This window comes from Siniperca chuatsi, linkage group LG15, assembly GCF_020085105.1.
Source record: "Siniperca chuatsi isolate FFG_IHB_CAS linkage group LG15, ASM2008510v1, whole genome shotgun sequence".
Classification (NCBI taxonomy): domain Eukaryota; kingdom Metazoa; phylum Chordata; class Actinopteri; order Centrarchiformes; family Sinipercidae; genus Siniperca; species Siniperca chuatsi.
The window spans coordinates 3,494,434-3,619,396 of NC_058056.1; the positions used below are offsets into that span (position 1 = coordinate 3,494,434).

The 124,963-nt window shown below is 41.9% G+C and overlaps 2 protein-coding genes across 5 annotated transcripts in view; one reads left to right on the forward strand and one right to left on the reverse strand.

The window, feature by feature from the left end:
• LOC122861652 (G2/M phase-specific E3 ubiquitin-protein ligase-like) overlaps positions 1–3,389 on the reverse strand; it is a 4,455-nt gene extending 1,066 nt beyond the window's left edge. The window contains exons 1-4 of the mRNA XM_044166389.1: positions 3,154–3,389; positions 2,748–2,920; positions 1,230–1,444; positions 1–299 (exon numbers count right to left, since the gene is read on the reverse strand). The exon at positions 1–299 is cut by the window's left edge and continues 1,066 nt beyond it. Of these exons, the coding sequence (XP_044022324.1) occupies positions 190–299; positions 1,230–1,444; positions 2,748–2,920; positions 3,154–3,297 (642 nt within the window). The 5' untranslated portion in view covers positions 3,298–3,389 and the 3' untranslated portion in view covers positions 1–189. The remainder of the gene's footprint in view (positions 300–1,229; positions 1,445–2,747; positions 2,921–3,153) is intronic.
• A 25,827-nt stretch (positions 3,390–29,216) lies between these two features.
• gabrb1 (gamma-aminobutyric acid type A receptor subunit beta1) lies at positions 29,217–120,220 on the forward strand. Of its 4 annotated transcripts, XM_044166376.1 has the most exons (10): positions 29,219–29,510; positions 29,627–29,766; positions 29,863–29,954; positions 30,055–30,122; positions 48,742–48,962; positions 86,790–86,872; positions 102,421–102,564; positions 105,252–105,404; positions 117,504–117,757; positions 118,961–120,220. In XM_044166376.1, the coding sequence occupies exons 2-10, from the start codon at positions 29,687–29,689 to the stop codon at positions 119,297–119,299; spliced, it is 1,434 nt and encodes a 477-aa protein (XP_044022311.1). In that variant the 5' UTR covers positions 29,219–29,510; positions 29,627–29,686; the 3' UTR covers positions 119,300–120,220. The 4 variants fall into 4 exon arrangements, with proteins under 4 accessions (XP_044022312.1, XP_044022311.1, XP_044022313.1 ...); XM_044166378.1 differs by lacking the exons at positions 29,219–29,510; positions 29,627–29,766 and adding an exon at positions 38,214–38,361 and having other exon boundaries at positions 29,905–29,954; XM_044166377.1 differs by lacking the exon at positions 105,252–105,404 and having other exon boundaries at positions 29,217–29,766.
• Positions 120,221–124,963: the final 4,743 nt, after the last annotated feature.

Here is a 124,963-nt window from a genome sequence, read left to right on the forward strand (position 1 = left end):
AAAGTGAACCTTTAACAACAACAATGTTTTCAGAGTCTTAACTCTAGGGTTCATCCATCATTTAGCTTAAAAACAGCCAAATCCTGGACTATTTTGAATTCCAAAGTCCGTGACTTAAACAAAGTGTATGAGTCTAGGAGTGGTAATTTCAAGGAGTTTGTACATGTATTTGCCATTGGGAACACAGAGTCATTCCAGGAACTCTATTTGTGGCAGTGGTTCCAAGCCAGATGGGGGAAGTGAAGACAGCACAGTTGCAAACATCAAAACATCTTCCACAGACACAGCAGCCTGGCCTTCTGCAAAAAAAAACCAACAATTCAGATACATAATTAGGGGTTCAAGCTCAAAGAGCTGAAACCCTATTGTAATTGTACTGATTTTTATTATTAGGGTTTTATTATAAGTTTTCCGACCTTTAATCACGTGATGCATATCATTTGATAGATATCCTCATACTGAACAACTTTGCCTCAAGTACTACTGCTGTCAGTCAAATTGTTCATCAGAAATTCGCTATCATCTTAAAAACCTACTTGCGCAAACTAGTCCTAGATTTTTTGCCCAATCGCAACCAAACCAGTGCAGTACAATTGTCTGGACTCTCTAGATCAATAATTGTCTAAAAAAAGTTGAATTTTACCATTTGGGTAGCCATAACAGGGTCATTTAGAAAATGGCCGTGGCAAAACACTCAAAAGCCTATAAATCTAAAACGAAAACTCAGAACTTCACAAAAATTGGTGAGCATATGAGACAACATTCTAAAGCAGTGGTTCTCCACTCCAGTCCTCGGGACCCACTGCTCTGCACATTTTGTATGTCTCTCTTATCTGACACACTCAGTACAGTTCATGGAGCTCTCTCCTTGACAGCTGATGATCTGAATCAGGTGCATTAAATAAGGGAGACTTACAAAATGTGCAGAGCGGTGGGTCCCGAACCATTGTTCTATAGAAGCATGCAAAATTTCATGGAGATCGGACCATTGGTGGCACTATAACTTTCAAAAAGCTTTGAAAAATATATAATTCCCATGGTAAGTTCCATGTAATGGTCTTTTCCTTCTGTGATTTAGGTAGTTACATTACTGCTAAATAAAACTTATTGTCTTTTGATGCTTATGTGCTTAAAGGCTGGAAATGCTTGAACCCCGATAAATGCTGCTTGCAGCTTTAATTTCCATGAGTTTTCTTTACTAGATATAAAAAACAAATAAACAAACAAACCTTCACAATCAAGGAGATGGTCTGCCCAGTAGCCCATGGTTTGACTTTCTTTAAGTCTTTGATTACTCCCCGAAGGACTGAGGCCAGGTTTGAAGAGTATCTCAAGGTCAAAAGCAGTGAGTTGCTTTTCAGAGTGGCACAGGGCAGGGGCCAGCAAAGTAGGGTGCTGCTGTAGTGCAGTTAAAAACTCCAGGGTTGAAAGACCCTCCCTGAATCTACAGAGTGAACAAAAACATTGTTTCACTGCTGTGTAGTGGCAACTGAATTTAAATTAAAGAAAACTATTAAATATTCTTTTCTCTACAATTACTATCCACCTTAACAAACGTACATTTGGGGGGAAAAATTATTGTGTTGAAAATTGATTTAAAGAACCCTGTTTTCACATTGCACATTAAAAGTTAATTGTTACAAACTAAGTATTACACACAGAAACAGAAGACTGGAATGACACAGACGGCTGGGTGGCTTGACCACTTACAAAGTCTACATGCCCCATGCACTTTTTCAAAACTTTGTTGTGTTATAGATTCAATTTAAAATAGTAATATTAATCTTTTTCCTCATCAGTATACGCACAATACGTCAATGACAATGCAAAAACTGTTTTTTAGAAATTGTAGCCAATTTAATAAAAAAAAAAGAAATATCACATTCACATAAGTTAATGAACCCTTTTCTCAGTATGCTGTTGAACCACCTTTGGAATAATTCCATCCTGGATTCCTTGTGTATGAAGCTTCAGGCTTTACACACCAGTCAACATCAGCACACTTTTATATCTGATTTTATATTATATATTATATCTGCTTTTATATTATAAAATAACCTATATAACCCTTTAATGCAAATAAATTCAATTTTATTTATAGTATCAAATCATAACAAGAGACATCTCAAGACACTTTACAGACAGAGCAGGTCTAGACCACACTCTATAATATACAAAGACCCAACAATTCTAGTAATTCCCACCACACCAATCAGGGCAGGAATAGATTCAGATGTAAATGACACTGGCACAGTATGGAGCAGGTGGTTGGATAAACAGCAGCAAGTCATCAAGGGTTTGATGGATCAAGTGAGCCACTCTGCTGCCAGATGTGCAGTAGAGGTGGATGGATCACTTTAAGGGGTAACTGGACTGATTTTCCTCTTGAACTCTATGGAGGAGTTAGTCAGGAGGAAAAACCTGAGATCTAATTTCTGTTTTTGCTTTGTCATTATGATGTATTGTGTGTAGATTGATAAGGAAAAATATTAATATCTATTTTAAATTGAATCTATAAAGGTGTGTAGACTTAATGAAGGCACTGTAGTTTGACAAGGCACAGAATGAAGCGACATCACATATCAGTTGAAATATGTTACAAATTCTGTCATAGTGACAAATTGGTAACGGATATACATGCTTGCATAAACCAAAGATGGGGACCCTGAGGTATTTCTACAAACTAAAAATTCTTATATAAATACATAAAAAAGAAGAAAATCTCATCACTACAAATATCATCTTACCTGTCAATTACAGATGAGTTCCGTTCAATAACATACCATTGGAGGTAGTCTGAAACAATTTCTGTCTTTTCTTCCACAGTAGCCACATGTCTCAGACAACCTGCTGTCTGTAACATTGTGCTGTGTCTCATCATACATTTGTGCAGAGCATCCAATGAAGCAGCATTCTCAATCTGAAACACATGAAAAGGGGCATAAACACCCCAGTCAATAACTGTAAGCACTGTATCTCTTTATTTTTTTAATGAGATACATACACAGCATAGTGTAATTTTACACCATCAAAAACTAATAAATTAATGAAACAAATTCTGTACTGGATATGGGAAGTAAACACTGTCTCAAAACACTGCAGGAACTATGTAAAACCCTGCCCTACCATACCGTAGCCTTATGCTATTCTCACCTTTTGCAAAGCTTTCCCTAGTTCTTCATCAGTTATTAAATTAATTGGTGCTTTGAATGAAGGCTGGCCTGCAAGATAATGTACAAGATCTTTCGACAGGAAATGGGGTCCTGGACCTCCATGCACAACTGACACAGCAATCATCTTTCCTGCCAGGTAGTATTCATCCTCCCTAACAGCTGTGAATGAATTCAAATTGCAAAATTAAAACAAACAATACTGTTATATACAAGCATTTGTCATGTGATATATATGGTCAATAATCATTAACCAACCATTAGTAGCCTATCAAAAATGGGCCGGTCTTTTAGGTGTTTCATTAGTAGAATTAAAAACTCTCGTCTTGGACCACCAGTGTCAATTCCCTCTTCCAGAACACCAGTATCATCAGTAAATCTGACCAGCATGTCACAGGTTTCAGAATATGTTGTGCGCTTGAAACCTCTGACTGCCCCATCCCAAACATTAGCCCTTGAGATGTTGAACCGGCTGACTCTTTTATGATCAATAGGAAGTGACAGGTTTGCTATGATGTCAGGTAATGTAATGTCCGTCTCCTCCCTGTAATGACAAAAAGTGACTTAATTTGTGGATATTCCAGATATACCAGAACTATTGTACAGTGAAAAAACAGGAGTGCTATAGTCAAAAGCTGTCATATTACATTGCTGTGTGTTGGAAATTCTTCACATTGACAGCAACCGGCTCTTCATCCTCTTGCTCAACATTTGGTGAATACAGGTCTGTGTATTTACTGTTGGGAAATTATATTATTATTAATTAAATTTCCATGTTAAAAGATCTTACAAACAAAAATGTTCCATGTAATCAGTTAAATAAATTTAATTATGTCAGTCATTATGATTTTTTTTATTTACCTGGAGCAAGAAGTTTTTTCTGGATTTTTTTCAGGTGGATCCAGATCCTCATCCGCATCAGATATTACTATCTGAAAAAAAAAAAATGATTAAAATGTCTGAAACAACAACTGTCAGGTTCAAGACACCTAGAACATTTAAATCATATACAAGGAAAGAAAGACAAAGGCATTAACTTAAGTTTTACTCGAGGAGAGTAAGCATAGATGCATTCAGTTACATCTCCTACTCACTCTGAAGTGCATCTATGCAGCCTCCTCTCTTTTATTCAGTTTAGGGAGTTTTCCTGTTACATAGTTTTCTAAGGAGTGGGGGAAGTGTATACTGCTACATAAGAAAAAACTAAGCGGTGTTATCAGGTTTATCTTGCGAGAGCGGCCTTGAAGCAGCCACTACTCTCGAGATCATCTGGTACGGTATCAGCCTGCCCTGCCGGTCATGGGATAGCAGGTTGCATTCCTGTTATTCTCACAGACACAAGTTTAATAACACACATACACACACAGCATTGCTGTGTACTTCAGAGAAGTAAAGTCACTAAGAACAAAACATAAATGGGATAACTTATGTACATTTTATTCTAACATTTCCCTCCTGTTTATCACATTTTGTTCTCAAATTCTCATATCACTCAATCAGTCTCTTCGCTAGATTTTCGACTGCAAGATCATTTTTATGAGTCTGGCAAAATGTTTACACTCAGAGTGTGTGTTAGGTTACTTACAGGGGTGACTCATAGTCACCTGGATCAGGGAACAAACCAGGCCAATGGTCTGATTCTTCATCTGTGTTGTCATCATTATCTCGGTTTTGTTGCAGGAGTGGATACATCTGGGTTAAACGGTCCTCCATAGGTGAAATTGCTGTGGTGATGAGACGGGTTGACAAAGAACGCAGGCACGGAATACAACAACATCCACATAAGGTTAATATTGCAGCAAAGACTGCTAGAGATATTAGAATTGAGGACACCAAGGTTCGGTATTTCCCAAAAGCATTTAACCAAGAGTCCCACATAGTGGTGTCTACACCAGAGTGATCTTTCATCTTACCATTCAGAGTTTTCAACCCTTCTATGGCCTTGGTGAGACTGCCATCTGCTGCAGTGTTGTTAGGAATGAAGGTGCAACATTGCTCCCAAAGATAGCACACACACCTCCTTTCTCTGCAAGCAACATGTCAAGAGCTATGCGGTTCTGGAATGCCATCAGTGACGTTGAGGAAAGCTGTCCATGAACAGCCTCAAACCCACTCTGTGTCCAATTGCCCAATTTCTGTACGTTATAATGGATGTAATTGATTCGGTCTACATTTTTGTTAATCGTGCACCACCAACAGAACAGGGACTCAAACCCTGCAGCCACCTGATCTGCTATCTTGTACTCATCTGGTACGCCACGAGGGACTCCTATAGCGTCTATGTAAGTCGGATCGGTCTGTTGCCATGTTGTACGCTTTGTTCTTTTCAGCTGTACTGGCAACTGCTGATTTCCTTTTTCTACCAATTCTGCAGAAGACACCTTAAACACTGTGACTGGCATTATAAAGGATACCAAAGCACACAAGCCCGTGCAATTTATTGGCAGGGTCTTCAGGACTTTTCCTTTTCCGCACCACCACCAGATGTCAGCTCTGCTAATTGATGAGAAGTTAGTAGTGGGGAACTCTTGGATGCCTTGGCACCAGTCCTCAGTCAAGTTTCCCTGTCTTTTACCTGACCCAATCAAATTTATGCATGAGAAATTGCCTTTTGCTATGTGAGGATCATACCAGGGAGTCCCACTAGGTTTACCCGATTGTGTTCCTATTTTCGGGAAGTCTCTCGTCCAATTTGCGGTCTCATCTTTTTGATACATAAGCTTGGTGCAATTTAACATTTCGGTAACATCCACTTCTTTGTCGTTCATGGCGGTATTTAGACACTGGGCAGGGATTGCTGCCGGCACAACTCTTGCTATTGGTCTGGGACCCATGCAGACAACACAATCACTGCTGGTTGCGTTAGCTGCCTGCTCTACAATCAAAAACCAGTTGTTATCTCTTCCCACCCCTTTTTTGGTTTTCAACCAGTTTACCCAAGTGTGAGTTTTGTTATCCGGTTTAGTGTTTCTCTTGGTGCGAGTGACGTTGCTGGTAGGTTCACTAGGATTTCCCCACAAGTACCAGGTGAAAAGGAAAATTAATATAAATACGATGGTCACTCCCCAGCACCTAATAGCATCATTTATCCATCTAGACGCCATCTTCCCCGAGAGTGTCCTCTAATGAGTCTGGTGTCTTGGAAATTCTTCACTGACTTTCGAGTCTACTCAGGTTCTACACACCTGAGTCCACCCTATTATCAGACTGTGAGTCACTTTTCTCTGTGGAACTGTCGGAGGAGATGACCTTTTTGCAATGAGTAAGATGTACCCACGTGGATCTTTCAGCTATTTTTATGGCTGTGGGAGTGTTTAACAATACCTGATAAGGCCCTTCCCACTTGGGAGAGTGCCAATGTTTTCTCTTAATGCTTCGTATCAGCACCCAATCTCCTGGTTCCACTAACTGGATCTCCTGTTGAGAAGCAGAAGGATTTTCATCAGCTTGTTTTCTTTTTTGTTTTTCTAACATTTTTCTCATATAGTCTGCTAGGTCGGTTTCTTCACTCAGCTCCCACTGATTTTTAAACTGTGGCAGCCTGTATGGTCTACCAAACAACGTCTCATATGGAGTTAAACCTGAAGTTGCTGTAATATTGATGTACATTTTCACTAAATCTATGCACTGAGTCCAGGGTCTCTTTGTATCTTCAATACATTTCTTTAAACGGTTTTTTATAGTGCCATTCATGCGTTCCACTAATCCTGCACTTTGAGGGTGATATGCGCAGTGGTTTTTTAGATTAATGTGAAACATTATTCCTATCTTTTTGATCAATTGGTTTACAAAATGTGCTCCATTATCACTATAAAGTTTTTCCGGAATTCCATAACGGGGTATTATGTCTTTACATAACGCTTTTGCCACTGTTAATGCGTCTGGGTGTTTGGTTGGAAACAGCTCTACCCATTTAGAGAAGGCATCTATTATGACCAGACAGTACTTTTTTCCTTCACTCTGATTTAACTCTATAAAATCCATATGTATTGCTTGAAACGGATACTGTGGTGAAGGGAAACGCCCTCTTCTAGGTCTTAAGTTTCCCTGAGGATTGTGCTTAGCACAGGTCAAGCATGCTCTACAAAAATTTTTTGAATAAGAGTTAAATCCATAGGTTGTGTAGTGTTGGTTTATCTGTCCCACCATCCCTCCTGTTGAGACATGTGTAACACCATGGCTCAATATTGCAGCCCATTTGTATAGGTTGTGTGGAAGGATTGGTTTTTTCTCTGGTCATACATAGATGTCATTTTGTAGTTGTGCTCCGTGTTTTACCCACAAATCCTTTTCTTTCTGTGGTGCTTGTTGTTGCATGTCTTGGAGTGTTGTATCAGTCATAACAGTGTCCGAGGTCAGCATAAGCACTTTTATCTGTCCTCGGCTGCTTGTTTAGCTGTTTTGTCTGCAAATGCATTCCCTAGTGATACTTGATCTGTCCCTGAGGTATGAGCTGCGCATTTACAAACTGCGAGGTGTTTTGGTAACACTACTGCCTTGAGCAGGTTAGATAAGAGGTCTGCATGTGTTACTGGTTTCCCTGTGGATGTGATCATTCCTCTATTTTGCCAATACTGTGCAAAAGTATGGACTGTAGCAAAGCATATTGACTATCTGTATAGATAGTAGCGTCTTTATTCTTCATTAATTTACACGCCTCTGTTAGAGCCACTATCTCTGCCGCTTGGGCAGAGTAGTGTGAGGATAATTGTTCAGCTTTTAATATTTTATCTTTGGTCACTACAGCATAACCTGTTTGTGTTTTTCCTAGATAATTTTTTTTTGAAGAGCCATCAACATAAATTGTTTCTCCTGTTGTTAAAGGTTGATCAGTAAGATCAGGTCTGCTTTTTGCCGTTTGTTCAGCAAGTTCCTGGCAGTCATGTGCATTTCCGTCATCAGGGAGTGGCAGAAGTGTAGCTGGATTGAGGGTTGTGCATCGCTCAATAGTTAAATGAGGTTGTGAAAGCAACACAGCCATACATGACAGATGTCTTGCTGGAGACAGAAAAGTCATGTTTGTCTGCAGCAGCAGCGCTGAAACTGCATGTGGTATTTTCAACACCAGCGGGTGAAATAACACAATAGCAGCGCTAGTTTCTACTGCCATAGAAGCAGCCACCACCGCTCTAACACAGTGTGGCTGGGCACATGCTACGCTGTCTAATTTAGAGGAGAAATAGGCTATAGGTTTCATCTTATCGCCATGCTGTTGTGTCAAAACAGAAGTCATAAATTTCCCTTTGCAGTCTACCATTTGCACAAATGTTTTGCTGTAGTCAGGTAATGCTAAAGCTGCACTGGAAACGAGAGTTTGTTTTAAAGTACAGAACGCATTTTCTGCCTCTTCTGTCCATTTCAATGGAGTAGTCATTTTAATGTTTTCATCATACATTAATTTCTGGAGCGGTGCAGTTATTTCAGCATAATTAGGTACCCAACACCTGCAGTAGTTCGTTAACCCTAAAAACGACATCATTTGTTTTTTTGTGTGTGGTTTTGGAGCCTTTAAGATTGTCGTCTTTCTGTCTTCAATTATTGTTCTTCCTCCTGAGCTAAGATTATGGCCTAAATATTTTATTTGTGTTTTGCACAGTTGCAACTTACTTTTACTTGCTTTGTGGCCTTGCTCAGCTAAATGTGTCAACAGTGCTATGGAGTCTTTTTTACAGATGTCTTCGTCTGGAGAAGCTAAAAGTATGTCATCTACATACAACAAAACTTGGCTGTTTCCTGGGGGTTGGAACTTAGCCATGCTAGCACTCATCACTTGTGAGTATATTGTGGGACTTTCACAATATCCCTGGGGCAATCTGGTATATGTATAACGTTGACCTTCGTAAGTAAAAGCAAACCAAAACTGACTATCTTTGTCCACTGGGACTGAAAAGAATGCATTGCTGATGTCAACTACGGTAAATACTTTAGCATCTGGTCTTAATGAGTTCAAAAGGGTGTGCGGATCAGGCACACAAGGTGCTCTTTGTATTACAGCATTATTTACAGCCTGCAGATCTTGTACCATTCGCCAACCCACTGAGGGTGCTTGTTTTTTTACTGGAAATATTGGTGTATTGCATGGTGAATCGTCACACTTTATAATGACTCCTGCAGCTATCAGATCTTCAATCACTGGTTTAATGCCTTCACGTGCATCTGCTTTCAGTGGATATTGTTTCACACAAGGACGGTATTCTGTCTTAGCTCTAATCTGGACAGGTAATGCTCCTTTAACTAGCCCTACATCTGTTGGTCCCTTGGACCATAATGAGTCAGGAACACTTTGAATTAGCTTCTCCTCTTCCTGAGTCAAAAACACATGTCATTTTTTTTTACTAGCACCACGGAGGTGCACGCCTTTTTGGACTTGGACTGACCAAAACAGTGCTTTTTTAGTCAGGCCTGCGGACGCGCTTGTCCATGTGTTGACGGAGGTCGCTGTCCAGTCAGTTGCTGCTTTGGCTTGCTGAACCAGCTTCCCCAGGTCTTTCCACTGCAAGTTTTCATTTTTGTACAGCGAAATATGGGATGGAAGCCACATCCTGTTTAGTGGTTTTAAATTATCTGGTATGATTACACCTGCAACGGCAGTATTTTCTGCATCCGAATAAATGTAATCTATTGTGATTTTAACAGGTGTTGCTCTGTCTAATTTTGCTTCATACTCTGTGTCTGGTCCTGGAGTGATTTTGAACCATAGAGTGACATGCAAATTTCCTTCCTCCATTTTGTCTTGTGGTCTGGAAATAACTTGTCTTCCCTCTGTCATTAATGCAGTTGCAGTGTCGTGTGGGGGCTTATTTGGGACATCTAAAGAGTAGTAGTAATGAGGTAGCCCTGAACCTTTTAAGACAAAGATGTCTTCCTGGGTTAGTTCTGCTTTTCTCTTTACCTCTATCCTTCCCTGTGATGTAGGAACAAGAGCTAATCCCAACAAAAACAGACCATCCCGTCCCAACAGATTTACTGGACACTCTGGGAACATTAAAACAGATATCTGACATGACTGTCCCTGTGGATCCCTCAACCAGACTGGCTCAGACTCTTCCACATGAGTCAACTTGCCATCTGCTGCTCGTACTGCAACACTGCTATTACTAGATTTAGCCCTAGGGAAACTTTCCTTACAAGTTGTTCTGCATGCCCCTGTGTCACAAAGAAAATCAATTGGTTTTCCATTTACACTTAAAGTCACTATCGGTTTCTCAAAATGTACTGCAAGCAAGTCCTGGTAATTTATTAGAACTTCATCATGATCACTGACATCATCTAATCTTGGTGTCTGAGTAGTATTAGCTTCTAGTCATGCTTGTTGTTGATTCTCTGGACAATCTACAGCGAAGTGTCCCTCTTTCCCACAGTTCCAACACCCTGCTTCTCTCTGTCTGTTTCTCTGTCCGAAACCTCCTCTGCCTCTGCCTCCTCTCTGTCCCTTTCTATGAAAACCACGCCCTCTATTGCTTCTTCCCCTCTGTCTATTCTGATCATGGTAAAACACTTCCTCAGTCTCAGCCTCACCAAAAAACGTCCCTACTGTCTTTTTCCTTTTTTCTTTAGCAACCTTTTCTGCGTGCAAAGCATGATTAATGTACTCATCAAGGGTACCGGTAGACAGTCCGATGTAGTGCTTCTGCACCCAGCTTCTGACTGCGTCTTTTGAGCCCGCATGTAAAGCATTTTTCAACTGTTGTCTGTAAGCTCCTTGGTCATTATTGTCGTCAGTCAGTCCCGAATGGATTTTAAACACTGTAGTCATGCGGTGTCTATAGTCATCAAAAGTTTCATCATCTTTTTGTCTTGCTCTGCCTATTTCAGTGTAATTTGCTTTTTGTTTAAACCTGGCTGTGGCTCTGGTTGCCAGACCGTTTACTTCTACTGCTATTTGTTGGCTGTCCCATGGAAGGGGAGCGTCACCTGCTGCGTTCAGAGGATTCCAATCTCCTCTAACATTATGCCAATCTGGTCCCAGAGCACACATCCAGATTTGTTGGACTTCTTGTCCATTTAGATGATAGGATTTTCGCACATTTTCCATGTCAATTACAAATTGGGTGACATCTTTGTATGGAGTTATGCCCTCTAAGGCTTTTTTAACATCATTCATGTTCCAAGTTCTATAAACAAGGATTGTTGGTGGTTGGCCTTCATTCGTGTTTGGATTTGCTACTTGTATCATAGGATACTCATCTGCTACTTTCATATTTATAGCTTGAGGACTAGTTGGGGAAAAAAGTCCTCCCAATTTCTTAGACCATCCAAGGCCTGCAGTACCTCGGGTTGATCTCAGTGCTCTGGGAGGCGTGGTATCATACTCAGGGGGTTCGTCTTGGGGAATATCAGGGTATAGTGGAGCTGTGGGAGGAGGTCCCCCTGAGGCACCTTCCTCATTTCTCCGTTCTGCCCTTCTTCCTACCGGCCCTGTCTCATCATCCTCCTGTCTGTGAAACATTACTTGTTTTTTTTCAGTTTTCTCATCTACTTCTCCTATTTTTTCCTTATTTTTTCTGTCTCTTTCTCCAGCTTCACGTTTTTCAGCTACTTTTATCCAATATTTGGTTTCCTCATAACCTGACTTTTTCATCTTTTTAGGATCTTTGTTGGTGTTTTTTTGTATTGTTTCCTGTAGTAGCTTAATTGTTTTGACGTTTAGTTTACCATTAAACCCGTAATCTTTTACCCATTTATCCAAATATTTTATTTTATCAGGATCCTGTTTTTCTATATACTTCCAATCTTTACACTGTAAATCCTCCCTAGTTTTGGGCTTACTTTGACTCTTGCCCATACTGGAGCTGTTTTTTTTTTTTTAATTAATTTTTTTTTAAATTTTTTTTTTTATGTAATTTGGTCCAACGCTGGGTTAACACCTAGGGTGTTCTAAACGTTGGGATGTTATCAGTGGGGCAATAATTAAAATACCTTTCCAGGTAATTCTCACTTCAACTCTTTCGAGTGGAGAATTCTTGCCTTTGCTTCCTGTAAGGTTTATTGCTTTCTTTCCCACTGCTTTGGTATGAGAAAAAAAAAATACCTAATGGTATTTCTGTCTCCGTTCACTCACACAATCATTCACACTTCTTCTATTTACTTATTTACAGACGTCTTTTTCGCACACTTTTGAGGCCTACTAATTTACCATGGAGTTTTAACTTTTAGTCTCACTAAAAGGGGATTCCACCGTCCCACCCGAATTATTCTCTTGCCTGATAGGGTCTAGAATCCTCAGGGCTTTTTCTTTTGACGCGCTAAACAGCCGTAGTCACAAAGGATTTCCTCTTGACGCGCTAACAGCTGCAGTCACAAAGGTTTCCCTTTTGACGCGCTAGCAGCCGCAGTCACAAAGGCTCTCCTTTTGACGCGCTAACAGCAGCAGTCACACAGGTTTTTAACTTAAAACCTACTCACGGAATTTAAGTCAGCGACAGGACTCCGCCGTCCTCAGCCTTTCGTCTAACTCCTCCAGATTCCGTCAATCCTCGGTTTCCAGCTGACGAGGAGGAAATCCAGTTCCTCTCAAAAGGATCTTAGGAGCCCACCTAGGGGGCCGCTGTGCACAGTCTTCCCTGGAATCCTCCGTGTCCACTGGAAACTCTGGATATGTTGGAATCCGGCTCGAAGGACCAAGTTAATGTCAGGTTCAAGACACCTAGAACATTTAAATCATATACAAGGAAAGAAAGACAAAGGCATTAACTTAAGTTTTACTCGAGGAGAGTAAGCATAGATGCATTCAGTTACATCTCCTACTCACTCTGAAGTGCATCTATGCAGCCTCCTCTCTTTTATTCAGTTTAGGGAGTTTTCCTGTTACATAGTTTTCTAAGGAGTGGGGGAAGTGTATACTGCTACATAAGAAAAAACTAAGCGGTGTTATCAGGTTTATCTTGCGAGAGCGGCCTTGAAGCAGCCACTACTCTCGAGACCATCTGGTACGGTATCAGCCTGCCCTGCCGGTCATGGGATAGCAGGTTGCATTCCTGTTATTCTCACAGACACAAGTTTAATAACACACATACACACACAGCATTGCTGTGTACTTCAGAGAAGTAAAGTCACTAAGAACAAAACATAAATGGGATAACTTATGTACATTTTATTCTAACAACAACACTGAAAGCAAGAAATGTCATGGTGCCAGTCTGCCTTATTACCTGTCCTGGCTGAATTGTTGATGAATGTCCTGGTGCATCTCTGAAACATGATAAAACATAAAAATTATTAGCTCCATGATAAAATCTACTTTTGAGTAAAAGGTAGCAGTAGAGGGAACAGAAAGATTTATAAAAAAAGATTATTTTGTTATAAATCACATTACACATATGGTATTTTCTGTTTCAAGTTCATCAGAGCGAATTCTCTGATCACATCAACAACTTAAAGATAGATTATTTAAAAGTACTCTCATGCAATTTGGCATCTAGCCTTTGTCAGCGAGTCAAATAGATGAAATGAGAGACAATGGGTCTTTTCTAGTGGCCAAGGTGTTCTGGGCTAGAGTGGGTGTTTTAGACATCTTAAAACCATCAGGTGTCCTTCAGGCCTACAGTCAAATCATGTAAACATTATGTATACACCAAGACACAGCCAAGATTCCTATTGGTTGATTACCACTAGAAAAAAAAAACATTGTCTTTCATTACATCCCCCCACTTCATTCTCACATGTTTTTTTTAATGGTTTGGTTAAATTTGTCATTTGTGTTTATTCACCTGCAAGAGCTTATTGTTATGTTTTTAGGACACACCAATAAGCTCTTGCAGGTGAATTAAGTAAAGCTCACTCAAGCAGCTGTGGGTTCTTTAGGTAGGGAGCGAGGGGGCACCTCAGTCAGTTACAGAAACAGCCGATAGCATGAAGCAACGTTGAGCTTATGTGCAGTCTTGCTGTATTTCCAGGTGAACAAAAGTGGTAAAACATCTCCAAAACAGCAATATAAATGTATAATGTGTATGTGAATAAGTAGTGAAATATCTGCTAGTAGTTTAATTTTGTGATTTAAATGAAAAAAAATGTTAAATTGCCCTTTACCCGGTAGTGAAAGCACGATAGCCCAATAAGATATGGGTTATTATTATTATTTCCAGTCAAGAAGTAAAGAAATAATTTCAACATGCACGCCTGAAAGTTCCTTTGTGTACAAGTGTGCAACACCTACCTTTCATCTTCCAGTTTGAGTTTGGGAGTACTTCGATTTTGTGGTTCAAAAACCTGAGAGGAAACGGATAAAATTATCAACAATTTTCAACAGCTTCCATTATTGTTCCATTACCACATACAGCATATATCAATGCTGATTGGTTTCCTGTGTTACTGTATAATAGTTACTGCAAAATAATCAAAACAAACCTTTTTCCACTAAATTATTGACCAGGACAAAGATTTTATGTATAAAATCCAATGCACATCTAATTAATAAATACAAACATACATAAATATTAAAAAAAAATAGAAATAACTGATGTACCAAAGTGTCAGCTCGATTGAATTCAGCTGTGCTCCTTGTTGTGATGACATTTTCAGAATCAGAGTCTGAGGTATCATCCATTGAAAAAAATAAATCAAACAAACATTATCTATCCTCCAGCAGAGTATCAAAATATGTAAAAAATATTTCATCATGAGATCCACTAACCTCTTTTATAGTGTTTTTCTAGGCAAATGAAAAAAGTGATCCTGGAATATGCCTTCTATTTTCTTTTTATATTCTGCCAATTTGAATGGCCTTTCTGACCCAGGCACATGGACCACCTCTGAGCAGTCTGAATACAAACGGACGTAAGGTCCTTCGTGCATGTCCTTGTTAAATGTTCTCATTTTCTGTACAGCTTGTTTCAGTAGATCAGGTGCTGCTACCTCCGGGTCTGCAAATAACGGGAGTGTTTTCCCTCTTAGAGGTTTTAAATCGGTTCCATCAGTTTCATGTGGCACCATCAATCCTACATTTATCTAGTAAAATAACAAATATATATAATTAATGTATACACAGGTAAAATAAATACACACATACACACAAATACATATAGAGCATTGCAAAATTGTATAGGACGGTCAGTACAACTTACCTGGACGTGTTTTCTTTCTTTAGGCTTAAATCTTCCTTTTGGCCCAAAGTTAAAAGACTGGCGTTCTTTTGACTTCGAGCTTCTGTACTCCATGAACTGTTTATATAATGGGCATGGTTGTTCTGCTGAAATGGACAGAGTTCCAATTCAAAACAGAAAGTTATAAGCCGCTCAAAAAATCATTATTAGCATTACTGATTTTTATTCACATGGCCTCAGATAGCTAACGTTTTGCTACACTAAAAAAATAACAAATAACAACTTACTTTGCTTAGCACTGTCTGGCTGTCGAGACGTCCCCTGTGTTTCCGTCTGGTCCGCGTCCTTTAGAAACTCCAAACACCGACCACACGTAAAGCAAAACCGCGTTAAGCTGCTCATGTGTTTGCCACAAAATGGGCAAAACATCCCTCGGCCGCAGTCCATGTTCTGTCACCATAAACTTTATATACGGCATTAACTCCACAACCACAACACGAATTTACCGCGCTCACCAACAACAACACCTTTCACCTTGTCACTTCCGGTGTATGGTACATTCCCTTTCCGTGAAGAATCTGTCATTGTAAATTTGTTTCGGGACTGGTAAAAGTGTTTTGCGTCTTGTTAATTTGTTTTCTAAAATGTAAATTTGTCTCAAGCTTTGTAAAAGTGTTTCATACTTTGTAATGCATCATAGAAACTTGAGTTGTTTATATTTGGCCCCTGACCCCTCTTGCAGTTTGTTGCTATGACTCATGACGTTGGTGATAACATCAGAAACAATGTTTTTAGCTGCTGTCTTTAAATGCGGTGCTGCGACGGTAAATCCTTTCTTAACCAGGGCAAATGCAAGCCTAAACAAGCCACAAAAAATACCCCCAAGACCAGCCCCTTATCGAGATCCAAGGCCGCTGTATCCTGGTAAATCACCACCCTCTTGCGCTGTATAGTACGCAATGTATTTGTCCGTATTGTGCATATATGGTTGATACATGTTCCTTCTTGTCTAACTGATGTTTTGCGGGTTGGAAGTGTAGTTTTATCAATACGTTTCCATATACAGTTGTATGCAAAAGTTTAGGAACCCCTGACAATTTCCATGATTTTCATTTATAAATATTTGGGTGTTTGGATCAGCAATTTCATTTTGATCTATCAAATAACTGAAGGACACAGTAATATTTCAGTAGTGAAATGAGATTTATTGGATTAACAGAAAATGTGCAATATGCATCAAAACGAAATTAGACAGGTGCATAAATTTGGGCACCCCAACAGAAAAATCACATCAATATTTAGTAGAACCTCCTTTAGCAGAAATAACAGCCTCTAGACGCTTCCTATAGCCTGTAATGAGTGTCTGGATTCTGGATGAATGTATTTTGGACCATTCCTCCTTACAAAACATCTCCAGTTCCAGATGGTTGCCGAGCATGGACAGCCCGCTTCAAATCACCGCACAGATGTTCAATGATATTCAGGTCTGGGGACTGGGATGGCCATTCCAGAACATTGTACTTCTGCATAAAGGCCAGAGTAGATTTTGAGCAGTGTTTTGGGTCGTTGTCTTGTTGCCCCAGCCCCGGCGTAACTTCAACTTTGTGACTGATTCCTCAACATTATTCTCAAGAATCTGCTGATATTGAGTGGAATCCATGCGACCCTCAACTTTAACCAGATTCCCAGTACCGGCACTGGCCACACAACCCCACAGCATGATGGAACCTCCACCAAATTTTACTGTGGGTAGCAAGTGTTTTTCTTGGAACGTTGTGTTCTTTTGCCGCCATGCATAACGCCCCTTGTTATGACCAAATAACTCAATCTTTGTTTCATCAGTCCACAGCACCTTATTCCAAAATGAAGCTGGCTTGTCCAAATGTGTGTTTGCATACCTCAAGCGACTCCGTTTGTGGCGTGTGTGCAGAAAAGGCTTCTTTCGCATCACTCTCCCATATAGCTTCTCCTTGTGCAAAGTGCGCTGAATTGTTGAACGATGCACAGTGACACCATCTGCAGCAAGTTGATGTTGTAGGTCTTTGGAGGTGGTCTGTGGGCTGTTTTTGACCGTTCTCACCATCCTTCGCCTTTGCCTCTCCAATATTTTATGTGGCCTGCCACTTCTGGCCTTAACAAGAACTGTGCCTGTGGTCCTCCATTTCCTCACTATGTTCCTCACAGTGGACACTGACAGCTTATATTTCTGCGATAACTTTTTGTAGCCTCCCCCTAAACCATAATGTAGAACAATCTTTTTTTTCAGGTCATTTGAGAGTTGTTTTGAGGCCCCCATGTTGCCACTCTTCAGAGGAGAGTCAAAGAGAACAACAACTTTCAATTGGCCACCTTAAATACCTTTTCTCATGATTGGATGCACCTGTCTATGAAGTTCAAGGCTTAATGAGCTCACCAAACCAATTGTGTGTTCCAATTAATCAGTGCTAAGTAGTTACAGGTATTCAAATCAACAAAATGACAAGGGTGCCCAAATTTATGCACCTGTCTAATTTCGTTTTGATGCATATTGGACATTTTCTGTTAATCCAATAAACCTCATTTCACTACTGAAATATTACTGTGTCCTTCAGTTATTTGATAGATCAAAATTAAATTGCTGATCCAAACACCCAAATATTTATAAATGAAAATCATGGAAATTGTCAGGGGTTCCTAAACTTTTGCATATAACTGTATAAAAGGAATATGTTCATTCTGATATTTTGATGCTATCGATGTGTGTTTTACAGAGCCGGAAGTTGTGTGGTCCGTCATACGTCCATGTGATCATATGACTGTTTGGTCCTTCTATATGTACGATTCTTAAAAGAGGTACATAACTGTGTCCTACAGTTTGATATTCTATAATATTGGAATAGATCAATAGATGAAGGATGTGGAATGTGGATGTGTCAAAGACTTCTCCAGGTATAAATCCCAACATTTGAGCAAGTTTTCCTTTAAACGTGAATTCCATATCACTTCATTGTAAAACAGACACTCTGTTTGTGATGGTATTGTAACAAAGTTTGATGTACTCCATATCGTTTATAGATAATCAGGTGTTTATTTCAGTTATTAACTGTGGCATGGATATATAGAATCCAGGCGTCGCTGTTAGACACGCCCGCTTGTTTGATTTTTTTGTGGACACAGCAATTTCTTCAACTTTTGGTGAAAAGTTTGTCCAAGTTTTTGGATATTAAATTTCTCCCTCCCCATCCATTTCAGACAGTATTCTCAGTATGTAGTATGCTTGAAAACCCCTGCTGTAACTGAATGTCCCGTTTTTCTGAAATCCAAGAGTTAAATTTGTCTGGCCATCCCACCCATTTGACTAGTACCATATTCCGACCCTGTCTTCTCTTTCTAAATAAGATCTTTTCTATTTTAAACGTTTTTGTTATGATCTACTAAGGTGGACTCAAGTGCAAACTCAGACTCAGGAGTTAGATTTAGGCAAAGGGGTTTTATTGTCCAGTTACTGAATGGAGAGGTTTGGGGAAAAGGACCAGCTTATGGTGCCACTGGAGTGTGAGCTGAATCTAGGGTCCAGAACCGGTGATGTAAGCGGGGAGTTAGTGAGGACCAGGCAGAGCTGACAGGTAGACAGCTGGGTAGACCGGGAGGCAAGCAGGCGGTGCAGTGGAGCAAGACAAACTGACAGGTAGGTGATGATTCTGGGCACAACAAACAGAGGTTAGTGAAACTAACAGAGCAAGCAACGAAAATACTGGGTATAGGTCTAGGAGCCCACGCCGTGTACTACCATGGAGGTTAAAACAACGATTTGGCGACGAGTGGACTGAAGACTGGGGTTGATATACTGCAGGATGGAATGCATGTGTGTCGGTGCGGATGAGTTGCAGGTGTGTCCCGCCAGAACACACACACCCGCCAGAACACACACACATACATACATACATACACAATGCAGGAGAGCGACCAACAGGGTACAACACATAGAAACGCCTCAGGTACCGGCATGACCGTAATAGTTTTGTCTTTGTCCACAATAAGGTATAGGAATTCTGGTTCATAGAAGGTCCCCTGTGATACCTCATCATCATAATCTTCTAACCTATAAACAGGGGGGCTCCGCGGTCCATTACTGTGAAATATTCATCAGTATAATTTTGTTCATAACCTTTTTTAAAAGGTCCTCTTAATTTTGAAAATCTCACCGTATCACAGACTTTATATTTAAAATGAATTACTCCTTTGCCTTTTATTTTATATAGGTTGTTACAAACAATGTGCTCATTGTCTTTTGTTACCTCAGATGGTTTCATTTTAATACTAGGATGATAACTAACTGACCTAACTAAGTCTTGCAAATGTCTACATAACATTTAGAATTAATGGCTGTTAAATAACAGCACATTTTAGATTTCAGAGTACTATTGAACCGTTCGACAACAGAGGCTCATTTGATGTGGTGAAGTGAATTATTCTATTATTTTTGATTAATGTTTCAAACTCTTTGTTTAGGAATTCCTTTCCTTTTTCTGTTTGTATTTTATGGGATATTTCACTCCTCCTTGAACCGCCACCTTAACGTGGTGGAGGGGTTTGAGTACCCGAATGACCCTGGGAGCTATGTTGTCTGGGGCTTTATGCCCCTGGTAGGGTCACCCATGGCAAACAGGTCCAGGGTGACGGGTCAGACTAAGAGCGGTTCAGAAGCCCCCTATGAATTGTCAATCAAGGCCAGTTACGTCGCCCGGATTGGCGCTACCGGGGCCCCACCCTGGAGCCAGGCCTGGGGTGGGTGCTCGACGGCGAGCGCCTGGTGGCCGGGCCTTTCCCCACGGGCCCGGCCGGGCACAGCCCGAAGGAGCGGCGGGGCCGTCCTCCCGTGGACCCACCACCCGCAGGAGGATCCGTAAGGGGCCGGTGCAGAGAGATCTGGGCGGCAGTCGAAGGCAGGGGCCGCGACCAGATCTCCGGACACAGAAACTGGCTCTAGGGACATGGAATGTCACTGGCTGGGGAAGGAGCCTGAGCTTGTGCGGGAGGTTGAGCGTTACCGGCCAGATATAGTCGGCCTCGCCTCCACGCACAGCCTGGGCTCTGGAACCCGTCTCCTCGAGAGGGGCTGGACGCCCATTTCTCTGGCGTTGCCTGCGGGGGAGGCGGCGGGCTGGTGTGGGCCTGCTCATAGCCCCACAGCTCAGCCGTCACGTGTTGGAGTTTACCCGGTGAACGAGAGGGTCGCGTCCCTCCGCCTCCGGGTGGGGACAGGTCTCTCACTGTTGTGGCGGCCTCACGGGCCGAACGGCAGTGCAGAGTACCAGGCCTTCTTGGGGTCCCTGGGAGGGGTACTAGACAGTGCACCGCCCGGGACTCCGTTGTTCTACTGGGGACTTCAACGCCCACGTGGGCAACGACAGTGCCACCTGGAGAGGGGTAATCGGAAGGAACGGCCCCTGATCTGAACCCAAGTGGTGTTCAGTTGTTGGACTTCTGTGCTAGTTGCAGTTTGTCCATAACTAACACCATGTTCAAGCACAAGGGTGTCCATCAGTGCACGTGGCACCAGGACACCTAGGCCGGAGGTCGATGATCGACTTTGTTGTCGTATCATCTGACCTCCGCCGCGTGTCTTGGACACTCGGGTGAAGAGAGGGGCGGAGCTGTCAACCGATCACCACCTGGTGGTGAGTTGGATCCGCTGGCAGGGGAGGAAGCCGGACAGACTTGGCAGGCCCAAGCGTATCGTGAGGGTCTGCTGGGAACGTCTGGCGGAGCCCGCTGTCAGCAGGGTCTACAACTCACACCTCCGGGAGAGCTTCTCCCAGATCCCGGGGGAGGCTGGGGACATTGAGTCCGAGTGGACCATGTTTTCCACCTCCATTGTCGATGCAGCGGCTCGTAGCTGTGGTCGCAAGGTTTCTGGTGCCTGTCGCGGCGGCAATCCCCGAACCCGGTGGTGGACGCCGGAAGTAAGGGATGCCGTCAGGCTGAAGAAGGAGTCCTATCGGGCCTTGTTGGCTCGTGGGACTCCCGAGGCAGCTGACAGGTACCGGCAGGCTAAGCGTGCTGCAGCCCGTGCGGTCACAGAGGCAAAAACTCAGGATTGGGAGAGGTTCGGAGAGGCCATGGAGGAGGACTATCGGTCGGCCTCAAAGAAATTCTGGCAAACCGTCCGGCGGCTCAGGAGGGGGAAGCAGCAGCTTCACCAACACCGCACGGTGCGGGTGGAGAGCTGTTGACCTCGACTGGGGATGTTGTCGGACGGTGGAAGGAATACTTTGAGGATCTCCTCAATCCCGCTGTCACGTTTTCCAAGAGGAAGCGGAGGCTGGGGACCGGAGGCGGACTCATCCATCACCCTGGCCGAAGTCACTGAGGTTGTTGGCAAGCTCCTTGGTGGCAAGGCTTCAGGGGTGGATGAGATCCGTCCTGAGTATCTTAAGTCTCTGGATGTTGTGGGACTGTCTTGGCTGACACATCTCTGCAACATCGCGTGGCGGTCTGGGACAGTGCCTCTGGACTGGCAGACCGGGGTGGTGGTCCTCTGTATAAGAAGGGGACCGGAGGGTGTGTTCCAATCACAGAGGGATCACACTTCTCAGCCTCCCGGTAAGGTCTACTCCAGGGTACTGGAGAGGAGAATTCGTCCGATAGTCGAACCTCGGATTCAGGAGGAGCAGAGTGGTTTTCGTCCCGGTCGTGGAACACTGGACCAGCTCTATACTCTCCATCGGGTGCTCGAGGGTTCATGGGAGTTTGCCCAACCAGTCCACATGTGCTTTGTGGATCTGGAGAAGGCATTCGACCGTGTGCCCCGGGTGCTTTGTGGGGAGTGCTCTGGGAGTATGGGGTCCGGGGCCCTTTGCTAAGGGCTGTCCGGTCCCTGTATAACCGGAGCAGGAGCTGTGTTCGCATTGCCGGCAGTAAGTCAGACCTGTTCCCGGTGCATGTTGGACTCCGCCAGGGCTGCCCTTTGTCACCGGTTCTGTTCATAATTTATATGGACAGAATTTCTAGGCGCAGTCAGGGGCGGAGGGTGTCCGGTTTGGGAACCACAGGATCTCATCTCTGCTGTTTGCAGATGATGTCGTTCTGATGGCTTCTTCAAACCAGGACCTGCAGCATGCACTGGGACGGTTTGCAGCCGAGTGTGAAGCAGCTGGGATGAGAATCAGCTCTTCCAAATCTGAGGCCATGGTTCTTGACCGGAAAAAGGTGGTTTGCTCTCTTCGGGTAGGTGGGGAGTCCTTGCCTCAAGTGGAGGAGTTCAAGTATCTCGGGTCTTGTTCACGAGTGAGGGACGGATGGAGCGTGAGATTGACAGGCGGATCGGTACAGCGCCTGCAGTGATGCGGGCGCTGTATCGGACCGTTGTGGTGAAGAAGGAGCTGAGTCGAAAGACAAAGCTCTCGATTTACCGGTCAATCTACGCTCCTGCCCTCACCTATGGTCATGAGCTCTGGGTAGTGACCGAAAGGACAAGATCGCGGATACAAGCGGCCGAAATGGGCTTCCTCCGCCGAGTGGCTGGGCGCTCCCTTAGAGATAGGGTGAGGAGCTCAGTCACACGGGGAGCTCGAGTAGAGCCGCTGCTCCTCCACGCCGAGAGGAGCCAGCTGAGGTGGCTAGGGCATCTGATCCGGATGCCTCCTGGACGCCTCCCTCGGGAGGTGTTCTGGGCATGTCCCACCGGGAGGCGGCCCCGGGGAAGACCCAGGACACGCTGGAGGGACTATGTCTCTCGGCTGGCCTGGGAACGCCTCGGGATCCCCCCGGAGGAGCTGGAGGAAGTGTCTGGAGCGAAGGAAGTCTGGGAGTCCCTGCTTAGACTGCTGCCCCCGCGACCCGGCCCCGGATAAGCGGAAGAAAATGGATGGATGGATGGATGGATGGATGGATGGATTTTACTTTCATCTAAAACATCTTTAAAGGCTGCTGAGACACATCTTCCACTTTTATTTTCCTAGCACCGAGCCCATGTGTATTTTGAAAACACGTCTATACATGTTAATAAATAACGCAAACCATAATTTTCTGAATAAGCTGACATGTCCACTAGATCTAACTGGAACTGCCAATCTAATGTATTCACTAACACTTCTCTAAAAATATTCTTATTCTTATTCTCTTAAAATGTAAAGGAGCTGTTCTGTGAAGAGTATAAGCGTCTTGTTTTAAGAGCCAGTTTTCTATAAGAGTCTGCACAGCGAATACCTGTACTGTCAAACAGAGTTCAAGTTTTTGTTTACCCCCATATCCCCCTGAATTTTATGGCGCATAGTATATCTTTTTCATAACCTCATCCATGGCTGTTGTCATAAACACTCGCTGTCTGCGTTTAGGTATTTTATTTCGGAATCAGAATCAGAAATACTCATTACAGCTGCTCACTATCTCGTCAATGCACACTTGAGGCACACCTGCTATAGGTCTAGACTGCCGGGAGACTTCCCATGATGTACCTCTCTCCTCCTCTTGCTCTCCATCTGTATGCATTCTTATCTCATTAATGCATGTGACTAACTTGACATCTTCTCTCTCCCGTAGTTTTGTGCTTTATCATCTCGCTCCTCTCTCCTTCTGTCGCTTTCAGCAGGTATTTCTGCCTCCAGAACTGTAGAGTCTGGATCTATGATTTTGGGCCACTTACTACCCCCAAGTTTCTGCTTGACAACCGCTACTACAATTAATATTATTAGTCTTATTACTAATCATCATTATTATCCCTATCATTATTATTATTATTATTTAAAAATTCTATGTGGAATTTGCAATGTGCTACTGTATGCTCTCTTTCCTGCTGCTCTCTCTCTCTCTCTCTTACTCTCTCAACTTAAGTGGCAGCAGCAGATGGCTGCCCACCCTGAGTCTGGTTCTGTTCGAGGTTTCTGCCTCTTAAAAGGAAGTTTTTCCTTGCCACAGTTGCCAAGTACTTGCTCATGGTGGGAAATGTTGGTTCTCTGTAAATAATATTATAAAGAATACGATTTAGACCTGCTCTACAGGAAAAGGGCAATGAGATAACTTCTGTTAGGATTTTGCGCTATATAAATATAATAAAATTTACAAATTGCTAAAACTAATGCAGTTTAATAAAACAGCCCTGCAATAAATCCTGCTTTCATGAAGGTTACAATTTATGGTCATTTTGGAGGATGGAATGTGATGTTGAACTGTATTGTGTTGTACTGAGGTGTTTCTATTATTTAGTCTATATTCATTGACATAAATGGGGTGGACATCAGAATCAGAATCAGAAATACTTTATTGATCCCCGTAGGGAAACTCTTTGTTACAGTAGCTCGTCTTTACGTCAGTGCACACAGGAGAAAGTACTAGAAAAAATAAACACTATAAAACAGGTCAGAAATAAATTAAGTATCCTGTCGGTATAAGTATAAGATAAACTAAGTGTCAAGTACCAAGTGGGTTTACTGGTTGGTGATGAAAGTACAGTTTAAAATACAATGTAACTCCTTATGTAATAAATAATATTAATAAGCGGAGGTGCATGTACTGTCGAAGAGTAGTTGAGGTATATAGTTTCAGTAGCAATAAATAAGAAAAACTAACAAGGGGAAAACTAATATTGCACCGAGGTATTACACAGAATATTGCACAATTTATTAATTATGGCGGAGATGTAATGCTCAATGTCCAGTTTAGTGACCTAGGGTCAAACAGACTAACCCTTAGAGGAGGAGTTAAATAGTTTGATGGCCACAGGCAGGAATGACTTCCTGTGGCGCTCTGTGGTGCTTTTTGGTGGGATGAGTCTTCCGCTGAAGGTGCTCCTTTGCTTGACCAGCACGTCATGGAGCGGGTGGGAGGCACTGTCCAAGATGGCATGTAGTTTGGCCAGCATCCTCCTCTCTGACACCACTGCCAGAGAGTCCAGCTCCACCCCCACAATGTCACTGGCCTTGCGGATCAGTTTATTGAGTCTGTTGGCGTCCGCTACCTTTAGCCTGCTGCCCCAGCATGCAACAGCATACAGGATAGCAACATAAAACATAAGAAGCACCTCAGTGTAATGCGATACAATTACACAATTACAACAAGCATAAAGCACAAACTACAGCCTCAAAATGACCATAAAGTTGAATCAACACCTCTCTAAAGCAGTTTCAACAAAAAATTATCATGATTTCCCCTCATGAAGGGACAATTTATTGCTGTGTTGTGCACTGTATTAGTTAGCTAATGCAGTAATTAGCTAGGCAGACCCAATAAACTGGAAATTGAGTGTATGCTATTTGTGGGAGAAATTTGGGGTGACAAAGGGATTTATGGGTGTATTAGAATTTATGACACTTTACTAAAGTATGGTTTCACAAAGGAGGCCTCATGCCCTGTGATTATGTTATTAAGTCTTTGTTCTTCTTATACTGATAAATTGGGACGGAGACAGACTCTTTCTTTATCTCATCTTTAGATGATGTAGCCTGTAAACCACCACCTATCGTTCTGGTATAAGAAGTGTACCTTTTGGATGCCCATGTGTACTTGCTGCCACATTGCTTCTCTGTGGACAGATCTGTTTTGTAATAAATACATATATTTATGCAACAAAAACTGGGGCTCATCGAGTTATTCCTTTATTCAATTGAGGACATTACTTCAGTACATGTGTTTTATTTATTTATATTTTTGTAGTAAAACATAAGCGTAATTCTCTATAAATGTGATAACTTTCTATCCTCTATATTCATCTGGGAGAGTACATGTAGCCATTTGATGTGTTTTTGCCAACACCTGCAACACTAAATGTACATTCCTTTGCCCTCAGTGTGCAATGTTTTTTGTACATAATATTCTTAAATGTTTTTGTTTTATAATTAATGGTTTGATTATAAAAACTGGAATTGCTATGTGTTATTTATTCTGACTTAAGTGAAATAAATTTCTAATACTCAAAACAAATACGTTAACAATTTGCATGGACATTTTTGAGTAGGATGGAAGTAAAATAAAGAAGTTAGAAAAGCTTTAATGAAGTAATTTGAAGAATTAATATGACCACAATGTTTGAATTACTATTAAGTTGGTTCAACTTAATTAAGCTTTTCGAGGTCAAGGGAAATCATGTTGGTTGTACTAAACTAACTGGAATAGTCTGACTATAAAAGACTAGATTTACTTAATAATGCCAGAGGTGAAGCTAAAGATGCATTACCTTTTTTTTAAGTTAATTGAGTAACTAAACATTATGAAAACAAAATCTGATGCCATAATGAAAATAATAATAATCCTGACAACTAGGCTACTTCTGTAATTCTGCTGCCAATGTTATGACGGGTTGAAATGCAGAATAGTTCTTCTCCACTCCCTAATTGGAGCAGAAGCCTTTTCCGCTCCCATACAGCTAGCCTATATCTGATCCTCTCTCATCAGTTAGTAAATGACGATGCGTTTTTAATGCATTGGGATTTTAAACAATGAATTAAGTTGGTGGCCCGTGACACGAGCTGAATTGGATCCGCTGCCTGCGCGGCGCCTCAGACGTGCTTGTGTTGCATGAAGCCTTTCCATCTCTCTCTCTCTCTCTCTCTGTCCTCCGGTTTACACTAAAGATGACGGGGAGTTGCCGCTTCGTGAGCCAACCTCCACTCTTCAGGTGAAGCCTCCACACCTAGGCTATAGGCTGTTTCTACAATTTTGCCTCACCTCGCCACTGACGCTTGGATGTTGTTAAAACGACCTGCTCTACAGGAAAAGGGCAATGAGATAACTTCTGTTAAGATTTTGCGCTATATAAATATAATAAAATTTACAAATTGCTAAAACTAATGCAGTTTAATAAAACAGCCCTGCAATAAATCCTGCTTTCATGAAGGTTACAATTTATGGTCATTTTGGAGGATGGAATGTGATGTTGAACTGTATTGTGTTGTACTGAGGTGTTTCTATTATTTAGTCTATATTCATTGACATAAATGGGGTGGACATCAGAATCAGAATCAGAAATACTTTATTGATCCCCGTGAGGGAAACTCTTTGTTACAGTAGCTCGTCTTTACGTCAGTGCACACAGGAGAAAGTACTAGAAAAAATAAACACTATAAAACAGGTCAGAAATAAATTAAGTATCCTGTCGGTATAAGTATAAGATAAACTAAGTGTCAAGTACCAAGTGGGTTTACTGGTTGGTGATGAAAGTACAGTTTAAAATACAATGTAACTCCTTATGTAATAAATAATATTAATAAGCGGAGGTGCATGTACTGTCGAAGAGTAGTTGAGGTATATAGTTTCAGTAGCAATAAATAAGAAAAACTAACAAGGGGAAAACTAATATTGCACCGAGGTATTACACAGAATATTGCACAATTTATTAATTATGGCGGAGATGTAATGCTCAATGTCCAGTTTAGTGACCTAGGGTCAAACAGACTAACCCTTAGAGGGAGGAGTTAAATAGTTTGATGGCCACAGGCAGGAATGACTTCCTGTGGCGCTCTGTGGTGCTTTTTGGTGGGATGAGTCTTCCGCTGAAGGTGCTCCTTTGCTTGACCAGCACGTCATGGAGCGGGTGGGAGGCACTGTCCAAGATGGCATGTAGTTTGGCCAGCATCCTCCTCTCTGACACCACTGCCAGAGAGTCCAGCTCCACCCCACAATGTCACTGGCCTTGCGGATCAGTTTATTGAGTCTGTTGGCGTCCGCTACCTTTAGCCTGCTGCCCCAGCATGCAACAGCATACAGGATAGCAACATAAAACATAAGAAGCACCTCAGTGTAATGCGATACAATTACACAATTACAACAAGCATAAAGCACAAACTACAGCCTCAAAATGACCATAAAGTTGAATCAACACCTCTCTAAAGCAGTTTCAACAAAAAATTATCATGATTTCCCCTCATGAAGGGACAATTTATTGCTGTGTTGTGCACTGTATTAGTTAGCTAATGCAGTAATTAGCTAGGCAGACCCAATAAACTGGAAATTGAGTGTATGCTATTTGTGGGAGAAATTTGGGGTGACAAAGGGATTTATGGGTGTATTAGAATTTATGACACTTTACTAAAGTATGGTTTCACAAAGGAGGCCTCATGCCCTGTGATTATGTTATTAAGTCTTTGTTCTTCTTATACTGATAAATTGGGACGGAGACAGACTCTTTCTTTATCTCATCTTTAGATGATGTAGCCTGTAAACCACCACCTATCGTTCTGGTATAAGAAGTGTACCTTTTGGATGCCCATGTGTACTTGCTGCCACATTGCTTCTCTGTGGACAGATCTGTTTTGTAATAAATACATATATTTATGCAACAAAAACTGGGGCTCATCGAGTTATTCCTTTATTCAATTGAGGACATTACTTCAGTACATGTGTTTTATTTATTTATATTTTTGTAGTAAAACATAAGCGTAATTCTCTATAAATGTGATAACTTTCTATCCTCTATATTCATCTGGGAGAGTACATGTAGCCATTTGATGTGTTTTTGCCAACACCTGCAACACTAAATGTACATTCCTTTGCCCTCAGTGTGCAATGTTTTTTGTACATAATATTCTTAAATGTTTTTGTTTTATAATTAATGGTTTGATTATAAAAACTGGAATTGCTATGTGTTATTTATTCTGACTTAAGTGAAATAAATTTCTAATACTCAAAACAAATACGTTAACAATTTGCATGGACATTTTTGAGTAGGATGGAAGTAAAATAAAGAAGTTAGAAAAGCTTTAATGAAGTAATTTGAAGAATTAATATGACCACAATGTTTGAATTACTATTAAGTTGGTTCAACTTAATTAAGCTTTTCGAGGTCAAGGGAAATCATGTTGGTTGTACTAAACTAACTGGAATAGTCTGACTATAAAAGACTAGATTTACTTAATAATGCCAGAGGTGAAGCTAAAGATGCATTACCTTTTTTTTAAGTTAATTGAGTAACTAAACATTATGAAAACAAAATCTGATGCCATAATGAAAATAATAATAATCCTGACAACTAGGCTACTTCTGTAATTCTGCTGCCAATGTTATGACGGGTTGAAATGCAGAATAGTTCTTCTCCACTCCCTAATTGGAGCAGAAGCCTTTTCCGCTCCCATACAGCTAGCCTATATCTGATCCTCTCTCATCAGTTAGTCGTACGATGCGTTTTTAATGCATTGGGATTTTAAACAATGAATTAAGTTGGTGGCCCGTGACACGAGCTGAATTGGATCCGCTGCCTGCGCGGCGCCTCAGACGTGCTTGTGTTGCATGAAGCCTTTCCATCTCTCTCTCTCTCTCTCTCTGTCCTCCGGTTTACACTAAAGATGACGGGGAGTTGCCGCTTCGTGAGCCAACCTCCACTCTTCAGGTGAAGCCTCCACACCTAGGCTATAGGCTGTTTCTACAATTTTGCCTCACCTCGCCACTGACGCTTGGATGTTGTTAAAACGACGCGCATGCGTTGCTCTTGGAATAATTTTGCAGGCTAAATTGTGGCATCCCTGAGATCTTGTGTCACAGTCGTTGGCAGGATCAGAGTTAGTGATGTGGACTACTCTGGACTGCGGATGCTGGGGGGTCTGCTGCTTGTCCCTGCTAGCGACTGTAGTCTGCGGGGCGCAAAGGTGAGATCTGATAATAACATCGCATGTCGTGTCTTATTTCAGACAGGCCCTAAATAATTTCCTTATTTCTGAATTGAATGTGTTTCCTGTCCTCAGCGCCAGCGAACCTAGCAACATGTCATATGTGAAAGCCACCGTGGACAAGCTGTTGAAGGGCTATGACATCCGTCTTCGGCCTGATTTTGGAGGTAAAGGCCACCAGTGCCCGCTGTGCTCATGTAACTAACGTGTAATGCTCAGCGGGCTGCTGTAATGCTTACTAATACTCTGCTGTGACATTTTCCATAGGCGCCCCGGTGGATGTTGGCATGAGCATAGACATCGCCAGTATTGACATGGTGTCAGAAGTCAACATGGTACGTTACCGTCCACATTTTCACTAGGTACGATGCAGTAGATGCAGCCTGCTTCCACGCGACAATTGTCGGGCAGGTTTCTTGCGTTTTCAGCGCACTCTCCAACAAACAGATGTGTCAGTCCAGTTCGCCACTTTAGTTGGTGCAGCGCCGCTCCTGAAGGAAACTAAAACGATTCCCTGTCCTCCCCTCCACCTCCCTCCGCTCCCTTTCCAGCACCATGGAGAGATCCGCAATGTGTCAAAGACAATCCGTATGCACCAGCATGCGTGCAGAGCCCCTTGTCAGAGAAGTCGAAGAAAGTAGATAATAAGACGTCTGTGTACATGTTTTGGTCAATGTTTGCACTCAATGTGACTTCATTACAATATATTGACCAGCAGAACCAGCTTTGTGAGGTCGGGGCACCTGCAGAGAGAGTGTATGGCTGAGGGAGAAATTCAGACTTAACACATTTATTAACACATACTGGTTATGCAAGCATTTCATGAATTGGGCTTAATATGTAATGACTATATATATATATATATATATATATATATATATATATATATATATATATATATATATATATATATATATATATACAGCAGATCCCTGGAAGAACACCAGACATCTCTGTGCAGAAAAGTGCAGTACTAGGAACAGCAAAGATACTGTGCAGAACCCTCAAGCTCCCAGGCATCTGGTAGAGGACCCGAGCTTGAAGGATGAGAGACCACCCGCCTCAGGGTGAAGGACGAAGTTTTATATATATATACATATTTACACTGTATGTTGAGTTTTGTTTCAGCTAGAATCCACTTCAAAAAAACATTTATTAAAGGATACAGCTGGTGTTATTTCATATTTTTCTTATTGTCAGCATATCCCATGAAAACACCCAAACCATCATGTTAGTTTGTCTCTAAATACTTTCTGACTTTCCTAACCTGTCTGTGGCTCTCAACCCCAAACCCACTGGTTCCTAGTCAGACTGAAGACATACATTTTTTAAAACAACTCTCATTAATTTCCTATAAGAGCTGGGCACTAGGGGCAGATTACCAAATTATCAATACTACCAATACTAAGTCTTGTTTTGCATAGTTTGAATAATTTTGGTTGAGCCTTCTCCACTGTTGTTCCTCTTAAAGTATTGGTTGTCCTGCTCCATACAGATGCAGTAGAATGGTGGTAAATGTAATTGTTGTTGTTATCCTTGTTTTAATGAAATGTCACCTCTGCTTGACCAATCACGATCGACAGCACTGCATGGCAGTATGGCAACACCTGAAAGTATCTGAAACTGAGATTTAGTACTAGCTCCTGAGCAGTGCCCAAATATAGTTCCAGGAACTCATCCTCATAGTGGGAGCAAAGTGGTGGAAACAAAAGCAGAACCTGTGATAATGTATTTTAGGTTATGTTTGTTAAATTCCTGCGGTAGCATGACTAAGACCATTGCTATGTGAATTATCTTTTGTCATTGGCTTGCGGGGTGTATTTTCTTTCTTGCTACTCACATTCAAGGTAGAATACACTCACATTCAGCATTGGAATACAGTTGGAGTCATTCAATCTTCTTTCACAGCCTGATACTGCTGTGTAATTGTGTCTCAGAAGATACGGCAGCTACCTGTATATTGAGGCCAGTATTATGCTTAGTTGTTCTTCACTTTTAAACAATGGATGTGACTCTGCTTTTCATATCCCTCACAGTTCTTAAACATGAGCACAAGTTTAGTTGTTGCTGATATGGGATGTTGAAGGCTGATAGTGATTTCAGTACTTTAGTTTGAAGCTACGTCAGAAACCATGTTACGTCAGAATGTATTATTCCTTGGAATGTTAACATTTCCACCCTTAAACATAGGATTGCAGACTCAAGCTCCCCAAAGAAAGAGAGATTATATCCATCTCAAGTCATAATTTATTTTATTTTGTATTATTCAGTACTAAGAGTTTTATTTTCATTTTTTTAAAAACCTGCCAGTGCAGTAAAATAATTTCAACCTGTTTCCAGCACCTTGTTTCAAGACTTTTTGGTAACACTTTAGATTGTGGCCCTCAATGTACAGCGTTATTCTTCCCAATTTACAGTGTAATTTTTAACAGTGTAGCAGCATAGTACATACTGATACATATATGTAGGTACAAGGGAATATGTGAAGTTAGGGAATAAGGGGGTAACAATGTGGGAACTTAAAGATAATTTATAATGTAGGTACTTTTTTAACTATTCTGTTATTAAGGGGTACAGTATGACCATTACAGAGCAACAAAGCTGGATGTTTAGGGGAAGATGGGGTAATGAGTCTTGCATAGCATTTTATAAATCTGCTGTGATTTATTTCTAAATTATCCTACACTACATACCTAAAGGAGGAGTAGCGATGATAACAAAATGAGGATAGGCTAACATACATAGTTCCTAGATGTGTTTACATCTCAAGGATGAATACCCAGTAGTTAAAAATACTTACATAAGTTCCCCTTAAATTTCCGCCCAAACGCCAGATTGTTGCTCAGTAATGATCATACTGTACCCTTTAATCACAGAATAGGTACCTCTTAATTAAAAAATACCTACAGTATAAATTATATTTAAGTTACCACATTGTTATCCCCTTATTCCCTAACTTCACATCTTGTTCCCTTGTACCTACATGTATGTATCGCTACATACGTACGTACTGGTACACTGTTAGTACAAACAATTACACTGTAAATTCTGAAGAATTATGCTGTACATTGCAGGACATAATCTAAAGCATTTCTGACTTTTTCACTGGTGACTTTAATCTTTGTCTGTAAATGGCTTTATTGAATAATACTATATATTGGAAGTCAGCAGCCTGTATCAAGACAAAGCCTGCTACATTATTTACATTCATAGCACTTATACATACGTCATCTTTATATGAGACTGTGAATTGTAAATACACACAGTGGTTGTGTTGTCTTAATGAAAACAAGGATGGGCAGGGCTTGTTTTTGCTCTGTTTGATGTAAATTCTTGGCATACCCGAGTCTTATGACATATAGTAAGACATGTATTGAGTTCAAGGTAAAAATCTAAAGGTGTGTCCTCAGAAAAGCCTAAAAGTCAGAATTTCTTTTAAAAAGTGTGTTTCAGCTCACCCTTTTCTCTTCAGTACAATAGTTGAGATATTGGAAATCAACCCTATGAGTCTAAATTAAATCTTGGTGCCAGTGGGAAATCTTCTGCACATAGAAGTGACAAATTGAAATTTAAGAGTGAAAGTGTCACTGAAACAGCAATGACTGACTGCTCCGTACAGAGAAACCTATCCTCATCAACATCACATTTTCTGCATCTTTCTGCATCATTGCAGATGATCAAGGGGGAAATGTGGAGTGAAATTAAAGTTGGATAGACATTTTTCACCACAGCAGATATTTTGACTTGTCAAACACGAGTCACTATAATATCAAAGTCAGATGACATCTTGTACTCGCCTCTTCTCTCTCTTTAACTGCTTATCCTCTCAGTTTTGGCTTTGTCTGTCAGCTCTCTTGCAGCTTCCAGCCACCATTTCTCATTCACCTCTCATCTGCTAGGACATACCCTCAAATAACTTTCTTCACACTTCTTTATATAGGGGTACACTTCATTGTTCTCACCTCTGATGGGAGAAAATGTTTTTCCATCACCAGCACATAATCTTAGTGAATCTCATTGCACCTTTATCATACACAGTAAAACATGTTTTAACTGACTCTGCTATGCTCCTCTCAGTCATTACCCTTCAGGGGACCTTTCCTGCTCATACTCACAGGGTATGTTGTGTTTCTGACCTTAAGATGACTTAGTGTAGTGTAGTAGACAGTGTAGTGTAGTGAGAGCACAGCTTCTCCTTACAGTGCGAATGTGTCGTTGTGAATAAGCATTTAAGTTAAGTTCAAACATAAGCTTATGTCATGGTCAGATCAGGAGGCAATACATCTGTCATTAAAAAAACATTCAGTATTCAGTAAAACTGCATATGACAAGACATTATCTGAATGGGCGCAGGGCTCAGGGGAGTGTGTATGCATTGCGTCTTGTTTCAAACCTGTATAACCTGTAGAAGAACACTCGCTCCTCCTCTGGATAGCACACTATGCTACTGTAGAGGGCAAACTCTTTGTAGATTCAATTGTCATGTCATAACGACCTGCCTCAGAAATTACTGTCCCAAAAATGCTCTGTAATCTCCTCTATTATTGCCAGACACATTTCGATTGTAATCATACTGTAGACACTTTATGACCCATTTTGTTACATATAAATACTAACACAGTATATTGTGTAGATGAAAGGGTGACTGTACAGTTTTAAACGTGGAGGAAAACGGAGTCCCAGATATGTTATCAAGACATGGATCCCCCAAGCCATGGAGGTGTAATAAAAGTTCACCTCTGAGAGGTCGTCCCAGAGGAAGTCCCAAAACACAATAATACAACACCAAAATGTAAACACATCAAATAGGTTGGAGTTTGGACACACAGTAAAATAGAAACATCCTGACAGCTTTGATGGAGATCAAGGCTCATCTTGAGGTGATGGTCATTGGGGCCCCCTGGGGGAGTGGAGTTAGGCTAGATACACACACACTCTATATAAAAGAGATCGCCAACATTTTGATATCATGAAAGACAAAAGAACCTGCCTAACGCATTGATGTAGATTTTATGTTTGTGGTGTAAAAAATGTGCGAATTACTGCGAGTTAGAAAGCTACCTTTTTCTGCATTTCTCCTCAACTTTCTAGTCTCATAGTTATCATTGAAGTCTATGGGGCAGTTGCATGGCCCTCCTGTCACTTTCAGGCTCACAGTGCCAAATGTGTGTTTGAGTTACATGTCTGTGACCAGCACACATTTTCCTACCTTTTGAAGTTAAAATGATGCATGGCGATTGAAAATTGTAGGAGTAAGAGCAAGTTGAACAGAAATTTTACAGCTCCTCTCCATTCTAACGATGATGTCACCCACTCTGGCTTTGAACATTCCATCCCATACACACCCATTATAAAATCTGAAACGGTCTTTACAAAGCATAAAACGTGAACTGAGATTTTGTGAAAACCGTGCTAGTTATCTAAATGCCCATTTAGTCTCATGACCCGCTTAAACTTTTAAAAATGTTTCTACGTTAAAGTATGGCGAAGTGATATTGTCCCAAAGCGTGGTGGGTTTGAGCTCTGTTCACAACAATTTACCATTGTTTTGTAAGTGGAAATTTGTTGCAGTTTTTTGTGATTTTAGGCATATCTCCGACAAAACTCATAGTACACCATTCCCGAACAATCTGCATGTCTTGATATATTTATTGCGCATGTGTTGGCAACGGTGCAAGGTAAATGTTTTGGCAAACTATTGATACAGAAGAGAAATAATAACTAGAACATTTCTCAAGAAATTTTGAGTGTGCCTGATGCTTGGTGCGTATCCCAGGACAAAATGGCTCCATGAAAGGAGCTAGCATGAATATTAGACTCAGAGTGAAGCACTGTACAGGAGGCAGGGTCAGTGATATCAGATACACACGCACAGGTCAGACAGTTAATTTATTAGAAATTAAGCTGAGGCTCACCTGTCAAACTCCTGCTTCTAGTTCAAAGACCGTAACTGCTGTCACCAAAATGTTATCTTGAGAGAGAAAACAGTCTGCTGAACGTGTTACTGTAGATTTTATGTTTGTGGTGTCACAAATGTGAGAAATTGAGCGAGTTCAAAATTTGAGGAGAGAAGAATAAAAACAAACAAACACGTTTTGCAGCCACCGTAGTTTCTCCAACACGCTTGGAATGGGAGGATAATCTGAGCGGTATTCAAATGGTTGCAAACTGCCATTTCAACACTAGATGCCACTAAATCCTACATACTGGACCTTTAAAGAAAGACGTCTAGGATAAAAGAACGCAAAGATGTTGAGCTCAAGGGGTTAAGGGCCAACCTGAAGGCAAAATGTCAGTGAAGTTGATTTTGTCAGATAGCCAAAGTAGGTGGAGTTTTGGGTTTGGATAAAGGTTTTCACACTAAAACTATTCCTTTGTCCTAAGGGACACGTGGTGTGGAATTAAAATGGCGTCTTCTCTAGTTTTCTGACTCTAGTAAGTCTTTCTGATATATATAGTAATTCAAAACATGAAATAGTATAGTGGTATATTTTAGCAGATCATTCAACCATTTACCAGAGATTCTTAACTACTTTAACTGTCAAAACATTCATTTTTTACACTACCAATAAGCGGCATAAGGTTAAACAGCACAGTTTGATTTACATAATACAGTATAATAGCTACAATATTACACAGAGATGGCACTGTCACATGGTAAACAAGAGGTCATCTCTAATTGAATTAATATTTCACTCATTTGTCTTGTACAATGATCACATTTGGGCTATTCATCTAGAAAACGTGCTGAGAAATGTTAGCGGGGTTGCTGATCTTAATTTACCTCTGATTTACCTTAATTCAAACTTGGGTTAAAAAGAAAGAATATCACAGTGTTAGTTCATCAGGATTGCACTTAAGTTTATCTAGACATCTTATCTCAGACCACATCAGGGGGTGAGAAAAAAAAGTCTTTTTGTGTGTGCATGTTTTCTCTTCTCTTGACTTGATCTCTCGCTAAAATAATCAAAATAGTAATTTTATGGTTCTTCGCATCTTGCTGTGACTTCATTATCTTGACAAATAAGACACATATATACTTCATTATCTTGATATAAGACATATATTTTCTCATGTTCTTGTCTTGTCTAGTATACCAATTGACACCTTTGACAATTAAAGGAGTTAGGAGTCAGTTCAGCAAGGGGGGAAGTCAGTGACCCCACCATGGGATCCGACAGAGTGGAGAGATAAGAGAATCTCTGCCCTGTGATTCCTACGTGTTGATGTCACCCACTCTAGCTCTGAACATTCCGTCCCGTACACACCCATTCTAAAATCTTAAACAGTCTTTAAAAAGCATAAAATGTAAAGTGCGCTTTCTAGTTATCAAAATGCCCATTTAGCTCAATAAAGTACCGAGTCTCGTGAGCAATTTAAAATTTTATTAATTTTTCTAAGTTAAAGTATGGCGAAGCGATATGGGCCCAAAGAGGGATGGGTTTGAGCTCTGTTTTCTATAGGGGGCAGTTTTTTGCGATCTTTGAGAAAGTGGTTAAAAGAAAAGAAGAAAAGTCATAGCACAATTCGCAATACCCAATCAATTCGCACATTTTGATATATTTTTGCGTATGTGTTGGCAACGGTCCAAGAAGAGTATTGCGTACTTCCTAGGAAAGTAGGCAACCAATTCTCAGAAACACCTCCTCTATTACCCATCAATTCAAGTTACAATTGTTATTAACTAAGGTTTATGTTGGTAACAGCCATTTTAATTATGAATTATCAAATTGTTTTTATATAAGTTGAAAAATTACATCAATAATTACCTGCTAACAGCCTTCACAGGAACAGCTTTCCTCTAGTGTCATTGTACATCTTCTTAAATACATTCTTGCAGATGTTTTTACAATTTACTCAGTAAGTAAGCTGAAACTGTACTGTAAAAGTAAGCCTCGTTTTTTTCTGTAACAAGTTAAAAGATAATACACTCATAGTAAGTTCAATTATTCAATTATTAATATTATCAAAATTATATATATATATATTATAATATAGATAAATAATTACGGGCCATCACCCTGGGATCAGGGACCAATAACCAAACGTGAAAAACAGTCTCAAAGGTGGCTGTCCACCTAAAATGTTCATATTTAAGGCACTTACATTAAAAGGGGAAAGCTGGCTAAGCTACCACATTATTTGGGCCGTTTGAGATGTGTATAAGCGTGTAAATGTATGTGGGTTAGTGGAGAGAGAGAGAGAAGAGAGAAGAAAGCACACAGAGTAAGGCAATTCCAACACAGCGGCCTGTCACTTTTCCAAAAAGCAAAGCACAATTCACAACAATGAAACTTAGGTAAAATAACACACAGTTATAAAATCTATCTCTGCCCAGACACAAGCCTCTTACTTGAAATTGCTCTTGGCTAGCCACTAATGGATGTGTCACTTTGTTTGGGTTTGTCCGGTGGAGTTTCTCTCAGGCTCAGACGTTGACGGAGCTAGGTCCAATGGCGAAACTGTTCCTTTCGGGGCAGGAAAACAGCGGCTGGTATCGGTAGGGAGAGGAGCTCAGCGGCGATCTTGCGCTCCATGAAGGGAACGGTCAGTCCGTGTCTCTTCCTTCTGCAGGTACGAGATCGTTACCTGGAGTAAACGATCAGGATCCAAAACAGTCTGTTTCTCGTCCAGTGAGTTACACATGTTTAAAAATGGTTAAAATGCTAAATAAGTTGTTTATATTACATTGTTTACTTTATTCTTTATTGTTCAATTTAAGATGTAAAAGTGTTGATCGATGATGGTGGTCTTATTCTAAGATCCTGAGATCGATTAGTTATGTCTTCACCCACAGACAAGGCAAGACAGAAACAGAAAAGTCTTCAGCCATGATTTAGATTTTTATTTCATAGAGTAAAGGTCTTGCTGAGGAAACGTCAGTATCACCCTCATGATTTTTCCCCATTTTTCAGGATTGTTGTCGGTGTTAAACAAAGTTAACATGGATGTAATAACCTGCTAACATTTCAAGAGTTTAAGTGTTTTTGTGTGACATTTTGAAAACATAAGAGTTAGGTTTTGCCCAGTGTAGTAAAGTGTGGGTGTGACTGAAATCCCCACTTACCATATAAATTGTAATAGATTATTCCCTTTTCAATGCAATAAACACAAACTTGTACCATATATATTCCGCAACGTTGCTAAATAAAACATGACAATTTACTCAATAAGTAAGCTGAAACTGTACTGTAAAAGGACGCCTTGTTTGTTTCCACTGTATTACCAGGCTCTTACCATATAATTTGGAATAGATTATTCCATTTTCCATGCAATCAACACAAACTTGTACCATATATATTCCACAACGTTACTAAGTAAAACATAACAAATTACTCAACAAGTAAGCTGAAACTGTACAGTAAAAGTCTTGTTTGTTTCCATGGTATTACCAGGCTCTTACCATATCCTATGCAATTCAATTCTATTTATATAACAGAAGATATAATACTGCACTTTTCCTAGACTATCTAGACTGTAATCTTTTATTATTTACAGAGACCCAACAAATCCCACCATGAGCAAGCATTTGGCAACAGTGGCAAGAAAAAACTTCCTTTAAGAGGCAGAAACCTTGGACAGAATCAGACTCAATGGTGGGTGGCCATCTGCCGCTGCTGTTTTAGGTTTTGAGAGCGCAAGAGCGAGAGAGAAAGAGAGAGAGAGAGAGAGAGAGAGAGAGAGAGAGAGAGAGAGAGAGAGAGAGGTTTTGGGGGAGGGGAGAAGGAGGGGGAGAACTCAGGACTCACCCAAGCCAGCCCTAACTATAAACTTTATCAAAGAGGAAAGACTTAAGCCTAATCTTAAATGTGGAGATGGTGTCTGCCTCCTGAACCCAAATTGGGATGTGATTCCACAGGAGAGGAGCTTGATAACTGAAGGCTCTGGCTCCCATTCTACTTTTGGAGACTGTAGGAACCACAAGTAACCCTGCATTCTAGGAGCGCAGTGTTCTTGTCGGGTAATATGGTATTTTGAGATCTTTAAGATATGATTGTGCCTGACTGTTAAGAGCTTTGTAGGTGAGGAGAAGGATTTTAAATTCTACTCTGGATTTTACAGGGAGCCAGTGCAGAGAAGCTAATATTGGAGAAATATGATCTTGTTTCCTAGTTCTTGTTAGTACACGTGCCACAGCATTCTGGATCAATTGGAGAGTCTTAAGGAACTTATTCGGGCAGTCTGATAATAAGGAATTGCAATAGTCCAACCTAGAAGTAACAAATCCATGCACTAGTTTTTTGGCATCATTTTGAGACAGGATGTGCCTGATTTTTGCAACGTTGCGTAGGTGAAAGAAGGCAGTTCTTGTAGTTAGTTTCACATGGGCGTTAAAGGATAAATCCTGATCAAAGATAACTCTGAGGTTCCTTACAGTGGTGCTGGAGGCCAGGGCAATGCCATCTAGAGTAACTATATCTTTAGATAATGTGTCTCAGAGATGTTTGGGGCCAAGTACAATAATTTCAGTTTTGTCAGAGTTTAACATCAGAAATTGCAGGTCATCCAGGTTTTTATCTTAGAAAGAAAGGGAAGGTTAGATATAGGTCTATAGTTGGCTAGTTGCTACAGTGCTGAAAAGAAACCTGGGGTTGTTTTTGTTTTCCTCTATTAATGATGAGTAGTAAGCTGCTCTGGCATTACGGAGGGTCTTCCTGATTTAAGACTATCTTGCCAGACTAAACGAGATTCTTCCAGGTTGTTGGAACACTATTTACTTTCATGTTTTCAATATGTTTGCTTTAATTTGCGGGTTTGGAGGTTATACCATGGAGCTAACCTTCTTTGTTTTATTATCTTCTTTTTAGAGGGGCGATAGAATCGAGTGTTGTTCGCAGTGAGCCTGCAGCACTATCAACAAGATGGTCAATTTGGGAGGGGCTGCGATTTGCATAGGAGTCCTGTTATATAGAGACATAACATTGAATTAAATGCAGAAGAGACCACTTCCCTGTATTTAGCCACAGCACTATCCAATAGACATCTAGAGTTTTTGCCTAATGGCGTGTGGTCCAGTAATAGCAGTTCAAAAGTTATTAAATAATGGTCTGATATTGAAGGATTCTGTGGAAAGACTATTAAATGTTCAATTTCAATGCTGTATACCAGAACAAGGTCGAGGGTATGGTTAAAACAGTGAGTGGTTTCATGTACACTCTGACAAAAGCCAATCGAATGTAATAATGAGATAAACGCAGTACTAAGGCTATCATTTTCAAAGTACTGCAACGTACTTTTCATACTGCAATCATGCAATCAACCCAGCAAGGAAGTGTAGCCCAGGTAGTCTGAGCAGTCATTTTAAAAAACAAAGTCACCAGACACATATGACATTGTTAGAATAACTATTCCAAAGAATACGAAGAAGTTACACATAATCCAGCTGAAAGTAACACAGCTGCAGCCGCCAAATGCAGGAAGGACATCTGCAAAAAAATCACAGACTGTGTGAATGCTTAAATTAATTAATAGGCTTATAATATCACTGCCCCATTGTTAGGGAATGAGATCTGACTATAATTGCATGTATAATAATTCTGATAAAGTTTATTTGTGTAGCACTTATCAAAACCAGCGTTACAAAGTGCTTTACACATAAAACGCAACAATAAAATACACAGTAATGTATAAATAAACAGACAGACATAGGGAATAAAAGAGGAATAAAACAATAGTTGATTAAAAACCATAAATAAAACAAAGACAATGGGTGGATTAAAACTTAAAATAGAGCAGAGACTTTATTGCAGTGTCAAGAATAAAGTATAATGTAACTAAATTGTTAAGAATTATAATAACCTAAAAACTGTAAGAAAAAAAAAATAGAAAGGTAGGATGATTTGTGTATTCCATTAAATTAATGTGTTGCTTAGATGTATTCTTATGGCGTGTATGATCATTTTAGCCTTATTCTATGAGCTGCAACCTGAGTGGTGGGAGCAAATAAGAGATAAATATAAAAACATAATTCAAAGTGGTAGGTATGCTTACTGTCATATCTTATAAGTACAAGTACAAGGCTTTAGTGCTTCCGTCTCAGACTGTCGTAGGATGATATTGGGATACTAAAGCACAAGGGTTTTGTAGGTCTCTGAACACGCTCGCCCTCCTAAGAGATCCTCACACAATCTGCGCACCAAGCTTTTATTTTTTTAATTCTTTTTTATCCCGCACACCAAGCTCCACAGGATCTTCTATCAATGGTGATGCTATTTTCCAAGAGAATTGATTGGTCAGTAGCAAATATAGGTGGTGCCTAGTTGCGAAGGGCAGTGGCCTAGTTGGGAAGGGCAAAGCTTTGACCCGAGATCCCGGTGGAAGACAACGTGAGATCTCAGCTGAATCTAAACACTAGATTCCTATTGGACGAGACACGCAATCTTTTTTTCCTTTCGGCTGTTCCCTTTCAGGGGTCGCCACAGCGAATCATGTGCCTCCATCTAACCCTGTCCTCTGCATCCTCTTCACTCACACCAATTAACTTCATGTCCTCTCTTACTACATCCATAAATCTCCTCTTTGGTCTTCCTCTAGACCTCCTGCCTGGCAGCTCCAACCTCAGCATCCTTCTGCCAATATATTCACAGTCTCTCCTCTGAACATGTCCAAACCACCTCAATCTGGCCTCTCTGACTTTATCTCCAAAACATCTAACATGAGCTGTCCCTCTGATGTACTCTTTCCTGATCCCGTTAATCCTTGTCACTCCGAAAGAGAACCTCAACATCTTAAGCTCTGCTACCTCCAGCTCTGCCTCTTGTCTTTTCTTCAGTGCCACTGTCTCTAAGCTGTATAACATCGCTGGTCTCACCACCGTCTTGAACACCTTTCCTTTCATTCTTGCTGATACTCTTTTATCACACAACACACCTGACACTTTTCTCCACCCATTCCAACCTGCTTGCACTTGCCTCTTCACCTCTTTTCCACAGTCTCCATTGCTCTGAACCGTTGACCCTAAGTACTTAAAGTCCTGCACCTTCTTCACTTCTGCTCCCTGTAACCTCACCGTTCCACCTGGGTCCCTCTCATTGACACACATGTATTTTGTCTTACTCCGGCTAAGCTTCATTCCTCTGTTTTCCAGAGCAGACCTCCATCTCTCTAGATTTTCCTCCACCTGCTCCCTGCTCTCACTACAAATCACAATGTCATAACATCATAGTCCATGGAGCTTCCTGTCTAACCTCATCTGTCAGCCTGTCCATCACCAGAGCAAACAAGAAGGGGCTCAGAGCCAATCCTTGATGCAGACCCACCTCCACCTTGAACTCCTCTGTCACACCTACAGCACACCTCACCACGGTCTTACAGCTCTCATACATGTCCTGCACCACTCTAACATACTTCTCTGCCACTCCAGACTTTCTCATACAATACCACAGCTCCTCTCTCGGCACCCTGTCATACGCTTTCTCTAAATCTACGAAGACACAATGCAACTCCCTATGACCTTCTCTGTACTTCTCCATCAACATCCTCAAAGCAAATACGGCATCTGTTGTACTCTTTCTAGGCATGAAACTGCTGCTCACAAATGCTCACCTCTGCCCTTAGCCTAGCTTCCACTACTCTTTCCCACAACTTCATTGTATGGCTCATCAGCTTTATTCCTCTGTAGTTGCCATAGCTCTGCACATCTCCCTTGTTCTTAAAAATTGGCACCAGTACACTTCTCCTCCATTCCTCAGGCATCCTCTCACTCTCCAAGATCTTGTTAAACAAACTAGTCAGAAACTCTACTGCCACCTCTCCTAGACACTTCCATACCTCCACAGGTATGTCATCAGGACCAACTGCCTTTCCACTCTTCATCCTCTTCAACGTCCTCCTCACTTCACTCTTGCTAATCTTTGCTACTTCCTGCTCCACATCAGTCACCTCTTCTACTCTTCGTTCCCTTTCATTTTCCTCATTCATCAACTCTTCAAAGTACTCCTTCCATCTTCCCATCACACTCCTGGCACCTGTCAATACATTTCCATCCTTATCTTTAATCACCCTAACCTGCTGCACTTCCTTCCCATCTCTATCTCTTTGTCTGGCCAACCTGTACAAATCCACCTCTCCCTCTTTAGTGTCCAACCTAGCATACAAGTCCTCATATGCTCTTTGTTTGGCCTTTGCCACCTCTACCTTCACCTTACGCTGCATCTCCCTGTACTCCTGTCTACTCTCTTCAGTCCTCTCAGTGTCCCACTTTTTCTTAGCTAACCTCTTTCTCTGTATACACTCCTGCACTTCCTCGTTCCACCACCAAGTCTCCTTGTCCGCTTTCCTATACAGCGCATGAAATCCCAGTGCACAGCTATGACATCATCACCTCTTCAAAGCCTAGTGCCACACACTGCTCAATGTCTTTTCCACTGTAATCCCTTTACTACAGGAAGGCATATCACTTGACCTTTAATTTTCCTAGGAAAGTCTTAACACGCTGGAAGAGCAACAGACTTAGCTTTGTGGTACCACAAAGCAAAGTCTGTGATCAAAAGTGTGTTCAGCTACCTAGCTGAAGAGAGAGGTCTGGAGTGGCATGAAGAGCATAACTGGCTTCAGACCGACTGGCAACAGAGGAGTTGAAAGCAGCGTGGACAGGGCCAACGAACTTAATCTGTTCTTTAACAGATTCGACACACCGGCTCCTGCTCATCCCCCCTCTAACTCAGCTGCTGTCGGCCCTCAAGCTCCTCTGAGTACTCTGCTTCCCCCTCCCCATCAGGCTAACGGCCCTCTTCACACTAATGACTCCCCCCCCTCCCCCACCTGTAACCTCTGCTGTGTGCCTGACTGCTGACCAGGTGAGAGGACAGCTGATGAAACTCCACTCAAACAAGGCTGTAGGCCCCGATGGAGTTAGCCCCGGGGTGCTAAAAGCCTGTGCCCCCCAGCTATGTGGAGTCCTTCAACATGTCTTCAACCTGAGCCCGAGTCTTCAAAGGGTCCCTGTTCTGTGGAAGACATCTTGCCTCATTCCTGTGCCGAAGACGCCGCGTCCCATTGGCTCCAAGGACTACAGACAGGCACTGACCTCCCACATAATGAAGACCCTGGAGAGACTAGTGCTGGAACAGCTGCGGCCCATGGTCAGACCCCTCTTAGACCCCCTTCAGTTCGCCTACCAGCCCCGGCTGGGTGTTGAGGATGCCATCATCTTCCTGCTTAACCGTATCCACACCCACCTGGACAAGCCGGCAAGCACGGTGAGGATCATGTTTTTTGACTACAGGACTGTGGTGGGGAACTTTGTCTCATGGTGTGAGCAGAACCATCTGCAGCTCAATGCAACAAAATCTAAGGAGCTGGTTGTGGATCTACGGAGGGCCAAGGCACCAGTGACCCCGGTTTCCATCCAGGGGGTCAGTGTGGACATGGTAGAGGAATTCAAGTACCTGGGAATACATATGGACAATAAACTGGACTGGGCTAAGAACACTCAAGCTCTGTACAGGAAGGGCTAGAACCACCTCTATTTTCTGAAGAGGCTGAGGTCCTTCAACATCTGCCGGACAATGCTGAAGATGTTTTATGAGTCTGTGGTGGCCAGTGTTGTCCTGTATGCTGTTACATGCTGGGGCAGCAGGTTAAGGGTAGCGGACGCCAACAGAAGCGGAAGACTCATCCCCCCAAAAAGCACCACACAGGAAGTCATTCCTGCCTGTGGCCATCAAACTCTTTAATTCCTCCCTCTAAGTGTTAGTCTGTACGACCCTAAGTCACTAAACTGGACATTGATCATTACATCTCTGCCATACTTGAAATAATTGTGCAATATTCCGATTCTGATTCTGAAGTGCACAGGCTGGTTATATGGTAAATCCATAACACATAGTTCGTTTAATGAAATCATCCATGACAACCTCCACCATTGCACATTCTGCTAATGATCAGCCCTTTTCTTTTTATTCTGTACCTGTCCTTGTCTCTTACTCCACCCTCAGAACCAATCGGCATGCAAGGGATCTTAAATGGGGTGTTTACAATACAACGCTGACAATGATCTGGATTTTTGTATCTTTTTCATTCCACTTTTGACCAAACAAACCAATCCATTTGTCCATTTGTAACAGCATTATCACTTTTACTCAGTAGTTATCTGTCGTCTGTCCATCCGTCCTTCCAAGACTTCCTTAGCAATCTGTCTCAGTCACTGTTTTTGCTCAGTTTTCATCCCTTTATTTAAATGCATATGAAATAGCTACTAAATGTCTTAGCTAGGCATGTATCTCTTGTTAGAGGAGAGTGTCAGTTTTCCAGGGATATAAGAACCATGTTGATGGAACATTGTGAGCCTTAGTTTTAGTATATACAATATATATATATATATATATATATAGGGCTGGACTAGGACAAAAAAATCGGCCCTAGCATGCCGCCTAGATCATCATGTGATGTCGGTCGAACATCACCCACCAGTACACCATCCTTGCAGTCCCCTTAAATATGCGTACTGTACTATTCTATTATATTATTTTTATACTATTAGTAAGTGCCATGGACAAGTGGACCAGTGTACTCACTTGCTCTTGACTCACCTTGGTGATCAGAGGTGGCTGTGGAGTACACAATATTCATACTCAAGTAGATGTCAAAGAAAAAGCTCTGCTAGAAGTCGAAGTATCGTTCCAAATTTTTTAATAAAATTTAAGTACAAGTAACAGATGTAACATATTATATTGCCTTGTTGCGCATCTTTATCAAGGGAATCCTTAGCCTAATAATTTTAATGTTATGATACGATATGGACTTAGGTTACTCACTGCTTAGCCAACACTATCGCTAGCTAGTTAACATCAGAATAGTCTGCCCGAAGTTGCGAAAGCATTAGGGAACTATGCTAGGCTACACAAACAATGCTAAAGAGCTTATGCTACGCTATTTGGCATTGACTGACTGAGTGATCACCAGCAGTAGCTGACAATCTCACTTTATAATCAGCTTTACAATTATGTGATCTTCTTATTATAACCGTCATTAATTGAATTAGTCATCATTCATAATTGTCATCATGGCATGGCACACACACTACCTCCCTGAGAGTCCCTGTTTCCCTGCATGCTACTCCCTGCTTACCGCTTCTTACTGTCAACTACACTCTCCTCATTTCTTGGCTTCCCTGTCACACCTGCTCCACTTCCTGTTCCTCTGCCACCTGGCAGTGGCCATGGCCAGCCACCTCTCCTCCTTCCACCTGTTGCTGCATAATGGCAAGTACTGCTGTCGCTGTAGATGTTGAAGCTACTGCTGCCGCCACTGTGTTATGGGTCTACATTCTTCATTTTTTCGGCCTGCAGAGGTAGATAGTAACTGTGTGTTACACCCCTAATACATACAACAAATTAAAAACACATGCATTGTGTTTTGTATTACAATTTCTACTGCATTCTGTACCACTATAGTACCTGATTTGTGAGTGTTATGGGTTACTATGAGGAAAACAGAGCACCCATCCAACTACAGTACACTACTTTGTGCTTCTATTTGTAAATGTTATGTTTGTTGACTTTATCAAGTGTAAAACTTGTTTGCAGTATTGACATTTTACAAGTCATTGTAAAGAATCATTGGTCATACTGTGATGTAGCATGTGTTGCAGCTGTCAGATTATTCAACTCAGAAAAGTGGAAGTTGTGACAGTGACTGGAAAACATACTTATTTATCATATGGGCTGTCTTAACTTTATGATGGGATGAAAATGTGGAGGAGCAACAGTAGTTCCAGTGGATTTTTGGAGTAGGTGGTTGTGCTGAGCACAGGGCTGCATCAGGAACAGTTGAAGAGTTCAGGCTGATGTGGTGGCAGGAGCCACTGAAGGGCAGATGAAGGAGGCAGCTCCAGCTCTCTAAGGAGTAGTGGAAAGAAGTGGAGCAACCAGGCCGGTGACTGTTCTCACTGCTTAACGTTACACAACATAATCCACCTCAGCAGTCTGTGCTGCAGCTGGAACAAGTTATTTTTGAAAAGAAGGTACAGACTGCATGGAAAGCTGCAGCACTCTGTCTCTGACAGCCCAGACTGTGAATCATGGCGCACAACTCAACTGTGCACAGACATTCTTTCTCTCTCACACACAAGTACCCTACTATTCAGGCACTGCCACACAGCAACACTAACACACACATAGTTTTCAGTCAGTGGGAGCGACCAAAACAATCAGGGGCCATATTCACATACATTCATGTAACTGACTCTCAGAGAGCAGAAGTGACTCTAGCTGACTGCTGCTTACCTGATAAACCCATGACGAATGAAATGTTCCTCCAAGGCTTATTTTTCATATTGATATTGTGGTAGCCTGTGGATGTCATCTGGTACAGACACAAGCAGTATTCATTTCTCCTTCATTGCTGTCCTTGTTGTCCTTGTTCAGCCCCTCCTCCACTATGATTGGACAGCTGGGTAAAAAGTGACAGTGACGAGTGCAGCGTTTTACCCAAAGATTAGTTTTTCAACTCTCGCCAACCAGAAAAAAACAGTAAACGTGCAGGGCTCAGCATCTTGTCACACTGCTGGTGTGTGTAGCGAAGTGTAAACATGCGGTGCTCCCATTGCAAACAATTAAAAAATATGCTGGCCTCAGGAAAAAACGCTTTGGTGGACATAGCCCCTAAGAATGAAATCCTCGCTAGATCAGTTTTGAAATGAATATCATTCCGGACCTTAATGAAAGCAGTCTCAGTGCTGTGGTAGGGCCAAAATCCAGATTAAAATTTCTCAAAGCTACTGGATTGCTGATACACAACTTTAGCAATAATTTTACTTACAAAAGGAAGGTTTGATGTCGGCCTGTAGTTGCTAATCGCATATGTCACAATCTGAACATCAAAAACTCTGAGTACAGTGATATAAGAAAGAAGAACACACAGGGAATTGCACAGGGCATAAAAGATCCATGAGTCATCAGCCCGTTCATGTTAATGTGCTAATCTTCCTCTCACCATGTGTCATTCCCGCAGGACTACACCATCACCATGTACTTCCAGCAGTCCTGGAGAGACAAGCGTCTCTCATACACAGGCATTCCGCTCAACCTCACTCTGGACAACCGGGTGGCAGACCAGCTATGGGTCCCTGACACCTACTTCATTAATGACAAGAAGTCCTTCGTACACGGGGTGACAGTGAAGAACCGGATGATTAGACTGCACCCTGATGGAACCGTGCTCTATGGTCTCAGGTGGGAGCTGTTTCCACTCTTCACTTTATAGCCCTTTTCAACTGCAGAGACTTATTAACCTGTAACTTGGGGCTTCCCAACATTGGTAGGCTTTGGTATGCGGTTCCTTCTTGTATTTCCACTGTATTTACAAACTGGGACCTTGTGGATATACACCATTAAAAAGGGCAAAAGCGGGACAGACCACCTCATTTTTATGCGCTATTTGGTGTCATGACTTATATCAAAGTTCAGACAAAGGGAGAACACACAAAAGGCTGGAGGTCAAAAATGAAACTATTTATTAAATAAAGCTATTTACAAAACAAACCATGAGATGTGAACAATCAGTCACATCAGTAATGTATGCGAGTGTCAGGGTGAGTGGAAAATAGTGTTTGAAGTTGCTGCGTGCTAAAAGAAAAAAACAGGAAACCATGAGGGAGCTGAGAAAGACCAAGGCAGCTTGAACTGACCAGCTTTGTAGGCTTGCCAGCTAACAACCCACATTCTGCTAGTCCACTTCCTGCAAGGAAGCTCCTTGCCTGGCCTGCAAGGAGCAGGCCAGGCAGAGTAGATACAGGAGGGGGGAAACATCACATTTTAAATGTGGCCAAAAGAAATGAGGAAGGATGCGAGCATATGTTTTCTCAATGCTCTCAATGCTCAAATTACTTGCCATATCATCATGCAAGGTTTTCAACACTGTCTTTCTGAACTTAGAGGGTACAACTATCTGAACAGGTTCACCCAGTAAGTTTTCACAATGAGGAACCTATTTTCTCACGAGAAAATCATTTTGTACAAAATTACCTTGCGAAGCATTGAGAAGCAAGGTCCTGAAGAGGAGAAACTTGTTCAAGCAGCCCTTTTAAAGAAGGATGTGACTTTTGTTACTTCACCAAATCATTGTGTAAAATGGACTGCAATGGGACATGTATGAGGAAAGCAGTTGACTTTGTTTCAGTCTTTTTCTGATTAACCTCAAGTTGCATGGCTCAAGACGTGCTACTGAACAAGCAAGGGGACACTTCAGACTGGCACATTTTCAGATAGCTTTGAGGATGACTTGACAGGAAGTAGTTTAGCCATGTTACACACATTGATCATGTCCATCCCCTCAACTGGAAACTCAGGGCGAACACTAACTGCTACTTTACCAGATACCAAACCTGAAACCAGCTTTATTTTGTGAAGCAGAACAAAGAGGGGAAACAAACCTAACCCCTTGGACAACAATTTCAGTAACACAGGAAAAAAGCTAAATTGACCCACGCACAAGGGAGTCTAATGAGCCGGTATCTCACAAAATCATCACTGCAACTTTTTTATCTGACCCTGAAGTGACACAAACCCTTCAGAGATGAATGCCGAATAGTCAGACTTCTTGCTGACAGTTTTGTACTGCAGCTCAACCCCAGGAACTGCACAAACTGAGTAGCAACCAAAGCACTAGACTTTACTTGGCTGAAGCTAGACCTGAATTTTGCTTTGAGTGCGGGGCACTCAAATGCCCTTGGTGTTGGCAGTAATTACAAGTACTGTTAGAATCAGGTTTCTTCCAAGTATGACCTTCAACCCTGGGAGAACATGACTCTAAACTTGCCTCATTAGAGTATGCAGGAGGATAGGACTGATGACCGCAGTCAGCTCGGGTGCTTTTCTGTGTGCTAATTTATGCTTCCTTGCGTCCTCTCCTCCCTTGACCTGGAAATCTTTCCCCCTCCACCATCATGGAGGATCTTTTTAACCCTTAAATGCACCTAAAGGTGACAAGGAGCGAGAAGAGAGGAGGCTTCTGGAGGAGCTTAGAGCAAGGAAGCACAAGTGTATCCTACATGTAAGTCTTTTATCAAGTGGTGTATAAATGCTGCACCTCCACATTTGTACATATAAGATAAAATAATAGAACAGTTACATGTTGAGATGCAATATAATGTGCCGTCACTTTCTGTGTGATAAATCTAACACTTTAGAATATATATGGGATAATTTAATAGCAAAGTGTTGTGGTATCACACAAAGCAGCAGCTTGTTTTTTATTTTACAATACAATCGACATATACACATTCTTACGCAGCTATGTGGTGTATTATGGTGCAGATAACAATAATGCAAGTAAATATATAGCCTAAGTAATCATAAATAACACTGATCCGTACATAAATTTATACTGTAAGGAATATTAGATGATTAAAATCAACAACAGTAATAATGCTACTAACAATCGGCTATGTTAAACAATTTACATATCTAAATGAATAAAGGATTCTCGTATATGTTGTAGGCCTATAAAGGTCTCTGTAGTGAGAACAATGGGGTAAATGTCTCCCTGATATTCACAAACACTCTGCAGCACTGTTTATGACCCTCTGAAATCTCCAATGGGGGTTCTGAATAAAATCCTTTGCTGACCTCTCCATAAGCTGGACGGATTCCTAACCTTGTTTCAACAGTAACGGTGTCAATATTCTTGCCAGACAAGAACTTTACAGCCCGGAGGAAATATCTTGTCACGCTAATGGAGCAACAGAAAATTTTCAAGACAATAAATTGAATTCAATTAGTAGTCGTAATATTAATATTAATAAAGTAATAATAATATGAATGGTAGTGTCAGGAATAATATTGATAATAATAGTAATAAGACTAATAATAACAATTTGTGGTAGCAGTTGTTAGCAGTACCAGACTCTGCAGCTCCAGAGGCAGAAATACCTGCTGAAATCGACAGAAGGAGAGAGGAGAGAGACGAGAAAGCACAAAACTACGGGAGAGAGAGCATGTCAAGTTAGTCACATGCATTAATGGGATAAAAATGCATACAGATGGAGAGGGAGAGGAGGTGCATCATGGGAAGTCTCCTGGCAGTCCAGGCCTATAGCAGCATAACTAAGGGATGGTTCAGGACTCACCCAAGCCAGCCCTAACTGTAAGCTTTATCAATGAGGAAAGTCTTAAGCCTACTCTTAAATGTGGGATGGTGTCTGCCTCTCAAACCCAAACTGGGACCTGATTCCACAGGAGAGGAGCTTAATAACTGAAAGCTCTGGCACCCATTCTACTTTTGGAGACTCTAGGAACCACAAGTAACCCTGCATTCTGGGAGCGAACAGCTCTTACTACCCCATTAGTGTTCTAATGGGGTAGTAAGAGCTGTTTAAGATGCAATGGTGCCTGACCATAAAGAGCTTTGTAGGTGAGTAGGATTTTAAATAAAAGCCGCTAGGGTCAACTTTGACAGTACATGTTTTGATGACTGTCACGAAATGGGCTTGGGTAATAAAATGGGTCATGGTTGTGAGATCGAAAGGACGGGTGGTTATGTTATACTGTAGTGAAGGTAGAGGAAACTCTTCCAAACTTCCAAGTAAGATGAGACGGTTGAGGGTGATATGCTGTTAAAGAAATCCCCCGGAAGGGCCGAGCCTCTGTACTTCTGAAATGGGAAACAGGAAAGAGTCAGCGATGGCACTGGAATCGGGAACACGAGCTGCGTGGAGAAAATATAGGTGTGTTAACGGAGTGCCATGTTAGGCATGCATGGACGGCATGATAGATGGGGCATTGTTGATTATGTCTACATCTGTGAGGTTGTCGAAGTATACAAGAAAGGGCTTTGCAGGACCGTTCATAGCCCCACAGAATATCTGTGGCTATTATGGGGTACATTTCAAAGAGAGTGGAGGAAGCTACCTGGTATTCACTTGCAAGCTCCAGGGCCCATTCAACTGCGAACCATCTTCCATTGTGATAACACCCAAACCCGATAGAAGGAGTAGTGTCAGTGTACAGATGGATGTTGTGTGGTCAATAAGGCTCGCCCCTGGAGAGTGATATGAAGGCAAAGTTGAGGTGACCTGGGGGGGAGAGAAGTTGGCATTTGGTGCAGCATGGGTCGAGGAGGAAATTTGCTTAGTGTGGGCAGGAATAGAGCAGGAAGAGGCTGGGTGAGAAGGGGCACCACATGTGGAGCAAGGTAGGGCTGCACGGCATGTGTCCGCATTGGCCTGCTGAAGACGGGCTGCAGCTTTGAAGACAGAGTGGATGTGATATGGTAGAAACTATTGCCTCCAAAATGGAAGGCCAGATTAAGGATGATGGCCATGTAATTGTCCATTTCCTGCCGGCGGGTGGGAAATTGTGAACTACGTCTCTGAAGATATAGAAAACATAAGCAAACTCTGTGGGTGTTCTCCCTTTTGAGCAGAGGTGCTCTTTATGTCCTTCAGGGAATGTGTTGGTAGGTGGTTGTATTGAATTATTGTGTTGGTTGCTCCATCTGAAGGTGAGTGTGTAAGATAAGATGAGAGGTATTTGCTCGTGACTCCCCTTATTCATTGTTGCTGGCCTTTGTGCCAATGTCTTGAGCTGAAGGATATGGTGAACTGTCCCTTTAACCGGGGCTTTGCGTTGATGCTCGACAACTGCAACTAAAGTTGGTGTTATTGGCCGTGTTACTATTATTGTCATTATTATTCCTATGACTATAATCCCTTTTATTATTACTTTATTAATATTAATATTACCACTACATATTATTTTAAAATTCTAGGTGGAATTTGCATTGTGCTTCCGTCTCTCTCTCTCTCTCTCTTTCTCTCTCTGCGGATGGCCGCCCACCTTTGAGTCTGGTTCTGCTTGAGGTCCTTGCTTGCTCATGGTGGGATTTGCAGGGTCTCTGTTAATAATATTATAAAGAGTACGGTCTAGACCTGCTCTATAGGAAAAGTGCAATGATATAACTTCTGTTATGAATTGGCGCTATATAAATAAAATTGACGGAACTATGGGCAAACTGCACTTTGCCAGTCCACTTCCTGCTAGGGGAGGAGAAAACACAAACAGGTTAGGCAGAATAGATACAGGAGGGGTTGTCACATAGGTGAGAAAATTAAACAAATTAACTAACTAATTTAACTCACTTATCTAACTCACATTGCATTTCCTAAACCTGCTTCACAATAAAAGCCTCCCGCTGGTTTGCCAATAAAAAACTTTTAATGTAAAGCAGCAGCAGGAAATGTTTGGTTTACATTAGCAGTAACCTAACACAGCTCAAACAAAGTGCTAACTGCAGGGAAATGATCAGTAAACCGTAAAAAAAAAGGTTGATATTTATATTTTAAGTACAAACAGGAACGTGGGACTGAAACTTCAGTTAGAGGCAACAAAACTGAGAGCTGAACACAGAGAAACTTAAAAAACCCCGCATGTTCATGGCTTGGTGCAGCTCGATTAAAGTGGGCTATTCCTGGCTCAATTAAAAGCGGCCTTATGTTTCAGCTAGGATCTGGTAAAGCAGGTGAGGTCACAGAAGTGAAAGAAGTTTGCAGATCCTTTACTTAAGTAAAAGTACTTTCTGCAGAAAAATGTTCCCTGTGACTGATATAATATTATATGTGACATTAGATTTTTAATACTGATGTATCAATTTGTAAGCAGAATTTTACTGTTGTAGCTGTTCAAGGTGGAGCTAGTTTTAACTACCTTAGATACAGTCAGGTAGCTTTGTCCAGTGGTTTCCAACCTTGGGGTCAGGCCCCTCCTAAGTTGATGATTAGTGGGAGAGAGAAGAAGAAAAAACAAAGTTCTGATACATAAAGCTGTTTACATTTTTGGACTTTTCTCTAATGTTTTCCTTTTTTGTGAAATAATAGATTCCTCTTTTGGCCTTGAACAGTTATTGAAATTAAACAATTAAGAAATTTTGAGGGAAAATGTCTCTTTGGTGAACGGCTAACAACTCATGACAAAGGAGCTTCAACCATACATTGATTTTTATATGGGTCACAAGCCAAATGGTTGGGGACAACTGGTTTAATCTTAACAATATGTTGTATTTTATGAGCTTATTATAGAGTATGCTTTTTATCTTTATCTATAAAGTAACTAATAATTATATCTCTCAAATAAAAAATGTACAGTAAAAACTACAATATTTCCCTCTGAAATATAGTCAAGTAATATAAAATGGATATATCAAGTAAAGTAAATAAAGTATCTCGAAATTATCCTTAAGTTCAGTTCTTGAGTAAATCTATTTTCCACCACTGCTGAGTGATACCTATGCTGTAAGGTAGTGGTACCCAAAGAGTAACCCACACCATGATATTTTACTAAACCTAACCAAGTAGTTTTGCTGCCTAAACCTAACCAAACTGCTACCATCACAACATTAACCACGTGTTTAACGTCATGTGACTTATTTTACATACATGAGGTCCGTTACGCCTGTCGCTGGTACTCTCCACCGGTCATTCCAGGGAACGGTCATATATGTTGTTTTGGGAGTCATTGGCAATCGACCTATTCTGTCCTTAAGGTATGAGGATGTGTTGCTTCCATCAGAGTGTGTTGTGTTCTGTGTCTTCTCTAGAGCTCTGAGGGAGAACCAGCTGGTAAATCATTTATGAAGTCTCTCCTGGTGCAGTGTACACACAGCCATGCCCTCTGCAGCAAAGCCCAGCTATGATGAAGTGAGCTTCGTGGAGATAACTGAGGAAACAGTGGGCAGGTCACTGTCAATAATTCAGTCCTGAGTTCAAAGGCATTCTGTGTTTCAGGGGGAGAGGGATGATGACTTGACAGTTTTCAGCTGAGACATTTTTTTTTAGCTTTGAGGCAAAGCTGCACATTTTAATAAGGTGCTTTGGCATACATCAAGGACTGTCCTGGATCAGCATCTAATTCTGACATTTCAAATAACTGTAACATACAGTGGGCGTCACAGTGTTTCAGTGTTTATAGTGTCACTGACCATTTCAGTTGTTGGGTGTGATTTTATGTGGACTTTCCATGTTCTCCTCATGTTCTCTTTGGTTTTCCCCCACAGACCAAAGATGGGTGTTAAAGCTGAGAGGGGTCTGCACAAGCCCCAAAACTAAAATTAAGTAACCCCTATGAGAGATAGAAATTTAGGGGGTCCTGTGATATTTCAATTATCAAAATGAGAATTGCCACTAAAATTTGTTTTTGTTGTGGGTCTGGCTCTAGGTATTTTATAAAGGTTTTCTTACCATTGCAAGATTTAGAATTTTTGAAAATTTACCATTTTACATTTTATTACTAGCATTATTATTATTCAGGTTAGTTTTATGGAAATAAGGAATATAAATACTATCAGTGATCATAATAATTAAAGGAGGACATAGGATACATTTCAATACACCACTTTTTTCTCCATTTGGTTCATAAAAATAATCTAATCTATAATCGACTTAAATTAAAAGGTTTTCTGTATCATAAATTGTATTCCAAGCATTAGATATGTATTCTGTAAATTCAAAAACACTATTAAAAGGAATTAAAGCTCCATCCTGAGGTCTAATCACATCTGAATCTGGAACTTGAACTTTTTTAAGCAACTTTGATGCAAATTATGAGAATAGTAGAGAAAAAAATGTGTATTCATCAAGCTCATGCAAATCCTGTCATATTTCATATGTCATATACTGTATATATCTTTTCAATATGTAATGAAGATATACCACATCTTATCTGTCTGCAGAGTAATCTTTTACTTTAAAACAAAGTATACTCAGCATATTTTCCCATTTATAATCTTTCTGAAATAAACAATATGCTTGGCTTTTTGGCCAGATCTCCTCTGCCCATTTTTGTGTGCCTTTACCCCTGACATGGTACTGCCACTTTTAGTTTTTCCTATGATACATGAAATATTTCAGATGCCCATTTGCCTCCAGTGGAAGAATTGTAATGAAATATGTATAGTAACCATTTTGGCTGGTAAATCCAGTCGCCTGTTCCATAAGATCACCATGCTGGCCCTCAGTCTAATCTCACAGGTGATACTAAAATCACCATTAATGTATTATAATGTATTATTTCTGAACTCACCCCGTGCCCAAGTGCGCCACTGGTGCGCCAAGGGAGAGTGGCCACGAAGAAATGAAAACTGCGTTTGGCACACTCCCGCTGCACTGGACATTTGACTATGATCTGGCCACGCTGCTGGGTTTACGAAAATAGAACCCTCTGTGTCATCTTGTGTGTACAGAGCAGCAACTAATCCACTATTGGCTTGTGGAGGAAAGGATATAAAACTGACCTTCCGATTGGTGGACAGCCTGCTCTACTACTAAGCCATAGGCTCCCCTCAATGCTTTCCATCTAGATAATCACTGTTCTGTTTTAAAGTTATGTACGCCTATGAGGAGTATGTGTCAGTTGTAAACGAGTCGGCTCTCCCATCTGAGAACCAATGTCTTTTTTCTTTCTTTTTGTAAATTTATATTCTGTCTGACATGATTGGCCGATTGGGCTGGGAAAGACTGGATAATGTGGCTGAGCACGCTTCATTCTCGGAGGAGATGTCCCAGTAGAAGGCATGTGGGCACTGTCGTCATCTGTAAGTTCACATAGTGGAGTGAAGAACTTTGACAGTGGGAGGACACTGTCCACCTCTGATGATTCAAACAGAGGCAGTGACTGTCTCTTTTTTCCTTTGACTACTGATGCCCAAGATGAAATAAATGGAGACTTTGTACTGGGGAGACCAACCTTTTCTCCGCTGTCATCAACAAGCGGGTTGATGTCCAGGTCAACAGGATCCAGTCCGACCAAGCAGGGGGGCATTTTAGCCTGCTGGTCAAGTAGTTCGCTGATCAGGCCCTCAATGTCCAGGAGCTCTGCACTGAGCCTAGACAACTCAGGATCTGTCCCCATGACTGCGGGACACACTCTCTGAAGTAGATAACCCACGACTGCGTTTCAAACACTGATGATACTGGTGATATCTCAATCATTATTATTTAACGTCAGAAGGGTGATCAATGATTGATCTATAGCACTTATATTGAAACAAACTTTACAAAGTGCTTCACAATTCAGGATGAAATTAAAAGATCATTAATACAGAGAAATGATGGCTTAAATATAAGTAAAAAGAATTATAAAATTCATCACAAATAATCTAAAATGATGTTTATAAATGCACCTTTGATTTGACATTTTACACAATGCTGTGTAGGCAGCAAAGATAATACAATCAGTGAAATTGGCAACCAACCTAAACAATGTTTTTCCAGAAGATTACATTTCTCACTTTATATTTAATCACCACCTTATCATATCACCCATAGCTATCTCTAGAAAACTGTGTGTATGCTTGGTCTTAAGTATGCGTGAGGTGCACATATTCTCATATTCGCACATTCTTCTTTTAAAATTACCAGTTTATGTGTGCATGGTTTTTGTATCATTTCTGGCTCCAGATCATTTTAAGTTTGGTTGCTACATACAGCCGTTTATGTAGCATTTCTGGCTGAAATATTTGTTTAAATTGGAATAGAGCACATTGTTGTTGTCTTGTCATAAAATATGGCAGTTGCTAATTCTACTTCCTCTAATGGTGGCTATCGTGGAAAAGGATAAAATATTTAGGTGGAATGGTGCACCCCACTTCAAATATTTCTCTCTTTTCCTTAACTAAAAGTAGCAATACCACAATTTAAAAAGGTCCCATTAAAAGTCAAAGTCATGTATTCAAAATGTTCCTTATTTTTAAGTGAAGTATTATCAGCAAAATGCACTCAAGTATCAAAAGTAAAAATACTATCATTATTATTATTATTATTATTATTATTATTGTTGTTGTTATATCATTATTATTATTATTATTACTGATGCATTAACATGTTAGGGGCTTTTTGTTGAATTTTAACTACTTTAACTGTTAATTAGTTAATTAGTCTCCTCAGTCACATTCCCACTTCCTCAAACCCCTTTCCCTCTTTTCCCCATCACCTGACTGCCTTACCCATCTACACACCTGTTTCCGCTGTCCCTCATCAGCCCTGCAGTTACTTGGCCTACTCCGCCCACTCCTCACCTGCCACTCACCATATATACTGGTTCACTTTCTTTTGTTCTTTGTACATTTGTCTCAGTTACAAAGTTGGTTTTTGCTGTGTGCTTTTGGATTGTTGCCATTGTCTTTGTGTTACCTGTTTCCTAGAACCCGTCACCTATGCCTACCTCATAGATCTGTAAGCCTTGAACTTATTTTTATGAATGAACCATTAATCTGCTCCAGCTCTGCCGGTACTGTCTGCATTTGGGTCCTTTCCCTGTTGCCCTGCTTACCAGCCATGATACCTCACAAAGTAGTTACACAAGATACATGAGGCAGCACACTTAAAAAATAAACACGAAACAACAAGACCCAAAACCATGACACCAGTAGGACCTCCTGTGTATAATGTTACAAGTCTACTTTCCGCTGTGGGCTCCTGTTGTGGTGCCCTCGCGGGTAAGTCTCACCCTGTATCGCTGCCTGCTTACTACACAGTAGCCTTTACACCTTTACACCTGTCACGGCTACTTTTACTGGTCATTCCCCAGCGACCACCACCTGACCGAATAAGTCATGCTTCCACTGGTAGTGGTGGTGACATGCCCCCTCTTCACGACCTGGCTGCCTGAAGTTCATCCCTCGCCCTGTAACCAGTTCTCTAGTTCAGATCTCCAAGCCCCTCCTCCTGCTTCTTTGATTATCGGTGATTCCATCCGGAATCATTCTCAATAGAGAATGACTGCCGGATGGGAGCCGAAACGTCTTGATTCTGAAAACAGTGTCCAGATGATTACGACTTAAACCTTTTCTACGATAGAACACTCCTGGACGAATGAGGGACTACACCATCTTATTCCATAATCAGAAACATTAAATCAAAAACAGCTGTAAAGCATTGCATGCCCGGCGCCAAGGTTCTGGACATTGTTCAACAGATCCCGTCTCTTTTAATTTAACATCCTCACGGCAGAAATATTATCCACTTTAGCACCAACGTTACTGCCTATCAACAGTCCTAAGTATTAAAGCGTGATTTTTAACAGGCTTTTGTTAAATTACTCAAGGACTGCAACAAATCCGTTTATCTCTGGACTGATCCCCTCTCTCCGCACTGACTACAGTCAGTTTGCTCCTCAAACAACTTTTTTAATAGACAAGTTAACAAGTTTTAATAGATCACTTTAATCTTTTCTGGGAGTGTGCAAAATTTTTTAACAATTTCACCCCAGTCGACAGGGCACCTGTGCCCTAGCTGCACATTGTTCATGCTATCTCCACCCCCATACGCACACAAGACAAATTATTCCTGCAGCACACCTGGACACGGACACACCACTGGTCACTGAATGGAACTCTTCCTCATTGCCACTGACATTCACCATCTCGCTCACTCACCTAGGGTCAGTGTTCGTGGTGGTGGCCTAGTGTGTGTGTGTATAGGAAGAGCTTTAAATTTCATCAAGTAGCTTGTGATGAATTTTCAAAGCGTTTCAAAGTTCTACGCCTTGTTTGATAGTCAAAGCCTACACTTGCTTGATTATTCCCACACCAGTGATATGGCCGAACATTTAAATTCCATTTGCTGATCTTCACTAAATATTATTGCTCCTCTTAAGGATAGGTCTACGTCCTCAGCAAGAAAGCAGCCTTGGATAAAAAAACATTAGCAGCTGTAAAAGGGAATGTAGGAAAAGCAGAGCGCAGATGGAAAAAAAAATCCGATCTCCAAGTAAACTACAATATTATGAAGGAGTTACTGTTACACTATAATATTGTTAAGGATGTGAGAACACACTATTTTTCAGAACTTATTTCTATCCATCAACATAACCCTAGATTTTTATTTAAGACTGTCGATCAGCTGGTAAATCCAGCCCCTCCTTGGGCACCAGCTGAAAATTATGCTGATTTTGAACTTATTATACTGATAACGTGGAATAAGTTATCCCAAATGCCACTTACTCTGATGTCCTTCACCCGTAACAAGATAGTTTTATTCCATTACCTTGTCTGAACTTTTAGAAACAGTATCGCATATGAGAGTGTCTTCCAGCCCTCTTGAGAATAATAGTAATACCAACAAAGTTTTTACTAAAAGTAATGCAATCTGTCGGGCACTGTTTGCTTTCTGTTTTTAACAGATTTGTTGGGTCCCTGTAAATAAGAGTACAGTCTAGACCTGCTCTGTAGGAAAAGTGCAGTGAGATAACTTTTGTTATGAATTGGCGCTATATAAATAAAACTGAATTGAACAGTTCCTTGTCTACTGGTTGTGTCCCTGATTATTTTAGAACTGCTTGTGTGAACCCACTGCTAAAAAAAACCTGGGCTGGATCCCTCCCTCCCTCAAAAATATAGACCAATTTCCAAGTTACCTTTTTATATCAAAAATGTTTGTGTCAAATAGTGTCAAAACAATTTCTCTCTGCACTCCAGAAGTATCGCAACACTGAGACTGCCCTGCTCAAGGTCACCAACTACCTTTTATTGCCTGCCGATGATGGCATGTGCTCAGTCCTTGTACTACTGGACTTTAGCGTTGCCTTTGACACGATCGACCACAGCATCCTGTTAGACAGACTGAGGCACTGGGTGGGGATATCTTGTACATCCTTAAAATGGTTTTCATACGTACCTATTGAGGTAGGAGGTTCTGTGTCTCTGAACAACTATGTCTCCATTTTCCACTGTTAAGTATGGTGTTCCTCAGGGGTCAGATTTGGGAACATTTTTATTTTCTTTATACATGCTTCCCTGTGAGCACATTATTCATAGGCATGGTGTCTCTTTTCATTTTTATGCTGATGATACACAGATATACCTTCCTGTTAGATCCACAGACCCTGGAATGCTTTCATTTAATGCCTCTGTGATGTCAAAAACTGGATGAAATTTCCTTCAGCTCAAGTAAAAAAAACACAAAAAAAACCCAGAGATCCTTGTCATCGGGTCCCAGCACAGGGCAAAATAAATTCTGCTGGTTCCCTATTGGAACACATTAAGCCTGTTGCAAGGAATCTTGGCGTCTGGTTTGATAATAATTTAACTTTTGAGCTGCACACCACAAAGCTTGTGCAATCATGTTTTGACATCTTCGAAATATATCAAAAATATATCTAACTTTTAAAGACACAGAGACCATTTTACATGCCTTCATCTCATCACGTCTGGATTACTGCAACAGCCAACCAAAAATCTATTGATCGACTCCAGACTGCACAGAACTCTGCTGCCAGGCTTTGAACCAGAACTGATCACTAATCACATAACTCCAGTTTTAGCCTCTCGACACTGGCTCCCAGTATGTTTCAGAAAAGATTTTACTGATTACTTTTAAGGCACTTCATGGTCTCTCTCCCTGCTATATCTCTGACATCTTAGTACCGTACGCGCCAGTATGTACTTTGAGATCCTCAGGCAGAGGTCTTTTGTCTGTTCCAGAGACCCAGCTGAAAACTAAAGGAGACAGAGTGTTTGCAGTCAGGGCCTGAGGCTTTGGAACAGCCTGCCTGAGGAAATCAGGTTTTAAGTCCCTTCTTAAAACTTGTCTTTATCGGAGATCTTTTCCTGATTTTACTTGAGTTTTAATTTTCTTTAAACTGTCTTTTACTTACTTAAAAATGTTTTTGTTTTGTTTTTTATCTGTTTTCTTTTAAAACCAGATGGTTTTATGACTTGTGTGTTTTTAATTTGCTGCCCTTGTGAAGCACTTTGGATTGGACATGGATTTTGAAAAGTGCTCTATAAATAAAGATTATTATTATTATTACTCTTATTATTACCTCTAGCACAAACACACGCTAAATGCAAAGCTGTCCAAAGCCTCAAACATGCAAACAGACCGATGTGCAAGTTGACCTGGATGTAGAACCCTTATGCAGTTAGCCATAGCCTTTCTGTGTTTACTTTTGGTCAAGCTCAAAGACAAACATGTTTATTTGAAAAGCTGTAGGCCTGCACAGCTTTCCCACGATAGATGTTGTTTTGCACGAGTCCTCGTTTCCCCCAAATATGTATAATGGACGTGGTAAGTGCAAAATTAGCATGATCCATAGAGCCACAATAGCCACATTTATGGGAAGTACGCCAGGATGAAATAAACCTGAATTTTCGTTTAAGTAGTAAAAAATAAATAAAACTGGAAATCACTTGACAGACCTTGTATTGTTAAGCTTGATCATAAAAGTTTGATTAAACACATAGCACGAGTTTTTAAACTGTGTTGACACAGCTATCTGGCCCTAAAGTTGAATAAATAATAATCAATAACACTTTACAGCTGGTTGCCTTATTTCTTTGAGTTTTAACAACTTCTACATTTTTACAGTGAAAGCTGGTGCCTGTACAATGAAGCAGGACTTGGGGTTAGCGAGGTAAGTTCAGGGTTAACCCTGGGTTTTCAGTCCTACGACGTTGGTTTACTTCTTACTGGGGTAGATCGCCATGGTAACTTATGCTGAACGCCTAACCTGCTCCAGAGCAGCCTATATAGCGCCTATATAAGCTACTGACCAATCAGTTCTCTTGGAAAATGGCATAACCATTCATAGAAGATCCTGTGGAGCTTGGTGCATGAAATAAAAAAGTATTAAAAAATAAAAGCTTGTTGCGCGGATCGTGAGAGGACAAGAGTGTTCAGAGACTGACAAAACTCTTGTGCTTTAGTATTCCCATATCATCCTAGAACAGAAATTGATTGAAGCACTAAAGCCTTGTACTAGACATGAAAGTAAGCCTACTTACTGCTTTGAATCGTGTTTTTATATTTATCTTTTCTTTGCTCCCAAGACTGTTTCATATCGCTTCTTTTAACAATTTTTAGGTTTATTTTAATTTTTAACTATTGAGTTGCATTATACTTTATTCTTGAAGCTGCACTTGAGTCTTGCACTGCTCTATTTTAAGTTTTAATTCACCCATTGTCTTTACATTTTATCCTTGGTGTTTTATTTATGGTTTTTAATAATCCATTGTGTTTTATGCCTCCTTTATTCCCTATGCCTGCCTGTTTATTCATACCTTACTGTGTCTTTTCTTGTTGTGTTTTATGTGTAAAGCACTTTGTAACGCTGGTTTTGGTGCTATCCAAATAAACTTTATTATTATTATTATTATTATTATTATTATTATTATTATTATTATTATAATAAATGCAATTATAGTTAGATGTCATGCCCTAATGATGGGGCACTGATATTATAAGCCTATTAATTAATTTACGCATTAACACAGTCTGCAATTTTTTGCCAGTTGTCTTTCCTGCATTTGGCAGCTCTGTTGCTTGTAGCCTGGATTATGTGTTTCGTATTTCTCTAATATTATAGTTTGCTCTTCATTTGTAAAATACGCCATTCTGCTGCCAGTAGACTTGACCATGTTTGCAATTGGTGATATGCTTCAAACACTGCCCCTTTTATGTGAACAAGCTCATGGCTAGATTGGGAAAACCTGGATTGACTTACTGAGTTGATAACCAGCGTTGTGTGACCGCTTATCCTGACTGTGGTTGTTAGGGTTAGTGAAGCCAGATAACGAAAAGAAATCTGGGGTATGTTGAACTTGCTTCGCAGTATAGGCCCCTGGTTTTCACCAGATCAATTCAGCCCAGTTGGTAGACACACACACACACACACACAAAGAGGCAGAGACAATAACACAGAGAGGGAGAGAGAGCAGTATAACAGGACAGACCCAGAGTGCTTTCCATTTAGGCATGTTGAAAACGACAGAGAGCAGTGGCTAGGTTTGTCCAAAAACAACACTGGCTGGCCCTGCCTTCATAGCTGAGTGAACACAGGCTTTGTGGGCCCACATTTCCTTCAGTTCCTCTTTCCATCTCGCTTTCTTCTTCTTTATCCCATGTTTAATACTGCCCTTGAAGTTTCATTCCACTGAGGAGGCCGTTGTCAGATTTAGAGAAAACATTATAGTGATGAAAATGCAAAAAGCAGGCTGTCAGTCCTTTTTATGTCGATATTGTCAACTTGATGGTATAGTATCCATCTGCATCTCTGCCTGAGAATTCATGACATAGCAGATAACTATAAACTGTTATTCAATATATCCATCTACAAAGGACAGTGTAATTATGCTACTATCATGTCAGTTCCAAGCAGGAACCAAAAATAGCAATTCATCGAATGGCCACTTGAGGCTGGCTCCAAAAGGGATTCAATCCCCCCATGTTAAAATTCCCAGCAGAAATAAACATGTTTACAGCCTGGTACAAAAACAGTTAGTCTATAGTTCATTTCCCCCTTCATGACAACTGTCAGCAGGTAGACACGGGACACGGAGGTTAGTACGAGTATGCAGGTGAAACCATCTGATTTGGGTAAGTCTGTGATGAAATCGACTCCGACGTGGGACCAGGATCTACGTGGTATAGGAAGGGGTACCAGTTTGCCAGCAGGAAGTTGACGTGGCATGCAGGAGATGGCGCAGACTGAGCATCCTTCCATGAATTGGGAGACATCCCGGACCATACTGGGCCACCAGTAACGAGCCTGGAGGAGTGAGAGAGTACGCTGGCTGCCTGGGTGTCCAGAGCCCGGGGAAGCATGCGCTGAGCCCAGAAGGTCCTTACGTAGGTTGGTAGGAACGTAGACCTTACCCTCTGGGCCTCCTCCTGGGTTCCGAAACTGTGGCGGCCTGTATCTGGTCATCCAGGTTCCATTGGATAGGGCTGACCAGTATGGCTGGAGGGAGGATGGGTTCTGGTGTGGGGGATTCCTCGGGAGCATGGATTCTGGAGGGGGAATCCGCTTTTATGTTCTTGTCTCCGGGTCTATAGGTGATGGTGAAGTGGAAACGGGTGAAGAAGAGAGACCAGCGGGCTTGGCGCGGGTTCAGTCTTTTGGCGGTACGGAGGTATTCCGGGTTCTTATGGTCGGTGATGACAGCGAACGGGTGATTAGCTCCCTCCAGCCAATGCCTCCACTCTTCCAGTGCCAACTTTATCGCCAGCAGCTCCCGGTTGCCGATGTCATAATTCCGCTCCGCCGGGGACAGCTTCTTGGAGAAGGCACAAGGATGGAGTTGAGGAGGCTCTCCGTGGCGTTGAGATAGCACCGCTCCCGCGGTGGTAGTGGAGGCGTCCACTTCCACCACGAAGGGGAGATCTGGATTTGGATGGGTGAGCACGGGAGCAGTGCAGAAGGCTCTCTTTAACTCTTTGAATGTGGCTCGAGCTTCGGGGTTCCAGGACAATGACTAGGGTTTACGACGGAGTAGGGAGGTGAGAGGAGAGGACATGAAACTGAAGCTCTTAATGAATCTGCGATAGAAGTTTGCAAACCCTAGGAAACGTTGGAGTTCCTTTACTGTTTGAGGAAGCGGCCAGTTCTGGATGGCTTGGATCTTCCCCTGGTCCATATGAATGCCCTCTGCGCTGACGATGTACCCGAGGAACTGGACCGTGGGGCGATGGAACTCGCACTTCGCAAGTTTCAGATAGAGTTGATGTTTACGGAGCTGTTGGAGAACCTGCGTGACGTGGTGGTGCCAAGTTCAGCCAAGTCCCGGGAGTAAATGAGGATATCATCGATGTAGACGATCACGAAGCGATGAAGATACTCCCGGAACACCTCGTTCATGAAGCCCTGGAAGACGGCTGGAGCATTGGACAGTCCATACGGCATCACCAGGTATTCGTAGTGGCCCGAAGGGGTGATGAACGCTGTCTTCCATTCGTCCCCCTCCCGGATTCGAACGAGGTTGTAGGCACTCTGCAGATCCAACTTGGTGAAGATGCGAGCCCCACAGAGTTCCTCGAGGGCAGCAGGGACCAGAGGAAGAGGATAGGGGAGCTTGACAGTTTGGTCCGGTAGTCAATGCAGGGCCGCAAGCCACCGTCCTTCTTACCCACAAAGAAGAAGCTTGAGGCCGCGGGTGAGGTGGAAGGTCGAATGAAGTTCTAGCGGAGAGCCTCCTCGATGTAATCCTCCATAGCCTTGTGCTCCGGGATGGACAGAGGATACAAACGTCCTTTAGGCGGTGTAGCCCCAGGCAGCAGGTCAATGGCACAGTCCCATGGCCGATGTGGTGGTAAGAGGGTGGCTGCCTGTTTGCTGAAGACATCCTGGAACGCCACATAGTCAGATGGGATGTCGAGATCTGGCAGTGGATCAGGACGGGTGGAATGTACCTGGACGGGGGAGTGACTGACCGGAGGTTTGGGAACCGAGGAGACACACTGTCGAAGGCAGGCTGGACTCCATCGCAGAATCTCGCTGGACTCCCATCTGACTTCCAGAGAGTGTTGAGCGAGCCATGGGCGTCCCAGGATGACGTCTACGGTGGGTTCCTCCAGTACCAGGAAGGAGATCTGTTCTCTGTGCAGACAACCGACACGTAGGGTGATGGATAGTGATTGATATTTCACTCTACCACGTCCCAGCGGTTTTCCCTGGATGGTTTCTACCTTTAATTCGGCATGGGGTAAAAACGGTAACTCTAGTCATTTTAATAACGACGGGGAGATGAAGTTGCCTGAGGAGCCGAGTCGAGGAGGGCTCGTACTGCAACGACAGAATGGGGGGTGAGTAATTGAATTTCTAGAAGGGTTAATTTAGAAATGGTAGGAGAACTGGGAATGGTACTCACCGCAGGACGTGGCGGACGGGTTGGGCATGCCCTGATCTGGTGCCCAGAGGCCCCGCAATACAGGCACCGGCCCTGGGTCAGACAGAGTGCTCGTTCCTGGGGAGAGAGCCTGTGGGTGTCAACCTGCATGGGCTCTGGTACTGGAGGACAGGCTTCGGGTGAGAGCGGTGAATGAGCGGTTTCTTCCGGCTGGCATGCGGTAAGTAACTGAGCGATTTTCACAGTTTTCTGCATGAAGTTCTCAAGTCCAATGCTGTTATTGTAGATGACCAATTTTTTACGGAGTTGGGAATTCAAACCTTGGCGATAAGCTGTCATCAGTGCAGCCTCATTCCATCCACTAGCAGCCGCTAGCATGCGGAACTGTAGAGTATAGTCACTAGCCGAAGAATTTCCCTGATGTAGGCGGAAGAGCTGGTCGGAGACAGCCAGGTCCCCGGTGGCGAGACTGAACACTTCCTGGAAGTGGGACGAGAAGTTGGGAAAAGAGTTAATCATGGGGGATTGTGAGCTCCAAAGAGTTTCAGCCCAGAGCATCGCTCTTCCGGAGAGGAGGGAAATGAGAAATGCCACTTTAGCTCGTTCGTATGGATTATCCGTCGGGGGAGCGGAGCGCTCCATCTCCAGATGGTTTTAAAGGTCTGGTCTTCTGTCAGCAGGTAGACACGGGACACGGAGGTTAGTACAATGACGAGGGATTTATTTGAAAAGCAAGACAGAGTACTGGGTAAAGCAATGACTGTGGAGACAAGGGGCTGGAGCTAGGAAAGTCTATGAGTCTTATCTGATATTGAGTAGGTAGTTCAGTCCACTGGAGGAGACGGGAAACAGGAGAGCCAGGAGTTGAAGACACACACGACGGTTGAGTGGAGTCCAAAGTCCTAGGGGAATCTTCAGGAAATACTGCGGTCGGGTAGAATCTCATAATAGGTTTGAGACCAGACAGTGAGTGAACCGGGGGAGTGTGACTTTATAGTGTGGGGTTGGTGATTGATGGCAGGTGTGTGATTAGTACTCAGGTGAGTGAGATCTGTTGATTGCAGTGGGTGGTGTCTGTGTTGGCTCTCTGACAACAACTGTGAAGGGAATGAATTTTTTATAACTCACCAATTTAAATTATATTAAGGCTTAAAGGTTTGCATAATTAAAGGCATGGCCACTTTGAGTGACAGGTGGGGGGTGCTGTTACCATCACTGCTAATGGTCTGCTGTCTGCTAACCTCAGCTCAGCGAATCACCAAACTTGACATCTCGGCCATGTTTGTGCCTTTTGGACTTTTTCATGAAAATATCTGAAGAATAATATGGCTTGCTGTGCAGTTAATTGTACCAACAGAACACCCAAGTCTGTGCTCCAGTTTGTTTTTTGAGTGAAATTCTAGTATTTTATTTATATGTTAGCAATAATTTGCAGGTATTGGTGTCTGCGCTCACTATAAATGGCTTGTTAGCTAATTAGCCAGCTAATGAATTAGCCCTGGGTTAGCCTTCGAGCAAGATGCCCAGCTGTTCTAATGATGACAACTTTACAGGAGTGTATGTTAGCCACAGTTATTAAACAGGCATGCACTGAAGTCAAAACGTAATAGAGAAGTGTTAGAATTTAGGGTGATAATACAAATGCCGTCTGTGTGAAGTTGGAAAATAAAGGTCCACCTCGTTAGTTAGCTAACAATGCAATGTTAACGTTAAACTTATCATACAAGCAATGCAACATTATGTTAATGCCAGAATTGGCTAGGTACTGTAACTGTGGTCAGGGAGAGGGCTATGTTTAGGTATAACAAAATTGGTCCTAAAGGCCAAATTCAAAAGCTGTGACACTGCCAACTGTAAGCAGTTCACTGCATTTGGAGGTGGTCCTTAAGGCTATTAGATACTGTATTTAAAAACATATAATTTCCGCTAGCTGTGAAATGAACTCCATCTTTCAAAAATAGCCCAGGACTGTCATGTCTAATGTGAGGGTACTAAATCATAACACCGTTTAAGCTATGAACAAATGTAGCTCTAACACTACTGACAAATTCCCTGGCCTTGTCGAGCTTAACTGGATAGGCACCGGCCTTCCATCGGCACCTTTTGGGTCACAGACAAAAACATTTATCTTCATGCCAGGGTACTGGAGGTGAAGCTGGTGCAGGTCCTCCATCATGTTGACCAGCTTGACGCTGCTGACCTCCCCCATGTTGTTGCTGCCACAGTGGATTCCTTGCAGGGACTGGAAAAAGAAGGGGAGAAGGCCTTTCCACCAGAGTCCACCCCAGCCATACCAACAGACACGGACGTCCAGCATACTGAGGTTGCTTCCCAAGGTCTGTGCAGCTCTCTCACCAATCATCCACACTGAGGAAAATAAATTTGTGTAATAAATGCTTCAGATAATGAAAAATATAAAGGAAACTATAAAGGGTGGCTCAGTTTCTCATGATGTCAAATCTGTAGTAGACAATGGAACAATATAGATGACAGTCTTTAACGTTTTTTGTTGTTGTTGTCCTTTGAAGACAGACAATGTGAAAGCCGTCTAAAGTCAAGTAGCCAAGACTGGTATTGGAGCTATTTTAGCAGAGTTTCAGGAGCAGAACCGCACCTCAATCATGCCACTCCCGGCGTTCCCATAAAAACCACCTAACCCATCTCCTCCTCTTTCGCTCTCTCGTATTCTGCACCAGAACAGTTGAGCTAACGTTACTACTTCACCCTACGAGCAACTTCATCCATCCACTTACCTCATCTCGAACATGGACTTCGTCTCACTATACCCACCAGACGATGAATTATTTGGATGAAATCAGGATGGCCACATTCAACGTTACCATCAACCCTTGCCAGCAGACCCAGAAACACGGGTGAACTTCAGACTAATCAGATCAGTGAACCATAACGTAGACAAACTCTTACCAAAGCCAGCCGGGAGAAGAGCAGAAACATCTTTTCCATCAAGGAAAGCTTCAGTGCCGCTGCTCTTCTTTCAAAGAAGAAACACTCTCCACCTCTGAAAACTGATGCTAGCAGCATGTACGTTAACCACTTTAGCATTGTTGTTTCAAAAGTCACTTTTTACACACATCGTCACACACTAGTGTTAGGGCACACCTGTAGGTCATGCTGTAGCTGCCAGTACTTACACATAGGACGCTGATCGGTACGAACAAACCGTGTTGCGGACACAGGTGCATTGCTCGAAGCCCAGCAAGATGGATTCTCGTGATTTAATGATCTTGCAAGTCCAGCTGCCTAGCCATGGCAGCTTGCTCTAACTGGGGCTCCTGGCCAGTGCCCCCCAGCTGTGCACTTCCAGCAACCACAGCAGCTAGCTTCAGTAGGGGCTTTTGGCACTGGGATGCCAGTGTCTTCCAGGATATGCCAGTGGCCCCGCCACCTACTTTCAGCAACCACAGCAGTCCACTCTAGCAGGAACCTGGCACCGGGATGAGAGCGCCCCCTGCCACCTAAGTCCAGCAACCACAGCAGCCAGCCTTAGCAGGGGAACCTGGCACCAGGATGGCAGCGCCCCCTGCTGCTTACATCCAGCAACCACAGCAGCCTACCTTGGAAGGGGAACCTGGCACAGGGATGCCAGTGCTCCCTGCCACCTGTTTTAAGCAACCGCAGCAGCTTGCCTAAGCTGGGGCTCCTGGCACCACCCCCACCACAGCAGCTGGCTTTAGTTGGGGCATTCAACGCCAGAGAGTCAGAGCCCCCTGCCGACCACTTTCAGCAACTGCTGCAGCTTGCTCTAGCCAGTGCTTCTGGCACCAGTATGTCAGGATCTTCCGTCTCCCAGGCCTTGCAGCTCTTGTCAGCTGGAGCCTTCTGCTACCAGGATTCCAGTGCCCAGCTTTCCTCCACAGCCCTCACTGCACTAAATTTTCTTCTATACCTAAGTCTGGTCTTTCTTCTCAACCTATTCCAGCCCAGCAGGCAACCATCAACTTCACCCTGTCTACAGCCAGTGCTCCCAGTCATCATCCTAACTTTTTATCTCCCATCCTTCAGTTCCCACCAGTCCACACCAACAGATCATAGACATACACAGATCTTGCTCTCCTCATCATGCCTTCCCTTTGTCAACCACCAGTTCCTTGAAGGACGCAAAGAGCATCTCTACCTGAAAGGGAGAACACCCACCTATTCCAGAGAACACACACAGAGTTTGCTTATGCTTTCAATCTCTTCAGAGACGTATTTAGTTCATAATTTTCCACCCACCGGCAGGAAATGGACAATGGCATGGCCATCATGCTTGATCTGGCCCTCCATTTTGGAGGCAATGGTTTCTACCATATCACATCCACTCTGGCTCCGAAGCCGCAGCTGTCTTCAGCAGGCCAATGAGGACACATGCCGCGGCACACTCGACAATTAAATTTACTGCCACATCGTCACCACCCGTGCACCCCTACCATGCTCCAAATGTGGTGCCCAGTCTCACCCAGCCTCTTCCTGCTCTATTCCCACCCACACTAAGCCAATTTCCTTCTTCTCTCCCTCCTAGGTCACCTCAACTTTGCCTACATATCATTCTCCAAGGGTGAGTATTTATCTCTCGCTTACTATCAATCGCTTTCCATCTTCAGTTACTAAACTAACCGTTCCATCTCCCTGGACAGTCCAAGCCGTGCCAAACTCTGTGTTTGGTTCAACCTTCTCGCCACATGGAATGGGATCACCTTCTTCTATGACATACAACTGACTCACCTACACGACATCCATCTGTACACTGACCCTACTCCTTTTGTCAGGTTTTGGGGGTTTCTAAAATGGAAGATGGTTTGTGTAGAATTTGTTCACGTAGCTCGCAAGTGATGCCAGGTAGCTTCCTCCACTGTCTTCCAAATATACCCCATAATAGCTGCAGCTATTCTGGGGGGCCATGAATGGTCCTACAAGTCTATCCTCGTATACTTTGACAACGTCGCAGACGCAGACATAATCAACAAAGTTCGCTCCAATGTCCCATCATATCATTCATGCGTGACGAACATGGCACTCCATTACACACCTATGTTATCCGCACAGCTCATGTTCCCGGTCATTCCAACGCTATCGCTGACTCTTTCCTCATTCTCATTTCAGAGTTCAGAGGCTCGGCCCCTCCGGGGGATATCATCACCCTCAACCGTCTCATCTTACATGTCATCTTGGAAGAGTTTCCTCTACCATCTCGACCAGTACAACATAACTACGCCTCCTTCAATTTCGTTTCCATGACCTGTTTTGCTACATACGCCCATTTCATGATGGCCATCAAAACACATAAGTTAAACAAAGGTTTACCCTTGCGGCTTTAGCTTCTCTAAACTCCTAACCAGCGGCCAAGGTCTGGCCTCCAGCCATCCTCAGATAACTTCACTTCTCAGAGGACTTCTTGGTCAAGAGCCAGCTTAAGTCCTCGCTGCCCTCCTCTTAGCGCAGACTTGCCATCAGTCTGCACCCACACCATCCGCTCCAGACACAGCCATGTTCTCGCTTGCTTTTCCAGTTTCCTCAGATGCTCCTGATTCACCGCCTCTACCCTTCGCTCTGAGCCACGCCGACACACCTCCATTTCTGACTCGTCTAATTTCTCAGACAAAACTATGGTATTTACTTAAAGCAAACCAAAACCAATCAATCCAGTCAGCTTACCCCTGACTTATACTTCAAAGTTCAATCACTGCTGAATCCTTTCGAGACCCTTGCAAATGTCTTGCAAGTCCGGAAATCCCAGCATAACCACGACAGATTCTCTATTTATCTGGCCAGAGTCCGGAAAAGTGGCTACTCGATTATGGTTCCACCAGCACTTCCGCCACATACTCTCTTTGTCCAGCATTTCGCCCGTACAGTACTCTGGTCACTCCTTCAGAATCATTGCTGCCACCTCAGCACCCGCAACGGCATTCCCGAGCACTTAATAAAAATAATGGGCCGTCAGTCCTCTCAAGCATATCACTGCTACATTCGTTCAGATCTCAAAGATCTCAGACCCGCTCAGTCTCATTTCAAGAAACTGGAGGCTTTAAGGGGTCTGTCGTGACCAGGTGCTATGACGTATTCCCCACCGAAGCTTCCCCAAAACGCAGCAACAGACTGAAAAAGCACAAGTTCAATCTTCGCTCATAATCTTTCATTTCATTAATAAATCATATTAACGCATTTGTTAATGGTGTGGTCTGTGCTAGTGAACTTAGTTTATGCTGTGTGTAGCATGCGTGGTGGAGGCATCACAGGTGGCCATGACCTCAACAAGGACTGAAAGAAATAAACATCTTGTAACAAATATAAACGTGCCTTTCTTTCTCAACAGTCATATCTCGCACAGCGCTGTCCATAGCAATACACAAATCAAAATCAAAATAGTGGTGTGGGGAATTACAATCTATGTAAGCTGTTATGCACCAACGCATCCACACTGAGAATCAAACTGCAGATTTTCAAATTTCTTGTTTGGCATAATTTTTTAATTGGCTTAAAAAAGCTGCAAAAATAATTATGACTACGTAATCACATGTAGGTAACTTAATGTTAGCTTATTAACGTTAACTTGTTAAAAGTATAATGCTAATTCAGGCTTTGCTGTTGCCACTGTGCTCTGACCAACTGGTGCATTATCCTAGATGCATGTATACATATAAAGAAGATTGATCCTCCTTTATGTGGATACACCCTTCTTAAAACTCCCCATAGCACCAATTCTTATTTTTTTTCTGATGGAGATTGGATTTTTTGATTCACTAGATAAAAATATTAAATAAGAAAAACAACACAAATTAAATTTTGTTGACAAAAAAAATCAATAGAGGGAACACAGACCATTGAGGTTGCACATTTCAACCTGTGCAACAGACAGACATTGTCCTTATGATTTACAAGTCATGGAGACTTATATTACATTATCACATATGAGCAGGTAATACGATAATATGCAGTAATAATTATCCAATATAAAAGGTTTGTTTGTTTGTTAATGATGTGTCAGCACCACTGCTTTCTCTTTTTCTCTATATCCTCTGCCCAGAATTTTTGTATCTTTCCTTCATCACTTTGGATTCAGCTTTCCACAGCTTCTTAAGGAGCTGGGAAGATTTCTTTCACACTGGCATGCTGCAGAATCATTATCCCCTGCAGGCTCCCACAATTATTCATCCAGTTTGCTCGCTGTCGACAGAGGGGCTTTATTTAGGTTTGCCAAAATTATCTCACCCCTGACTGGCACATACACATTTTGGTTGTTAGTGCCTCAACACCTCGGTTTGGCAAAGAAGACATATAAGACAAATATGGTTTGTTTGTTTATAGTCTTCCACAACCCAGCAGCATCAGACCTGTTTCGCTGTGACTGATGGAGGATTGTTGTCCTCAATAGCAAAAAACTATATAAAAAATGACAATGCAGCCAAGTTTAGTCTGTGTTGCTAATGCAGAGGTTATAAAGCTACTTGTCATGGTGGTCAAATGGTCACATGTGATGGTATCACATCCATCCATCCATCCATCCATTTTCTACCGCTTGGTCCCCGTTAGGGGGTCGCGGGTGACTGGAGCCTATCCCAGTGACTTCGGGCCTTAGGCAGGGTACACCCTGGACAGTGGCCAACTCGTCGCAGGGCGAACACAGACACAGACAAGGACAGACAACCATTCACTCACACATTCATTCAATACGGGCAATTTAGAGTTATCAATTAACCTACACATGCATGTCTTTGGACGGTGGGAGGAAGCCGGAGAACCCGGAGAGAACCCACGGTAACACGGGGAGGACATGCAGACTCCACCCAGAGAGATTGTGTGATGTTGGTCCGGTCCGGGAATCGAACCCACGAACCCACGATCTCCTTATTGGGAGGCAGGAGCTGTAGCCGCTCTGCCACCGTGCACCCCCTATGGTATCACATGAAAACACAATTTGATATGATAAATGAGCATCTATGCACATATGGTTCTCGGACACTTCACATGTCCTTTAAGGGTGTGGAGACATAAAATTAATAGATGTGGCCAATTAGTAGCTATCAAAATACAGTTTATTAATATTTTGGGGCAATACAATATCTAAATGTAAAATCTGGTTTTGTCACTATACAATGAAATGTCAGTTTAATACTCCAACAAGTATAAGAACCTGTAGCATAGTAACAGCTGAATCTGTCCTTCAATTACAGGCATTAATTCAGACTAGTGATAAAGACACAGATGTCTGAGTGCCTGCACTTTTCTAAAAATAATGCAGATCAGCTGCAGCTAATCAGAATCCAGTATTGTCTTTTTTAATGAATTAACTTATGATCATGTCTTTCAACACTCATCCATATGTGATAGAAAGACAGAAATTGTCACCAATGCAATGCACCTGAAACCTCTGAAATCTTACTGAATGATGTGTATGCCTATATACACAGCATAAAAGGATATCTCCAACTACAGTCCATGTATTAGAGTCCACATTGTTGATACTTAAATACAGGATATGTTCTCTATACTACAGGAGCCCCAGCTGGAATGTGGACCATGTGGAGAGTCCATTTGTAAGGGAGGAATTTGGTTGTACATTCATAAATGACTGGGGCTTCAACATGGCTGAAATGTAATTTACAATCTCACTGTGTAGTCATATCTAGCAATGGGTTCAGCCAGCCAGCAACCACCACAGCCAGTGCAGAAGTGCATTGAACTGCATTTCTTCTGCATGCTGCAAGATACTGCCTCCAACAAAACTCTGACTGGACAAATCGTCATTAACTCCTGTGAAGTTCGAGTATTTAAGTGTTTTGGTGTCGTTTTCAAGAGTTATTAGGTCTTTGTCAATACAGAGCACTCAAAATTCCCAATACCCAAGTATGCAAGTCCAAACTCCAGAGAAAAGGAGGATACAGTACGCTCAATTTGCAATTGGGACACTTACTAGCTTTCAGTCGCATTGATCGTGAGATGTGGTCAGATACACCAGTCAGCCTCACTAATTTATATTTACACTAAAACTAAATTTAAAATCATACACCACAGTGGCAATGTTCAATTTCATGTGTATGTTATTTTTTTATTGTGTGGGCTGCTCATACAGTATATACAGATCTATTTAAGATTAAAGATTTAAAAAATAAAAATGCATAAACACCTAATTGGGACACCGAGCCTTGTGCCAGGTGAGGAAAGGGGACAAGTGAGGTAGAATCCAAAACGTTTTGTAATTGTATGTGTGGTGTTTCACCGTTCTCTTCCAGTCACAGAGTGGTTTACAGCCCATCCAAGGATGGTGTCAGTTTTCCTTCCATCTTACTCTTCACTCCTCATCCCCATAGAGGAAATCTTGTCCTCATGGAGGTGGAAAGTTTATCACCACCAGCCACATGATCAGATATCCCTCTTGGACACAATGAATGCTGGATGTCTGGACATAGCTGCAGAAGATTGATATATCAGGCATGCAAAAAGATCATTTCCCATGTGTATTGCAAGAGAGGACATGAGGTGAGATGTGGATGAGAACTTGTGGCCAAATGTAGAAGACAGGGTTGACTAGCACTGTTGTATTTCTATGTCTGTAGCTCTCCTATACAAGTATGTATAGTGTATAGTTTTGTATTTCATTAGTTTAGAATTACTTTAGTTTCATTTTCTGCAATTGGAAGTACTCTATGCAACAATGGCAAAAAATGCCCATTGAAGCATATTGCTACATTTCTGATTCATTTCTGTGACATATACTGTAAGGTAGCACAATCCATGCAATAAAGAAGTGACCTTGTTTTTGTTGTAATGGAATCATGGTTTATGCTACATAATTAAAAAATATACTTTGACAATAGTGACATTAATTGTAATTCTACCTGTTGTTAGTGATTTTTTTGGTCATAATGAGTGACAAAGTGTTACTATTGGTAGGCAAATGTTGTCAGTGTTTGGGTAGTCAAGCTGATCCTGAGATGTGTATAAAGTGTTTTTGTTGCATTAGTGCATTTTGAATGTGAGATGAACTGTTGTGCTGAGCTTCATGTCGGTAAAGAGAACTGTGTGAAGACTTTTGAAAAAGCGAAGTCGTATAGAGAAATGTGACTTAGCAATTGCAAAAAGCTAAGTCTTAAAAGATATTATTTCAGCTCAATATGAAATTTCTGCAGCGCTGAGATCTGTACAGCACTGACAAGACATCTAAACCGATGCCACATTCAGCACCAGGACAGACTCCTTATTAAAGATGCAGATGATACAGATACATGTTAAGCACACTTTTAACCACCTGTACTTAGGTCAAGTGCAAAACCAAAACCATCCACTGGACCTTTTTTTTTTTTATCAAATCTTTTTTATTATTATTCAAGGATGTAAACACAGACAATATACAACCATTGAACACACCATGGCATACCAGTCAGAGAAACATAGAACTTAATACCCCATAGCAGGACTTAGTCTCAGCCCTGTGTACCCACCACAGAACAAATACACAACAGACCATATACTCAAATTCACCTCCTTAGCCCCATTTATATGAGCTGTCGATAACTCCATGTAAAAAACGTCAAGAAAAGTTAGAACCCAGATCTGTGTATAAAATTAGAATGTATCTGTTGATGGTCGGTATTCCGAGAGGCCAATTTAATTTTAGCCCATACCATGCCCCATTCAAAGTTATACTCCAATTCTGGGACATCCCTTCTCCATATTCTGTTTAATGGGAACATTTTATAGGAGGCTTGATATATAGTATTAATGAAATACTGCTATAAGGTGGACACCATACCTTTAGATCCTCTTTTCTTGACAATCAACTCATGAAGTTTGATAATTTTAACAGATACATCATTTTTGTTAGGTTGTTTGCTGTAACTATATGATTACCATGTCCACTTGTATGTTGTGTTTTTGCCCTCTACTGTAAATCGAATTTTCCCTTTGAGGGACAATAAAGATCTGATTTGATCCGGATGTTTGGACAAAGGGGTACACTGTGCACCTTCACAGTTGCCCTAAGCTGTAAATAAAAGAAGAAAGATGCGCCTGGCAGGTTGAAGCTGTTCTTAATGTTCTGAAAGGAACATAACCCATCTGTATCGTAAATATCACCCAGGAAATGGATATCCCTGTTTTCCAACTGAGGAGGTGTCAGGCCTGCCCCCAATCACCAGACCCTTGTTGTTAAAAATCAGGAAATGGGGATGCCATCTGCAGGAAACACTACAGAACCTTTCTAATGAGCGGCAGACCTGGAGCAGTTGAGTTATAATCGCCCAAACCGTAATTGACATTGCCTGCTAGAGGCTGGCTTGCACGGGTCTAACCACACTAATTAGCTAAAAGCAGCTAACAGTTACAATTAGCAGCAGTTAGCGGTCATATTAATAATAATAATGGATTACATTTATATATAATGTTAGCATTTTATCTTGATACCCAAAGTGCTTCACAGTGAAGGGGGGAAACTTACCTCAACCACCACCAATGTGGTTAGGTTAACTAACATTACTTTAGCAAAAAGTTAAGCTATCTGTCCATCAGGAAACTCCATAAATCACCTTGGTACTGTACTCTGTCAACAAATTGCCCTCATAACATTACTGACTTCTTTATGACAAGTCCAAATGGTTCCACTTTACTTGAGGTCAAGGGAATAATTCATGACACCGTTATAAAAGCATTTGGCAGTGTAATAAAACTTACTGACATCTTTATGACAAGTTCAAATGGTTCCATTTTACTTGAGGTCAAGGGAATTATTCATAACACAATTATAATGACAATTGTCTCATGACAATCGTCAAAACCAAGCACATATGATGGTATAATGTAATGTTAACACATAAAGCTAAAAAGTTTCATAATTAGGCCTGCTATGTCATGTTTATGACAGGTTATGTTTTCTTGGTTAATGTCACGTTGTCATGACAAAGACATTTTTGTCTTGATTAATGTCAAGTTGTCATAACATAACATCTCAAACTTTGCATTAAAAGTGACATAATTGAGTGAATAGCACTTAATAACAACAGTCATAAACCTTCATAAAGACTCCTTCATGTTCATGACAGGTGTCATGTCATGGTCATGACGGTGTCATGTCAGTCTTATGAAGCCGCCTTCAAATAAAGTGTTACTGAAAGACCAGTAGTACAATTTAAAGTTTGTCACCGCCAGACCTCCATCTAATTTTCCCAGCTGGACAGAGGCAGACTTTAAGCCAGGACACTTCCCATTCCAAATGAATTTGGAAACAACTGCATGGAGTTTACCCCAGTAGCCAGAAGGGGGAGAGAGAGGAATCATAGAACTAATTAAAAATAGTCAGGGTAATACGATCATTTTTATAATACGTGCCTGAGTTAGGCAAGCTTGACCATCTGTCTAGATCACTTAGAACCCTATTCAGTGTTTGCGTGTAATTGTGTTTTACAATTTGATTCAGTGAGGGGAATATTTAAATACCCAAATATCTAAAGTGTTGGACATAGAGTAAATTTGCAGGCAAAGAGATAGTCTGGCAGCCTCGTTTAATGGCAAAAGGGCAGATTTTGACCACCCAAGCTCATTTAACATTGATTAAAGGTGTGGGGTAGATTGGGATGGATCTTTGATTGCAATTGAATAGAGATGCTAATAACAGAAGTTTGCCAGATCATCTGGGCCAAGGGCTTGAGTGAGAGCGCAACAATTTTTACTTCTAAGCACCATTGCTGAAGGATTTGAATATAGCACCTTTATCAGTTGGATAAAAGCCACACCAAACCCCATCGCCTCCCAAACAGACCATAGATAGAGCCATTCAAGTTGGTTGAATACCTTCCTTGCATCAAGGGACAAAACAGCTGCTGGGGTTTTGACGTCTATTGCTGCACTTTTGTGATTATGTGATGCAATCGTCTGACATTGTAAATGGACTGTACTTATATAGTGCCTTTATAGTCTTCCGACCACTCAAAATGCTTTACATTACATGTCACAGTCACCCCATTCACACACTGATGGCAGAGGCTGCCATGGAAGGTGCCAACTGCTCATCAGAAAGAAACTAATCATTCACACAGCCTTCAGGAGCAATTTGGGGTTCAGTATCTTGCCCAAGGACACTGCACATGCAGGCTGGGGGGAGCCAGGGATTGAACCACCAATCTTCCAATTAGTGGGTGACTCACTCAACAACCACAACCGCCCAGAGGCTAGATGCGACTTGATAAAGCAGGCAATAACATATGAGTTTGAAAGCGACGGGAGAGTACCTTAGAGTATATTTTCACATCAGAATTTTGCTGAGGGGCCTAAAATTACTACATTCTGTTGGGTCTTCAGGGGAGATCACTGCTATATTTACATCCCTAGACAAGCTGCCTTTTCCTATTGAAAAATGGATCATATCTAGAAGCAGTGGACTGATAAGATCACAAAAGGCTAAGTATAGCTCAGGAGGTATGCCATCAAGCCCTGATGATTTGCCTTTCTGTAGAATGAGAACAACGTCCTTTAGTTCTTCAAGTGAAATCCACCTTGCTAGCCTCTTGGCATCCCCCTCAGAAAGACGGGGCAAATTTAGTCAAGCTAGAAAGTCATCACATTTGTCCTTGTCAAAAGATGCATCTGTTTTGTAAAGATCAGAGTAAAAGCTACGAACAGTGTCATTGATCTGTGTAGGATCAGTAGTAATAGATTTAATTGAGGGGATGTCTGAAAACTGTTTGTTCGTCCTAATCTTCATAGCTATTAGATGGCTGGGCCTTGAACCATGGAAATAGTAATGCTGCCTGGTTCTGTGAATTAAGAACTCTGAGCACTGTTTAAGAATAACAATGATTTCCTTTTTTAACATTTCATGTTGTAAAGGTGCTTGCTCTGAGTAGTTCTTCTAAATTCACAAAGTCATTTTCTAATTTTTGTAACTTAGGAAGTTGCGCCTTGCGCAAATTAGAGGCTAATAAAAAAAACTTTAACGAATCCCACAGTATTCTGTGTCCTAAATCCCTCCTTTTTCAACAGAGTGGTGTTAAAATGCCACCTAGGTGCACAAGAAGACACACTGCTAAACACCACTGAGCAAAGCACACCTTTTTGGTCAGAAAGAGCTATGGGAAGTAATAGTAAAGAGTAATATTAGAGATCCCTTGAAAAGATTGAGGGGATGCAAATATATAATTAATTCTTGAGAAGGATTTATTCCGGGCAGAGAAAAAAGAATAGTCTTTGACTGAGGGATTGATTAATAGCCATAGATCAGTAAGCCCCACACTATTGGCCCATGCCTGCAGAGCAGAGGATGCCAGCTTCTGGTCTCTAGTCTCAGATTTGCCTGTCCTTTCTTCAACTAAGTTCCAAACAACATTAAACTATAAACTATAAATGAGTACTCACTTAACTCTTGAATCTTTATCAAAACTATTTGGTGCAAATTCAGATAAAAAGGCTATTTTCCTGCCATTAACTTCTACTTTGACAATAACCAGTCTGCCTGCTGTATCCAACCATGTGTCCATGATCCTGATTTTGGGATTACATCTAGCCACAATGGCCACCCCCTTAGTCTTTGTTCAAGATAATAAAAGAAGTTATCACATGATAACATTTATCAGCAAGGCACTTAACATCTTTCCCCAAAAATGTGTCTCCTGTAATAGTGCAATACTGAAAGATATATGTTAGCCCAGTCCAGTTTATTGTCCATGTGTACTCCCAGGTACTTGTAATCCTCTACAATGTCCACACTGACCCACTGGATGGAAACCGGGGTCATTGGTACCTTGGCCCTTTGTAGATCTACAACCAGCTCCTTTGACTTTGTCACATTGAGCTGCAGATGGTTCTGCTTACTCCATGAGACAAAGTTCCCCACCACAGCCCTGTACTCAGTCTCATCACCACTGCTGATACATCCCACCACAGCAGAGTCATCAGAAAACTTCTGAAGGTGGCAGGACTCTAGCTGAAGCTGAAGTCTGTGGTGTAGATGGTGAAGAGGAAGGGAGAGAGGACATTTCCCTGAGGGGCCACAGTGTTGCTGACCATGCTGTCGGACACACAGTGCTGCAGATGCACACATGCTGTGGACTGCCAGTCAGGTAGTCAACAATCCAGGACACAAGGGGGGTATCCATCTGCATCGTTGCCAGCTTCTCCCCCAGCAGAGCTGGCCGGATGGTGTTGAAAACACTGGAGAAGTCTAAAAACATGATCCTCACTGTGCTTGCCGGCTTGTCCAGGTGGGTGTAGATACAGTTCAGCAGGAAGACGATGGCATCCTCAACTCTCAGACGGGTCTGGTAGGCAAACTGAAGGAGGTCCAGGAGGGGTCTGACCATGGGCTGCAGCTGTTCCAGCACCAGTCTCTCCAGGGTCTTCATTATGTGGTCTGTAGTCCTTGGAGCCACTGATCCGTCTTTGGCACAGGCCGAAGGCAAGATGTCTTCCACAGAACAGGAGCCCTTTGAAGACTCAGGTGGAAGACATGGTGAAGGACTCCACATAGCTGGAGTTTCATCAGCTGTCCCCTCACCTGGTCAGCAGTCAGGCACACAGCAGAGGTTACGGGGGGACTCTACAGTAGGACTCTCCCAGGAAGATGGAGGACAGGGAAGCAGGGCAGACAGCAGCTGAGTTAGAGGGGGGATGAGCAGGAGCCGGTGTGCCGAATCTGTTAAAGAACAGATTAAGTTCATTGGTTCATTCATTGGTCCAAGCTGCCTTCAACTTCTCTGCTGCCAGTCGGTCTGAAGCCAGTGACGCTCTTCATGCCACTCCAGACCTCTCTCACGTTGTTCTGCTGGAGTTTTGACTCCAGCTTCCTCCTGTACTTCTCCTTGGCCTCCCTGATTTTCACCTTCAGGTCAGCCTGGATTGCCCTCACCTCCTCCCTATTATCATCAATAAAGGCCCTCCTCTTGGCATTCAGGATGTCTTTGATGTCCTTGTTAACCACGGATTGTTATTTGGATAACAATGGACCATGTTAGTTGGAACAGAAGTTAATGTAGCCAGTGATGCACTCAGTAAGCCCGCCAATGTCCTCTCTATGAAGCTCACAGAGTGCATCCCAGTTTGTCATCTCAAAACATCCCTGAATTGTCTCAAAGGCCTCCTCTGACCATCTCCTCACTGTCCTTGTGGTCGCAGGCTGCCTTTTAACCAGAGGCACATAGCAAGGTTTGAGGTGAACCAGGTTTTGGTCTGACCTACCCAAGGGAGGGAGGGGGGAAGAGCTGTATGCATCCTTAACCTTAGCATACAGCAGGTCCAGTGTCCTCTCCTCTTTAGTAGGACAACTCATATACTGGGTGAAATTAATCAGAGTTGTTCAAACACTGACATGGTTGAAGTCACCCAAGATTAATATGAGTGCACCCAGGTGTTGAGTCTGGAGTTCTGCTATGGCGGTGTGAATGGCATTGCACGCCGTTAGCTTGTCCATTTTATTCGCCAGTGATTTCACATTGACCATGACGAGAGAAGGCAGATACGGCTTAAATCTCTTTTGTCTGGACCCCTCTTCCCTCGCTGCATCGTTCCACCTCTACATCTTCAGTGTGTCCTCCTCCAAATCTCAGTGGGGACATTGGTTATCCTGGGTGCCATGCCACTCGGCTTCAGCGTGATCAGCTGTTCCCTGGTGTAAACAATGCGGCCAAACAGCTGTTCTGCAGCAGTGCCCTGACCGAGTAGCAGGAGTTTCATGGCAAAAAAAAACCAACCAAAACACTCTCTACTCTCATTTCCGTAAAGACCGTAGTTTAAATTACACTTACACAAAGTTACTCAAGTTTTATAAGAAAAAGGAAAGCTAAAAGTTGATAAGACGGAGCAACGGCAACAGGCACCATGCATGTTGGCACATGCACACATGACAACAGCCACATTAATTAATTACAATGTAACAACCTTAAGAATATATCCAGAATTAGGATTTATGTCTCAGCAGGATTTGGAAAAACTTGTTCATGTATTTATCTTCAGTAGACTCAACTACTGTAGTGGTGTCTTTACAGGTCTCCCTAAAAAATTGATCAGACAGCTGCAGCTGATTCAGAACGCTGCTGCTCGCGTTCTCACTAACAGCAAGAAAGTGGAACACATCACTCCAGTTCAGATGTCTTTACACTGGCTTCCTGTTTGTCAAAAAAAAAGATTTCAAAATACTACTACTACTTTTGGTTTATAAAACACCTTATGGTGGGGTATGCGATTCTTATCCAATGCACGTATTTTAAAAAAAAATCTGGTGTTTGTACACAGCCCTGGCTCTGTAAATGGGAAATAAATAAAGTGGCTCGGACCAGGCCACACAACACTTTTCAAGCCATTCCAGCCATGATTTGTGTGTCAGGTAATGTTAATGAGTTGCCCACAGACATTCATCTTACTTTCTAGTTTGCCAAGATATCCTGTAGTTGTGATGCTGTAGTAGCAGGAGAGTTGTGACTCTGTGTCTAGAGCTGGTGTGCTGGCTCTGGGAAGCCGTCTTGTCCTCTCTGGCTGTTAGCTTTGCAGCAGCAACTATAGGGATAGTTTGCTAACTCATAACCTACCTAAGCTAACCCACAACCTAGCTAGTGTTAGTTACATTACTTGCTGTGTCGTTGTTCACTCTATATCATGGTTTTTGTCATGGTATTGTATTTCTCCAGAATCGCATACCCCACCTTTAATGGTCTGGGCCAAAGTACATTTCTGATCTTCTGCTATGTTATTAACCATCCACACCTCTCAGGTCGTCTGGGACAGGTCTGCTTTCTGTCCCCATAGTAAAAACTAAACATGGAGAAGCAGCATTCAGTTTTCATGCACCATTTATTTTCTATTTAACTCTTTTTAAGTGTATTTAAATATATTTTTATATTGCCCCATGTTGCTTTTATGTTTTATGTAAAGCACTTTGAATTGCCTTGTTGGTGAATGTGCTATACTACTCTTTGTGTGCACTGACGTGACAGTGAGCTGCTGTAACAAAAGAGTTTCCCCTCGGGGATCAATAAAGTATTTCTGATATACAAATAAACTTGCCTTGCCTTAATAAAAATACAAATATTTGCAATAAATATATGCAATTTTTTGACCCTGAAAATATTTGTGCAGTGTGCTTTCAAGGTAGACCAGTGGGAGGCCATGTGCCTACATTAAACACAAAGCAGTTTGATAGAATTTTTTGGAGCTTAGCGATGCATGATGTGTTATGGCTGGGGAAATGGGGAAATGTGTCTACAGCTACGGGGCCTAACATATCCCAGGAAGAACATGACATGCCTGCCAGGAGAAAAGGTAACAACCAAGCAAAATGGGGTTACCAACACTCCATAATGTAGCTTCATTTAGTTTTATTAGAAAGGTCATATAAAGAAATTAGTACAACCCCTTTCCCCACTCTATCAGGATCTTACCTAGGTAAAAAAAAAAAAACGGTGGTCCCTCTAAGTTGTACCCTTATACAATATTCTTCAAGATTTGACATAAACATGCCTTAATCTCACCTATGCAGACTTATAAAACATTTGAATTTACATTTGAAAGTACATTATTACAGAGCTCCATCTCTCTAAACAGGAAGGGTGCAGAAATTGCTTGTCCTGTGTATCCACTGTGCTACCAGAGTTTGAATGCCAGAGTTTGCAGTTTGAATGGTATATGTCTAAATTGTTTTAGTAATTAGTTGTGATGATGTTTAATTATATTTGCTGTTTTAAACAAATGATTATGATGCCTGACCCTTTCCCTATACAACAAACCAATAAGCAGCTATATGAGGCTGAAGACCAGAAGACCAACTAAATGGGACATACTCATTTAAAAACTACAGTCTCTTGACACTATATGTCACAGCCACACCTTGATGGAAGGGGATACCATACCAGGTGTCAGCTGCTCATCAAATAGAAACTAATCATTCACACACACACACACACAAACACACACACACTGATGGGACAGTCTTCGGGATCAATTTGCTAGCGTCTTGCCCAAGGACAGATACAGACACTTCAACATGCAGGCTGGGGGAAGCCGGGGATCAAACCGCCAATCTTCCATTTGGTGGGTGATCAGCCTCTCTACCTCTATGCCACAGTCGCCCCAAAGGGAAGGGGGCTCATGACTTCAGCAGTGCAAAGGCAATTATGGGAAAGAACCAGCTCGTTCAGTACAAGCTGAGACATAAAAAGATTAGTGTGATTGAAGGCTGAGTAGGTACGTAGGAAGTGTGCTGTGGGATTCAATGTGTGTGAGAGGTACTGTATTATTAATTCTTTGTCAAGTGTCAAGTGTTTTCCCCAGGAATCAGTAAATTAAATGTTTTCCTCTTTTGAAACTTGAATGCTGGATCTGTTATGGTATGGACTGAATTGCCCATCAGTGCATATAAATGAGGATTTCTAGTTGTGGAAGTACAGGCATGTAAGGGCACAGTGAATTGGAGCTCATTATGGATTTTTCTTAAGATATTAGCATATGACATAAAATCTTTTTTCTTTTAGGATCACCACAACAGCTGCCTGCATGATGGACCTGCGCAGATACCCACTGGATGAGCAGAACTGCACCTTAGAGATTGAGAGCTGTAAGTAACACTGAGTTTGTGTAATATTCTTAAGGTCTCTTTCACACCTGTAGTTTGGTTCAGCTGGTACAGACCACGGAAACAAATAATACACTGTTGCCTTTTAGTTCTGGTCAATAATAATAATAATAATAATTATGGCACATGTTAACATAATTATGTAATGACAGTGGTAATATTAATATTAATAAAATAATAATAGGAACAATAATAAGACTAATAATAATAATTGTAGTAGCGATTGTCGAGCAGGAACGTGGCAGCATTAAGAGGCCCGCAATCATAGATCCAGATTCTACAGCTCTGAAGGCAGAAATACCTGCTGAAGGCGACAGAAGGAGAGAGACAAGAAAGTCTCAAGTCTACTCTTAAATGTGGAGATGGTGTCTGCCTCCCAAACCCAAACTGGGATCTGATTCCACAGGAGAGGAGCATGATAGCTGAAGGCTCTGGCTCCCATTCTACTTTTGGAGACTCTAGGAACCACAAGTAACCCTACATTCTGGGAGTGCAGTGTTCTAGTTGGGTAGTAAGGTACTATGAGCTCTTTAAGATATGATGGTGCCTGACCATTAAGGCACTGTACTGTCTAAAGACAAAGAGGTAGAACCTTTATTTTGTAAAGTACAGCGCAAACATAAGCACACTAGCCAATGAGAAGCAAGGGGGTATTGAAGGCCCACCGACCAATGAAACAAACTTTGAGTGGTAAATTTGTTTTGTCAGTAAGAACAGAACAAGAAATCGAACTGAATTTGTGCTTTTTGTTGTTTCTGGCTGCATGGTTCAAATGTACCTTGGTCCCCAGTACTGACCTTTGGTGCTGGAGACTGGGGTTCCCACACTAGGCAATGGATTCTTTACTCCTCGATTGTAGCCTCGCCCAGGCAACAATTGTAGCCTGCTGAGGGGTTCATTGAGATGTTTATGGTCCACTTGGCTTTCCATACTGGAGGTCACTTTTTGGTAGCCTTGCAAACTAGGCTAACCGTACTTATGTTGTAAGAAAGCAATCAGTGCCAGTACTGTTTTGCTTGTTGTCACTTCACTTAAATGTTTGAGCTTCACTGTACAGAATGATGTGCAGTGGTGTGAAAAAGTGTTTGCCCCCTTCCTGATTTCTTATTTTTTTTGCATGTTTGTCACACTTAAATGTTTCAGATCATAAAACAAATTTAAATATTAGTCAAAGATAACACAAAATGCAGTTTTTAAATGAAGGTTTTTAAGGGAAAACAAAATCCAAACCTACATGGCCCTGTGTGAAATAGTGATTGCCCCCTAAACCTAATAACTGGTTGGGCCACCCTTAGCAGCAACAACTGCAATCAAGCGTTTGTGATAACTTAGCTTACAGCACTGTGGAGGAATTTTGGCCCACTCATCTTTGCAGAATTGATGTAATTCAGCCACATTGGAGGGTTAAGTAAGAGACTGGGAAAAAACAGTCCCAGACCATCACACTACCACCACCATATTTTACTGTTATGATGTTCTTTTTCTGAAATGCGGTGTTACTTTTACGCCAGATGTAATGGGACACACACCCTCCAAAAAGTTCAACTTTTGTCTCGTCAATCCACAGAGTATTTTCCCAAAAGTCTTGGGGATCATCAAGATGTTTTCTGGCAAAAATGAGACGAGCCTTAATGTTCTTTTTGCTCAGCAGTGGTTTTTGTCTTGGAATTCTGCCACGCAGGCCATTTTTGCCCAGTCTCTTTCTTATGCTGGAGTCATGAACACTGACCTTAAGTGAAGCAAGTGAGGCCTGCAGTTCTTTGGATGTTGTTGTAGGGTCACTGAATGGCTGAAGAACAAAATGAAGACTTTGGAGTGGCCTAGTCAAAGTCCTGACCTGAATCCTATTGAGATAGTTTGGCATGACCTTAAAAAGGCAGTTCATGCTCAAAAACCCTCCAATGTGGCTGAATTACAACAATTCTGTAAAGATGAGTGGGCCAAAATTCCTCCACAGCGCTGTAAAAGACTCATTGCAAGTTATTGCAAACGCTTGATTGCAGTTGTTGCTGCTAAGGGTGGCCCAACCAGTTATTAGGTTTCCTACCATATTATTCATATAATAACAACATAAAACTAAAAATATTTAACTGAAAATGTACTACTGGAGTCTTCGAACAGCAGACAGACCTTTGTGATGGGTCGTTCAAGAACACTGGTCTTGGTCTTGATCTTCACTGAATGAACTAGGCGTTTTGTATCTGGCATGATTTCCATTACTCTTTCCAGCATCCATGGCCCTCAGGGTGAAATTGAGTCAACAATCTGTTGTTAACTTACTTCCAAGAAAATGTATTAAGTCGTTGATTGCTGTGTGTGAGTGAGAGAATTAAAAACTTTGATAAACCGCAATCTTTTAAGTTTAGTGTTGTGCTTGTGAAGTGAATCTATGACAATGTGGACACACGTTGTTGTGTAATGGAGTACTGCCCTGCCAGTAATTCCCTGGCTACTGGTGGCTACTGGTGCCTGGACTGGTGGCTATTGGTGGCTTAAATTAATCCTGAACCTGATGGGAAGCCAATGCAAAGAAGGTTGTGATACAGGTTGTGATATAACAGCCCTTAGTTTTGTAATATTTCCTAAATGGAATAAACATGTATGGGTCAATGATTTGATGTGTTTGTCAAAGCACATAGCCTGATCAAATACAACACCGAGATTTCTGAGATTAGACTGTACAGCTGAAGAAAGGGACCCAATACACTGACCAACCTTGGAAGGTAAGCTATCTGAAGCAACAATAAGGACCTCAATCTTATCTGCATTGAGCTGTAAAAAGTTGTTAGCCATCCAGTCCTTAATGGCAGTCAGACAATTGTGCAAAACGGTCAGTTTGTCAGTCTTATGAGGCTTAAAAGAGACATGAGAACCAGTCCAGTGTGCTCACAGAGACACCCACCCATTGCCTTAGCTTTTGAATCATTATACTATGATCAACAGTGTCAAAAGCTTCACTATGATCCAGCAGCACCAAAACAGAGCATTCACCCACATCAGAAGACATCACTATGTCATTGGAGACACTGAGAAGAGCTGTTTCAGGGGCATGCTTCTGTCTGCAGTCAAGACGGCAGTGAGCTGTTTGGCAACAACTTTTTCTAAAATTTTTGAAATAAAAGGCAGCTTAGATATAGGCCTATAGTTTTTGGGAAGGGACGGATCAAGGTTAGTTTTTTCAGAAGAGGCTTGACAACTGCATGTTTAAAATAAGCTGGGACACAACCAGATTGGAGGGAGCTATTTATCATATAGACCAGGCATGGACCAATAGACCCAAGTACATTTTTGAGCATGGAAGTTGGTAAAATGTCTACAGGGCTTGACGAAGGTTTCACACTGCTCACCAGATCAATGAGGTCTTGCAGGGAAATAAGAGCGACAGAGTGGCCTGGGAAGAAACTGGAGAGGGAGAGGGAGATTCTGGGGTGTGTTTGGAGTGTAAACAGTCATTCATGTGGAGAGGACTGTACCGCATGCTTGAGAGGACCAGCAGTGTCCAATGTAACATTTTTCCCCCACTGGCCCACTTGGCCAGTAGATCAATTTTACTGGGCCCTTGTATACTTTATCTGGCCTGGCAGCCAAACAATTAAAATAACTCTTTTTCCACAATTGAATCATTCATTACAACATTTCAGTGAATATTGATAGATAGAACAGTGAGAGAAAGAACATAATGGCATTTGTTTGTGTGCACGAGTTCACTCCAAACTCCTGTCGGTTTCCGTGAGCTACCTGTCCCTTTAAAAAAATTAACTCTCCCAAACGGCCTTTGCAGCTAATTGCCAGCAAACTGTACAAAACATACCACAGTCACTGTTTTCCACCCAGGAGTATTGTTGCTTTCAGGAGTATTCGTTTCTTTCACAGACATTTTTTTCGAGTACCGGTAAGTAGCCTATGTTCAGTATATACAGTGGGTACGGAAAGTATTCAGACCCCTTTAAATTTTTCACTCTTTGTTTCATTGCAGCCATTTGCTAAAATCAAAAAAGTTCATTTTATTTCTCATTAATGTACACTCAGCACCCCATCTTGACAGAAAAAAATAGAAATGTAGAAATTTTTGCAAATTTATTAAAAAAGAAAAACTGAAATATCACATACTCAAGTATTCAGACCCTTTGCTGTGACACTCATATTTAACTCACATGCTGTCCATCCTCCTTGAGATGGTTCTACTCCTTCATTGGAGTCCAGCTGTGTTTAATTAAACTGATTGGACTTGATTCGGAAAGCTACACACTTGTCTATATAAGACCTTACAGCTCACAGTGCATGTCAGAGCAAATGAGAATCATGAGGTCGAAGGAACTGCCCAAGGAGCTCAGAGACAGAATTGTGGCAAGGCACAGATCTGGCCAAGGTTACAAAAGAATTTCTGCAGCACTCAAGGTTCCTAAGAGCACAGTGATCTCCGTAATCCTTAAATGGAAGAAGTTTGGGATGACCAGAACTCTTCCAAGACCTGGCCGTCCAGCCAAACTGAGCAATCGTGGGAGAAGAGCCTTTGTGAGAGAGGTAAAGAAGAACCCAAAGACCACTGTGGCTGAACTCCAGAGATGCAGTAGGGAGATGGGAGAAAGTTCCAGAAAGTCAACTATCACTGCAGCCCTCCACCAGTCAGGGCTTTATGGCAGAGTGGCCCAATGGAAGCCTCTCCTCAGTGCAAGACATATGAAAGCCTGCATAGAGTTTGCCAAAAAACACATGAAGGACTCCCAGACTATGAGAAATAAGATCCTCTGGTCTGATGAGACCAAGACTTGAACTTTTTGGTGTTAATACTAAGCAGTATGTGTGGAGAAAACCATGCACTGCTCATCACCTGCCCAATACAATCCCAACAGTGAAACATGGTGGTGGCAGCATCATGCTATGGGGGTGTTTTTCAGCTGCAGGGACAGGACGACTCGTTGCAATTGAAGGAAAGATGAAGGCGGCCAAGTACAGAGAGATCCTGGAAGAAAACCTCTTCCACAGTGCTCAGGACCTCAGATTGGGCCGAAGGTTCACGTTCCAACAAGACAATAACCCTAAGCACACAGCGAAAATAACAAAGGAGTGGCTTTGGACCAACTCTATGACCATTCTTGACTGGCCCAGCCAGAGCCCTGACCTAAACCCAATTGAGCATCTCTGGAGAGACCTGAAAATGGCTGTCCACCAACGTTCACCATACAATCTGACGGAACTGGAAATGATCTGCAAGGAAGAATGGCAGAGGATCCCCAAATCCAGGTGTGGAAAAACTTGTTGCATCATTCCCAAGAAGACTCATGGCTGTACTAGCTCAAAAGGGTGCTTCTACTCAATACTGAGCAAAGGGTCTGAAAACTTATGACCATGTGATATTTCAGTTTTTCTTTTTTAATAAATTTGCAAAAATTTCTACATTTCTGTTTTTTTTTTTCTGTCAAGATGGGGTGCTGAGTGTACATTAATGAGAAATAAAATGAACTCTTTTGATTTTAGCAAATGGCTGCAATGAAACAAAGAGTGAAATATTTAAAGGGGTCTGAATACCTTCTGTACCCACTGTAGTGCAGCACATTTATACTGAGGTGATGAAGTCACTGATGTGGAGGCAGAGTAACACAAGGTGTGCTTCAACTGGTTGGCTTTCTGCCAGAAAGGCCTGAAGGCAAACGTCTCCCACGTGTGGATAACACAGAGTGCATGTAACGTGGAATATGTGTGTCTTCCATGAAGCGTTGAGCACATGCATTTAAAGTCAAGTCTCTGGATATTTGTCTGATATACCAAGTCCTCCAGTCATATGAGGTTATAACAGTATGTATGATGAATGAATGACGCTAGGGCAGGAAAGACCGTGTATTGGCCAGTCACTGACCTGGATGGGCCAGTGACTGGCCAATCATCTTGGCCTGCATAAACTTTTACTGGCCCCGGGCTATCGGGCCATTGGTTATGTCAGACCCTGACCTGTGTTGAAAAGTAGAAGTTACTAAGCGTAACTCCTGTCCTGTGAATACCCCTGTGGTGAATAAATGAGGAAATGAAGAAATAAAGTGCTTGATTACTTGTTGAGCATCCCTGAGGGGACGTATTGACAAATAGATGTTACTCTCGCCATGTGCTGAGCGAGACTGACGTCATCTTCCCGCGATGGCAAGGCCCTGCTAAGGATTGTGTCTGTAAAAGTGAATAGAACCACCAGGGTGACGCCTGGTGGCCGATTTGATTAATTGAGTTTGAGTGTTGAAATATTCAAATAGTGAATGTGTGCATGTAAGAGATAAGTGACAGTTAATTACTGTTACCTGCGTTAATTAGCCGACAGGTGTGTGTTTGATATGATCAACAATGTGCAATGTTTACCTTTCTGCCTGAAGCCCCTTTTGGGAATAATATAATTATGTTAAATTTGCTGCATTTCCATTTGACCCCACTGCTGTGGCCATCAAACAATATGTGCTTTCTAACCTCCACCCCTCAAGCACCTCGATATCTGTGTCCTCTCAGCTGTTGTTTCCATGATTCAGCGTAAGCAGGCTCATTTATATGCATCAATTTATACTTGGTGCTTTGCCTTGACCATTTAGATTCCAGTTGATTGCAGCTGTGCATACATACGGTTTTATAAATCTGAATTTTTTTTTTGGGCATGCAATTTTTGGCTTTTGTACATGTACACTTTTAGTATGGATCCTACACACTGTTTTATAAATGAGACCCCAGGACTTCATCAAGACTTGTAAAACTTTGAGACTTAAGAGAGCAGAGAAATGACTTTGCTATGCAGAATAAAATGTATTAACTAATATGTTATGTTTAATTCATTTTATAGGAAGAATGCGAAGTTTATTTCAACATGCCGACTTTGATAAAGAACAGTAGAGACTCTGTTAACAAGAACTATTCTTTATGTGAATACATTAATATATTTGTACAAAGTATGGCTCAGCATGTTCTGTATTGACAAAACAATTTCAGTGAAATGTGTGATAATTTGCTATACAGTTTCATTAATGTAAGTTCTCGCTTTCAACTCAAATGACATATTTCAAAGAATATTTTAAACTGAGTGCTCATTGTCTTAACCTTAGTACTAATCAATTAAACATGCCTAAGGTTACTTAATGTTGGGCATTAGCCTATTATGATGTGATAAAACGCAACACAAGTTAGATTCTGTTATTTAATATGAACGCTGATTTTATTCTGATAGCTGGAAGTGAGTGTAAATCTGCTCCTTCCTCTTACCAAAATTAAGGTCATTCAATATGATCATTTTAATGCCTTTTGAGCCCAAATTTACTACAAATGTGACGACTTTTCTTCTGACCTCTTGGTCATCCACCGGATTGTACTGGAAATCAATGGGGTTAGCCGGCCATTCATTTTCTGATTTCTTGAAAAACGTTGGACCTTGTATTCATAGCTTGCATTCAACTAATTTCTTAGCACTTAATCCTCTGTATGTATCATCATCTGGGTTTGACTTTGTGTCTACAAACCTCCATTGTAACACACTGGTGTTCTCCTGGATCACAGCTACACGATTGGTGTGGAACCATATGTGTTCAATGGAAATATGAAAGACTGAATCCTCAAGTTCAAGTTGTAGCTCTGACTTCACCATTGTGTCCACTCTCACTCACAATACTACAGCTGTGTGCACCATCCTGGGAACTGATTGGTTTCAAGGGAGCCACTATTCCTTTTCCCATCATAAATGAAACAGAAATTTCACCTCTGCTGTTCATCATCCGCAGGTAGCTCACAGTGCCATATGAGTCAACACTCAACTGTAGACCCGGTGCCCTTTCCGTGGGCAGTTTGTCTTTATCCACATTAAACATTTTTGCTTTATCTTCCTCAGGAATAGTACAGCGCATAATCTGCTGTTCTTTTCAGTGCAAAGCTTGCACAGCTGGGTGAAGATGCCGCTTCAAAAAGGTGAACAAGCATGCAATATTCGACTGGACATTGATTGACATCACCATTAGGCTACCACAGAAGTCATTTGCTGATACCCTCACTTGGTGGAACATTGAGCGAATATCTGCCATTACAGTCACTAGGCTGTTTGTTAAATCAGGGCCTTGTAGCAGCTCAGAGTTAAGTCACTTTCCTTGGTGGGATGCACTGCAATCGAAGACTACTCTTAACGTTTTCTTCTTGGGGTGATATACTCCATGGTGTGGAATGTATCAAAATCTGCCATTTGTCTTTTCCAGCTGCTCTGACGGTACTACTTCAGCACATCCCCTCTCAATTACATCAGTTACAAAGTCAGTGTATTCCTTCTTGAAATGTTAATTTCTTTGGAATTTCCTTTTCAGCCCTAGGAGGCGTTGTTCTGCAACTGAGTGGTTATTTGGCATGATCAAGTCATCTCTCCTAAAAAGGTAGGCCCAGATTATAGTGTCCATCTTTCAATATTACACTATCATTTGCACATTTAATGAATTTCTTCATTTCTTCCATTGACATCACATGCTTGTCCTCTTTCTCAGTGAAGTCTTGGTTGTATTGACTGATCAAGAGCTGCTCTATCTTTGCATTTGAGATTCTATTGCATTACATTTTTGGATGGCTTGTTGTGTCTTTGCCATCATGAACTCTAAGAGGTCCATTGACAATCCACCCCAGATGTGTTCTCACAGCAAGCGGTCCATTTTCTTGGCTGTTAATTACCTCCCATGGTTCCATGACTTTTGGGGCGTTTTTTCCAATCAGCAACTCCACTTTCGCATCAATGCCAGGAATGTGCACATTGTTCAGGTATGGCCATCTGCAAAGATTGTCCTTTCTGATGATGTTATCTATGGTCACAGGCATTTCCTCCTGTGTGTACACTTGCAATGAAAGCAGTCCAGAGATCTCAAGACCTGTGACAAGTTGAAATGGTACACACTTCTCTTGGCTCATAGTATGCAACATTATGCTCGTCTTTCTGCCTTTGATGTTCAAGTTTGACATGAATTGCTCTGTGCAAAAACTAGCAGTACTGCGATGGTCGAGGAAGGAATATGCCTTAATGATTTTATCACTTTTGCTGCTTATCACTTTTGATTTGGACAGGAATGGAAAGTGCACAGTCATTCTTACTGGCCCCAATATGCCTACACGACTGGAAGGTGACAGGTTGCCTGCATGTGGCTCCATCTGCTGGACATTGCTCTGTTCCTGGGCTTTTCATTCTCCTTGTACTCTATGTGTACTCCTGGGTGTGGTTTGTTACACACATCTCATGTCAGGTGCCTTTTGCAATCCTTGCTCATGTGTCCTTTCATGAGACATCCAAAACACATTCCATTTGTTCTCAAAAAGTCTATCTTGTCTTTGTTTGACCTTTTCTTGACGTCAAGACATAATGCGAGTATGTGCTCACTATTACAGAATGTACAGTGGGCTGGTTGAGCTGATGGGTCAATACTTGTGGCAAAACTTCCAGTCAATTTGGGCCTGGACTTTATCCTTTCCTTTGACTTGATTTCCATCTTGGCGATTGGCAAAAATTGGGTCAGAGTGAATTTGAACTTGCTTAACAAGGAACTCAACAAGATCCACTAACCTCACTGTTTTTCTGCTCTTGCAAATCACAGGCAACTGATGTTCAGTTTTCATGGACTTTGGATGGCAGCTTGAGTACTATGGCCTTAAGGTTGGATGCCAAATCCATCTCATCCATGTGTGACATATCCTGCTCTGAATTACAGCAGCCTCTGAGAAACAGTGAGTATGCTTGTAAAGCCTTTGGATCTTCAGCTCTGATTGATGGCCAGGATATGAGCTTGTTCTATGTAGGCACTTGCAATTCTGTATCCATTAATTGTTTTGTAACAGACTTTTGGCCTTTTGGAAACCCCTATTAGGATCCATGTATCGACAACTCTTAACTAAGGCTTGAGCTGGGGCTCTTGTGTGTTGTTCAAGGAAGTACAGTCTTTCTTTACTACTCTACTTTAGACTCAATGAATGTTCAAATGATTTTTGAGATGCACTTTGAGCTGGCTGTGTTGATGTTACAGAGGTAGTAGAGTGAAGCAGAGTTCCAGTCTTTTGTTTCACACTTGTGGTCTGTGCTGTGGTTGGTAGAACAATCTCTTTGATCCATATTTCTCCATAATTACATTAACGTATTCATTCATGCCGTCCACGGATGTATCAGGATTTTCTTGGGCCATTTCCAGGACTGTAATCTTGGCTGATGTTGCTGCCAGTTCTGTATTAAGAGCCAGTATTTCCTTCTTCCTCCTTAGTTCCTCCCTTTGACAATTCAGCTGCTCCTCTTTTAACTCCAGATCATGCTCTTCCTTGAGCACCACTTCCTTTGTCCTGAGTCCATTGTTCTTTTTCATACCATGTGGCTGAAAAAACGAATAGTCCATTGCCGATGGAAATGTTAACCAGTTCTGATGGACTCCAAAATCTAACGTAAGTGTCAATCTGGGCACTGCTTAGGAGCCTAGACCATGGTCGAATATAGTTCCTATTGGTTTGGTGCTGTTTCACTGTTCACAAGTACTGCCACGTGGTTCGAGTTACTAAGACTACTATGTTACCTCCTGCCTATGTGCCAGGTTGTCATGTTTGTTCAAGGATGTATGCAATGTCGTAGCGCACCGGAGTGAGCGAGTATGAATACCAGACCCCAGTGTCCCTAACCACTGGGTTGACGGTCTCCCTTGTGGGAGGCCTAAGGGATCAGTTTGAGGTTTTTTTCCACCTAAAGGTTATTAGTATCTGAAAGAGAATTAAAGGACAAAGTGAGGTATGCCCCTCGTTCTAGGAATCATTCTGCCTAAAACTCCTATCCTAACATCTTTAATGCTTGTCACTCTCTTGAGGTACAACATTATAACATTATTAGACAATTGTAGAATGCAAGGGTCCTTACCTAAGCATTGTTGAAAAAATCCTTGGGTATCAATTGAAGAAGTCAAAAAAGAGAAAACGGTGATCTACTTGGTTTTATTAACCAAAAGCACAAAGCAAATGCTTATACAGAGTAAAAAAAAAAAATTGGGAATCAATATTTATATTAAATAATAGAATAATAATTATTATTACTATTATTAATAATTAATAAGTGGGGCACCACTCTCAAAGAAGAGACAATTGATAGCCAATTAATTTATTTAGTCTCATAAAATATACTAAACTTGTGGTAGTTTAGGTGTATCACTTCCTGGTTTACTTTGTAGTAGTCTCCTTCCCTTGTGTGTCTTGTGTTTTTACTTCCTGTCTGTGTTTTCCCTCCAGTTTTGATTGTTGGTCCTCCCTTGATTGTTGGCACCTGTGTCTTGTTATCTCACCTCCCCTAGGGTATTTAGTCTTGGTCTTTTCTTTGTTCTGGGTCGGATCATCGTTGTTCACATGGTGCTGTTGCTGCAAAGCGTATCTAGTGAGTTTATATTAGATTCTTTGTTCTCCTGTGGTCCTTGTTTGGATTTTGGATTCTGGATTCTTGGATTTTGGATTTTGCCTGCTCCCCTGTGAACTGTGTTCCCACCTTGGACTCACTCCCCTGCTTTCACCCATGCTATCTGGTACTTATCTGCCTTTTGTCTTCTCATTACCTGTCTGCTCACCTCTGCCTGTTCTTGCCTGCATACCACCCCACAATAAACACGGTAGTCATCAGGCTACTTTTCCTGAGACTGCTTCCTCATCATCTGCTTTTGGGTCCACATACCTCCATACAGCACCCCCTACGACAGAATGATCCGACCAAACATGGACCCAGCAAGCAATAACCCAGAAGTAGCACCCTACCACTTAGCGCTGGCTAACCGAGGGATTCTGTTAGGCCAGCATGAACAATTACTCAGGGTTCTGACAGACTGCCATCAGGCCATGGTTTCCCAAATCACTCAGCAAACCCAACAGGTCTCCCGACTCATCACCCAGCTCTCGACAGTCGGCACCGCCTCGCCTCCGGATTCCGGTCGCTCTCCACCGCTCCCGGTATCTACTGGATGGCGGCAGCCATCGCTCCCGGTGTCTGCTGGATGGCTCCAGCCATTCCTCCCTGTCTCTGCTGGATGGCTCCAGCCATCACTCCCTGTCGCTGCCGCTGGATATCAGCCGCACCCTGTCCTCGCCTCGGCCGCTGGATATCAGCCGCACCCTGTCCTCGCCTCGGCCGCTGGATATCAGCCGCACCCTGTCCTCGCCTCGGCCGCTGGATATCAGCCGCACCCTGGACCCCCTGCTGGATCGCAGCCGACTCGTTTCCCGGCTGGATCGCAGCAGCTCCTTACTCCCAGCCCTGAGGTTCCGAAGCCATGTCCGGAGGTCCAGTCACCAGTGCCATGTCCTGCTGCCACTCCGGCTCCAGTCCCTGTTGGGTCGCAGCCGCCCCTTGCTCCAGTCCCTGCTGGATCGCAGCAGCTCCTTGTCCCAAGCCCTGAAGTTCCAAAGCCGGCTCCCAGTCTAGCGGTCCCGTCGCTAGCTCCAGTCCCTACTGGATCACAGCAGCTCCTTGGTCCGGATCCGGCTCCCCGTCTTGCTGTCCAGACGCCGGCTCCATGTCCAGCCGCCTTGCTACCGGCTCCAGGCCCAACCGCCTCGGCGCCATGCCTTGATGTCCCAGCGGCTTCAGGTCCAGCCGCCTCGCCGCCCTGCCTTGGTGTCCCGCCTTTGCCGGCTCCCGGCTCTGCCGCCTCGCCGCCCTGTCTTGATGTCCCGCCGTCGCCAGCTCCACGCTCTGGTATCCAGTCGCCGGCTCCCCGTCCTGACGTCTCGTTGCCGGTTCCCGGCCCCGCTGTGCCGCTGTTGGTCCCTGGGTGGATGGGCAGGCCTCCCGGAAGGTTCAGCGTCCGCCGCCGGCCTCCAGAGACTCTCCGTCTTCGCCGCCAGCCTCCAGAGACTCTCCGTCTTCATCACCGGCCTCCAGAAGGGTTCCTACTTCGTCGTCGGCCTCCAGAAGGGTTCCGCCTTCGTCGCCGGCCTCCTGTGACTCTCGGTGTTCGCCGCCGGTCTTCTGTCTGGTCTTCGGATGGTGTCGGTCTCCATCGCGGACCTCGGGGGGATCAGCTCCGAGGTCCCCAGCTCTGCACCTGTCCAGCCCCCTGAGCTCCTGTGGTCCTTGTTTGGATTCTGGATTCTTGGATTTTGGATTTTTGGATTTTGCCTGCTCCCCTGTGAACTGTGTTCCCACCTTGGACTCACTCCCCTGCTTTCACCCATGCTATCTGGTACTTATCTGCCTTTTGTCTGCTCATTACCTGTCTGCTCACCTCTGCCTGTTCTTGCCTGCATACCACCCCACAATAAACACGGTAGTCATCCGGCTACTTTTCCCTGAGACTGCTTCCTCATCTGCTTTTGGGTCCACATACCTCCATACAGGACCCCCTACGACAAAACTAGCAATTTGGAACTCTGAATAATAATTAAATAACTATAACCAATAGCTATTGATAGCTATTACCATCAATAGCTAATAGGTTAAAGGATTTGGAGTTCAACATAGAAAAAGTTGGGGATGTATTCACTCTTTACATTAAAGAAAGCATCTATATCCACAAGCATTTATGGTTATTTGAAGGTGGGTGCATAAGACTAACATGACACCGTCATAACCATGACATGTCAGTAAGTGTCATTTGGTCAGTTATGTCACTTTTAATGCAAAGTTGACATTGTTTGAGATGTCTTTGTTATGACAACTTGACATTAACCAAGAAAACATTACCATAAATATAAAAATGCCATAGCAGGCCTAATTATCAAACTTAAAGAAACTATTTAACTTTGTGTTAACATTACATTATAATGTCACATGTGATTGGTATTGACATGAGACCATTGTGTCATAAATAATTCCCTTGACCTCAAGTGGAACCATTTGGACTTGTCATAAAGATGGCAAGTTTTATTAAACGGTCAAATGTTTTTATAATGGTTTCATGAACAATGAGCTGAACAATGAGCTTTAAACTGACTGTTACTATGAGCGATACACACCGTCTCATTGTTTTCACATTGTCACAAGATCCTTTGTTTAACCAGAAACAGCGATGTCGCTCACCACCAGACTCCCCTGATTAAAAAAACGTTTTTTAACTCGCTGACCATCTTAAGACCCATCTTATTTAAACTGGACAGAAACAAAATAAAACTGACCAAAACCATCTCTGTTAGTCTTTCCACTGTTCCAACAATCACCAACTCTGGTTTGGTCGAAATAAATCCTTTAGTCGCTGTGTTAGATGAGAAAAGAACCACTCGCTATATCATTCTCTGCTCAGGACGCCATTACTCCACTATATCTTTACATAGTAAACAGTTGTTTGCTGCTATATTAATGTTCAAAATCTTGTATATAGAACCTTATGATACATCTTAAATACAGGATAGTACATCAGTGAAACAGCAGAGACTCTGGACAAGAGACTGAATGAACACAGAAACAGACAGCACCAGCTGTTTGTGAACACCAAACCAAAACCACTGGAAAAGGTCAGAGGTCATCGATCAGGAGTCAGTGGACGGCCAGAGAAAGATCAAGGAGGAAATTCGCATCTGGCACCAGGGACCATCCTTGAACAGAGACAGAGGTTACCACCTTCAACCATATACAACCACCTCTTATCATATGACTGAAGTTCCATACTTAGGTCACATGAGGACAACTGAAACACCTTTAGTTGCAGTTAGATGCAGTAAAAAGCTCCAGAAAAAGCTAAAAAGTGGACCTAAAGGTAAGGTTATTTTGTTCAACTATAAAATAGCTTCTTCTGAGCTTGAATTAGGATTTTTCCCACCAATGTTTGTGCACCACATTTGTAGGGATCTGTCTGTCTCACTCAGATTGCTCGCTCCTCCAGGTTGCTGATTTTATGAATACTTTCAAAACTTTCAATATTTATCACTGCAACCTCCATATTTCCTGATATAGGCAGATCTCAAAAGAAATGTGTACATATGTACAGAAAAGGGGTGTGTGGACTCCAAAAGGATGATTTTGTTCTTTACTCATTTTGATACATTGTTACCTCTGTAATTAATTTTTGTTTTCATTTTTCATTATATCTGTATTTCCTGTGACAATCCAAGAATATGTTCATAAAGCCATACCTTACATTCATAGGCAGCTGACCTCTTTATTATCTCCATGTTTCCATGGTTGCTCTTATGCACTCATTTCACCTGGTTATTTGCCACCCTGTCACTGCCATTAGCAACAACACCAATATCTTCTACCTATGTTTCACATTATGTGCATCGCATTACATTAACTGCAGCTTGTTTGTAATGAGAAAGCCAACAAGACTTCATTTCAAAGACCAATTCTGTCAAGTAGACGAGGTATTTTCTCTGGACTAGAGTGCAATTACAGCATTCTCACCAGTCCGGGGGAACTGTACCAAGAGAGAAAACACTCCTGAACTAAACACTCTAAACTAAACATGGCAGGTGTGAAAGCGCCCTCAGCCATCAACTAGTGATGGTATTGTGCTCATATATACTATATTTTGCCTTGATTCAAATGTGCTTGTCCTTGTTTTAGTTAAGGTTTAAGTTGTTTGTTCCCCTGACTCTCTTAGATGGTTACACCACTGATGACATCGAGTTCTACTGGCAGGGAGGAAGCAATGGAGGCTCAGTCACTGGGGTGGAGAACATCGAACTGCCCCAGTTCTCCATCATAGACTACCAAACCCTCTCCAAGAAAGCTGTGTTTGCCACAGGTAATAGATTCATACAGTGTCAATTCAACCCTTTTGACCTGTGAATTTTATTTAAAGATATTGAATTCTCTGTACTATAATTGGTATGATAGCACTAATTCCATCAGTACATACTTACCACTCTGCCGCACTCTCTTTTTAACATAAACACTGTTTTCATTTACTAATGAATTCAAATCACTTCTACTTTGCTGTTGTGTAATGTAAAATATCTGTGCAAGTAAAACTGACTGCAATAATTAGAGACAACAGCATACATGTGGAATATAAAAGCTATGTTTAAATGCAAAAGTCATGGAATATTAAACATTGATCATTCATGGGAAAATTGCGTGTGTGCATCAGCACCATCAGAGAAACACAGTGAGACACAGTCATACCTAACACGGCAGCGGCGGATGGCCGCCCACCATTGAGTCTGGTTCTGTCCAAGGTTTCTGCCCTCTTAAAGGAAGTTTTTCCTTGCCACTGTCGCCAAATGCTTGCTCATTGTGGGATTTGTTGGGTCTCTGTAATTAATATTATAAAGAGTACGGTCTAGACCTGCTCTATAGGAAAAGTGCAATGAGATAACTTCTGTTATGAATTGGCGCTATATAAATAAAATTGAATTGAATTGAAAGCAACAGAAAGAGAGAGAAGATGTCGAGTTAGTAACACGCATTGATGGGATAAGAATGCGTGTAGAGGGAGAGGAGTAGAGAAGAGCACAATGCATCATGGGAAGTCTGTGCCTATAGCAGCATAACTAAGGGATGGTTCAGGGCTCTCCTGAGCCAGCCCTATAAGCTTTATCAAAGAGGAGTGTCTTAAGCCTACTCTTAAATGTGGAGATGATGTCTGCCTCCCAAACCCAAACTGGGACCTGAGTCCACAGGAGAGGTGCTTGATAGCTGAAGGTTCTGGCTACCATTCTACTTTTGGAGACTCTAGGAACCACAAATAACCCTGCATCCTGGGAGCGCAGCGTTCTAGTGGGGTAGAAGAAGGATTTTAAATTCTATTCTGGATTCATGGAAGTGGAAACACTTCAATTTGTGGATTTGGGGGTTATACCATGGAGCTAACCTTTTTTTATTATCTTCTTTTTTAGAGGGGCAATAGAGTTGAGCGTCATTCGCAGTGAGCCTGCAGAACTATGAACAAGATGATCAATTTGGGAGGGACTGAAATTAGCATAGGAGTCATCTGTTGTATTGAGACATGGTACTGAATTACATGCTGATGGAATCACTTCCTTAAATTTAGCTGCATCACTATCAGAAATCTAGTGTAGGATTTGAGTGGGTTTATGAACACTCTGACAGAGGCCAATGGAATCTAATAATGAAATAAAGGCAGTACTAAGGCATCATTATCTATGTCCACATGAATATTAAAATCACCAACAATAATTAATTTATCTGTTTTAAGGACTAAACTTGATAAAAACTCAGAAATAAATGCGGTATATTATATTTAAATAGAATTGGCTGTCGTGTTTTCCAGGTTGGGTGTGAAAGACTTTCAAATGAGTTTAGGTTTAGGGTTGGTTAATAGGCTTGAGTTGAAGATAAATGCAACTCCACCTCCACAGCCGGTGCATCGAGGAATGTAAGTATTTATATTATTAGGGGGAGTGGATTCATTTAGGCCAACATATTCTATCATGACACAGCCAAATTTCAATAAGACAAAATAATTAAATATGATAATCTGATATTAAATCGTTTATTAGTACAACTTTAAGAGTCCACATTTAATTATCCTATTTTGTTGTACTATTGCAGCAGTGGTGTTAATTATTTTTTAGGTTTTTATATAACTCTGTTTATTTTTGACTTAATTTAAGTGGTCGGGGGGCAGACACCGGTACTATGGGATTTTGGGTGGGTAACTGCGGAAGTGCAAAGAAGCGTGTAGGACTGCAACTCTGCCTCCTGGTCTCAACTCTGGGTTGTAATTATTTTGGTCCACTAATAAACTCTGTCAGATTTCTAGATATGAGAGACATCCAAAGTGGGATGCAAACTGTCTCTCCTAATCAGACCAGGTCTTCCCCACAAAGTCCACCAAAAATCTAGAAAGCCCACATTATTTGCTGGACACCACCTCGACAGCCAGCTGTGGAATGATGACATGCGGCTATATGTCTTGACTGGTCACATTTGGCTTGAGCCCAGAAAAAACTAGGGAGTCCGACATTGTCTTTGCATATGTACACACCGACTCAACATTAATTTCAGTGACCTCCAATTGGCATAATTGGCCAACATGAATGACAATCTTACTATATTTAAGCTTATCCTAAGCGAGCAGTTTTAAATAGGATTCAACGTCGCCCGCTCTGGCCCCAGGAATACATTTGACTATGGTTGCAGGTGTCGCTATCTTCACATTTCTCAAAATAGAGCTGACAATAATCAGAGTAGGTTTCTCAGCGGGTGTGTCACTCAGTGGAGAGAACTTAGAATTATGAACTGGTTGGTGGGGAACTGTGGGCTTATGCTTAGGGCTATGCTTTCCTTGGACAGTCACCCATCCTCCTTGGCTTCCCGACTGCTCGGGACAGCTAACAGCTGCATCTGGTCGGTCCGCATCGGCTACCAGTAACACTGCATAAGTGTAGCTTATAAAGATAGCTTCCTATATTTTATTTTTAATCATGTCTAGCCCACTTCAGCCATCCTGTACTTTGTCTTTCACAGGTTCCTATCCACGTCTGTCCCTGAGCTTTAAGCTGAAGAGGAACATTGGCTATTTCATCCTGCAAACCTACATGCCCTCCATCCTGATCACCATCCTGTCCTGGGTCTCCTTCTGGATCAATTATGATGCCTCAGCTGCCAGAGTAGCCTTAGGTCATTGACTTTTAAATTCTTTACAGATTAGCAATCATGTTTGCTGATATGATTTTTAGTCATGCTAGTGGCATGGTGTCACAACTGGTATGCAGGGCCACAGGGAAAGAACTCAAACACAGACAGTACAGTCAGACTTGTGCAGTTCAATTATTTATTGCTAGCTTACTGGCAGGTACAGGCAGACAGAAAGGCAGACTGGTAGTCAGACAAGCAACAACCGGGTACAGACAGGTGGGCAGATACAGGGCCAGATGGCAAAAACCAGCATTGCAAGTATGAATGGAAATGAGCTGGTTTTGTATCTGCAGGGCTGATGAGGGAGAGTGGAAGCAGGTGAGCAGGTAGGCAGGGTAGGCCAGGTAACTGCACGGCTGATGAGAGAAGTGGGAACACGTATGTAGATGGGTGGAGCAGTCATGTGATGGGGGAAGGAGGGAATGTCTGAGGGCATCTGGTGCACAGCTTGAGGATGGCAGGTCTGGGGAGTAAAAGGAAAGAACATGGCCTCGGGGAAGATAGCAGGAGCTGCAGACAGGGACAGATAGAGAGAATCATGAAGGGCTGGGGATGAGAGTGTGTGGCTGCAGGAAGGTACTGAGAGGCAAACTATGATAGCATGGCTCTATATGGCAATGTCTGTCTTTTGGCCAGTCAGTTGGTCCACCACGTTGGTCCAAACTGAAATATCTGATATATGATGGATTGCCATGATGATTTTTTTCCAGACAATAATGGTCCCCAGGCGATCAGTCCAAATGACTTTGGTGATCCTCTGACTTTATATCTAGCATCATCAGGTCAAAATCTAAATTTGATCATATTTGGTTTATCACCAAATACCTGAAAAACTAAGTCAGTCTCAGCTGTACTTGCTAATTAGCAAATGTTAGCTTGCTAATATGCTAAACTAAGATGGTGAACATGGTAAACATTATACTTGCATGTTAGCATTGTCATTATGAGCATGTTATCATGCCAACATCTAGCTCAAAAACATTTAGCATTTATAATATAAATAAGCTTTACTTATATTTTAGCTTTATTTATACTTTTCTTAATGAGGTTACAAAATGCTTTACAGAAAAAAATTTAGATAAAGACCAAAAACAGCAATAAATACCACACAAGGATTATAGAATAAAGTTTAAAAATATATATAAAATGACAAGAGTGGGATGATAAAACCCAGCAACATATTAAATAAACGTTTTCCTATAACAGAAAGGGTGGGCACTATGGCCCTAAAATAATATCACGATATTTCAGAGTATTTCTGCGATAACGATATTCTTGACGATATGATAAAAATCCTGAAAAATATTTATTTATTTATTTATTTATATATATATATATATATATATATATATATATATATATATATATGCTTGTCTATTGAAAATATTATATAAATAATATTTGTAAGAATACATTACCCTATTTCTAGTAAATTATTTCTTATTTCACCATTTTAATTCTACTTAATCCTCCACCTTATTGTAGTGGTTACTCACAAACTACTTTAATCTGCTCACCTTGCTTTTCCCTTCAGTTCCCCCCACACACACACACACACAGGTGCTTGCCCCACCCCGTCTCTTTCTGTTTCTCTTTCTCCTTGTATGTGTTGACCTTCTTCATCAGTAGTATGATTTATAAAGTCGCCCAAAAAACACAACTCGTGTTTTGGACATTTTCATCCTCAATTCCGTTTTCATAGCAGCTTGGTGAGCCGCGTTTGGAGGATGACGTAGCCTATCGAAACGATCAAAACCAACTTGGTACCAAATGGTATCGGCACCAACAGGTACACTTATAAGCTTTTACTAAACAACAACATAAGTAGGACACTCTCTCTCTCTCTTTGTGTTTCTCTGCAGAGCATGTGCGATTGTCAATTGCTTGCACGGGAGGGGTAGAGAGAAGGGAGATTGTCCAGTTAACTGATCGTGGATGGCGTCATTAATATACCTGGGCAGCACGACCAAGTAAAGTCTATGTTTGGGAAACACAGCTTGATCTTCCTCTACTGAAGTAGCTCCCCTTTTTGGAACCAACTTCTCCACCATGGAGCCAGCAGCAATGTTACTTTCACTTTCAGCCACGCTTGTTGTTGCTGTGCATAACAGTAGTGGGTTTGGGGGTTCTGACAGCAAAGGCCCAGTCACCTTTGGTCACAAGCCAAGATCTAGGAACACCCAGCAGAGCTGCATCCACAGATGTAAGGGAACACCAAGGCACATAGGGGGTCAATAACTCCTTGATATAATTTGGAGCAAGGCAATTTTACGCTTTACAAGTGATTAGTAGAATTTTAAAATCAATACGGAACATAATAGGCAGCCACTGTAAGTTGGCTAACACAGGAGTCATGTGTTCATATTTATTGGTGCCTGTTAAAATTCTGGCAGCAGCGTTCTGCACCAGTTGGAGTCAGTAAAGGGAGCTCTGACTGATACCAGTATAAAGTGCATTACAGTAGTCCAGTCCAAAACAGAGAACAACAGAGTAAGTTCATTTGGGGAGTTAAGAACGTAGCAGGTGTAGCTGTTCCCTTTAGACCAACCCCAGTTTCTAGACGGTGCAGGGGAACACTGATTGATCATGTCGAAAGCAGCACTCAAATCTAATAGCACTAGGACGGAGCAGTCACCTCTGTCAGCTGTTAAAAGTAGGTCATTCGAGACCTTCACAAGGGCTGTCTCTGTGCTATGGTGAGCTCTGAAACCTGAGTGAAAACTATTAAAAATATTATTGTTATTCATAAAAGAGATTATTTGGTTTGAAATTACTTTTTCCAGCACCTTAGATAAAAAATAATAATTTAGAAATTGGTCTGTAATTGTAATATGGGATTTTTTCAGTAGCAGTTGACTACATGTTTTGAAACAATTTGGAAAGATGCCAGAAGTCAGATAACTGTTAATAATCAACTGTTAATAAATTGTCTCTTTTACTGTTTTCTAGTAGTTTATCATATATTCTTTAAGAGTGTTGTAAATAACTGCACACTTATTTAACTTACATTTGCATTAAAAATTTCTGCACTATGCTTTTAAGGATCAAGTGTGATAATTTAGCCAAGGGAGGGTGTGTTATGGACAGAATAGCATTAGACACCGAGATGGAAACACAGATGGTTTTATTGTACACGAGTTTAAACAAGCAGTGAGTAGAACGGGTGATGATGGTTATTGAGACTCCAGTGTGTGTTACTGAGTTGGAAACACACACTGGAGACAGGAACTCAGGAGAGGAGAAACACACTGTTCAAAGGCTGGAGTCCGACGCGTTGTCTGGTAGGGCAGAGAGTAGTGTCGTTGTAGAAACAAGACCGGACACTGACTGAGGTGAGTGGGGCGTTTTTATACTGGAGCTGAAGCGATGCAGATGAGGATCAGATGTGTGATTGGCAACAGGTGTCTGATTAGAATTCTGGTGAGGGAGTACGCTGTGGTTGTGAGGTTATGGAGCCTGGCATGTCCGTGACAGGGTGTTTGATTTTAGCTTTCTGATTTTCATTGGAGGAATACATGGGCAAGAATGGAAAGATGGTGACTGTTGAAACAGGTTAATAATTCATCTGGATTTTGTGTTTTAAAAAGAAGGTAAAGGAGCTTTAAAAATAATAGCTTTGTAGTCTGATACAAAGACATCTACTAACTCTACATTCTCTGGGCAGAAACCAGAAGACAGTACCAAGTGGAGGATATGACCTTTGGAATGTGTAGCTCCTTTAACTGATTGTAAAAGACTGAATGATTCCACTAGGAACTCAGCAGACATTGGATATGAAGCAGGCCTGTCACCAGGATGAAGTGACAGAGGCGGCTATTAAAACTTGCAAGGGGACAATTTTTTTCATAAAATAAAATTAATTGATTTGATTTTGATTTGATTGAACTATGCAATTGCCTTAGAAAGGCTCAATAACCACAATATAAGGCAAAATCAAAGAATACATTTATTAATCAGAGCACTTACATAAGAATGTAGGACTAGAGGAGCGCTAAATATTTTTTCGAATTTCTGAACAACATTGACATTATATGTCAAAAATCAGCAGAGGGGCGTAGAAATAGCTGTTTGCAGTGCTTGCATCTCTCTCTCTCTCTCTCTCTCTCTCTCTCTCTCTCTCTCCTCTGTCTGTGGATTGCTACAATGGGGGCCGAAAGTTCTATTTACAACCAGGAAAAGCATGTAGGCTAAGAAACCAATCTTAGTGACATGTTCTGTCTGTCTATCTATCGACCTCCTCCGCTTCGTTTCAGTACTATGGAACAGCAGCGCTATCCATTGTTCTGAAACAACAGCGAAGCAATAGTCACATGTATCTCAGCCAATAATTTTGTTGTTTTTGCTATTTTTCTACAGATACATAAACAGAGGGGACAAAAAATAGCCTACAACTGAGGAGCCCCCTTAAGACCCTCGTGCCAGGCCCAGTATGAAGGGCAACATATGTGAATATTAAAATCACCCAGAATAAACACTCTGTCATACTTAGATAAAACAATAGATAAAAGTTCAGAAAAATATAATATAATTGTTTTACCTTGTCTATAAACTAAAATACACAGTAATGGAGAAGGACCTGAAATAAGAAAGCATAAGACTTGAGTAAATGAAAGGGCACTTAAAACATTTCTTAACAGCTAAAACACTGCCTCTCCTAAAGGGTCGAGGAAGATGGAGCTGTTCAAAAACTGGGAGTGCAGCCTCCACTAAGGCAGCAGAGTCTGCTGGAGTCAACCATGTCTCAGTTATCATAAAGACCAAATTATTAGCAACAATCAGTTCAATAATTAAGAATGATTTGTTACAGAGACCTTGCGTTCAGAAGGTCAATTTTTTGTGTGTAGCATTCAGATTTTAGGGCAGATGAGCAGATTCCCCTCTAAGGTGACAAACGTTGCAGGTATTAGCTCCCGCTGAGGTCTTTCTGTGGCAATAGGGCCTGTTGTTTTAAATTACTGGGATTGTAGAAACTGGAGATGAATGACAGGGGAGCACTGTGCAGGTCTGAGAGGTGGCGATGATATTACGACATTGTCCATGTTGCAACTGGACTGGGTAGCATTTATGTTACAGTAGGCATTCAAAAGTCCAAAGCAATTGGTTAACCTATTGTAAAAAGCAATGTCAGGAATTGGAGACTTTGTAGGGTTGCTAGTGAGTCCTGGCTCAACATGAGTAGTAGAGTCAGCTTTTAATATTTTGGACTGCTGTTTACAGAGTTTATACCAGCGTGAACAATGACCTTGGTAGTATTAGGTTAATTTGCAAGGATCTCATGGCTTTATTGGCTATATCTTGGACAGTGACATCCAGGAAACAACAAGTTATTGCTGAACTTGTTCTGACATTCCTGATGATACAGTCACCTATAACCAGGGTTGTGAGCTGACGTTGGTGTTGACCTTTGGACTCTTATCTGGTTACCCTGAAGGAGGAGAGCCAGTGCCATTCCTTGGGACCAGTAACTGCCAGGCTAGTGGTTTCATATGCATGCTTGTAGGTGGTTGTGCCGAACTAGCAGGGGGCTCCAGGTTATCAATGGGAAGGTGTCCCAGCTTCCCCAACACCTTGAACCTGTTACCCAGCTGAATAGACCCAGAACAAGGAGTACAGGAGGGGTTCCTACCTCGTTTCTTGTCACCTCCGACGACAATCCAGGGCTCAGAAAGAGCAGGTGTGGAACAGTTCCATTTCTCAGGTTTTACACCCTGCATGTGCCAGGGATCTTCCTCGTGGATCGATCTGAAACTCTGCAGCTCTGGCTCTGCGATGACAGAGGGACCAAGCCAAGGAAGGGTGGTGTTGTCAAGAATGTGGGAGGCTTCTGCTGCCAGAGAGTCAAGGAGTCACTCATCTTCTTGGATTTGGTAAAGCCTGGAGATCCGACCTTCAAGTTCGACTATTTTCTGAGTTAGCCGAAAGCATCCAGGGCTGTCTGGTGGAGAGGTGAGTGGAGGCATTGATACCAAAATGTAACTGCAGAATTAGCAAAATAGAGTGGTAAAAGTCTGTCATGGCAGATGTGGGATCTACTCCTTAGGCAAGATCCAATATGGAATAATCAAGGCACAGCTCAAATCAGATTAAAATCAATTAAGAACTAAACAACCAAGGACATCAAGTTTTAAAAGGGCAGTAAAAGCTAAAAACCATTAAAAAGGACATTAGAAACTAAAGCGATCAAATTGCAATCAGCCACATAGTTAGCCATATATTAGACTCCATGCCTGCAGCCTCTCTGATCCCCAATCCTGTTGTTATTCCCTGTAATTCTGCTCCTTTTCAGACTAAATGTCTACCACCTATTCCGCTCTGTCTAAATAACCATAACCATACAAGTTTAAGACCAGAAAAGGCTTAGGGCTGATTCATTTGAATATTAGAAGCCTGTTCCAGCACCAGAAACCAGAAACTTGATTACTTAAATATATTAGTCTCCCAAGCAGATTCTGATATTTTTGTTCTTTCAGAGACATGGCTTAAGAGTAGCATTAGTGATTCCCTCATTAGTGGGGTGGCCATAAATGATTACAATCTTTTTAGAATTGACAGAATGGGAAGGGGCGGTGGTTTGCCGATTTATGTCAAATCTTGTTTTTCTGTTTCTATTTTACATGCTGTCACAGTGCCTAAATGTTTTGAATTCATTGCCCTTATGGTAAAAAGTGGGCCTGACAATTCCATTGTTGTAATAAGAATTTATAGACCTTCAGCTGATGATAGGTCCATTGATTTTTTGGCAGAGTTAATTTCTTGGCATTCCATCTCGGAAATGATACTTTTGGGAGATTTTAACATTGACTGTTTGAATGCTTCTGATTATTTAAAGGAGATTTCTTTGAGCCTCAGTTTATCTGATCAATGAACCCACCAGGCCTAATCTGAAGAACCCTTTAAGATCTACCCTAATTGATTTAATTTTAAAACAGGTGTTGGGACTCCACAGATGAATTAATTCATTTGTGTAATTTTAACTGAACCTTTGTTAGGAGAGCATTTGAACTCAGCATTCCGTAATCCTGAGAGCCATTGAACGTAGCCTTTCAGCTGCCATTCGTCAGTCTGACCTCTGACCCATGATATCACCAGGTCAATAAAAGGGGTCAGCGGCCACTGTTCTGTCTCTTTTCTCCACTCTTCTCTCTACACCCGGACCTGATGGTTCGCTAAAGCTCGGCGTGGTCTGCTCGGCGCAGATCCACCGACGAAAGGATAAATGATTAGGCTGCAACAGCTGTCTTAAGATTTCTGGTAAGGGCGAGAGTAAGCAAGCTCTTTTTCATCCTGGCTTCATCTCCAGCACTGCTGCTCAGCAACAGCTCTTACCACTATGTAATCTGCTCAGAGCAGAAACAATTCTCACTCTCTTACCACAGCGCTGCGAGAGCCTGCATAAAATTTCGGCAACAAAGTTTAGCGCCATCGGCTGCTACACACAGTCTGCCAGCTAACTTTAAGAACTGACTTTGAGCCACAGAGGGAGTGACCTCTGCACAACGGACTGCACACCACAGTTTCTTCAATCGGAATCAACATTCTTCCCTGCCTGGCTCATCCAACAGAACCGTCAGATAACAGCAGCATGTTCAAAACAACCATTCTTCCTTTACAGACTGGTAACCTAACCACTGAACCTGTAACTGGGCATTACATACCATAACTTGGCTAAGCACAGGACTATGTTACTTTGTGAATGTAAATGTATTGATTTGGTTCATTGAGATTTATTGTTGTGATGTGTTTTCACCGTTAGGTTAATTTGGTAGCTACATGCTAAGTTGATGTTAGTGATGTTCACACAGACACAGGGTCTTGTATGCAACTAACTATCCTCTTTCTAACCTGGCACCGTGTATCCTATACAGCTCACAAATCCACCCCACATATCCACCCCAATTTGACTTTAACAGAGCCACACTCAAACATACATGGCCTGGCCGCCATTTTGAATTAGATTTATTTTGCTTGCCGTCATTTTCAGTGAACTTTCTTTGTCTGACGACATGCGGCCTCAGCAAAAGGGGATCCTAGCAGCCATCTTGGATCACCCCCTCACACACACACACACACACACACACACACACACACACACACACACACACACACACACTTTGTTCTATAGTTTAGTGCATTTAGAGTTAGACTTCACATTGTGTGTTTTTGGTTTATTTATCTTTAAGTAAATGCTTGTGTATAATTATGCTTGTTTCTTTAATGTTGCACAAGAGTGAATAATGTAACAACCTCTTCTATGTTGAACTCCAAATCCTTCAACCTACTAGTCATTGATGGCAATTCTGGTTATAGTTATTCATTTAATTATTATTCCAAATTGATAGTTTAGTATATTATATTTCACTCAATAAATTGATTGGCTATTATTTCTCTTCTTTAAAAAGAGTAGTGCCCCGAGGACTTTATTAATTAAAGTTATTATTTATGATTATTTTTGCTAATCTTGATAGCCAAATTTAATTGATTGCACCTACACAATTTGGTGCCCCTTTAACCATTGTAAATCCCAACACAGGAGTGACAAAATTATTTCAAGTGGTGTTTTCGACTTAGGGATTAGTGATCATTGCCATTTTCCATGTATTAGGAACACACATGTGAAGAGATTTTGATCTCGAACTATAGTTAAGAGGAATTTAAGAATTTTTAATGACTATGCTTTTCTTAATTACCTCTACTAACTATCAACATTTTTCATGGAATGAAGTGAAGCTTGGTCCCTAGCTAAAGAGGCATCCCACTGGGCTTCTTTTAGGAAGATTAGAAATAAATGCACATCCCTTGTGAGGAAGGCTAGATCTGATTATTATTTGAACTTGGTCTCCAGCTCTTATTCAAACCCTGCAAAATTCTGGAAGGTGGTAAAATGCAATTGTGCTGCCTCCCTACCTACCTATCTCAAGTTTGATGATTGCTTAGTGTATGATCATTTTAAGATCTGTTCTGCCTTTAACAGACACTTTGCAGCAGCTGGTTACATTTTTGAAGACGTGGATAGTGGAGTTCCTCCTAAATCTACTATAAATCATGCCTCACAGTTTACTCTGGATTCTGTCTCTCGCAGCGTAGTTCTTGAGGCTCTTCAGACCGATCTGAAGAAATCTACTGGTGAAGACAATTTGGATCCTCTTTTTATTAATCTCTCTGCTCTGCTAATTGTTGAACAATTAACTCACATTTTTAACCTTTCTTTCTATTTCTACTGGTGTTGTTCCCAGAGGCTGGAAGACTGCTCATGTCATCCTGTTGCATAAGGGTGGAGATAAGAGTGATCCGAATAATTATAGACCAATATCCAAATTGCCTTGTTTAGCTAAAATTCTAGAGTCACTCATAAACAGTCTCACCATTAACTCTGTTCTGAGCCCGCATCAATCCGAGTTCGGGTCCATGCAAAGCACTGTTTCTGCCATCACTTTGGTTGTGATTGATATTGTCAGTGCTTTAGATGTGAAAAAACATTGTGCTGTACTATTTATATTAATAATACTGCATATTTCTTAACTAACTGCCATGTACATTTATATACGGATGATACAATATTGTATTGTATTGCCGACTCCACTCAGCTAGCTGTGGAGAACTTGCAACATTCCTTTAACATTCTCCAGGCTGCGGTTAAGGATCTTAAACTTAAACTACTGAATGCTCATAAAACTAAGTTTACACTGTTCTCTAGAGCAAGAAATATTGGTAGCAAAAACCTTTGTATTTCAACTGTACAAGGATCCAACATAGAGAGATTTACAGGATATAAATACCTTGGTATTTGGATAGACGACAAACTCACATTGAAATATCATATAGACAATTTTGTCATCAAATTACATCAAATTGTTTTTTTTTAATATATAGAAATAGAACTAACTTTCTTGCTGAAGCTGTTTTTCTCTCTATTATGGATTATGTTGATGAGATTTATAGGCATACATCTGCCTCTTCTCTTAAGCCCTTGGATGCTGTTTATCATTCTGCTCTGAAGTTTATTACAGGTGATGTGTATAGCCTGCATCATTGCATCCTGTATGGAAAAGTTGGGTGGTATTCTCTGTCTGATAGACGTGATAAGAATATGTATTTGTTTATTTACAAGGCTCTTATTGGGAAGCTGCCATCTTCAGAGAAGTGCCATCACTTCTCCGCTAGTTTGGTCCTCTGGACCATATCAAACACGGTCTAATGACGGGCTTCCTCTGCAAGTCCCTCGCGTTTTACTTAGAAGTTTCTATGCTCTGACTGCCTGGAACTCTTTACAAAGCACCCTAAATATGAATTCTTTGTGAATTTAAATCCATGATGAAGAACCTTTCAGCTTATGTTTGTACCTATTTTACTTGAATTGTTTTTGTAGCTTGTATATTTTATGAACTCCATGAATGTATATACTTGTTTTAATTGACTGCTTTAATTAGCTTAAGTGTTTTCTTTTATCTGTATGTTTTATTATTTTGTATCTTTTAATAATTTAAACTGTTACTCGACATAATTGTAAATGTTAAGTTAAGTTTAAATAAATGTAATATATATAGCTCAAAGCACTGGTGTGCCTGAGTACAACCTGCTGTAGACTCTTAGTCTTATTTTTTGAGAGGGAAGCTAAGAAAGAAGTGTTATTTCCAATGGCAATTTCACCTCAATAAAAAGGGATGATAGTCCACAACAGTGTTCAGTATTAACTGCTAAATATCCATCTGCCATTTTAATTTTTTTGCCAGACCTGCTACTCATTCAGTCTAACTGCTCATTTACTTACAGTAACAGTGGATCAGCACTGTTGTCTCACATAGTCACAATGCCATGTTTGATTCTTGGTCCTCTCTGTTTCCCAAATTTCTTAAGACATGAACAACAGGTGGGCTAGGGATTTTAAATTATCTGTATCTGAAAGCAGTAGCATCAATAGATGGCTCCGCTTTCCGCACCATCAAAAGGAAGGAAGACTGTGTCAGTTCATAAACCACTTTTTTCCTGTATAGTCACAGTAAAACACCACTGTAACTTTACAGGAAAAGGGGCATTATGCCTGATGCACCTTCCAATCCATGTAGTGTCCCATAGTTAATTTTAGAGGTACCTTTTTAGTATAATGCACTCACCTTCAAATGCACGTGAGCACGCAGTCCTACAGGTCCTCCAAGTATTGGCATGTAAACACCGCCTGCCTTGTCTGAATGCTCATTTGTAAACACCCTCGTGGCAGAGTATACTGACCAAAAGCCCTCCAGGCAGACTGAAATTTACCTGTCTGCCCACCTGCACCTGCCTGTAAGCCTGTATATACCTTAATTGTTGCAATAAATTCCTGAACTGTACCAGTCTGCCTAGTTGTCTGCATTTGGGTCTTATCCCTGTTACTCCACTCAAACCAGCCGTGACAGCCAGTCAAATATGAGATTTGATTTCGGTAACTGATACAGTCTCTGATAATGCTTTACACCCCATTTCCACCTGGTATTAACATGTGAACGGTATCTGGATCTGTTATGTGTGGCCTTTGCAGTTACACCTGGCAACTGCTTTTTAGAAACACTAATGATGAGGGATGGCAATGTTGGTTGGTCCACCACTTTGGTCCAGACTAAAATATCTCAACAAATATTGGATGAATTAACATAAAATGTTGTACATACATTCAGGGTCCCCAGAGGATAAATCCTGATGACTCTGGTGATCCCCTGACTTTTCATTTAGTGCCACCACCAGGTTGAATGTCAATGTATACAATATGTGTCAAAATATTTCAATCTGGTTCAAAGCAGTGGACTGAACTACAACTACTCACTGACCCACGCATCCCTGGAGCCACAACACTACTAAAGCAGAAAAATAAAATGTCAGAGAATGTCATGGTGATTGGGATTGTTATGAAAGCACAAAGTTGCAAGCTAGTACTCACTGGAAATGATCACCAATCATTTTTAACAGCTACAGACTGTATTTGATGGTTGTTTTGTAATAAGGGCTAATAAAATCCTTACTTGTTCTGTAGCTATGGCGTTCCCTCAGTATGCAGTCTTGCCGACCTCCTTTTAACCGTCACCTCCCTCCAAATCTGCTTGTCTGCAGGTATAACCACGGTGCTGACCATGACCACCATCAATACCCACCTTAGGGAGACTCTACCCAAGATCCCCTACGTCAAGGCCATTGACATTTACCTCATGGGTTGCTTTGTCTTTGTCTTTCTGGCCTTGCTGGAGTACGCCTTTGTCAACTACATCTTCTTCGGTCGAGGTCCTCACCTGCAGAAGAAGGTGGCCGAAAAGGCTGCGAAGTCTAACAACGAGAATAAGAGCAGAGTGGAGAGCAACAAAGTGCAGGTGGCAAAGGGCTTTGTGCAGTTTTCATACTGTTGGGTTAATGACATCATAGAGCCCAGACACACCAAGCCAAGAATTTGGTACTGTTGAGCCATTGTTGTATTACTGATTACTGTATAAGGGTATCTGTTCTGCTTTATTTTTGGGCAAGTTTCATTCACACAAATGCCACCCAAGAGTAAAAAGAAAAACATATATATATTTAAACTCCAAATTAATTCAGATTAATGCAATTCAAGTTCTCTTAACTCACTCGTATATGCCACAACATATCTGGTCATATGAGTGGTTCTTGCATGAGGCCCATTGAGTGAGAGCTGTCTGACTGGCTATTCAGCCTGGCAAATTAGTAATCCACCAATTTAGTGGGTGTCTCTTTATTTTTCATGTTTACAGTACCTTTTAATTAGGAACATTTGAGTAGTCAGAAACACTAGAAAGGCGCTATATAAGTACAGTCCATTTACCATTTACCATTTCTATTACTTGTTCTTTGAAGAACAAATACTGACTAGTTGTTTCTCCTCATGCTGTCAGACAACATATGTGAATATATTGCAGTCAGCTGGCTGTCAGCTATGTGGTGTGCATGTCCACGTACAATATTTAAGAAAAGACTTGAGGCAACGCAAAGCATTTCATCAATTAGTCTGGTGTGTCAAGGCCCTTCAGGGACCAAGTTCTTGCACACCAGAAATCCAAAAACCAATGAATGAAAAAATAATGCAAAAGAGTGAAGTTCAAACCTTGCCCACTGTAACACCTCTATGCACCTGGCCAATTACTTCATAAAGTGGACGTGATTTTCGAATTGTCGGTTTCGAAAAATTATCGGATGCAGGTGTGGGAGGGGGGTATTTCAGATGCTGTTAGACAATCCAACTAGCACTTCAAACATACTGACAGCTGGAGTTTTGTTGTACTTCAACGTCTTAGTTGTTCCTCTAATGTGTTGTGGGATTTCCAACTACTCTAAGAAAATACAATATGCTTCCTTCAAAATTGCTTAAAAAGTTTTCTTAAAACAAAGATCTTTATGTTTCTTACTTGAATAGTGCAGTCCACGACATAATGCTCAAATTCCCAGACATTTCACCTAAATAGGATGCTGCTGTTGTTAGAGACCCAGCCTTTGACTTTGCTGTCTATTTGAGTTTTGGTTACAAAATTAATTTAATGAAATCTAATGACCTCCTTCCTCAGGTTGATGCTCATGGCAACATCCTCCTGACCAACCTAACAAGTGAGATGGGTGCAGCAGACATGATGGGCGCTCTAAACGACCCTCGGGCTACCATGTTCTCTTACGACAGCGCCAGCATACAGTACCGCAAGCCCATGACCAGCCGAGACCTGTACAGACGGCCGGCCATTGAACGTCCAATGGGCCACAAGGGCAGCTTGCGGAGGAGGGCCACGCAGCTCAAAGTCAAGATCCCCGACATCATGGATGTCAATGCCATAGACAAATGGTCCCGTGTCGTCTTCCCAATCACGTTCACCTTCTTCAACCTGGTCTACTGGCTTTACTATGTCCACTAGGGCAGCAGTAGCGAGCCTTTGTGGCAGCATCACTTCTCATGATTTGTTAGAAAAGCTACCTAGGTCTTGTACAGGGATGAAAATAGAGGAGCGTTCAGTCCATTTGTATAAATCCTGTTTTGGAATGAGTAGTACTGGATGTCTTTGCAATGTACATTACAGACATAGTAAAGGTATGGTATTTCTTAAGTCCAAACTTGCCAAAAAGACTTTGCTGACTCCAACATTACAGGCAATGATCTTTGATTTGTTCCATCTCTTTTTCTTACCTTCTGACATCTGGCCTTTGTGCATGTGCATCTTTTATTTGTTTATAAGGTCAACAAAAGTAAGGGAAGGCCAGTGCAAAAATAGGTAACTAAAACAGTTTTTACATGATTGGAAGAATTCCATCGTATTAAGGTAGCCCTTATTTGGTCTAAGCGCAGTGCTCTGACTGAAGTCATTTTTGTGGGATTAGGTATGTAAAGCCACAAAATTAAATTCATTTTGCACTGTTTCTTTTCATTTCTGTAAAACAAAAAGCTTTACATGGCTCTACCAAGCCACTTTGTATTATAATCATCATACTGTATGCTTTCACTGCATTTTTAAGGTAAGTACAGGACCGTTGTTAATTGGAACTCCACTAATTTCTCAAAAACAAAATGTAGTTTGTACCTATGTTATTCTCACAACATATGTGAGCAATGGCATGTGCAATGCAATAGTCTTTGAAAGAAAGCAGTGGTAAAGAATGGCCAATGATGTGACCATGCTTTCAAAATCATATTCAAAATTTCAAGCCCTGATAAAACACACTGCTGGTGTTGAAACACCTGGTGTTACATACTATTATTGAACGTTTTTGTCAGATACCTGAAGTTATACTGTACATAACTGTTTATTTGTTTCATAATTAAAGGGCAAGTATAAGGTCAATGTTAGTCTAATTATTTTTCAGTGGATTGCCTTTCAGTTTATCAAGGTGTATGTAGTCAGGGCTAGGGATCAGTTGTAAGACCCAAAATCAAATTTGCTCCAGTACCACAGTCAGATTCAAAATACATTTTTGAAGACAAACTAGTGTTGGGGACAGCAAAAGTAGCTATTAGCATCAATTAGCAACACACAAAGTTTATGAAATAGCCAGCCTGGTGTCCCTAGAAATTACGTCCATACTGGACAATTCCTCACCTCAACAGTAAAACAGTGAGTAGAAGCCTTACTAAAAGTGTACGTGCACACAAAAGCCATGCACCCCAAAAAAATCAGACTTGTAAAACTGTGCGTATGCAGGCAGTGTTCTCTTTATGAATCACAATCCACCTGGAAATGTGCGCACGTAGATCACCCTCATATTTTGCCCTCTACATGCCCACATTCAACCATAAATGGTCAATGCAATAGAAATGAGCATGCAGATCAGTGGTTCTTTAAGGTGAATCATGGCAACAACCGAAAGGAAGACCAAGAAAAGGAATTTTTATGACACAGAAATCTTGGTGCTTGTGGGTGAGGTGGAGGTTGGAAAGCACATAGGCCTATTGTTTGATGACCACAGCAGAAAATGCTGCGAGTGGAAACTTGTCGTGCTGCTGTTAATAAGTTCATCAAACAGGACAGTACCAGAAATTTTAAAAAGTGGTCAGATCTAAAAGTGGAGGCAAAAAAACAAAACAATTGCATCCCACTGTCAGAGCGTCTGCTACTGGTGGGGGCAAGGGCACACCCGAGCAGTCACCGCTGGAAATCCGAATGGCCTCTATACTCAGGGAAACAAGTGTGTGTGACATAGTGTCGGAGAAGGAGGGAGACACTGACATGGCTGAGACCGCAAGTTTGTTTTTATAGATCACAACTTTTGTGTGGGAAGTGGCGCACGCCTCTTTCAGGCCCCCTTTTGTGTGTACGCAATGGTTATAAATGAGACCCCAGGTGACTGTGAAGGCCATAGAATATGATTCACATCGTTTTCATCAAAGCGTTCAGTGAGCCCTCGTGATCTGAATGTAAACATTACATTCTTTACATTCCCCCACTCTTTTAGTCAGGATTTTCCTTTAATATATCTGTCTGTACATCTATTGGATGCTGCATTTGTGTTCATTTCAAAAGTGTTAGTAGGATTGATTGAATGACTTGACCTGTTGTGGCCAGGTCATTTCATCTGAATGTTCCTCAAACAATCCCTGGACATTTTTTGATGGTATCAATGTGTTGATCTACAGGTGGCTTAGACAACTAAAACACCTAGTTATGGTTATGGAAAGATTGTGATAATAAAAGGGTGATTGTTAATTGCATGAAAGTTGAGCATGCCACATGCCCATCCACAGTAGTGAAGTGGTAATTCTGCAGACGAAAGAAATACTCGAGGCAACCACTTGTCTCTCTGTAGGTTTACTTCAAACATCTGCAGACGGGCTCACAGCAGCAAAACATACATCAGTATGATCTGCTCTGAATGAGTGGAGAGGGAAAGGAGCATCCGTTATTTATCCAGTCTTGTTTTGTAATTCCATATCATCATTTTCAATTAACTGTTCTCAATAATTCTCAACAATCATACACAGATTAAGTATTGATGCCAAACAATTATGGTGCCTGCTACACAAAAGAGTCATATATATATATGTGTGTATGTATGTATGTATGTGTATATATATATATATATATATATATATATATATATATATATATATATATATGAGCCAACTGACAAAGGCTGAGAGAGGTGCAATGGAAAAACAAGTACCCAAGAAGTACAACCAGATGTCCATACCTGAAGCACTCGAAACTGCCAAACAAAGGCTCCAAACGTTGGCAAGCCGCCTAAAGAGATACACGAGAGATAATGAAGATAGAAGAATAAACCGGCTGTTCGCAACCCAACCTGCTAAAGTGTACACTCAATGGCAGGGTAATAACAGCAGAGCAGACCCACCAAGGCTGGAAACTGAACAGTACTGGAAAAGTATATGGGAGAGGGAGGCATCACACAACAGTGATGCACAGTGCCTGGTCTCTCTGAGAGAGGACCATAGCAACCTCCCTAAACAGAATCCAATTACCATCACAGTGGCAGATATCCAAGAAAGAGTCTCAGGTATGAAAAACTGGACAGCACTGGGCCCTGACAGCATCCACACCTACTGGCTAAAGAAGCTCACTGCACTCCACAAGCGCCTAGCAGCACAAATGAACTAGCTGCTAAGGGATGGGACGCACCCTGAATGGCTTACCGAAGGGGCGTACAATCCTGATCCTAAAGGATCCCTCAAAGGGTACAGTCCCATCCAACTATCGGCCAATAACCTGTCTCTCCACAACATGGAAGCTCATGTCAGGCATCATCGCGGCTAAAATAAGTGGGCACGTGGTTCAATACATGAGCAAAGCACAGAAGGGCATCGGCAAAGAAACCAGAGGAGCCAAACACCAACTCCTGGTTGACAGAACAGTCACCCAAGACTGCAGAACCCGACACATCAATCTGTGCACTGCCTGGATTGATTACAAGAAAGCATATGACTCAATGCCACACACATGGACCACTGAATGCTTGGAGATGTACAACATCAACAGGACTCTAAGAGTTCATTGCAAACTCGATGAGGCTGTGGAAAACCACCCTTGTGGCCAATGGCAAGCCATCAGTCACCTCCTCTACATGGATGACATCAAGCTATACGCTAAAAGCGAGCGGGACATTGACTCACTGATCCACACCACCAGGATCTACAGCTATGACATTGGGATGTCATTCGGGCTTGAGAAGTGTAGTAGAATGGTGACAAAGAGAGGGAAGGTAGTCCAAAAAGAAGGGGTCTCACTCCCAGAAGGAACAATAGCAGACATTGAAGATGGTTACAAGTACCTTGGAATACCACAGGCAAATGGCAACTTCGAAGAAGTAACAAGGAAAACAGCAACTGCCAAATACCTCCAACGAGTAAGGAAAGTCCTAAGAAGTCAGCTCAATGGCAAGAACAAGTCCCAGGCAATAAACAGCTACGCCCTGCCAGTGATCAGATACCTTGCAGGAATAATAAGATGGCCAAACGAAGAGATACAGACCACAGACATTAAGACACGAAAACTCCTCACCATGCATGAAGGCTTCCATCCCAAATCCAGCACCCTGAGACTGTACGCTAGCCGTAAGGGGCAATGGGGAACAGAGGAAGAGGTGCTGGAGGAGGGACCATCATGGGAGGACAGTGGCTGATATCAAGAAACTGCCTACCAATGGCTAGATCGGGCCGAACTGAAGGACAGCACAGAGGCACTCATCATGGCTGCACAGGTGCAGGCCCTGAGCACCAGAGCAACAGAGGCCCAGATCTACCACACCAGACAAGACCCAAGGTGTAGGCTGTGCAAAGAGGCCCCTGAGACAATCCAGCACATAACTGCAGGATGTAAGATGCTGGCAGGGAAAGCATACATGGAGCGCCATAACCAAGTGGCTGGCATAGTGTAGAGGAACATCTGCACGGAGTATGGACTGGAAACCCTGAGGTCAAAGAGCTGGAGAAGGCGTGGAAGGTGAAGGCGACAGTGGTGCCCATGGTCATCGGAGCACTCGGGCAGTGACCCCCAAACTGGAGGGGTGGCTACAGCAGATCCCTGGAAGAACACCAGACATCTCTGTGCAGAAAAGTGCAGTACTAGGAACAGCAAAGATACTGCGCGGAACCCTCAAGCTCCCAGGCCTCTGGTAGAGGACCCGAGCTCGAAGGATGAGACCACCCATGGAGGGTGAAGGACAACGTTTTTTTTGCATATGTATATATATATCAGAGAGTCATGTGTATGTTATACAAACATGCAGTCCGTTTGATCTTGCCATTACAATTCCTCCCTTTTTAGCATAAAAATCATTAAAAAATGCTAATCAAAATAATTAGGAACAAATGCTAAAAGTAAGAAAGGAAAAATCAAACAATCAAACAAGTGGGGAAACCTCAAGTGTCAGAGGAAATAAACCCCAGATGTACTTATCATTAGCTTATAATGCAAACTTCATTTCCATAGCCCATCATTAGCAGTCAATATATCATTATAACTGGATGCAATAGAAATGAACTCAAATATTTAATGAGAGACTAAATCAAAGAACTAAGTCATAAAGAATAAGCGTACATGAATCAACAAAAATGTAATAATTAGGTAAATAGCTCTAGCAGTAATATATGATTTCATGAGCATTTTATTCTAAATTCACATCATACTTCAAAATCCAGTGTGGTTATATGCAATTTTATTCTACTGAAATCATATCACTGTCAAACGGTGGAATCCATTCAATAGAGCTGGATGTTTCTATGTTCTTCCATCCTCTCATAGTCAGGCATGACCACATGTCCCGTCCTCCGACACTCTGGGAGTCTAGGCTTTTCTCCTTGTGCAGTAGATCGTTCAGGTGGGAAACAATATGAGTCATATTGTCTGTGATATCTGGAACAACAATCAGTCCCAATAATATGACCAACTCCTCCTTGACTAGCCAGCATCAAGTCCAAAGCCATCCTGTTCTGCAGGGCCACGTTCTTGATCCCCTGCATGGTAGGAGTGAGGGTGTCAGGGCTATCAAGTTCTCAAGATCTACGGCCAGGTGATCATCACCATCTTGTGTGCATTTCTCACAGTCCCCCACCAGTGGAGAATGCCATTAATTCC

Coding starts and splice junctions, on each gene's coding strand:
- gabrb1 (XM_044166376.1), top strand. CDS start 29,687: ATGTGGACTACTCTGGACTGCGGATGCTGGGGGGTCTGCTGCTTGTCC. Junction 48,963..86,789: donor ACCGTGCTCTATGGTCTCAG/GTGGGAGCTGTT, acceptor TTTTTCTTTTAG/GATCACCACAACAGCTGCCT. Junction 105,405..117,503: donor AGCTGCCAGAGTAGCCTTAG/GTCATTGACTTT, acceptor GCTTGTCTGCAG/GTATAACCACGGTGCTGACC.